Consider the following 130,711-nt stretch of genomic DNA (forward strand, 5'->3'; position numbering starts at 1 on the left):
TCTTTTTCTGATAATTTTAACATCTGTATCATCTAGGCATTGGCATAACTTGATTTTCTTTTTCCTTTAAAATTAAGATATTCCTGGTTCTTCCTATGCCTAGTAATTTTGCATTGTATCCTGCACATTTTGAATGTTATTTTGTCAGATTCTGGGTATCACCTAAACCCTTAGGAGGTTGATTTATTTGTTTTAGTGGGCAATTGCTCTAATTAGGGTGAGGCCACAAGTTCTGATCTGCATTGTGTGGGCTGCAGTTCCAATGTCAGCTCAGTTTTCAAACATTTCCAGTGCAATTTAGATCAGTACTTTGTGTATGCCCCCCAGTGGCCTGTCTGGTAGTCTACTCTGTAGCTGAGCTCTCAATGCCTGTTTGCTGTTTAAGAGTCAGATCCATGCATGTGCAGTTTAGAGGTGTGCAGAGGAGTTCGTGTACTACTTTTGGAGATCACACTTGATCTCCCTCCTCATTGCAATAACCCAACACTTTCTGGCTCCGAGGCCTCCCTTACTAGCCCTCCAGTTAGAAAGCTGGGTTTTAGTTTCCCTGCTCTGCTGTTTACTCCTCTCAACTACATCTGCATCCTGGGCCACACAGTGAGAGGACACAGAGAATAAAAGCAATGGTCATTGGCACCACGCTCTTGGGACCAAAGCTCCTCTGATCAGAGTGAAGGATTCCCCTATCTCTGAGTTTAAGGAGCCTTCCCTGTGACCTCTGCCTGTGCTACTGCCATAGTATTGCCTGGAGGCAGGGATCGGAGAGAAGGCAAATGAAGAAAAAAAGATATGGAATTTCCCCCATTCTCTCTGTCCCTCAGGAGCCTCCTTTCCCACTCCTTGGGACAGAAACAGAACACTTCTCTGGGGGTTCTTCCTGTTCACTCTGTGTGTGCACTTCCGGGGATCAGGCTGCCTTTGAGTCTAAGCCAGGAGATACCAAGGGGAAAAACAGAGAGGTAAATTCAATGCCAGTAAAGTGGAACTTCAAATTCTGGTCTTCTGCCCCAATCTGCTTGCTGTTATTGGCTTTGAGAAGTGCTCAGGGAGCTGCTCCTTGCATTCTATCCAGGACTCTGTGGGAATCAATTCTCACTCCATCTTCCCTGGAACCAGAGCCTCTGTTCTTATTTTCATATTTTCCCTTCTACTTCTTTGGGTTTAAATTGCTCTTTTGTTTTTTCCCTAGCTGCTTAAGGTGGATAATTAGGCCATTGATTTTAAACTTTTCTTCTCTTCTAATATAAATACTTACAGTAATGGTACATCAGAACTTCAGTCCTGCTTCTCTGTAGTTTTCTTAGCTCCTCCTCCCACGTGTTGGCTTCATCTTCCAGCTGTTGCAGCATTGCCTGCCAGCATAAAGTCACACCTGGAGACAGAAAGGTATCATCTCTTCTGTTTGTCTCTTTTAGAAGAAAGCAGACTTTCCCCAGAAGCCATGCAGCAGGCTTCCCCTAATGTCTCATTGGCCCAGATTGGGTGATATGCCCACTCCTAAATCAAGATTACTTGTAGGTGGAAGAGGATTACCACGATTGGCTTAGACCAATCATTTGGGGTTGAATGAATATTGAGAAGTCAAACTGTAAAACCACCTCGGTGACAAGACTGCTAATAGTCAGTGAATAAAAAGCTAAGTTTAATGGACTAATCCCACTGACATGTCCAACTGGAGATATTCTACCTAGAATCCTAACAATTCACTCTGCAATAGATTGGAGCCAGCAAAGCTGCACAGGAAAAGATGGCAGAAGTCTACCTGGCTGATCCTTAGCTCTGACACTAGAGTTCCACACTTTATATAAGTTGCCACTCAATGTCATTGGAGCCTTTGAATAAAAATAATCCTTCAGTTAAACACAAGTCAGTTTATCTGAGCTAACTTCAAACTCGAGTAAGATTAAGAGACCCAGACAATAAGATACATCCATTAGGTAAAATTTCAGAAATCAATAAAGTAATTAATTTAGCATATAGCTTTATACAAGGAAATACTTTGAATCCAAGATGGAAATTGCAACTAATTTTAGTATTATTTACTAGCCATCCAGGATTTGTGGCTTTTATAATCTATTTGAATCCTCTCCTAGGGCTGCTGGGATAGTCTCATCATTGCCTGTCCTCAATGTTAGTGGCAAAGAGAACACTATTTGGGCTCAGTTCAGTCCTTGTGTCACCAAACACTCATCTGGATTTTATCTTCCAGATCCTCTGCCTTTCAACAACATTCATTCTATAGGGTTTTTTCTTCTTCTTTTTTTGCTAGAATATAAACGTTATTAGGGCAAGGATTATATAAAAGTAATTTCCATTACATAATTTCCATTTTGTTTTTAATTGTGGTAAAATATACATAAAATTTACCATATTAACCACTTTTAAGTATACAAATCAGTGGCATTAAGTACATTCATAATGTTGTGCAACCATCACAACTATCCACTTCCAGAATTTTTTCATCACGGCAAACAGAAACTCCACATCCATTAAACAACTCCTTGTTTCTCTTTCCCTCAGCCCTGTAACCACTATTCTACTTTGTCTCTATTAATTTGCCTATTCTAGGTACCTCATATAAGAGAAATCATACAATATCTTTTTGTGTTTGGTTTATTTCACTTAGCATAATGTTTTCAAGGTTCATCCATATTGTGGAATGTATCAGAATTTTACCACTTTTTAAAGTTGAATATTATTCCATTGTATGCACAAACGACATTTTGTTTCTCCATTGATCTATTGATGGACACTTGTGTTGCTTCCACCTTTTGGCTATTGCGAATGATGCTGCTATGAATATGAATGTACAAGTATCTGTCTGATTTCAATTCTTTTGGGTATGTACCTAGGAGTGGAATTGCTGGATATGGTGATTCTGTTTAGCTTTTTGAGGAATCACCAAGCTGTTTTCCAGTGGCTGCACCATTTTACATTCCCATCACCGATGCACACTTGTTCCAGTTTCTCCACATCCTTGCCAACACTTGCCGGTTTTTGTATTTTTAATCATAGCCATCCTAATGGGTGTGAGGTGATATCTCACTGTGGTTTTGATTTGCATTTCCCCAATGATTAGTAATGTTGAACATCTTTTTATGTGCTTATAGACTATTTGTGTATCTTCTTTGGAAAAATGTTTATTCAAGCCATTTGCTCATTTTAAAAATCTAGCTGTTTGTTGAGTTGTAGTTCTTTACATATTCTGGATACTAACCCCTTATCAGATATATGATTTGCAAATATTTTCATTCCACAAGAATTTGAGTGCCTATTACGGGTCACGAACTGTACCAGATGCTTGAGAAATATCAGTGAATGAGGCAGCTCATGCTCTCAAGAAGCATAAAAAAATAGTGGGGTCAATACAGCAGATATAATGTCCGTTTAGTGGGGTACAAAGTTATCACATTGCTTCTCAAACATGCAAAGGAAAATAGAGCTTATTTTTTATAACGGATGTTTTTGCTTCTTCAGTCCCCACCTCACCAGGTGGGGGATGGGGATGGTGAAAGAGGTGAATTAAACTATTCAGCTCATTTTATGTTCAACTCCCTAACATGGCTATTTCTCCGTCCGCCCTTTTCTGCCATCTGGATGTCTGTGAAGCGGGGTTTACATTCCCTGTGGTGAGATGGTGCCATGGATTGGGTCTCAGATGGGCTTGCTGTTCTCTTTATTTTCTCTGGTCTCTATTCTGCACAGCTGTGGTGCTTGCTCACCAAATTTGCAGCAACGAGTGATCTGTTCTTTTGGCTAGCCTGGAGGCCAGTATCCCTTCTTGGTGATTTGCCTCCACTTTGGTTCTAGCCACCCCTCTAAGGTGTGGCTGAGACTCCCAGCTGATCCTGGGCCTGCTGGGTCCTGCAGCTCTTAGCTACAGGATCCACAGTTACTTTGTGCAGTGATCCCACCTCTCCAGCTGGTACAATCAGCTATTTTCCAAGGTCCCATCAGGCACGGAGAATTGCTATACATCTTCTAAGCCACATGTTAGCTGGTGGAGAGGCTTTGCCCGACAATGCACTGCCATTCTTACAACAGTCCAGAGTTGGAGCACAGGAAGTGTTGAGCAATTGTTCTCCCAATGCACTCACTGGCAAGTGGGCCCAGCCCTCTCCCCTCTCAAGTTCTCTCCCAATCCCCTCCAGAATTTCTGCAGAGGTTCCATGAAAAGGTGAAAAGACACTGTGTCTGACCTTCTCTTTGTCTCACCATTCCCAGGATCAGAAAGGCTTTTTAATTTTTTTCTTTTGCTACCTCATGACTGCTTTGTGCCCAGAGTATCATTCATCTTCCTCCTCTTCCTTGGGGCCATATTTGCAGTTTGATATTTTAAAAATATTTTGTGTGATAATCGCAATGCGAGGGGTAAGAGACTGCTACGGGATCCAAGAAGGGTGTAGTGGTGCTCCCCAACCTACTCTTGGGGTGTTAGGGTAGGTTTCCTGGAAGAAGTGATATCAAAGCTAAAACCTGAAGAACACAGAGGAGTTAAAGTATAGATGCTGGATAAAAATTCACAAAGAACACATGTAAAGGACCCAGAGGCAGGATGACTTCTGATAATTCAGAATGTCTTCAGCACAAAGGAGGCAATGGCAAGAGATAAAAGTTGAAGTAAGCTGTGGCCAGACCATAAAGGGCCTCAAAAACCTTGTTTAGGAGGTCTGACTTTACATTAAAAGCAATGGGAAGCCTACGTTTTGTCCCCATGGAAGGGACATAATCAAATTTATGTTTTAGGATGAACACTCTAGTTGAAAGAAATGAATGCATATGAAGAAGGCAAAGTTAAGGGCCATTTGGCTCCCCCTCACTCAGGGATAAGCCACCATCTTGAATTTTCTAAGGACAGGCTAGAAAAGCATAGAGTTAGAGGGTGGATCACATAAGCATGTTTAAATGTTAAAGAGATAGATCCTGAAGGCAGGCAGGATGAAGAAACAGAAGAGGGAGAATAACTGATGGCAGCCAAGGACCTTCAGAGGGGGGAAGAAATGGTGAGGGACCAGAGAGACCCTTCTTTCATTCTGAGGGAGAAAGGAAATTTCTCCCTGAAAGAGGGAGAGGGGAAATGAGTGAGGTGTAGATAAGCTGGTAGATTTGGTGGCAGAAGGTTCTAAGTGTTGTCATCGGTTTTTCTATAATGCAAGAGGCAAAATGATAGTCATCTGCCCATGAAGAAGGTAGTCAGGATTATGGCAAGCACTGTCGGCTGACTCAACATTGTGCCCCATCCCCATCTTCCCTGCTGCTTTCCCTCTAGAGGTTGAAAACGCATGCCTTACCAGACACACTGGCAACAAGGAAACATGCGCTGAATTCTGCTGGGGTTTCTTGGAAAACTTTTACTTTTCCTAGTATAGGAGACAGCCATGGCCAGAGCCCCGCTTCCTCTCTTCCTGACTTGACCCCAGTTGTCAATCTTGGAGCTAGGACAGCTCTCTTGCCTATCTGAGAAAATAAGCATGAGACCAAAAGAAGGGCACACACACCAGCCAGACCAGTCATTGTTCAGCTGCTGACTGAGAGCCAGCAGCAACTCACCCTCCTGATTTCCTGTTGCAAAGTCTTATTTGTTTAAGCCACCAAATGTAGACTTTGCATCCAGAAGCATTCCTGATACAGGAAAGTTTAAGGACAGTGAGGAACATGTCTCTGAAGAGAATGGGAGAGAGGTAAAGAAGGGACACAGGATTATCAATAGCAAAGGCCCAGTTGAAGTAAAATTCATTTAAAAAAATAACCAATTTCATTTTGGAGTATTTACTACATGTGGAAATTAACCAATCTGATGGGAGTGCTAATATCATGCTAATTTTTACCAAGGTTAGCCCAAGTCATAATAATTCTCTATTTAGATAAACTAGCACCTTCTACTCGTTAGACCTATGTAAGTGAAAGCTACCTCAAAGTGCACAGCAACATCCTTTAAAGATTCATGAGTACTCAGACGATATGATTCACATGACTTTCTGGTGAGGAGGTTCAAACTATTCACAATGAAGAGAATGCAACCTTGCAAAGTTTACGGCAGCACCAAGTAAACAGACACTTCCCTCAGAACACTTGATTTAGATTCTGTCATTTTATTCATGTAGCGCCTAAGAAACTCTTTCCATAATTAAGCAGTAATTCAACATACACATCTCTCTGAGACATTTGCTGCTTTAATAGATGGCTTGTTCCTCTTTAGAGAATGAGCTCCAAATAAAGACTCCTACATTCATTTTTAATAACTAAAAATATACCAAACTCAATAGATATGCATATTACTAGAACTAGAAAATATAATCACTATCAGAAAATTCTCTAATATTTGTATTTACTTCTCCCCCTACTCATCTTCTATTTATCAATATACTAAGCAAAGCACAGTAATGCCACATTTGTTTGTGGAGTTACTCTAAGCACTAGATGATGGCTGAATTTTTGATAATGAAATGTTTACACTTCATGAGGAACCCAATCAAAGAAGTTCACTATAAGCCCCTTCTTCCCTTCCCCTTCCAAGGACTGTCACTTCTGATGTTTGCTTCCAGGTTGGCTAACTGGCACCATGGAAAACCCAGTAATACATGTATTCTTGGAATACATACAGAGTTTTATCAAGAAGCCCTGGAAAAGGGAATATTATGTCCTATACCAGCAGAATAATTTTAATAACATACAAATCAGTCATTTTATACTTCAACGTGGAATCTGACTGAATTAAATATGGCTAAAACTTTGGTGGACTCTTTAAATTGAACTTCAGTGATTTCCTCATTAGTACAAGAGGATCAAAATCCAAGGTCTCACTACATGACAGCTTGTCTGGAAAGTGATCTCATTGACAATGCATAAGACCCTGAAAAGGCTGTCTTCTGAGGCCTGAAACATGCTGACAGCTGATTTTTGCCAGAAAGGGGGCCGGGAAGAACACTGAAGGATAGTCTCCAGCTATGAAGGGCTTTCTTTTCCAGGTAAGCTGTGGCACGCTTCCCCATTACATGCCATGCTGCCAACATTCGTGTTACATCAGTCAGTCTTGTTTGGACGGTCTTTTCTTCAGCTCCCTTTTTTCTTTATATTGAGATAGTCATCAACCTTATATAAGCATCCAGACAGCCCTGTTTAATGTGTAGGCTCCTGTAAGTTTCATAAGACATTAAGTCCCTTTACTCACCTGCCTCCTAACAATGACCCTGGACATTTCAGCCTAGGTCTTGAGGAACATATTCTACTGGGCTGCCTCAATCCTATTCTCATATTTTGAATCTGGTAACAGAAAACAAAAGGAAATTTTTTAAAAAGTGCTTTAATCTTTGGTCTGAGAACTCCAATGCTCAAGTGATGAAATGGAAAACAATATCCATTTTTTATACTGAGTAACTCACACGTTCCTTCTCAACAGGGAAATGTACTTATCTAAAAAAGGAATATACTAGTTCATTATTTGTGTTAATAATGGAAATAGTAGATGTCTGAGAATCTTTTCAAGAGCTGCCCTAGGGATGGAAATCTGAATTAAGTTTTAGAATCTCAAACATCTGAATTGACATGGTGTTGATAAGCAGAAAAGCAAACAATGCTGACATAAGATAGTCTATATTCTCCCCTGTGGCTCTGATGACCCTCAAAAGGAAATGTGCCCATTATAACCAATAATTTACTCTAAAGAGGTGTTTGTGCCTTGTGTCCTCTCCCCTGTTGAAAAAGCTCTGAGTAAATGCTTTGATTCCCTCAGGATACTGATGGGACTCTTTCCTCTAGTGTGTCCTTTTTTATGTCTAAAAAGATTAGAGCTCTGACTAAAGGCTTTTCCACATTCGTGACACTTGTAGGGTTTTTCCCCAGTGTGGATTCTTCGATGCTGAATCAGGACTGCACTTCGGCTAAAAGCCTTTGCACACACATCACACACGTAAGGTTTTTCTCCACTGTGGATTCTCTGATGGAGGATAAGGGCTGAGCTCTGACTAAATATTTTGCCACATTCATTACATTTATGTTGTTTTTTTCTAGAAGGATTTCTCTGTCTTCTTTCAAACCTGCCACCTTGTTCACAGGTTCCTCTATATGTGAAACTCTGGGAAGTATTCATATGAAGGGTGTTAGAAACATCATAATGCAGTTCTATGCCTGAAGAAGTCTTTTGCCTCGAAGCTGATTTCACATTTATAGTTCTGGTGTCTTTATCTGAAATAATACAGAAAAGCAAATGTCACCAGTTCTCTATTTAGAAAGACAAAAAGGGAAATAGGATGATCCAAATGAAACATATATGAATTATTTATTAGCTAGCATGTTTGTAAAATAGCATCACAGTGTGGAGGATGCAGAATGTAAGGCAGAAAACACCGAGAAGATCCTAAGGCAAAAGAGAAAGGTTTATATTCTGAGGAGGCAGTCAACTAGAAAGGTGAAAAGTCTATGCAAAATGTACAATGGTAAGTTGGGTAAACAGATATGTCAGAGCTGAGGAAAGTTTGGAAGAAAAGAAAGGGCCTAAAGGATGAGGAATTATTGGAGAAGCAGAGGAGCAACCGAAGGAGAGGAATCAAATGTGGCAGTGGGAAATAAACGAGATTCAGTACAAGAGCATCAATCAACAAAACAACGGTTTAATATGACAAATGAATCGATAATTAAGCAAAGAAAGGAGATGAAAAAGGCCATGGGGTTAAAAAGGAATACGGCAAACAAGGTCAGAAATAGAAGTTAGGAAAAAAGAAAAAGAAAAGGCGGGGAGGATTATAGGCTAGGATAAATGACATCTCAAAAGATCAAGGATAGTAGTATTCTACAAAATACCTCTACTCTTATGTGTATTTTATAGTACTAGTTTGAATGACCTCATTACTGGTTTAAATAGAAATCATTTTATAAATGGTAAGAATTCTGTCTCAAATTCATTTCTTATAGTTCAAACTCCAAAGTCATGTCAGTGTCTAATTACTACCACCAAAATCCTGGCAACAGTCAGCACCTGACAGCACGGAGACCAAGGTCATCTGCAGAAGCTTTGATAAGACATGACTTGGTACCAGAGAAATCATGTAGCGGGCTTAGGAAATGGTTCTGTTACCCTATCACATGATTTTCCTTCGCTATGCCTAGTTTTACAAGATTCTGGGCCTTCTGTTTTCTGTTTCAAATTTCTATGAATCTTTAAAAAAAATGTAGGAAAGGCCCCTGTGGGGATATTCAGAGGTAGAATGTGGTTCTTGCCAACAGCAGGAGCCCAGGACCTGGATTTCTTTAGTGACCACCACACAAAAATGCGGAGGCCGGCATGGTTTCCCTCCTTATCCTGAGGGAGTATGAAAACACTTCCACTTATCTCCTAGTTAAAGCGAGACAACTGCTAGACTGGAGGTGTTAAGTGCCCAGTACAAGCCTCTTAGGAGCAGGTACTTGTGAAGTAAGAGTGAGAAATCTTTTCTAAATCTCTCTTCTCTACCTTCTTGCTCAGATCATGTAGACCAATGTTAGACCCAGGTTAGACTGTAACCTTGGGGTCCCTCACAAGGTGGGGACAAGGCCGAGTTGGAGCCCTCATGGGCTGAGACTGCTTGCTCCTGCTTCAGAGTGCCAATGTTTTTCTGTTTTATATATTAAACTCCACATAAAATTTCATTTGAGAAAAGGGTCATGCTGCTTAAAAAAGGTTTGAAAATCCAGATGGAGATGATGTTAAGAATTTTTAAAATCTGAAGATTTTATAAGAATCTACGAGAGACAAACAAGAACAAAATACTGAGAATGTTCATTAGCATGACACATAACGGTGGAAGTTCCCACAGTGAAGAGAAGGCAGGAGGGGAGAGTTGAGACCACTTGCAGAAAGCAGCCTAGATGTGTGCGCCAGAAGGAGAGGCCACTTTGCTCCCCACCATGAACCGAGTCCTGCTGCTCACCCTTTTGTCTTAACGAGTGAAGCTGCTTCTTCACAGGCTTGAGCTGGCTACTTGGTGACTCCTGGATGATTTCCCAAGGTGCTAGTTTCTCTGAAATCATGTCCTCATTTCGTCCAAAGACAACCTGGAAACGGGTATAACTGAGGCTGAAGAAGGGAAATCAGGTTGGCACTTGAGGATAAATTAACAGAGAAGAAACGATGTAGAAAACACTGAGGGACACCAGAAAAGGGAGGAAAAGGTAGAGCCACGTTCTACTTTCTGGCAGAGTGGGGAGTACCTTCACCATGCTACCCGTCCAGTGCTGCTGAGTGGGAGTACAGTTTGGGACCTCTACCCCCAATAATGCACCAGAGCTCCTGACAGCCTGGTCGCTCAACCCCACAGACACCCTCTTACCTGCTCAGGTGGCCCGTCAAGCTCTTTCTCCAGGTCCTCCAGCATAGTCACGGCTTCCTCTCCATCCTCTGGTCGGTGATCTCGCAGCCAGGCCTGCAGCTCCTCGGGCAAGATGGCCAGGAACTGCTCCAGCACCAGCAGCTCCAGGATCTGCTCCTTAGTGTGCACCTCTGGCCTCAGCCACTGACGGCAAAGCTGCCGGAGCCGGCTCAGAGCCTCCCGGGGACCAGGGGACTCCTGGTAGCCAAACTGCCTGAACCGCTGGCGGAAGGTGTCTGGGCTGCAGCGGCTGCTCCAGGGGAGGCTGGAGTCCACATCACACGTCTGCTCTTCCTCTTCCATCTTCACGACCAGAATGCTGTCAGGCTCCTCTACAGTTTGTGGATGAAGTTTTAATGACGCTCTCAATTTCGCAGACATTTGGACTGGAAACAGCTCAGGACCAGTAGGCTTTAATCTTCAAGGAGGCGCAGCTCTCCTTACAGACGCTCCTTAAATCCGACTAAGGAAACAAGCGGAAACAAGACAAAGACAAATGCTTCTCAGAACAATACAACTAAGATTAGAGACATAAGACTGCACATAAAGTATTGTCCTTAATCTAACATTAAGAGAATCTCTTTAAGAGAATCAAAGAGCTAAGACACATTAATTCATAAGCATGAGTAATTCCTAATTTATTCTGAAAACCATGCCCAAGAGGCTGAGTAAAGATCACAATAAGAGATCAGCCAGGACTGCATAGGAGCTCTGGAGAATAGAAACAAGGGAAGCCAGAGAAAAGCTATGACTCTGGAGCAGGTTCAGAGAGCCAATTAATTTTATCTAGCCTGCTGCAAAGAGCACTAAGAAATAGTCCCATGAGAGAGGTACTTAGGTGTGGATTTTTTAAACATTTACTAATTGTTAAAACAGTATTATTTTGACATTAAGGGAACCACTCAAAAGAAAAAGTAATCAGGGGCCAGGCCTGTTGTGCAGTGGTTAAGTTCTTACATTCCACTTCAGTGGCCTGGGGTTCGCTAGTTCAGATCCCTGGTTCAGACCTACATACTGCTTGTCAAGCCATGCTGTGGCAGCATCCCACATATGAAGTAGAGGAAGATGGTCATGGATGTTAGCTCAGGGCCAGTCTTCCTCAGCAAAAAGAGGAGGATTGGTAGAGATGTTAGCTCAGGGCTAATCTTCCTCAAAAAAAAAAAAAAAGTAATCACATATTGCTCCATCTTAACGTATTTCCAGGTTTTCATACTCATTTCTACTTCCTATCTGTAACATCTCTATTACTTACTTAACTCTATCTTTATTGTAGGATATTTAGGTTGTTTCTGATTTTTACTATTAGAAATAACTCTGGGAGGCACATCTTCATGAATATGCTATTTTTCTCCTTTCCAATTATTTCCTTCAAGCATGTCCCAAGGCCTTGCCTTATTTAGGTCCAAGGACAGTGGCAAATTCTGTCTTGCTATATTATCGAATAAATTACAGAAAAGATTATCAATTCACAATGCCACTGGCAACATAATGATGCACAAGGGCAACAATTTCTCCAAGTATCATTAGCTTGTTAACAGGAAGGGGGCCGGAAGACACTTTTCTTAGTACCATTTTACTGAGTACTACTACTATTTACTGAGTATTAACAGTTAACTGAAGACTAACTTAAAGTCTTTTATGTGTCCCTATTTTTTCCTCTTTATGTAGCCTACCACTCCGCCCCCCCCCCCCCCGCCCCCACTCCACCAAGCACTGGTCTAGGCACTGAAGATACCGCCGTGACCTGAACAAAGCCTGTGGCTTCACAGAGCTTATACTCTACCAGGGGAGAGAAAACAATGTTACCCAAGAAATGATACAACTTTAGACAGCGATGCGCTACGATGCAAACGATAACAGCTGACACATAGAGAACTTCCTCTGTGCCAAGCACTGTTCTAAACATCTTAATAAACATAAACTCATTTAAATCCTCACGAAAGCCCTGTAAGGTTATTTTCAGCCCCCCGTTGTAGAGGAGGAACCTGCCCCGGCAAAGCTCCGGGGACTGGCCGATGGGCAAAGCGGCAGGCTGGAGTCTGAACCCCGGCCATGCCCACTATCCACGGGCTGTGCGCTCAGGAGGGAGGCAGGCGCCCCCGCGCAGAGAAGGGGCAGCAGACCCAGACGAGCCCGGGCCGGAACAGAGTCTGGGGTCCAGACCAGAGCGGCGGGAAGGGTTGCGGCCAAGCGTGGGGCCGTCTGCGGGCGTACCATCGAGGGCCCCCAAGCTAAAAAAGCCTCGGAAGCCCCAGGAGAGAAGCGCACGCGGAACGCCCTCCACCTCCCCAGGACCAGGAGCCGACCCCCACCGCTGCTCTCGGCCCCCACGAGACGAATCCCCGACGCGGCGCGGGGGGCTCCAGGGAACCGGGTGCCTGGAGGGGGGCTTCCGCAGAGCCCCAGAGCCGCGTCTTTCCGGGGAGGACCGACTCTCACTCCGAAACCCCTCCTGGAGCTGGCCGAACCTCCAGAAGTCCCCTGTCCCCCACGCCCCCACAGCGCCCGCTCCCCTCATCGCCCCCCTCCCCTCCCGGGCGGGAAGCAAACACCGCGAGACCGCGAGAGGCGCGCGGGCATGGAGGGGGTGGCGCGGCGCGGCGGGGTGGACGGGAGTGGGCTCGCCCCAGGGATGCGCTGGGGAGGACGCGGGGAAGGGGAGCGTGACGCGCAGTGTGAGGCAGGGAGGTGCGGGGACGAGGTGGGGGCCGCGGGGCAGGGCCGGGCGCGTGAGGAGGGGGCGGCGGGCAGGGGCAGCGAGAGGGGTGTGCGGGCGCCCGGAGGGCGAGGTCGGCTGCGGTGAGGCGGCGCGGAGGTGCGCGGCCACCCTTCCCCACCCATCGAGTGACGGACGCTTCTCCCTGCAGCCTGGCGGCGCAGAAGAGCCCTCGGCTCTCACCTCTGAGCCAGGAAGGACGACCTCGCGTTATCCGGGAGAAGCCGGGGGAAGCGTCCGGCTGGAAGCTGCTTCCGGTCCTCGGGGTGGGGTGGGGTGGGGGCGGGGCCTGGAACGGTTGCCATGGAGACGAGGCGCCGCCGCCTCAGGTTTCCCGAGAGGCTGGCCCGAAGCTAGGGAAACTGGGGGTAACCGCACTGTGAGGGGAAGCCGGCTGCTCGGCGTCCCGGTGCAAATAAACCGGCATTGTTATTTCTCAGAGTACTTCTACTTACATTATTTCATTTACGCTTAAATGATAAATGAGTTATTCTCATTTTACAGAAAATAAATCCAAAAGTTGCGTGACTTGCCCAAAGGTCACAGAGAGGAGAGATTCCTGTGCTTTCTACCGCTAAGGACTTTTCGTCTAATACCATTCGCGCTACTGAGGTTGATTATGCTTGGGTATTGCCATTTTAAGGAACAGGTTTGCCCCCCCCCCCAGGCTTTCAATAGAGGACCTAATGGCCCTTTAAAAAGGTGAGAACGTGCTCATACACATATTGTGGAACCAATATAAACGTATGTATTGCCTCAGATAATCTTAAGTAAGTTTAAAAATAAATTTGAAGCTAAACGAGTTACAAGGCCACAGCTCCATACATTGGCTTCCTCCTCCACCCACTTTTACTAGGGACTATTGGAAAATGTACTTGTAGAGGTAAGTGGGGAATTAGACAGGGAGAGGACAGAGATGCTTGAAAACCACTTGCTAATTAATGAACAATAATAAGAAAAAAACCCTTCTGATGTTGATGAGGATTTTTAGGCTGCTTAATTTTAAAATGGTTTATGATGAGGATTTTTAGGTTGCTTAATTTCAAAATGGCTTATGATGAGGATTTTTAGGCTGGTTAGTTTTAAAACTACAGATGAGATTCAGGCTCCAAGGAGTGGAATTTGTTTGCCCCTTTGTTGGGAAACATTTACATTTCTAAGGGAAACCTCTATCTGTGAAGATGCCTCCCTCTCTGTGCCAGGAAGAAGGGGGAATGGTCTTATCTCTAGAAGCTCTTAATCAATGCCAGAGGCAATAACTTAAGTTGGTTACTGTCTGGCAACCTCTTGTAACTGACCCCCCCCCCCCCATCCTCCTTTGTCTTTAGCTGAGGATAAAATTCAAGCGGTGACTTCTGCCATTTACTCAATCCCTTTTGATTCTTATCTAAAAGCTGTGGGACCGCCAAATGGCCAGACCAGACGGGCACTGATACCATTTTAACTTTTTTACATATTCTTTGTCTTGTAAAGAGATAACTCACATACCTATGCCTTAAATTTAGCCTTACTCTCCACCCAACTTTGCAGCAGCAGCAGCAGCAGCAGCAGCAGCAGCAGCGGCAGCAGAAGCGGCAGCAACAGCTCTGCCTGCCCGTGGGTCCAGTCCTCATGCCAGCGGCGGCAGCAGCAGCTCCCCATGCCAGCAGCATCTCTGACCACCCGTGGGTCCTGTCCCCATGCTATTCTACTCTCTAAATAAAAGAGCACTACTGCCAGATCTTAAGAGTCTAAGAAATCTTTCTTTCGACTCCTCGGCTCACTGACCCCTGATGGGGCTGAGAGCAGGCCGCTCCAAGGTGTGCCACTCTGGTATGCGGACCATTTCGAGCTGAAGACAATGAAGTCTCAAAAGACCCAGAAAGAGCATCTGACCTTCCCCCAAGCTGCCTAAAGAAATTTAAAATAAAGGTTGTCTCCAGGACAGGCCATCACCCTAGATAACTATCTAGGACACTTGGGGGGATCCTTGCTAAGTCCACTCTTATCAAAGTCCTGCGTATCAAACTTCTGCATTCCATCTCTATGACAATTGTCTTTCTCCCCCTTGAAGCCCCAGATCATTATGTGCTCCTTGCCCGTAGCTGAGGGTACTTAAACGGGTAGACTCAGCCAGATGGCCGAGTTACTCAGTTTGCCCTGAGTTTCTCCCATGCATACATGCTATTAAATTTTGTTTGATTTTCTCTTGCTAACCTGCCTCTTTGATTATTTGACCAGCCATAAGAACCTTGAGGAAAGGCGGTGGGGGGGAATTCTCCCACTTCCCCGACACCCCGCATCAATGTGACCAGAAAAAACCATGTATTTTTATCCTGGAGTCTTGAGTAATGAGAGAAAAGCCTGGTTTATTCAGTCTATACCAGACCTAGGAGGGTAAGGGAGAAACTTTCAGATTCCACTGTAGGGTAGGAAGACACATCCTCTACCCTCTGGAACCTTTTAGCTGGGATACAAATTAAATTGACATGAGACAGAATAATGGGAGAAAATCAAAGCTTTATAACATGTATATGTGGGAGACACTGAGGAAAACTGAGCAACTCGCCAAAATGGTGGGGTTTCCCATCTTAAATACCATTTCCAGCTAAAGACAAAGAGGATGTTGGGGTAGAGGGAATCAGTTACGGGAGATTATCAGAAAAGCACAGTAAACAAAAGTAAGGTTATTACGCAGATTTGAATCCTTGCCTTCTGCATTGCTTAGAGTTTCTAGAGATAAGGTCACCTCCCTTCTTCCTGGTACAGTGAGGGAGACGCCTTTACAGATGGAGATTTCCTTTACAAATGTAAATGTCTCTTACAAAGGGTAAATTCTACTTCTCAGAGCTTCTCCCATGTCTGCAGTTTTTAAAAGTAACCAGCCCAAAATAATCCTCATGCCAAAGAGACACATTCTGGGGTGGCCAATTCTGATCCCCAGCACCACCAAATAGCCAGATTGCAGATGCTAAAAATTTTTTTGAAAGGAGCAACTGTAAGAGATGGATTATGGTGTTTCACAGTAAGCTTGATAAAGGACAGGTTTTTGTTTGTTTGCTTTCTATGTTTATAATGTTTAGGGGTAGAGTGGAAAGAAATTAACAAGAAGAAGGTCTCAGTAGAGAGAGCAACTACCATATACCAGATCATGGTAAACATGGGAAATTCAAATGTACAAATACAGATTCCTGCTCTTTAGGAACTGACAGACTAATTAAGGAGAACAGTGTACAAATTCGAAACAATGTGGCAGATGCTCTGATAGCACTGTCTACAGGGTGCTGTAAAAACACAAAGAAAGGGAGGTGTTGGGGGGAAGGGTGGATAGACTGGAATTGGAACTGATGGGGAAAGCTGAATGTTGATACATTCCAGACTGAGGGACCAGTGCAGAATGTTTAGGTTTTCTGTATTGAAGGATGGCAGGCCATGAGTGGCTGAGGATGAGGATGAAGAGGTAAGCAGGGGCCTAGTTTTAAAAGATTTGGCAGGCCAGGCAAAAGGCCATAAGCATGGTCTTGAGAGAGTGACGCAAGTATATCTGCAATTCAGATAGAGCTCTCTGAGGTCAATGTGAAGGATGGACTTGAAGGGAGACAAAAGTCAAGGCAGGGTGGCCAGCTCTGAAGCTGTTGAAGGATCCAAGCTGCAGCTAATGGAGGTCTGAACTAGTGTAGGAGGGCAAAGATGGAGGTAGATTCAGGAAACATTTGGGAGGCTGGTCCTTGCTTAGATGGTAGACTGACAGATGATTGAGTGGATAGAGTCAATCAGGGAGGTTTAAAAAAACAGCAAGAGTAGGTTTTGACAGTGGCTTGTGTAGACTTTTGAGTGGAGTTTCAATAGACTGAATCTGAGGCTGAATAAGATGCTATAATCAGGGGCTGGCTCTGTGGCCGAGTGGTTAAGTTCGCGCGCTCCGCTGCGGCGGCCCAGGGTTCCGATCCTGGGCACGGACATGGCACCACTCGTCAGGCCACGTTGAGGTGGCGTCCCACATCCCACAACTAGAAGGACCTGCAACTAAGATATACAACTATGTACCGGGGTGGCGGGGGGAGGGGTTTGGGAAATAAAGCAGAAAAAAAAAAAAGATGCTATAATCAATACCCTGTGTGTGATTGGATATTTTGTGAGGTTATATGAAAATAAATATCAAACATGCTGTCTATCTGAATGCTTCCCCTTTATAAGTATGTTAAACTCCCTATGAATTTTATAAACACAGTGAAAGAATAGGGCAATTACTCTAATAACATTATAGAAACATTCATTCCTCAACCTTACATTTTCCTTCATCACTACATTCCTTCATCCCAACAATTTGCTCTCCACCTGGTTAGTAGCTTTTAGGGGTGTGGCTGTGTGTCTGTCTATGAATATAGCCATTTTTTCCTTGCCCAGAGGTGTGTGAAACAAGTGTGTTAGAAACAAGCTGCCATGTTTCTATAAGGATAAAGAGTTAGAGAGTCAAGAAACTTAGGCTTAGAAACAAAATGCAATTTGCGTACAAAGAAACTATGGTTTCCAGGAGAATGGTGGATAGAATGTGTGTGGGAAATCCAAGTGTGGGTGCACACTGAATAGCTATGAGAGTTTGGATGTGAGAACCAGGGGAAATATGTGTCCCTTTGTGGAAGACATGAATGAAGTACCAAGTTGGGAAGACAACTAAGGAAGCATCCCAAACTGAGTTCATCTTCTCCCGTTTATACCCTCAACTGGCTGAGCTCCCCAAATTCCTTGCTTTGATAGTGAAACTGCTGTTGGCTCCATGTGCCAGGCAGAAGTCTTAGAAGTAATCTTGGGCATTTTCCTCTTCCTCATTCATTGCATCCAGTGTGGTCCAGAAGTCAGCAGACAGCCCTGGGTTCACTCCCTCACTCTGCCACAAGCTAGCTGTGGGTAAGTTCCTCAAATTCTCTAATCCTTGTTTCCTCATTTATAAAATAAGGATCACAATAGTTGTCTCATTAGATAAACATTAAATAAGATAATGTAGGTAGAAAAAGCTCCCCAGTTGATTCCAGGGCAGCTGTATTAGTTTCCTAGAGCTGCTGTAACAAATTACTACAAAATCAGTGGCTTAAAACAACAGAAATTTATTCCCTCACAGTTTCAGAGGCTCAAAATCCAAAATCAAGCTGTCAGCAGGTTGACACTCCCTCTGGAAGCTCTGAGGAGAATGCATTCCTTTCCTCTTCCAGCATCTGGTGGCTGCCAGCATTCTTTGGCTTGTGAGTGTATTACTCCAATCTTCAAGGCCAGCATCTTCGAATCTCCCTCTGCTTCCCTTATATAAGGATACATGTGATTGCATTTAGGGCCTACCCAGAAAATCAAGGATAATCTCCCCTATATCAAGATCCTTAATTTAATCACATCTGCAAGACACTTTTTCCAAATAAGATAACATTCACAGGTTGTAGGAATTAGGACCTGATGTCTTTGGGGGTCATTTTTTAGCTTACCACAGCAGCCAAGGTTGAGAACCTCCATATTAGCTAGATAAAGAACTGTCTCAAAAGGAAAGCTTTGGGAAAACAAGCATTTGAGAAGAGTTTTAACCCACGGTCTGTGGGCTAGCTCTCTGTGTGCCCAATGTAGTAACCACTAGACACAGGTGGCTACTTAAATTTAAATGTAAATTAAGTAAAATTAGAAGTTCAATTCCTCAGTCACGCTTGCCAATTTCAAGTGCTCAATAGCCTCATGTGGCTAGTGGTCCCCATATTGGACAGCACAAATACAGAACATTTCCCTCATCACAGAGAGCACAATTGGACACCACTGTATACCCCCCTGAAATATGTACTTCTAGGTGCATAGGTACACTTCTCTGGGGACAGGATCTTACAGAAGACACAAGTTACCAACCTTGACAAAGACCAGCCTGTTTTATTTGGCCCATTGTTTTCAAATGGAATTGGTTTCCAACATGTAAATTTTGATTCGATGCATTAAAACAAATCCACACTACTTACTTCTTTTGGAAAACTGAAAAATCTAGGAACACTGATCCTGTGTTACCTCAGGGCAAATGTTTTCTGAAGCGAAGTATCTGCTACCTACTTTAGACAGAGAACACTTTCCCCAGTCGGTCAAAGTCCCCAGCTGCCCCTTGCCATTTCCATTACCTGCTGAATCTGTAGGTATTGCAGTTTGAGACTTCTGGTCTTCATCTTCTACCTGATTCTCAGAGATGTCCATGACCTAGGTCACTGCTTCTCCAACTGGAATGTGCATAGGAATCATTTGGAGGTCTTGTTAAAATGCAGATTCTGATTCAATAATTTTGAGGTGAGGCCCGAGTTTCTGTATTTCTAACACATTCCCAGGCAGTGGTATTGCTTTGAATATCAAGGCTCTGATTGAATCTAGGAGCTGGTTCATGACATCTGTCAACAAAAAAACCAAGATAGGGGCCGGCCCCATGGCATAGTAGTTAAAGTTCAGCATGCCCCACTTCAGCAGCCTGGGTTCATGATTTTGGATCCTGGGTACAGACCTACGCCACTTGTCAGCCATGCTGTGGCGGTGACCCACATATAAAGTGGAGGAAGATTGGCACAGATGTTAGTTCAGGGCTAATCTTCTTCAGCAAAAAACAAACAAACAAACAAACAAAAACACCTCACAAGACAATATCTGTTTCCTGGAATAACTTAATACAGAGCCAAATTCAAGCTGCCAGCAACATGGTCCAAATATCTGATAATATGCAGCACTAGTGGTAGTACTGAACTGTATAAGTAGTGCTGTAATAGAAGTTTCTTTCCCCATCTTTAGAATGGCTTCTTTGGTATTTAATAGTGAATTTATATCAATTAAAACTTAGTTTACTGGGGGCCGGCCCTGTGGCCAAGTGGTTAAGTTCGAGGGCTCTGCTTCAGCATCCCAGGGTTTTGCTGGGTGCGGACATGGTACCACTCATCAAGCCATGCTGAGGCGACATCCCACATAGCTCAACCAAAAAGACCTACAACTAGAATATACAACTATGTACTGGGGAGCTTTGGGGAGAAGAAGAAGGGGAAAAAAAAGAAGATTGGCAACAAATGTTAGCTCAGGTGCCAATCTTTAAAAAAAACCAAAAAACAAAACTTAGTTTAATGACTGTACAGATATGGGTGGAGATGTTTTTAATTGCCCACTCGGCAGATGTTTCTGAAGTCAAGTCTGCCTGAGATTCTTAGCATAAACTGTCATACCAGACCACCTGAAGATGATCAAACAACCTGAGGGTTGATACCTGAGGTTGTCAGCGTAAAATATTTTACCAAACAACCTGAAGATACACATATCTCCAGTGTGGATTCTTTGATGATCAATCAGGGCTGAGTTCTGACGGACAGATTTTTGGTCAGTCATGACAGTCATAGGGCTTGTCCCCCACGTGGATTCTCTGGCGCTGAATGAGGGTTGAGCTTTAAGTCAAGGTTTTCCACCTCTATCCCAGCCACTCAGTTTCTCTCCACTGTGGATTGACTGGTTTGTGAGATCTGCACTCTAGTTGAAGGCTCTTCTGCCCTGTCACTTTCCTTCACATGGTTTTTCTCCTGTATGGAGTCTCTGGTGTAAAATAAAGACTGAGTTTCAGCTAAAGATTGTACCACACTCATCGCATTTATATTATTTTCTATGAGATGCTTTTCTCTGCTTTCTTTCTAACCTGGCTTCAAAGGTTTTGCAAACATGAACTCATGGAGAATGTCTTCACTATGGCTCTCAGAAACATCTTCATGTGGTCCTGTTTTTGCAGAAACTTCCTGCTTAGAAGAACACTCCTTCTTCATATAGATACCTTAAGCTGAAATAAGAAATAGAAATACAAACATTACCTATTTCCCTACTCTAAGGCAAACAGAATCAGTGGAGAAGAAATGCATGGAAAAAACCATACACACAGTACTTTGTGGCTTACTTTTGCTTATGGAGAAGAGAATTGCAAGAGACTAAAACAGGATTATAAACTACAGAGGGGATTTGTGAGGGGCAGCACGTCAGGAGGATCGAAAAGTGATCAGATGAAGTAGAAAAAAAAAGAGCACATTTACTGGGTGGTTGCTATATGTCAGGCACTGTAATAAGTTCTTTTACTTGTCATCTTATTTAATTCTTTCCACAGCTCTGTGAACGGCATATTATTACATCGACCAGGCCAGGAGGAATGACATGCATTCCTGACAGATGGGGGTCATCCAACAGTATGGCCCAAGCAGGTGACCCTGACAATCAACACCCTCCCGGACAGAGCTTCAAATCAGCTCTTTAGTGAAGGATGTCACTAGGCACTTGAGGAAAGCCCCCAGTGTGAAAGACAGAGACACAGATAAGCAAACAAATAAGACAGAACTATGGGAACTCGGGGAAGACAGACAATGCAAGAAGAAGAAGACAACTTTTTAAAAACCATAATTAATATCCTCAAAGAATAAAAGAAGACCTTGTTTCCCGTTCATGTTTCATGGATGCTCTAATGAAGAAATCCAGGAATTAAAACTGATCTCTTGAAAATTAAAACTGCAACAGATAAAGAAAATTCAGTTGAAGGATTGAAAAAATGAGGGAATTCTCCAGAGAACACAAAACAAAAAACTGGAAATTAGAGAATTGGCTCAAGAGATACATCCAAATAGTAACGGTTACAAAAAAGAAGGATAGAGAAAATGAAAAGGGACACTGTTTTAAAAATTTCAAAGTACTGGTCTGCTGGTGCAGTGGTTAAGTTTGCACCTTCCGCTTCGGTGGCCTGGGGTTCATGGGTTCGGATCCCGGGTACAGACATGGCACTGCTTGACAAGCCATGCTCTGGTAGGTGTCCCACATATAAAGTAGAGGAAGATAGACACAGATGTTAGCTCAGGGCCAGTCTTCCTCAAAAAAAAAAAAAATTAAGAAAATGTCCCAGAACCAAAAGACAAGAATTCACAATTATAACGACCAGAGCTTTGTGTGCTCAATACAAGGGATGAAGACCTATATCATTCTGGAATGTCTTGAAATAGAGGTGTCGATGAAAATAATCCATAACCAATCTATAAATGAAAATTTGGGTGAGCTGAAATCTTAGGATTATAACCCAGGAGAGTCTTTCCACAAAGGAACAGAGCACTCCAAAGAAGTGGGGGTACACAGGGTGGTTATATACCCTCAAAGAGGGTGTTTCACATATGATTGAAATGTCCCTCCCACAATAGTCACAAGATTGCCCTGTCTGCACAGTGCTTGATGGACACAGCAGGTAGTGGTCTGCTATCTCAGTGGGTGTAGCAGGAGGCAAGTCTACTGTCTTGAGCTGGGTGGTCACAGGTGAGCGCAGCAGTCAGTTTCTAGCCTAAGGAAAGATACTTAATCCTTAAGGAGACGCCAAGGTTGGGAGGGAGAGGGAAGTTGCACCTTTATCTCAAGGGCCTTTGTTCTTGCCATAGGGAATGTCTAAAGCAGATATACAATGCATGCTCAATGGCCTCAGTCAGGCCTTTTTGGAAAGACAAGGTCAGGCCGAATTAGGTTTACACCAAATGGCTTCCTCATATATTCCAATATATCCTATTACTTGCCATTTTTATTTGTCAGAGGACAAATAGAAGATCTTAAAAGCTTCCAGAATCGAACAGACCACAAGGTAAAAATTGAAAAACAGGATGGTATTAGACTTCTCAGTCTAGAAAATGATGAACAATTCCCTCACTCAAAATCTTGAGGGAAATTAATCTCTAACTCAAACTCTGCTGGCTCATTATTCAAAGTGAGAATAAAGACATTTTCAGACATGCAAAGTATAAAAAAAGTTACCTACTGGAGGTCTACCCAAAAGAGGGAGTAAACCAAGTAAGAAGACACGGACAGGGGATTCAGCTTAGTAGGTAATGAAGGAAATTCCCCAGAGGGTGTGAAAGGAGATCCCAGGTGACGTCTCAGAGTTAAGAGGCAGAGGGATGGAAAGCTCAAGGAACACGTCTCCAAGAAAAAAAAAATGGTGCAGATGGAGTTTGTGGGGACCTGGAATTGGCCACCCCAAGATATGTCTCTTTGGCATGATGATTATTTGAGGCTAGTTGCTTTGCAGACAGGAAAACAACTGAAAAGTAGAATTTACTTACCCTTTGTTAGGAGACATTTACATCGTAAAGGAACTCTCCAACTGTAAAGATATCCGCCTCTCTGTACCAGGAAGAAGGGGAGATGACCTTGTCTCTAGAAACTCTTAATCAATGGGGAAGGCAAGGACTTAAATCTGCATTTTGTTTATTGTGCCTGTCTGGCAACCTCATGTAACTGACTTCCCTCCCCCTCCCAACTTTGGCATTTCTTTAAGGATTAAGCATCTTTCCTTAGGCTAGGAACTGATTGCTGCGCTCACCTGTGACCACCTAGCTCAAGACAGTAGACTTGCCTCCTGCTACGCCCTCTGGGATAGCAGACCCACTATCTGCTGTGTCCATCAAGTGCTGTGCTGACAGGGCAATCTTGTGACAATTGTGAGAGGGACATTTCAATCATATGTGAAACACCCTGTTTGGGGTATATAACCACTCTGTGCACCCCACTTCTTCGGTGCCCTTTCTTCCTTCGGGAAGAAAGGCCCGGGCCATGGTTCCTCATAAAGCTTTGTTTAATTTTCTCTTCCTATTCTGTCTCGTGTGAATTTAATTCGTTCTCTGGCCAGACGAACCCACATTGGATAGAGGAAAAGTCTTCCTTCCCTACAAGTGCCAGGGGTGTTTGTTATATGTCCCAATGTTGAGAGATTTATACTCTGGCTAAAAGTTAGTGGCAGATTTAGTGAAAGGTACATAAAGACTAAGCAAAAGGGGAAAACAACACTATCATTAAATCCAGGCAAACAAAATGGTGTACCAGAAATTTAATTATAGTACATTAGAAGGCTTAGCTGTGGATAATATCTATATAGTCATAAAAATGCAAACGCTGAATACTGGTCTGACCAAAATTATGTTAGAAGTATATTGGGAGGATTGGGGGCGGGGGAGAGATGAGAATTCTGCATGGTGGAGGTGGTTGTAGATGTGTAAGAGAGCTACATCCTTATCTTCCATAGTGTGAAGTTAATCAATAATAAATAAAAGTGAAACATCAGAAGAAATAGCTGTATTAACAAGTTATTTCAAAAGTGTAAATAAATCCCCATAGAAACAGCGATAAGAGTTGAAAGTGGATGCTGTGCTGAGAGCAGGACCTGTTGGTGGGATGGGAGAAAGGACTGCCCTTGTCCATTTTAGGTCTCAGAGACCAATTTGACTTTTTACTTATGTGTATTACAGCATCAGTTATAGAGAATAAACTGTAATTGCGCCTCCCATTCTCCTTCAAGCCTTCTATATTGAGACTTCCATCCTCATCCCTTCACTGTCTTCCCTATTGCCAAATCTAATTCACTTATTTTAGTCCTTATCTTCTCAGTGTTTCACATTATTACTTATGATACTTCTTCCACTCTGAACTCTCGTTCTTTCATTTTCATTCCTCTGCTGTCTTCAGGTCTTCCTCCCTCCCCTGACTTCTCCTTACAGTGGTTCCTCTTGTTCTGCAATCTTGTATATTATTAGTGTCCTCTGTCGTTCTGCCTTTGGTTCCTGCATGTTTCATGCTGTAGGCTCTCTGTGGGCTAGCTCATCTATTTCGACCTACAAGGCTTCAACTACCATCTCCATACTAGTGAGTTCCAATTTATATCTTGAGCCTAGACTTTTTCTTGAGCCTCCTCCCCACAGAGCTGACTGCTTACCAAACATCACTACTTGTTTGTTTCACAGGCACCTTAAACTAATCATGAGTTATTCCTCACTTCCTCTTCCCTTTTCCTTCTTATCTCCTGGGCTACTGCCACCCACCCTTCCCCCCCCCCCCCCAGTGGAAATCGGATCTTCCAAGACATGTCTATTTCACTCATGTACATGTCATGAAAGGTCTGTGTCCCACTCATCCTGTGCCCTTGTGTTCTTTGTTCTTTTATGGTGGCTGGTACATTGATCTCTACTTAATTCATGCTCCATAAATACATGAATAAAAAAGGAAGAGGATCTAAGTAGAAGATAAAAACAACGACAAAAAGGGGCTGGCCCCGTGGCCGAGTGGTTGAGTTCGCGCGCTCTGCTGCAGGCGGCCCAGTGTTTCGTTGGTTCGAATCCTGGGCGCGGACATGGCACTGCTCGTCAGACCACGCTGAGGCAGCGTCCCACATGCCACAACTAGAAGAACCCACAACAAAGAATACACAACTATGTACCGGGGGGCTTTGGGGAGAAAAAGGAAAAAATAAAATCTTTAAAAAAAAAAAAAAGACAAAAAAACCCCACGTATCGTTGGAGATTGGACTGGTGGTTACCATTGGGGAAGGGGGGAGGGGGGAGGGGGGAGGGGGGAGGGGGAGGGGGGAGGGGGGAGGGGGGAGGGCAAAAGGGGTGATTAGGCTCACATGTGAGGGGATGGGCTATAATTAGTGTTTGGGTGGTGAACATGATGTAATGTACACAGAATTCGAAATATGATGTACATCCAAAAAGAATTTAAAAAAAAAAGAGGATCAAATTAATAAAAAGGTCAGTTTCCCACTAGCAATGGGATTATGGGAGTGAACTGGAAACAAAAGGATATGAAATTTGATTTATGTCGGTAATGTGAGCCCAGGGTAATGTCTGAAGGAGATGAAGGACAAAGCCAAAATGTTAAATCTGAAATTTAACGACGACTGTTCAGACAGATTTAAAGACATAGTTACCAGAGAAGACAGATAATCCACAGGGAGGAGCCCAGTGGATCAGAGAGTTGCTGCAGGTAGATACATTGGAATAAAAGCATAATGGCCTCATAACATTTTAATGTGAAGAAGTGAAGATGGTAAATTTCATACAGTCCTGAAACTCCATAGCTGGGAAGACAGTATAGCCTGACGAGAGGGAGATATACGGTAGAGTTTCAGAGTCTGCTCTATGTCCTTGGCTGTTCAGCACACTGTCCATATGGAGTCTTGCTTCTTGCGTCTCTCCCAAGACGTGGGGCTCCGTGCATTCATTTATGAGTTGGTTCTCCACAAACTGGGACTAAACGTTTGATGATACCTGATTTGGTGCTGCATTAGTTTCCTAGGGCTGCTGTAACAAATTATCACAAATTTGGTGGCTTAAAACAACAGGAATTTATTATCTCCTGGTTCTAGAGGCTAGAAGTCTGAAGTTAAGGTTTTGGCAGGGCCATGCTCCCTCCAAAGGCTCTAGAGCAAAATCCTTCCTTGCCTCTTCCTAACTTCTGATGGTTGCCAGCAATTCTTCATCACTCAGCCTCTGCCTCTGTCCTCACATGCCTTCATTTCTTTGTGTCTAAGTGTGGCTCCACGTCTCACCTCCTTTTATTATTATTTTTTTAATTTTTCAATTATTTTGTTGAGGTTATAATGGTTTATAACATTGTGTAATTTCAGGTGTACATTATTATTTATCAGTTTCTGTATAGACTGTGTTGTGCTCACCACCAATAGTCTAATTTTTATCCATCACCATATATATGTGCCTCTTTACCCCTTTAGTCCACCCCCCAACTCCCTTCCCCTCTGGTAACCACTAATCTGTTCTCATATCCATGTGTTTGCTTATCTTCCACAAATGAGTGAAATCATGAGGTGTTTGTCTTTCTCTGTCTGGCTTATTTTGCTTGATATAATACCCTCAAGGTCCATCCATGTTGTTGCATATGGGATGATTTTGTCCTTTCTTAGGGCTGAGTAGTATTCCATTGTGTGTGTGTGTGTGTGTGTGTGTGTGTGTGTGTGTATCTTTTAGGATTGTGTCTCATTCCTTTTTTACATTATCCATCAAAAACACACATATGAGTACACACTCAATGAATACCTCTTAATTAAACAGCTGTCCTTACTCACTTCCTGCACTGATTAATCTGCTTCTTGCTCCAAATTCAGTGTTTCAGCAAATACAGTATTTCCCAACCTAATTTGACTGGAGAGCACCTATGACATTAGTGTGCAATTTCTCAAAAGCACTTGGGAATTAAAAAATATAATTCATCAATTTTTGCTTGATATAGAGCCATGATTTATGTAAAATATTTTGGATTAACATATAAAATAATTTAAAGAACACAGTCTATAATATTTGTAATATGACTTTCCCCCATTATTTAAAAATAATTATGTAAGAAGAATCAAAACTATATACTATACTTCCTCAAAAAATTAAAAATAGAATTGTTATATGATCCAGCAATTCCACTTCTGGGTATATACACGAAAGAATTGAAAACAGGATCTTGAAGAGTTATTTGCACACCTATGTTTGTAGCAGCTTTAGTCACAATAGCCAAAAGACGGAAGCCACACAAATGTCCATTGACAGATGAATGGATAAGCAAAATGTAGTATATACACACAATGGAATATTATTCAGCCTTAAAAAGGAAGGCAATTCTGACACATGCTACAGTGTGGATGAATCTTGAGGATATTATGCTAAGTGAAATAAGCCAGTCACAAAAAGGTAAATACTATATGATTCCACTAACCTGGGTGGAATCAATAGAGTAGTCAAATTTATAGAGACAGAAAACAGAATGGTGGTCACCAGGGGCTGGGGGAGAAGGAACGAAGAGTTGTCCTTTGATGGGTAGAGTTTCAATTTTGCAACATGGAAAGAGTTCTAGAGATTGGTTGCATAACAACATGGATATACTTAACACTACTGAACTGAACATTTAAAAATGGTTAAGATGGAGGGCTGGCTTGGTGGCGTAGTGGTTAGGTTCACATGCTCTACTTTGGTGGCCCAGGGTTTGCGAGTTCACATCCTGGGTGTGGACCTACACACCGTTCAGCAAGCCATGCTGTGGTGGTGTCCCACATACAAAGAAAACAGAGGAAGGCTGGCACAGATGTTAGCTCAGGGACAATCTACCTCAAGCAAAAAGAGGAAGATTGACAAGAGATGTTAGTTCAGGGCCAATCTTCCTCACCAAAACAAACAAAAAAAAGGGTTAAGATGGTAACTTTTATCTTGTGTATATTTTACCACAATTTCTAAAAAAATCCAACAGAGTCTATAAAATAACATTTATAGAGAAAATTATTAAGGATCCAATAAAAGAAATTATTGAGAGAAATTAAAGACGACCTAAATAAATGGAGTGATATCTTGTGTTCATGGATTAGAAGACATGATGTTGTAAAAATAACAATTCTTTCAAAAATTATCTGTAGACAATGCAAACAATAAAATTTTCAACACTTTTTCTAGAAATTGAAAAACTTATATTAACATTTATATGGAAATGCAAAGAGTTAAAGAAGAGCCAAGGCGCTGTCAAAGGAGAGAATGAGGGGGTAGGACTTGTTCTGTTGGCTATCTAGATGTAGTAAAAATATGTGGTAACTAAAAGACTGTGGCGTTAATGTAAGGATAAATAAACACGTCGGTGGAAGAGATTAAAGGTCTCAGGAGTAGATTCACAAATGCATGGTTACTTGATGAGCGACACAAATGGCACTGCAGAATGGTGGGTGAAAGTGTTCTTTTCAATAAATGGCGTTGGGTCAATTAAATACCTATGTAGGAAAAGTAAAATAAAATTTCATGTCTACCTCACACCATATGCAAAAATCATTTCTAAGTCAATTGTAGACACAAATGTGCAAAGCAAAACAATAAAGATTTGGAATGTAATGTAGGAAAACATCTTTAAGACATTGGGATAGGGAGAGATTTTAAAAATAGGACTCTAGGGACTGGCCAGGTGGCACAGCAGTTAAGTTTGCACGTTCTCGCTTCGCTGGCCCAGGGTTCGCTGGTTCAGATCCCAGGTGCAGAGATGGCACTGCTTGGCAAGTCATGCTGTGGCAGGCGTCCCACATATAAAATAGAGGAAGATGGGCACAAATGTTAGCTCAGGGCCAGTCTTCCTCAGCAAAAAGAGGAGGATTGGCAGCAGATGTTAGCTCAGGGCTAATCTTCCTCAAAAAAAAAAAAAAAGAAAGAAAATAGGACTCTAAAAGCACTAACCACAAAGGGAAAAAATGATAAATTTGGGGGGCCAGCCCAGTGGCATAGTGGTTAAGTTTGTGCGCTCTGCTTTGGTGGCCCAGCGTTCATGGGTTCAGATCCCAGGTGTGGACCCACCCACACCATGCTGTGGCAGCATCCCACATACAAAATAGAGGAAGATTGGTACAGATGTTAGCTCAAAGACAATCTTCCTCAAGCAAAAAGAGGAAGATTGGCAACAGATGTTAGCTCAGGGCCAGTCTTCCTCACCAAAAGGAAAAAAAGAAAAATTTGGCTTATTAATATTCAGAACATCTATTCATCAAAAGTCTGAAAAGGCAGCAAGTGTGGGATCCCAGGATGATAGCTGTGCAACAAATGAGAAGGTAAATAATTAGTCTCATTTTAAACGGTAGCACTGAAAATAGCTTCAGTCATTTTTAAAAGTAGTGTTGTTGGAGGTTCCAGATTTGTTTAACAATATTGAGAGGACCTTACAGCTTCAGCAGAGAGTTTGGGCATTAATTTTGCTAAGTAGCTAGAAAATGAAGTAAACGAAAAAAATGAAGCACTGTAGTGATTTTCCAGGAGCCAAACACACAAGGACATTACCAGAAAGAAAATGTAATTATACAATACTTTGGCTCATCTGTGAACAGTACTTACAAAATCATAAATCATAATATGGTGAAGATGAGTCATTAATTTATTAATCATTAATAACTACATTTAGATAGAATGTAATTATATTTAAATATAGATTAATATATTTATGTTTAAATATATTTTTATTCATTAATATTGTATTATAGCTATATTTAGAGGAGGAGGAGGTGTTAGGGAAAGAACTAAATCCTCGTCACGCAAGGTAGTAACATAGTGTTTTTTGTCTTCTTTTCCACAAGAGGGCGCGCGGTGAATAAGATTTTCAACTCGATTGTTTCAGCACTCGCCTTTGGCTATTACCAGCCGACCGCCACCTACTTCCACCACCTACTTTCACCACCTACTTCCGTTTTGGAGAGTTGACAAACTGCTGTTATTAACATCTAAACAACCGTCTTTGAGATTAGGGTACTGTTAAAGGGATACCCAGATGAATAAGGCATGATTCAAGGCACTCACCATCTAGTGGGGTCACAGAGGGAGCAAGAAAAATATATTTGGAGGACATGCTAAGACCCGAAGGAGTCCCACAGCTAATGAGTTGGGGGTGTTCCTTCGGAGAGGTTGGTATGGTTGGGAGCTGGGCATACCTGGCAGCAATGTCAGTGATGCTTTTGGTTGAGGCAGTGGAGTGGGATGGACTGCACATGGAGAGATCAACTTTGGGAGCACTGAGGGTCCAGGGTGGGAAGGCAGGAAATAGCACACTAGAAGACGGGGAGGGCACGATGAAACAGGAGACGGCTTCTTAGCCAAGAATCTGCCTGCAAACACTGGGCAGAATCTGAGGTCTGTTCTCCGTCTTCACCCCTGCTCTGTTCCCTGAGGGTCCCATGACCTTCACTCCACCCCCATGGTCTGGTCCAGGTGTGCTTCATCCTCTCCTCCCTCCCCCGGGGGGTGGGGGGGCACGGTCAGAAACGGCAGCAAAGGGAGGAGCAAAAGTCATGGGAAAGGTTGGAGAGAAAAGTGACGCGTATCAGGACCTGTCCCCATGCAGGTGTCATGGCAGAAGATGTGAAGTTTAAAGTTTATTATGCTGGACACCACACTTTAGTTACTTACAGTGACTAGAGGACGTTTCGTTACTCATAAGTAACCAGAAAAATCTTAGGAGCTGCCCGAGTGTTTCTGCACAGGGCAGGGAAGAACTAGCCCCACCATAAGGGAGATGAATGATGCTCTCTGACCCCGTCTCTGTGAAGCTGCTCTGTTCCACATCCAGGCCAGGCCGAACTCCATGCCAGAGTTAGGAGTTCAGTGCAGTGGCAGTGGCTGTAGGCTTTATTCTGGTACAGGATCCTGAGCCCAAGAGGGCTCCTGCCCCACTCCTAGGAGCAGAGGGCTTTTACTTCCCCGAGAAGCAGTGGCTCTCTGCAGAGCTTGAGATGGAGTGGGAAGAAGAGGAGAAAGGGCAGGGTGTGAAATAGACTGTTCAGGAGGAGAGAATGTGGTGAGCCTGGCTGGCAGAGTTGGTGCTTATTTGAGATTTGTGAAGAATCTCAGCTATGACATCCCTGTCCCTTTGGTACCTGCTCCTCAGATCCTATGGCTGGATGGTTCTGGTTAACTGGCACTAGGGTTTTGTCCCAGTGGAGAGAAAGGGTGCAAGGCGATTAAGGGTATCAGAAGGCAGGTGGTGACGTGCTGGACCACAGATAGTCTAAGCCGGATGAAGAGAGTGAGACTCTGGCTGCAGCCCAGGTCCCGTGGGTCCCGCTGTTGGGGCTGAGATTCTGCGGAGAGTGGGAACCACAGGAGATGGTGGTGCCAAGCAAGCTTTTGAATGTGGTGCATTCATTTGTGAAAATAAGATCTGGGATTAGGCTGTGGGCAGCTGAGGTGTTGTGGAGGGAGAGGATGGTTGTTGAGATGATGAAGGACTGAGAATCCAGAGTGTGGTGGCTCCTCCAAGGTACAGAAGTGACAGGAGAAGAGTAGAGAGTCCCAGATCAGTCAGGTGCTAAAGTGGCTACGGCACGAGGAGGTGAGCCAAAATCAGCCACAAGGAGGGTCATGGGTGGTGAGTCTTCAGGTCGTGAACTTTAAGGGAGCTCAACTTCAAGGGAAGAGAAATGGATTTGGATAGTTGGAATGACTGGAATGCTACAGTGTAATATCCAATTATTAAGCTCTAGTCCTTTCACCACACGTGTGCGCACACACATACACACACACAGCCTGAGCTGACCAGGGGCTGGACACAGTCCAGGATAGACTGGCTGTCTCTCCCTCCCATCACTAATGCCCTCCAAGGGTTCATGGGGTGGGACGTGCTGCCGAGTGAGTGAGACGGGTGGACTGACGTGTTTTCCCTCCGCCCTGTCTCCCTCATTCTCAGTAGGGCACTATTTGCCTGGTGCGGAGCTGGCAAGGGACCACATCAGCACTCTCCAGCGGCTCTTTATGGCTGACAGGGGTGGCTGAGGCGGAGGTGAGCCGCACAAGCCCTGCCAGTGCCGCCCCTCGGCAGGAATCCCTGCCCTCCTGCAGGAAGCTACAGACAAATCCAGTCCACAAATACCAAATACAGAGTGCTCATGGCGGGTGGGGTGCTTCACTGAGTCCCTTGAGGGACAAGCCTCGCCTTCAAGAAGCCAACAGACTGGCTGAAGAAGAAAGGTTCATATGAAGCCCCTGAGTCACAGCAGAAGGGAGTGTGAACGACCAGACGTTTGTTCGTGTGCAAGGGGCAGGCAGTGGGCGGGAGAGGACTTCCTGGGAAAGGCAGCTGCAGGCTCAGCTGGGAAGGAGGGAGGGAGGGTCAAGTCATAGCAGGAAGGCAGAAGATTTCCAGGCTGAGACAGGCAACTGGACACAATCATGGTTAACGGGTTCTGGTGTTGAGCCAGCAACCATAGAAGGATAGCATCCCCTGTGACTTCTCTGTACCACATACACGTGCGTAAAGAAAACTGGAACAAACACATCTGAGGGTTCTTTCCCCCCAGGGAGGGGAGTTTCAACATATGAATCGTACCCCTCTTAGCACTTTATACAATGAATCTTTATTCAGTGTTCCAGGTTGATATGCTGCTCCCTGCTTGCATGAAATATCAGGTGTTATAATAATTTGACTGTGAGAGCATCTTGCCTTGTATAGTTTACATTTCCCCTGTTCTGGATCCACAAGCGATACTGACTCATCAGTGTTTAGGGGCCACACCTGGAAGCAGCAGGCAAGTCCTTAGCGTCTCCAGCCTCCTCCAGCTGACTTAATTCTCCTCCCCAGCAATCCACTCCGGGTCTAATCCAAGGCCTGGCACACTCCCCTAATCTATAAAGTCTTCATTCTTCATCCCCAACCCTCCTTCAGGGGCAGGGTCATCAAAGCCATAGGAGACCAGGGATCTCCTGGAAGAAGAGAACAGGTTGGGGACAAAGCCCCCAAGGACCATCAACCAAACAAGAAGGGAACAAAAGGAGGGGGCAGAAAATGAGCGGAGAGGTGGCAGGGAAGCAGGGGAAGGGGCGGAGATGGGGCTACAGGGTCAGATGCTGCCCGTGCAAGCAGGACGGGGCCTGAAGGGCGATTGCAGGAACTGGTGAGAGACCTCAGGGTGTGAAAGCCAGATTGCAAGTGGGCCAGGTGTGAAGAAACGGAAGGAGCAAGTACAGACGGTTCTTTCAAGAAGTCTGAGAAAGGGCAAGGAGGGATGGGGCGACTACCGCAGGGAAGGTGGTTTATGATGGGCAGGGTTTGAGCCCGACATAAAGCCTGCTTTTTGTTTAAATGCTCTTTGGTTGTAGCATGTCAAAGCCAACGGGATCTCTAGTCAGCCCGTCGGTGGGGACTGTCACAACGTCTGCCTCTGACAAGACCGTCGTGGCACCTGGTCACGTGTTCATCACAGCACCAGTGGTTCTCAGACAAAGTTCCACCCAAGACAGTCTGGGCTGGGGAGTGGACAGCATCTGGATTATTCAGAAGCATTACAGGGTGATGGCAACAAACAACAAATAATAATAATAATAATCAAGAATGAGGAGAGAGGAGAAAACTCAACCCAGAAAAATCTTCGGGAAATGGAAATTATTTTTAAAAATCTACCAACATCTAAAAGTTAACTATGTTGGATTTTAAAACAAATGTCAAAACCACCAGAGCTCTGAGACTTGCATGGAGCCGGAGGAGTCTATGCACATCCTGGGGTGGGATGACCCCAGTTTTAGTAGAGAGCCCAGCTAGAGTCAGTGTGTCCGACGACTAGGGCCACCTTCGGCAGTTCATAAACATGTGTTCTTGCCGGCTCCCAGGGGAAAGAGGGTATGGAGGCTGGCACTTGCTGGTTACAGGCAAAGGAAGTTAACCTGGAAGAAATGAGCATATTTTATACAATACAAACTACCAGGGAAGGATTTCAGGATGGTGAATGTCTTGGTTAAAATGTGATCGAATAACAGCGTGCCTCGAAAAAAAAGCTAAAATGAAAATTGAATTAATTAATTAAAATTGAATAGCATGAATTTAACTGCTAAACTGAAGCACAGAAATTATGGTTTACAAGGGCAGCAGAGGGCTGACCCTGTGACGTAGTGATTAAATTCCCGCGCTCCGCTTCGGCAGCCGGGGGTTCGAGAATTTGGATCCCAGGCATGGACCTCACACTGCTCATCAAGCCATGCTGTGGCTTACAAAATAGAGGTAGATTGGCACAGATATTAGCTCAGTGACAATCTTCCTCAAGCAAAAAGAGGAAAGTGGGCAACAGTTGTTAGCTCAGGGCCAATCTTCTTCACCAAAAAAAAAAGGTGGGGGGCAGCAGAATTCTGCTTCTAGCCAAGGTGGAGCAACAGAGATTGTACTTATTCTCCCACCTGAAACAACCAAAAGAAAAAAGCAAAACAGACAAAATATATGAAACAGTGGTTTTCCAGAGACTGGACACGGCAACAAAGGACAGTGACCCCTGAGATCAGGGAAACAAATGGTTGCCCCAGCTTATTGCTTTAAGAGTTTTTAGGTGACAGTACACAGCAGGGGGACCCATGCAAAGCAAGACCCAACTAAATGCTGCCTACAAGAAACCTATTTAAATACAAAGACATAAATAGAAACAGAAAGTACATTTGCAGTTGCCTGGGGCCCAGGAATGAAGGTGGCGGGTGGGAAGTCACAGCTTAATGGATACAGGGTTTTCTTTTAGGGTGATGAAAATATTTTGGAACTAAATAGTAGTGATGGCACAACATTGTGAATGTACTAAATACCACTGACTCGCATACTTTAAAATGATTTTTATGCTAATTTCACCTGAAAAAAAAAAAACTAAACAGGCACATAAGGAAACAAAACAATATAAATGACAACCAGCAGGAACCAGAGACCCACAGGAGATCTAGGGAATGAAGTTATAAAACTCAGACTTTAAAATAATTATGCTTGCTGCATTCATTGAGAGATGAAAGATGAGACCATTTTGACAGATAAAAATAAACTATTAAAAAAAGGGAAATTCTAGAACTGTAAATACAACAATCAAAATTAGGAACTCTGGGTTTAACGGCAGAATGGATAGCTGAAGAGAGAATTAATGAATTAATGAGTTTTTGAGGGACTGGAAGACAATATCCAGAATACAGTATTAAGAGATGAAAAGATGAAAAAAACAAGTGAGAGTGAGAGACAAAGAAGTTACAGAAAGGAGTCTCATAAGGAGAGGAGAAGGTGAGTGGGACAGAAGCAGTATTTGAAGAGTTCATAGTTGAGAATTTTCAAAAATGGATTAAAGATATTAAACCATAAATTAATAACTGACTTCTAAGCAGACACAATGGACTCTGGAAGACAATGAAATGATATCTTCAAAATGCTAAAAGAGAATATCAGTCAGTGAATGGTGTAAACCACAAGTGCTCTAGCGGTTCATAATGGGACGTTCACCTAGGATGAGAGACATGTGAAAGGATCACAGGAAATGGTTTGAACAGGCCACTAGAGAGGCATTAGCAAGGAATGTTTCCCAGGCAGGTGGTCAGAAAGTCTCGAGGACTGTTAGTGGAACAATGAGTCCGTCTGTTTGGGTGAAGCTGAGTTCCCATGCTAGGGGTGGGATGGAAATTGAGGCTGGAAAGGGTCTCTTTCTTCTATCTTCAAAGTCAGCAATGGTGGATTGAATTCTTCTCACACATTGAATCTCTCCTTTTCTTCCATCTCATCTCTCTGATCCAGCTGAAAGGATCTCTGTTTTTAAAGACTCATGCAGTTAGAGTGGGCCCACCCAGATAATCCGGGATAACCTCACCATCTCAAGGCCCATACCTTAATTATACTTGGAAAATTCCTTTTGTTATTGTTTCTGCTTAACCAGTTGATTATCTTCTAATGTAATTTAAAGAATTTAAAATTTCCTTATCTTTATCCATACAATTACTCTTTCTGATATTCTTTATTCCTTTGAGTAAATCCGGTTTTCCATCTGGCATCATTGTCCTTCTGCCTGAAGGACTTCCTTAAACATTTCTTAAACGTGTGCACTTAACTGCTGTGCCACCGGGCTGGCCTGGAAAAGGCCATATTTTGCCCTCTTTTTTGAAAGGTACTTTTGTTGAGTTGAGAATTTTAGGTTGACAGATTTTTTTGCCAATACTTTAAAGATGTTACTACACTGTCTTCCAGCTTGAATTTTTTCCAATGAAAAATCTGCTATCATTCTTTTTCTCTATGTAATGTATCTTTTTTCTCCCCTCCAGCTACTTTTAAGATTTTCTCTTTATCATTGGTTTTGAGAAATTTGATTCTGATGTGCCTTGGAGTAATTTCTTCACTTTTTTGTGCTTGGATTTCATTGAGTTTCTTAGATCTGTAGGTCTATAATTTTCATCAAATTTAGAAAATTGTTGACCATTATTTTTACAGATATTTTTCTGCCTATCCCCTCTATCCTCTCTTCTTCAGGAACCCCAATTGTGTGCATATTTGACCACTTGAAGTTTTCTCACAGTTCACTGATGCTCTGTTCATTTATTTCAGTCTTCTTTCCCTCTATGTTTTATTTTGGATAGTTTCTACTGTTGTGTCTTCAGGTTCATGAATCTTTTCTTCTCTAATTAGTAGTTGCTTAGGGTTTATATTATACATCATTAACTTATTGCAATCTACCTTCAGTGATATCATATCACTTCACATATAGGAACCTTACCATACTTTCCTTACACTTCTCCCCTCCTAGCATTTATGTCATCCATTTTAGACATTTGCTATAAACCCCACAATACAATGTTATTATTTTTGTTAAACCATCACTCATTTTTTAAAAAGATTTAAATAATAAAATAGCTTATATATTTACCCACGTAGTTACCATTTCTGGTGCTCTTCCTTCCTTTGTGTAGATCCAGATTTACCTTTGACATCATTTTCCTTCTGCCTGAAGGATGTCCTTTAACGTTTTTTTGCAGTGCAGGTCTGATGAAGATGAATTCTTTCAGCTTCTGTGCGTCTGAAAGTGTGTCTATTTTGCCTTCATTTTTCGAAAGATATTTTCATTGGGTGTAGAATTTAAGGTTGACAATTTCTTCCTTCAGTACTTTAAAGATATTGCTTCATATCTTCTTGCTTATATTGTTTCCAATGAGAAGTCTGTTGTCCTTACCTTTGTCTCTCTGTATGTAACATCCTCCCACCTCCTGCCCCAGCTGCCTTTAAGATTTTCGCATCACTGTTTTTTTGATGATTTTGTGACATAGTGTAATTTTCTTCATGTTTCTTTTATTATTAGTATTATTAAAGATTGGCACCTGTGCTAACATCTGCTGCCAATCTTTTTTTTTCTTCTTCTCCCCCTGGTACATAGTTGTATAGTCTAGTTGTGAGTGCCTCTGGTGTGCTATGTGGGACACAGCCTCAGCATGGCTGGATGAGCGGTGCCATGTCCGTGCCCAGGATCCAAACCGGTGAAACCCTGGGCCACTGAAGTGGAGTGTGTGAACTTAACCACTCCGCCATGGGGCCGGCCCCTCTTCATGTTTCTTATGCTTAGAAATCATTGAGCTTGTTAGATCTTTTGATTTATAGTTTGCAGAAAATTAGGAAATATTTCAGCCATGATTTAGTCAAATATTTTTTTGACCTTCTATTCTCTTCTCTCCTGTGAAGACTCCATTTATATATATGTTGGGCTGCTTGAAGTTGTCCCACGGTTCACTGAGGCTCTTTTTTTCCTTCTTTTCTTCTGCCAAGTCTAATCTGTCATTAATACTATCCAGTGTATTTTTCATTTCAGGCATTGTAGTTTTCATTTCTAGAAGTTTGATTTAGGTTTTTTTAAAAAATATATCTCATGTCTACTTACCTTTTTGAACATATAGAATATAGTTACAACAATTGTCTTAATATTGTTGTCTGTTTATTCTAGAAGCTGTGTCAGTTCTGGGTTGGTTTCAATTGATTGATTATTCTCTTTATTGTAAATTGTATTTTCCTGCTTCCTTTCATTGCTAGTGACCTTTGTTTTGATGCCACATATTGTGAATTTTAACTTGTTGGGTGCTCGATATTTTTTCTTTCTATGAATATTCTTAAACTTTGTTCTGGGATGCAGTTAAGTTTCTTAGAAAAAGTCTGATACTTTCAAGTCTTACTTTTATGATTCTGGTGGGTCCAGAGTAGTGCTCAGTCTTACGGCTAATTATCTCCATTACTGAGACAAGGCTTTCCTGAGTATTCTACTGAGTGCCTGTGAATTATGAGTTTTTCCAGTCTGGCTGGTGGGAATAGGCCCTGTTCCCAGCTTGGTGTCAGTGCCAGGCAATCCTTTCACATGGTTTTGTTCCCCCGGTCTTAGGTAGTTTTCTTTCACTCCTGTGCCAATTATGTCTCTGCTGAATATTCAAGGGTGACCCTCTGCAGATCTTCTCTCTGTCCTAAGCACTTTAGCCACCTTGATGTCCCTTTGACTCTCAGCTCTGACTCCTCGGCTCAGGGAGACTGCTAGACTCTGCCTGGGTTCTCTCTGCCTGGACTGTAGCCTGGAAACTCTCAAGGCAGTAAGCTGGACAAACATAGGGCTTACCTTGTTTGTTTCTTGTCTTTCAGGTTAATGTTCATTGTTGCCTGATGTCCAATGTCTTTAAACCTGTTGTTTCATATATTGTGTCTTGGTTTGTTTGTTTGTTTATTTGAAGCAAGAGTGTAAAATCCAGTCGCCATTAATCCATCTTGAGTAGAAGCAAATGTCCTTCCAGCCAATGAATCTTGGAAAACTGAAAATTCTTTGTCAGTTTGCTCTCAGAGAACTTATTATGACGTATTAAATTCCCAGTGGCAAGATCAATGGGGGATGGGCATGGAGCTATGCCCACTCTGCATTCAGGTACACCTGAGTTCTATATAGTTGGAATGGAGATGCCTGCCTTTGTGTCCCTCTCCAAGGCTTCCACTCAAGTCTGTTCTCAGGAATGTTTGGCTTGGTCCTGGAGGGGCACAGGCACAGCTGGTTCTCAGGAATGGGATAATGTGCTTGTGGTGTCTACGGAACACAGTGATGCTGGCAGGAGAGGGGAGTCTTTGGGAAAGAAGTATTGGAAGAACACCACACTGGAGAGTGTACAAGTATGTGTGTATGTGTGTGTGTACATAAGCTCATTTGTCAGATGAAAAGACAGGATTCAGCCAAAGTTTCTCTCTTTGTCTGCAGGAAACTTGAGGGCTTTTCTTGTTCTTACTTGTACCAAACTTAGACAGGTATAATAGGACCTACAAGATTCCCATTCTTCGTGAGGTCTCCCAGGAAATTCACCACCCCTTGTCATCCCTAGTACCTACTCGTGTGTCCTCCTAGCCAAAGTTTATTCAAAAGATGGAGTATACAGATGGTTTTAGTTCTGTTTTCCTCATCTGTGGGAAAGCCCTCTGCTGGTTAAGGTATTGGGATTAGTTGTCCTAATAGGCAAGGTATTGTGGTAGGCAGAACAATGCGTGTCCTCCCCACCCCCACTGCTCCCAATGATGTCCATGCTTTAATCCCTGGGGCCTGTAAATATGTTACATTACGTGACAAAAGGAACTTTGCAAGAGTGATTAAGGTATGGGCCTTGAGATGGTGAGGTTATCCCGGATTATCTGGGTGGGCCCAGTCTAACTGCATGAGTCTAAAAACAGAGATCCTTTTAGCTGGATCAGAGAGATGAGATAGAAGAAAAAGGAGAGATTTGACGTGTGAGAAGAATTCAATCCACCATTGCTGACTTTGAAGATAGAAGAAAGAGACCCCTAGCAAAGAAATGTGGTGGCCTGTGGAAGCTGACAATAACCCTCAGCTTACAGCCAGCAAGCAAACGTAGACCTCAGTCCTACAACCACAGGGAAGTGAATTCTGCCAACAACCCAAAAGAGCAGGAATGGATTCTTCTCTAGCACCTCCAGAAAGGAATGCAGCCTGCTGACACCTTGAGTTTAGCCCAGTAAGACCCATATATAGGACTCCTCACCTGCAGAACCATAAGACAATATATTCACATTGTTTGGAGCCATGAAGTTTGTGGTAATTTGTTACAACAGCAATACAAAACTAACACAGAGCCTTACACAAAAGTCAAAGAACGGTCAACAAGTTGAGATGACTGTACATCCTGGGGGTGATCCTGATGTACACAATCCTGGGCACTATTGTGTTCCCAGATACTGATCACAAGAAGCAGGAATATCTATCTCTATATATACCATCCTCACTCTATAGATATTAAATGTGAAAAAAAAATCTGGATTTTAGAACTGATTAAATTAGAATTGATTGTTTAGAGTCGATTAAATTCTGTATCAGCTTCAGGGCCAAACCATAACCTGAAGAAGGGAGGCAGAAGTGTGCGAGGGATGACTTGAGTAGTACCAGGCCCTGAAGATGGCCTGTCCACCTGCCACACCCCCATGACTACCTCTGTTCTCCTTCCTCTGACTGTCAGAGCCCCCAACACCTTTTTGCCCAGAGAAGATAGACAGTAACACTGCATCTATTGTGGGCATTAGGTTTAATATCTTCTCTGCTTGCTCAGGAAGAAGGTCAAAATCAAGAGCCTAGAACCATGGCCAGTATCTCTAGCACAGTTAATAATAGAGAGTTAATAATAAAAGAGTTATAATAATAAAAGAGTTGAAGTTAATGATAAAAGAGTCTCATGAACTAAACTGTAAATAAAACAATTGAAAAGTTCCTTAGCTTACTTAGAATAAAATATCTACCTATGAAGGTGGACATTTTAAATTTTGTTCCATCTACATGTTTTTCAGCATTACATTATGGAAATATTCAAACATGCACACAAAGAGAGAATAACATAATGAGCTTTCAAATTGTACCCATCATCCAGCTTCAACAATTATCAATGATCTGGTTTCATCTCTTTCCTCACAACTTGGTCTTTGCATGGGAGTATTTTAAAGCAAATCCCAGCCACCATGTAATTTCATCCATAAATACTTGAGTGTGCATTTCCATCAGATGAGGATATTATTATTTTATTATTATTATTATTTTTAATTTTTTTTAAAGATTGGCACCTGAGCTAACAACTGTTGCCAATCTTTTTTGTTTTTCTGCTTTTTTCTCCCCAAATCCCCCCAGTACACAGTTGTATGTTTAGTCGTGGGTCCTTCTAGTTGTGGCATGTGGGATGCCGCCTCAGCATGACCTGATGAGCATTGCCATGTCCATGCCGAGGATCTGAACCAGTGAAACCCTGGGCCGCTGCAGCAGAGTGCATGAACTTAACCACTTGGCCACGGGGCCAGCCCCAGGATTTTTTTTTTTTTAAATTATTCCTATGGCACTATCACACCTAACAAAATTAATAATAATTTGGGGTGGGCAATTAGGCATGAGGCTACGAGGTAGAATTAGAGGAGAAAGGATAGCAGTGAAGTGTTCAACTTTGTATTAGTTTTCTATTGCTGCTGCAACAAATAACTACAAATTTAGCAGCTTAAAACAACACAAATTTATTACTTCAGCTTGCAGCTTTGGAGGTCAGAAGTCCGAAATCAGTGTCAGCTGGCTAAAATAAAGGTGTCAGCAGGCCTGCATTTCTTTCTGGAAGCTCTATGGGAAAATCGGTTTCCTTACCTTTTCCAGTTTCTAGTGGCTGCCCATGTTCCTTGTCATGATTCCCTTCCTCCTTCTTCAAAGCCAGAAATGCTGCATGGCTTTGACCACTCCTGTGTGTGTGCGTGGTTACGTCTCCCTCTCTGATTCTCTCTTGTGCTTCTCTCTTCCACTTTTAAGGATCCTTGAGATTACATTGTGCCCTCCAGGATAATCTCCCCTTTTTAAGGTCAGCTGACTAGCAGCCTTAGTTTCATCTGCAACCTTAATTCTCTTTTGCCATGTAACCCAACATAGTCACAGGGATTGGAATGTGGACATCTTTGGGGGCGCCACTATTTGGCCTGCCACAGTCTCCCTCCTCAATGACTCATCCATGGGCCTTACGTATATGGTTAGGGGCAGGAGCCAGGAGGAACCAAATAATAACAGGATCTGGAAAACCATGAGAGAAGGAAGTCAAGTTCTGCATAAGAAGCTTCAGGAAAAAGGCTTCCGGTGTCCATATCATGAGGAAAAGAGACATGAAACTCTCCTGACAAAGATGCAAGGAAGACTGAGAAACTCCTTTGCGTGATTCGCCAGCCTAGACTGTGTTCGGCATCTGTCTGGAGGAGAAGGGTGGTGGTGAGGCCCTTCCTTTTTCTCTCTAAATAGGAATTTAGTTGTGATAGGAAAGGTCACTATGGAACTTTTTTAAATTGTAAGAATATAAACCAATGATGATGACAAGCCTTTGGCCCCTGGATGAGGTGGCTGGCACTCACTGCCAATGTGCCTTTGTCAGGAAGGCCCAGGAGCCCAGGAGGGAACAGCCATCAGGATGAGAGCAGGAGCCCCAGCGTCCCCCGTCCTGAGTCAGTGTAGAGAGGCCACACTGACTTGGATGTAAACCACACCTGTCTGAACAAGAACACAAGCCCGAGAATAAATATCATTGAACAAGATGTTTTATGACTTCATATTATCTCCTCTTTTCAAACATTAGGAAATGTCAGACAGTTTGTCCAGATTTACTTGGGATTGCATGGAAGAGGGAAAAACTGAAAAACAAAACAAGAAAAAAACACGTTTGTTGGCTCACAACTGTCTCTCGGGCATCATTTCTAGGCATGAACTGCATGTTTGTAAACCGGGGTTTACCTCCAGACCTTCCTTGCTTTAGGATAGCTGATTGCAGAAATTACCGACACATGCACACTCACACAGTGAGCCACGTCTGTTGCTTGCTGCTTATTGTTCATTCGCTGAAACCTCTTGATTGTGAGGCTAATTTGGACGCCATTTCCAAATGCTAACGCTTTGGTCTTTCTCACTCATATATTTTCTGTTTTCTAAAATTGTATTATTAATGTGGTGCATCTCTCATGTTTAGTTTTATTAAACAGCAGAGTTTTGCTATTTGTATTCCTTGATGTGTGTGTGTCCACACACACTGCATACTTTTACTTGTGTAGGTGAGGGAAGGAACCAACCAGCCAAACAAATATCATTCTACTTCCACACTAAAGTGACTTTTTCTTTTTTGCAGGGAAAGATTTGCCCTCAGGTAACATCTGTTGGCAATCTTCCTCCTTTTTTTTTCTCCCCCAAACCACTTGCATGGTCATATACCCTAGGTGTAAGTCCTTCTAATTCTTCTATGTGAGCCACCACCATAGCATGGCTACTGACAGATGGGTGGTGTGGTTCCACGACCGGGAAATCAAGTGGTGAGAGTGCTGAATTTTAACCACTAGGCCATCAGGGCTGTCTCTAAAATGACTTTTTTAAGACTTGCTGAATTATATTCCAGTGAATTTGAGTAAGACATTTGAGTACATGGCAAATTAGAGCAAGCAAAACATTGGAGCACACTCATAAATATTTTATCTGAATTTTAGTTTAAACAAAACTGTGGCTACAACATGGATTGCTCTCCTTATATTTATTTGCTCAGCTTCAAAAGAATGACTAGTCCTGCCTTTGTCACGTGCAGGCCATGTTCAACGCGCATCCATGTGGCCAATGTCAGAGAACTGGCATAGGGACCTGACACTTGCCAGGATCCTCTCTCAGAGAGCTGGGAGCTGGGCCCCTCTTGGAGGCTGTGTGGACACATCGGCACTGCCCTCAGCTCTTATCTTATCCTCAGGATTGATCTTGCCAGGGTTCCCTTCCAACTCTGCGAAGAACTTGTTTGAGACAGACGGATGGAAAGAAAGTGAATGCGAAACAGTTCAAATGAGGTTTAACTCTGGGGGTTTCATAGTGTTGGGTGTGCAGTTTGACTTTACAAGGAGGCTGTTCTCCAATTTCAAGCACTTCTCAGGACTTGTGACTACTACGACTTTGGGTCTCTAGAGAGGTTGGAGAACCCCTCCGGCCAGTTAGGAGGCACAAAAGGAAGCGCTGTGTGCCTGCACTCTGCTGTCATTCATCACAAAAGCCTTCCTTCTCTCTCCTATTTTTTGTAGGGGGAAGGGTTGGCAAAATCTAAAAGATCTCTCTCTTTACTTCAAAAGGAAAATTAGAACGGGAGGGGAGAGAGAGCAGGGATCAGTTTGTCTTTGTTTGGGGAAAACTTTAGGTCTGTAACAACAACAAACATCAATTGTGGCGGGTGGCCTCAGCCCTCCTGAAGGAAATCCAGGCCACATTAAAATCCAGGGAATCTGAAACGGCAGCATCTGTGGTGGCTCGCAGATTTCCACCGGTGATTTCTTGAAAGCCAAAGAATTATAATTAAAATAGAAATGGATCCAATTATATCTGCCTTCTGTCTGAAAGGATGTAGCTGGTAATGAGAATCACATGTCTAAACTTCAGCTCCTTCTATTTCCAAGCAAACTGTCCCATGAGAGAAATTCCTTCTTTTCAGCAAAGCTCAGTAAACCGTATTTCTCCCTCCTCCTTGGCTACTGTGGTTTTGCACTGATTTTGAAACGTTCCAGCAAGGGAGCTCAGTCATGGTAAATGCTCTCATTTCTCCCTCCTTTCTTCTATTTATATGACATGTCGGGGAGATATGTCATATTTTATTGTTTCAAAGAGACAGAGATCAGGAGAATAAGAATGCTCCCTCTTTACCAGCCTAGATGCGCCCTATCGGGAATGACAGACTAGGTAGCTCAGGCCATTGCCACCTGGGATAGTGTTAGCCTGTCAGGATGTGGCCAGGTGACCCAGGGGAGGTGAGGAGCTTACTAGGTGGCCAGAAGAGGCCAGTCGTAGGGAGAATTTTACCCACTGGGTGCGTGAGACTCAGAAAACATGGTGACCCTCAATGTGCCTTGAAAATGGCACAGCCTGTACTGAGGCACAATGCCATGGTTGCCAGGAATAAATAGAATGTGTAATAGTGTTGTTCTTATCATCATTACTACAACGACTCAAGATAGATTTGGTCTGCGTAAGACAGATCCATTCAAACACAGCAGGGCGTCCAACATTCTCCTCTTTCCAGGAAGGCCTAGAAGCAAGAACAGGAGCAGAGCCAGCCCCCAGAGCCCAGCTGTTATAAACGATCACACATAAGTCTTTGTGTAGACTTATGTTTTCATGTGCTTTTTAATCATTTGAGTATCTTTTTTAGTGAAATAGTTATTAAAATCTTTTGCCCATGTTTTAATTGAGCTGTTTGACTTATTATTGAATTGTAAGAGTTCTTTATATACTCTAGATACAAATCCTTTATCAGACATAGATTTGCAAATATTTTCTCATAGACTGAAGTTTGTCTTTTTATTTTCTTAATGGTATCTTTTGAAGAGCAGAAGTTTTTAATTTTGATGATGTCCAATTTATTAATTACTACTTTTGGTATCATATTGTGCTTTTTGTACAGTATCTAAGAACTCTTTACCTAAGCCAAGGTCACAAAGATTGTCTACAATGTTTTCTTCTAGAAACCTTTTACTTTGGCTTTTACTTTTAAGCTTATAATTCATTTTGGGTTAATTTTTGTATGCGTTGGGAGGTAAGGGTCTAAGTTCATGTTTCTGCATATGGATATCCAATTGTCTCAGAAATATTTGTTGAAGACCATTCTTTCGCAACTGAATTGCCGTGCCATTTTTGTTGAAAATCAATTGACCATTATTGTAAGAATTTATTTCTAAATTCTCAATCCTGTTCCATTGATCTGTATGTCTGTCTATGCCAATACCACATTGTCTTGATTACTGTGGCTTTGCAGAAGTTTTGAAATTAGGTAGTGTGAGTCTTCCAACTTTGTTCTTCTTTTAAAAAATTGTTTTGGCCATTCTAGGTCCTCTGTATTTTCATACACATTTTAGGATTTGGCTTGTCACTTTCTATAAGAAATTCTGCTGGGATCCCGATCAGGATTCTGTTGGTCCCTTTGGGGAAAACTGCCATCTTAATAATATTGTTTCTTTCAATCCATGAAGATGGACTATATCTCCATTTATTTAGATCTTTAATTTCTCGTGTAATGTTTTTTACTTCTTACTGTACAAGACTTACACTTCTTGAGTTGAGTTCATTCTTAAGTGTTTTATTCTTTCAGATGTTATTGTGAACAGGATTTTCTTAATTTCGTTTTGGGACTGTTCACAGTGAGTATATAGGAAAAACTGATATTTTGTATATTCATCTTATCCTAAGACTTTCTACATACTGGCTTATGCTGTCTGTGAATCAAAGTTTTATTTTTTCTTTTCCAATTTGTATATAATACATTTGGTTGATCTTTCTTCTTTTATTTACTGGCTAGAACCTCCAGTATTATGCAGAATAAGAGTGGTGAGAGCAGATATCATTTTGCTTTCAACCTATTTGTGTCTTTGAATTGAAAGTGTGTGTCTTGTAGTCAACATGTAGTTGGATTTGCTTTTTTATCCAGCCTGACAATCTCTGACTTTTGACTAGAATATTTATTTCATTTACATTTAATGTAATTATTAATATGGTTGGATTTAAATGTGTCATTTTGCTATTTATTTTCTATATGCTTCATGTCTTTTTTGTTCCTCTAATCCTCCTTTGCTCATTTCTTTTGTGTTAAATAATTTTATATAATATTTTAATTCCTTGATTGATTTTTAAACCATATTTTTGAGTTATTGTTTTAACATTTGCTCTAGGAATCACAATATGCATTTTAACATATCACAACCTACTCAGGTTAATACTAACTTAATCCCATAAAATATAGCAACTTTGTTCCAATATAACTTCATTTTCTCCCTTCCCCACCCTCACTTTTGTGCTGTTAGTGTCATATATATCACTACATCTGTATATGTTATAAACTCCAAAATAGACTTGCTTTATATAATTTTATGCCATTTAAAGAAATAATAGAAGAAAAGAGAAAAATGTATATTCATTAAGTCTTTTATAATTACACACATTTTTAGTCTTCATTTCTTTTTGTGGTTTCATGTTACGAGTTGAAGTAATTTTCTTTCATCCTGAAGGACTTCCTTTAGTATTTTTCATAAGGCATATCTGTTAACATCACGTTATTTCAGTCCTTGTTTATCTGAGAATATCTGTATTTCACTTTCCCTTTTGAAGGATATTTTTGCTGGATATAGAATTCTTGGCTGACAATTGTTTCTTTCAGCACTTTGAATATGTCTTTCCTCTGCTTTCTGGCCTCCATTGTTTCTGATGAGATTTAGCCATTATTTGTATTGTTGTTCCCCTATGTATGATTAGTTTTGCTTTTGCTGCTTTCAAGATTTCCTCTTTGATTTTGCTTTCAAGAGTTTGAGATGACTAAGTGAAGATCTCTTTGTGTTTTTCCTACTTGGGATTCATTGGGATTCTTGGATCTATAGATTAATGCTTTCATCAAATTTGAGAGGTTTTCAGCCATTGTTTCTTCAATTTTTTTTCCTGCCCTTTTTCTCTCTCCTCTTAATCTGAGACTTCCATTATACAATTGGTATGCTTGATGTTGTTCTGTGAGTCTCTAAGAATTTATTCATTTTTTTTCTCTTTGTCCATCAGATTGGGTAATCCATCTTCAAATTGACTGATTCCTTCTTCCAATATCTCAAATCTACTGCTAATCCCCGATAATAAAGTTTTCATTTTGCTATGATATTTTTCAACTCTAGAATTTCCATTTGGTCGTTTTTTAAAAAAAAATTCTATTTTTTATTGATATTCCTACTTATTGAGTCATTTTAATAATATTTTTCTCAAATTCTTTAAACATGGTTTCCTTTAATTTTTTAAACATAATTAAAATAGCAGCTTTGAAGTCTTTGTCTATTAAATCCACCATCTGGGCCACTCAAAGACAGTTTTCACTGCCTTTTTTCCCCCTGAGTATGGGTCACATCTTCTTATTTTTTTTGCACAATTCATGCATTTTTGTTGAAAATTGGATATTTTAGATAACATATTATAACAAATATAGATTCTATTTTCTTTTTATCCTCTGAGATTCTTAGTTGTTACTGCTTTTTGTTTGTTTTTAACTTGCCTGGATTTGATCTGCAGAGTCTGTCACCCTGCTGATGACTCTGCTCAGTTTTTCTTTTTTAGATTCTTTTTATGTTTTTTTCTTGGGGGACCTGACTTCTTTTGGGTCACCTCTGTGTTTTTATGGCTTAATGGTCACTCAGTGATTGGTCAGAAGTTGTGCTTAAACACCACCCTCTGTTGGTGGATTTATGTTTGCATTAGGGGATATATTCAAATTCGGCAATCTTCAACTCTGCTCCAGGCTTTTACTTTATTGCCAGTCCCTCTTGGGTCTCCACTGTGCATGCACACAGGCTTCCAGACAGCCAGGGTCCTGTGGAATGCTTACCAAGACCTCAATGGCTGTCTCATTTACAGGATCTCCCTATTCAATTTCTGGCTAGTCTTATACTGCTCATCCCAGCCAGGACCGCAACTTCAGGCTAGGAAATCTGCAGACTTTTCTCATTTGCTGCTGGCTGTTGGTTTCTACTCTCCACTCCAAATTAAGTGAAGGCCAGTCCTATCCTGGTAGAACAACCATGCTGACGGGGCTGGGATGAAGGGTGGAGACATTCCCAGGCAAGAATGCCACCATATCCCCACTGTTTTTACCAGAGTCTCCACAGTTTTTCATGAATCTATGTTTTTCAATTTGTTGTTTGCCTATGGTCAATTTACAGAGCCCTGAAATGATTTGTTTTTTACAATTGTGACCAGTTTTATAGTTATTTTTAGGGAGGAAGATTTATTGATCTCTTTACTCCTTCATAGCTGTAAGTCCCACCTACACACCATATATTTCTAAAGAAACGTATTTTATTATTTTTAAGCATAACCTCTTATCATTTTAGCTATGAATAAATATTAATAAGTTAAGCTAAATTCAGAAAAATGGAATCTGTTCTCAGCCTTTTGGCTAAGATCAAGTGTAGAAAAACTGTAGTTCACAATAATGTGATTGACATTTTATGATCAGAAATAGAAAAGCTTTTCAAAAGACATTTTAAAGTAATTCCTAAGATTTCAAGTCTTTGATTTGAAAAATCTACTTATCTGAATAGCAAGAATCTCATATTTTTACAGGAGAAGTCTTTTCAAGCTCTTAATTTAGCAACAAGCATATGAATGAACTGGAATCTAAATTTAATAATTTCAAATTTATTCCCAAACTTGGTTGTCATTGAGGCATAATAGAAATATTTCCCTGGTGTCCTGTGTGGGGTTGAGGGAATTTGGGGGTCATGATTTATGTGTTTGCCATCTTCTTTTCAATGGATTCAGCTCAAATGTCTATGGCACCAGGAGAACGTAGAAGTCTGCCCACAGACCTGGACTGTGACCATTTCAGACACTCAGCCAGACCACCTCCCTGGATCCTTTCCAGCTCACTCCTCATTTTCAGCCTGTTCCTCTTGCTCCTGACTCTGATGGGGACGTGGAAAGAGGGGCTGCAGGATCTGGAGGACATCTAGCCCTGGTCTCAGAGACCACATGATCACAAGGGAGACTGAGACATCCCAGAACCCTGGAAGTAGGGCAAAGAGCCATCCATGTGGAGGATGAGGGGACACCTGGAAAGGAAGGCCTTCCTCCTGGAACCAGCACAAACTTGTCTCTGGTGAGGTTTGAAGCCATTGACCTTCCCATTCTACTTGAAGCTCTCCTTCCTTGTGTTTCCTGCAAGCTCTTATTTTCATCACTGACCAACCCATCTTTCCTTAAGTCTCACTCTCTCCTAAAGAAGAACTCCAAGGTTCATCTTTGTCTCCCCAAGGCTGAAAGCATCAGATAACCAGTTTCTACCCTCATATTGATGGCTCCCAATTCTTGACCCTTTCACCTTCACTTCAATTCCAGATGCCTCCTGATTTGTCCCCTTCATCCATCCCTGCCCAGCCCTAGGAGACCCTGTGTTTCCCACATCACTCCCCTGCTCAGGACTGGCTGGCTCCCTACTTCCTACCCAAGCTGTCCAGGTCCCGCTGGCTTCCTGGGTCTTCTAGGATCAGGCCTGGCCTCACCTACCCCACTTAATTCCCAACTGGACAGCATGATGGGCATGGGGTGAGGAACGGGGAGAAGACCAGTCATTCAGGCCTGCACAACCGTAAGTGACTGCCCGCTAACCAAAATGCCCTAGCCTTAGGAACATATAGATAATTTTTCCATGAAATCAATAACAGAAGCACTCAGAGTAATGCATGTTTTTAAAGGTCTTAATGGGAGTGATTCAGAGTCAGCAGTTCCAGGGTGTGGATGTGAGCTCAGAAGGGCTTCTCTGCTGCAGGATCTATGACTGGATCCCACAGCTGCCCAGTCCTTTCTAACCACTGTCCCTTTCCTGGCATAGCATTGCATTGTGGGTTAAATGTGTCCCCCTAAAACATGTGTTGAAGTCTTAACCCCAGGTGCCTCAGAATGTGACCTTATTTGGAAATAGGGTCGTTGCAGATGTAATTAGTTGGGATGAGATCATTAGGGTGGATCCTAATTCAATATGATTGATGTCCTTATGAGAAGAGGGAAGACAACATGAAGACAGACAGAGAGACCACCACGTGAAGACATGAGGAACAGATACAGAGGGAAGATGCCATAGAAGATGGAGGCGGAGATTGGAGTGATGCTGCCTTAAGACAAGGACTGCCTGGGGCTATCCGAATCTGGAAGAAGCAAGGAGGGCACCACCCCTAGAGACTCTGGAGAGCACCTGCCCTGCTGACACCTTGATCCCGGACTTCTGGCCTCCGGAACAGTGAGACAATCAATTTCTCTTGTTTTAACCCACCCAGTTTGCGGTACTTCGTTGTGGTAGCCCTAGGAAACAGGTAAACACGGTCTGCACGGTTTATCACGTTGGTTCACTCCATCTTCACAGCTAGCTCCCATGCCTGTTCCCAGTCTGGGACACCAGCCTGGCTGCCCCGTCCTCTTCTGGGCCACACAGTCATGCCATGTGGGAAGCAGGCACATTTTACTCCGGATTTCAAAAAGACAGGCTTTTTATATTTCCCACAATTTCTCACACTGTCAACATCTGGTATGTTACAGAGGAAAGCATCTTTCACGCTCACAGTGAAATCGCAGCTGTTTCTTGGGTACTATTGAAGAACTAGGCAGGCCTGACTCTGACTCGAGAGTAAGAGAAGTGGCAGGAGCATGAGGCCGGTGCCCTGATTACAAAGTACTGTCCTTGGGAGAGGCAAAGCCGAGAGTGGGCTGAATGGTGTGATGGTGGTGTGTGCCCCATCTCTGGGCCCTGTCCCACCTCCTCCCCAGTTCACGGACTTCACACAGGCTGCTGCCTCTGCTGGTGACTCTCTAACTTGGCTCCTTCTCCTATTGCATGGCTCAACCTAAGCGTCACTTTTTTACCTAAGGGAGCACTCTTGTCCCCCTCCCCATACGTGCCCTCCCCAGCCCATTCTTTACTTGCTTCATAACATTCGTTATGATTTGTCACTATTCGATTTGTCTGCTCACTTGTTTTTTGCCATGGTGAGCTCTTTGAGTATAAGAGCGATGCCAGCTTTACCTGCCACTGTATCCCAGGTACTGGGCACAGGTCCCCAACACATATCAAGTGCCCAAAACCTCCTGAGGGATGCATTCCTACTTGAAAGGCTCAGTGACATACATGCGAACACCTTGGACACCACCAAGGGCATTTTTATTTTTATTGTACTTCTCAGAACTGTCTGCAGCTCCCCTGATCACCGAGAGTGAAATTTCAGGACATCACTGTGCCCACCAGGGCCTTCAGGGTCAGGTCCCAGCTACCCCTCTGACTCCTATCCCCTGCCCTCCTCCTGGCACACACTGTCCCTTGGTGCCCATTGAGCATGCCACATGCTCTTCTCTAGTCGGGCCTCTGCCAGGGACACTGTCTACCCAGATAAATGCATGTCTGTCTCCCCCATCTCTTTCAAGTCTTAGTTCAAACGTCTCCTTCTCAGGGACCCACCTGGGCTACCCTATTTCTTTAAACTTTTTCTTGTGAGACAATTACAGATTCACATGTAGTTTCAAGAAATAATACAGAAATATCTCCTGTGCCCCTTACCCAGTTTCCCCCAACGGTAACATCGTGTAAACCTATAGTATAATAGCACAACCAGAACATGGGCATTGATATGGTCAAGATACAGAACATCTCCATCCTCACAAGGATCCTTCATGCTGTGCTTTTACAGCCACACACACGTCTCTCCGACCCCACCCCTTCCATAATCCTGGCAACCACTTGTCTGTGCTCCATTTCTCTAATTTCATCATTTCAAGAATTTATATCAATGGAGTCATACAGTATGTAAACCCTTTGGGGTTGGCTTTTTTCACTCAGAATAATTCTCTGAAGATTCCTCCAGATTGTCGGGTGTATCAAGAGCTCATTCCTTTTCATTGCTGAGTAGTATTCCACAGTAAGGAGATGTCAGTTCGTGTGATCATTCACCCAATGAAGAACAGCTGATTTTTTTCCAGTTTGGCTGTTACAAATAGAGCTGCTATGGAAATTCACGTATAGGTTTTCGTGTGAATACATTTTTTTTTTTAAAGATTGGCACCTGAGCTAACATCTGTTGCCAATCTTCCTTTTTTTTTCTTTTCTTTTCTTTCTCCCCGAAGCCCCCCAGTACATAGTTCTATATTCTAGTTGTGGGTCCTTCTAGTTGTGGCATGTGGGACGCCGCCTCAGAATGGGTTGATGAGCGGTGCCACGTCCATGCCCAGGATCCAAACCGGCGAAAGCCTGGGCCGCCGAAGCAGAGTGTGCAAACTTACCCACTTGGCCACAGGGCCGGCCCCTGAATACAAGTTTTAATTTCTCTAGGATAAACACTTGAGAGTACAATTGCTAGGTTACATATTAATTGCATGTTTAATTTTTCAAGAAACTCTGGCCATTCTATTTTGAACTGTAACTCCCCCCACACACCCAAAAACTTTCAACACATTTTATCCTGCTCTACTTTTATCTTTTCCACTGCATTTCACCTTCTCATACATTATATAAGGGGCGTATTCATTTTTTAGGTGTATTGTGTTTGATCTGTCTTTCCCATGCCGCCCACTATCTTTCCAGGCCAGCGCAGGCATGAGGAGCACCCATGCAGGCAGTAGACCTGAAGTCAGACTGACCAGTGTCCTCCATCAGCGGAAAGCCTGCTGGGATCATGAGGGCACACAGAAGCCAGCATGCCCATGAGCCACGTCCTATGCTTGTGATGACGAGACAGAGCCTGCGAGTGACTTCCCCAGACGAAGCAGTCTGCTAGGTTTATAAGCAAATCACATTGAGCTCACAAACCAAATTAGTGCTCTCCCTAATAAAACTTACTGCACAGGAGTGTTTTAACTCAGAAACTCTGTTGATTTGTAACCTGATCAAGCAGAGTTGCGGTCCCTGCCGACCCCCGCTCCCGGCCAGCAGTGATTTTAGGCACCCGCCAGTCCCAGGGGAGAGAGTCTTTTTGCAAATAACGGGAGAGGATTCTAGTTAGAAACCTTCAGAGAGACCCAGAGGCAGGAGAATCAAGACAAGACTGTATTTCATACTGAAAAGTGAAAACCAAATAAACAAAGCTGCCTGTCATGGCAACTGGCCAGCTCAGCTGTGTAAGTGAACAGCAAAAACATTCCTCCACTCTGTGGAAGCCCCTGGAAGAAATCCAGAACCTTGTGTACTTAGCCTGACTGTGGGGGTGGGGGGTTGTTGTTATTATTATCATGACCATAAATTCATTTATTTCTTAATACATTGGTTTCTTTCATTTTGAACATATGCTTGACATTTGTACTGATTAGGCGGATGCTGGAAGAAATGATTAAATAATATTGTAAAATAATGCTTTGGCCTGACTCAAAGTGGAAATGTTTATAGTGTTCTCATTAACACCAGATGATGTCAGCGCAACTATTGTGCTGCTTTTTCAAAAACACACAGGGCTGGAAAAAACCTTCACAAACAATCCAAAAGAAGTCAAGGCTCTAAAAGACTTTTTCCCCATAAACACCCTCCTCTGTGATTTGGTCTTGGCAGCAAAACCCATGAGGATATCGGGAGTGCGGTGGCTCTGAATGTTGGGAACTCACATGTCCCGTCATCCGAAGCGTCATTCAGAGACATGACTCAGGTCACTGTGCACAAGTGCTGTCCTCCCCCAGCCTGGCCCTGCGGGGTCTGACGTCTCTGTGCTCTGATTCCTGAGACAGCCACTCTCTGTTTTTCTTCCTGACCCTTTTTCACCCTCTGTTTCTCCCTCTTTTTCCTCCCTCTTCTCCTCCCACCCTAAGCTAAACCAACTAAACTAACCAACCAACCTAACTAGGTCTGAGCCTCAGGTCATCAGCGTCCATCAAGGAGATAGAGCTGCAGCCTCGATGCCATAAACCACCAACCTCAGCTGGGAACTGAGACATCCTCAGCCCAAAGGCCCTCAGCCCTGGGCAACTGGAAGGAAGAGAAGGTGTCTAGGTCCAGGGAGTGACGTGTGCCAGGGGACAGTGCTCAGTGCTCCTCTCCAAGCAGAGACCAGCTTGCCCTGCCCAGACCCTCTCCATACAAGCCCCACCTCGACCCCCTCCTGGCCGCCTTGGGCTCCCTCAGTGCCCCAGAGGACATAAAAGACAATCACCGTGGTCTCCTCACAGTGTCCTGGGGTGGAGGGTGCAGACCTGCGGAGGGAGGTTTCATTGCAGGCTTCAGTGTGATCTCTGGGGATGACTATCAGATTATCAACTTCTGGGAAAAAGCAGAACCCACTTCCAGAGGGTCTTCAAAGACTAAACTATGAATGCTCAGTGAGCACTACAGGCCAGGGATGGGAGAACAGACAGAGACCTGCCTAGGCCCGCAGCCCTGGGTCAAGGAACCGCTGTGGGGACCATTGTCTTCAGGATTCAAGGCTCCGGAGCCTGGATCCATGGGCCAGGCCATACTGGGCCAGTCTCATGGTGACTCCTGTACTAGTCTGCTCAGGCTGCCGTAACAGAAGACCACAGACTTAAACAGACCAGGCTTAAACAACAGAAATTTATTTTCTCACATTTCTGGAGGCTAGAAGGCCAAGATTAAGGTCCAGCAGGGTCAGTTTCTGGTGAGGACTCTCTTCCTGGCTTGTTGACAGCCGCCTTCTCGCTATGTCCTCACATGATGTTTCCTCAGCGCATGCACAGAGAGACAGAGGGAGAGGGAGGAAGAGAGGGAGAAAGAGCAAGAGCAGGCCCTCTGGTGTCTCTTCATACAAGGACATTAACCCTGTGGGATCAGTGCCCTACTCTTATGACCTCATGTAACCTTAATTACCTCCTTACAGGCCTCATCTCCAAAAACAGTCACGGGGGTGGGGGGTGTTAGGGCTTCAATGTACGAACCGGGGTGGGGGGGACACAGTTCAGCCTACAGAGCTCCCCAGGAACTGATGTTCCATTTCCTCAGTTGGAAGAAGGCCAGGGATTCCCCAGCATCAGTTTCAGTTCTGCTCGTGAAGCATGTCTACTGCTCAGGGTGGGGGCTGGGGCCATAAAGGGGTCAGAGCACCCCGAGTGCCCCTGCCCTGGGAGAAGCCCAGCTGAGAATGGGGAACGTTATGATAGATGAGTTCCTTCCAGATTGAGCTGATGTGTAAACTCAGGAGCTGTGTGCTGGCCCTCAGTCTCGAGAGCTTCATGGGAAGGAGGGGTAGGCCATGGGGCATCATAGACAGCCCTCTGGATGCCCAAGGCATCCTCTCCCCACTTCCTCCTCCATGCAGTGGGGATGATACAGTGGGTGCCAGGCACCTGCACCCTTGTGTGGCACTTGCATGAGCTCATGTTTGTGGAGCCCTGAGAAGTGCAGGGAGAAGCTCTCAGGAGGTGGAGGCAGGAGATTAATCTCCTCACTTTTTCATCGTGCCATGGGAAGCCAGGCCCTGGAATGACAGCCCCAGCTACCATCTGTCTCTCTGGCACTTCAAGGTATTTGTCTCTAAACCTAGACTCTGATAGAGCCACCACGTGTCTTGTGACCAAAATTGGAGACCTGCTGCCCTTGCTGCTGTTGAATGAAGAGCAACTCAGAATGTGTCCTGGAAGGGCAGGGCAGCAGGGTGGATCTAGCAGTTGTCGTGAACCAGAAGGAGAGCCGCTTACCTCAGAAAAGAGGGTGTGGGTGGTGTGTGTGCACGCACATGCGTGTGCTAGAGATGAGGGTTGTAGCCATGAGTCCCTCTAGCAATTGGCTAAGACTCTGGGAGGCTGGAAACATGGCCCAAGCTGACTCTAAGATTCAGCACCTTGGGTCCCATTGTTCCCAAAAGCCTGTTGTCCTCGCCTAGGACAAGGCCCCTGAAAGACTGGACGAGCTAAATGGAGGTGACATGCATTGTGACAGACGTCTGAGCAGCATGTCCCCAGAGACGAAGGCCCTCTGTAGAAGTGTGTATATGAGTGTGCAAATGAGTGTGTGTTGGGGGGGAGGATTGGTTGGTGCTGTAACACTGACCTCCTCCCTCCCCTGTCCCCTGGGAAGGGGTAATCCAAGAAGAAGCTTAAACAGAGACTTATCGCCCTCACTCCCCTGCAGCCAGTTCTCCCAGCCATGGTGGTGGGAGAGGGGCAAGAGGACTCAAGCTTTTGGGAAAGATCACAATATTTTAAAAGTAGATAAAAATTACTTAGCTGGAGGCCACAGATGGGTGTCACGAGTATCCCACATAGTGTTGGCAGACCTAATTTGAGTTACATGAAGCATGCTGGCCCCTCAGTTAACTGAATTGGTCATGGAATATGCTGTTCTCCACAGGATAACATTTGGAAATGTCCATTTCACTCATGCAACAGGTTTCTGTAGAGCCCCAGGCTGTGCCAGGCCAGTGCGGCACTAGAGACGCATCAGTACACAAACAGGACAGAGTCCCGTCCCATGGCGCTTGCACTTAAGCAGGAGGAGACAGACAGTGAGCCACTAACAGAGTCAATCAGTAAATTTCACTGTGTACCACAGGTCAGATAAGTGCCACAGGAAAAAAAAAGACAAAAAGAAAAAGAAGAGGGATGGGCAGTGACAGGGTGGGTGGAGCAGTGTATAATTGTGGTCAGAGAAGGCTCATGGGGAAGGTGACATTTGAGAAAAGACAGAAGAGCAAGAGTAAGCCAGGTGGATATATGGGGTAAGAGGCTTCCAACCAGAAAGAAGAGCCAGTGCAAAGGCCCTGAGGCAGGTAAGTGAGGGCTCATGGATAAAGTTCACGTGGCCAAGAAGGAAGAGTGGAAAGAATATGGATACCCACATGGTGTCCTGGATCAGAGTCTCCACCATGTGATCTTAAAGATGTCCCTTCACTGCCAGGTTCTGCAAGCCACAGGCCTGCCCCAGGCCACGAGGCCAGCACCTCATGAAGACAGGCTTTATCGCACTGGGCTCACCCCACACTCAGTCTCTGGACTTGATTCCAGCTCCCTACATTTCAGTCCTAAAGACTCGGTTTCCAGCAGCTCCTGTGGTGCTCTGCCCTTGTGTCTGCTCTATCTTTCACTTCCCTCAAGGGTCGTGGTCCGCACTCAGCTAGTTACACCCTGCTTGGATGCCTTCGTGCCCCTAGGAAAGGTCTCTTGACTCAGTCCAGCTCCAAGAATCTTTCACTGCAGAACCTGGAAAACACAATCTCATGTCTAGGTTTTTCCTGGACCCAGAGTCGGGGTCACGACCATGCAGCTCTCAGACAGCATTAAATTAGATGATTCATTAGATCCTTTCAAGGTCTCATATTCCAGGATCCTAAGAGAAATCTCTAACAATGTAATATGCTCCTCACCGCCTTAGCAGCTGGTGCAATGGACACATTTTATCCTTTCTGTAAAATGCAAAGTCGTAATTACAATACTTTAGAATCATAACAGTTTTGGATTGCCCTCTGCTACAGGGAAGCAAGGAAGATGTGGGGTTATGTGAATGCTGGCCCCAGGAGAGACCTTGAAACATACCTGCTTGTACAAGCCTCTGCTTTCACATTGGTTTTTTTGTTTTTGTCATTTGACTTGTTCTCATAAAATTAGAATGAAGACCTCAGTTCTCTGACCTTCTGAACAACGTCCAGAAAAACTCATTACTGATTAAAAGAGGCTGTTTTCTCTCAACGCGTTTTCTTCCCCATAGCAACTCTTCACTGTTAACCAAAACCCTCCAAGTACACTTAAACCCACACCTTGTACTGTCATTTGGGCTTCCCGCCTACAGAGATTCTCCCTCCAGTAGGACCGTACTCTCCCTCAGAGAAGGAGAAGAACGTCATAAACCTCTCTGCATCCTCTATGGCACCGAGGAGGGCCTATTACATACCAGGCCCTCAACAGACTTGCTGAACCAACTCTAACCCGTTTCTGAGGTTCCTATCAGAATAGCCCAAATACTTTGTCACTTCTACGAGCCTGAACTCGCAGGCCCCGCTGAAAAATCTTTTCAAGTCCCACAGCAAAGTTGTACAGAGTAAAATTCTTTATGTGGGATTTGTAACTGACGTGTAGCTATGCTGGAAAAGCGAACACCTGCAAAATCTCGAAAAGCAAACATCCGCAAAAGCAAATACCTGAAAAAGTTTCCTTTCTTGCTCCTACTGCAGGTCCGCCATGGTCGGCTAGGGGCGCTGCTTTGCTCTCTGTCATTCACTAAGGAATACAGGCTGACTGCCTCCTTAGTGCTTGGAGCAGTGCTGTTGCTGTGACGGAGTGGGTGGGGTGTATTAGTTTCCTATTGCTGCTGTAATGAGTCACCACAAACTTAAGTGACTGAACGCAACACAAATTTATTGTCCTACAGTTATGGAGGTCAAAGTCTGAAAGGAGTCTCCCTGGGCTGAAATTGAGTTGTTGGCAGGACTGCTTTCCTCCAGAAGGCTCTAGAGGAGAATCTGTTTCCTTCTCTTTCCACCTCTAGAGGCCTCCTGCATTCCTTGGCTCATGGCCCCTTCCTCCATCTTCAGAGCCAGCAGGGTAGCACTTTCAAATCTCTCTCTCTGTTACCTCTGCTTCCAGCCTCACATTTTCTCTCCTTCTGACTCTTCTGCTCACCGCTCATAAGGAATCTTGTGATTACATTGAGCCCCACTTGGAGAATCCAGGATAATCTTCTTAGCTCAAGATCCTTGACTTAACTGCATTTGTAATATCCTTTCTGTCATGTGAGGGAACATATTCACAGGTTCCAGGGATTAAGATGTGGACATCTTTGGGGGCCATTATTCAGCTTCCATACAGAGGGGAGTGGCAGTGTCCAGTCCCACACAGCCTTAAATATACTGCCCAGAATTGTTCACCGTTCACATTTCATTGGTCAATCAAGTCACATGGCCATGCTTAACTTTTATGACACTGGAAGTACAATCTCCCTCATGTATACAGAATGAAGAGGATAAGAATAAACACCCTGAATTCTTCAGGATTAGGATGAAGAGGGGTGCAAAAGGCCTTCACTACTGTGGTAACAGTAAGATAAATCTAAATAAATGAAGAATCATACTTTTCTATTTGGTGAGTGAGTTGTAGATGCAAGGAAGCCCTGATTAACTGAATTTCAGGTAGGGATGAGCCCCTCATGGTTGAACCAAAAGCTCTAGCTGAGGTGAGCCCCTCCCTGGTGCAGGCAGGTGGAATAACAGGCCTGTGCTAGAGGAAGCTGATGTGGGTGGGAGGCAGCCAAGCTTTAAATGACAGTTAGGCTAGGATTAAACCAAAGAAAACAAATATAAGCCTACAGACCCAAGAAGCTGAACCAGTCACAAGCAGAATAAAAATAAAGAAAAATCATACTCAGGGACTTCGTAGTCAAAATGCTGACAACATAGTTAAAGAAAAAATCTTTAAAGAAGCTGGGGGAAAGACATTATATGCACACAAAATTAAAGCTGACATCTCATCAGAAACAATGAAGGCAAGAAGACAGTGGAACAACATCTAAGTGCTGAAAAACACCTGCAACTTAGACTCTATAAACTACCAGAATATCTTATAAAAATTAAGGCCAAATAAAGACACTTTTGGTTAAACAAGAGCTGACAGTCACCTCTAGTAAATTCACACCACAAGAAATGCTAAAGAAGGTCCTCAAGGCTGATAGAAAATGACATCTGATTGAGTTAACAAGAAAGGAAAGACAAATTTCAAACATCAGGAATACAAGGAGGTTATCACTAGCAGTCCTGCAGACATAAAGGATCAACAAAGGTTAATAAAGGGTTGTTGAACAATTTTATGCTAAAAAATATGAGCAAGTTAAATAAAATGGACAAATTCCTTGAAAAACACAACTTAGCAAAACTGACACAGGAAGAAATAGAAAATCTGAAGACCCCCATGTTAAGTTTAAAAATTGAATGTGCGATTAGAAAGCTTTTGCAAAGAAAACTTCAGTCACAGATGGTTTCACTGGTAACATCTATCAAACTTTCTGGGAAGAAAGTATACCAATTGCACACAAACTATTTCAGAGAAGGAGGAGAAAATCATGTCCCAATTTTTTAGTTTTTTGGCCAGCCTAACCCTAATACCAAAACCAGACAAAGACATTACAAAGAGAGAAAACCACAGACCAATATCCCTCATGAACATAGACAGAAACATCCTTAACAAAATATTAGCAAATTGAACACAGAATTTTTTTAAAAAAAGGATAATATAACATGACCAAAACCTGGGAATTTTTCCCAGGAATGTAGGGTTGTTTTATTTTTTTAATATCGATCAATCAATATAATTCATTGCATTATCAGAATAAAAGAGAAAAATTATGTGACCATCTCAGTAGATACAGGAAAAGCATTTTATAAAATTCAACACCTCTTCATGATAAAACTTCTCAGCACACTGGGAATAAAAGGAAACTTTCTCAACTTGATAGAGGGAATTTCAAAAAAACTTACAGCTAGCATCATACATAATGATGAAATAGTGACAGTTTCACCTTAAGATGGAGAGCAATGCAAGGCTGTCCACTCTTACCACTTCAATTCAGCATTGTACTGGAGATCACTATTCACTGGGACCATGGGGGTGGCTGGGGGTGGGGGGGGGGGGAGTGGCGTGTGGAGAAAGAAATACTAGGCATAAAGATTGGAAAGAAAGAATTAAAACTGTCTAGAACTAATAAGTGACTTGAGCAAGGTCTCAGAATACAAGGTCAACATACAAATATAAATTGTACTTCTATACACTAGCAGAAAACAATTGAAAAATTTAAAAAATACCATTGATAGAAAGGATCAGGTTGAGGGAACACTTTAGGGTGTTGGAATTATATTTATGCAGGTAGTAATGCACCATCTGAAAATAAACTTGAGAGAAATTCCATTACAATAGCATAAAAAAGGATAACATACTTAGGGATAAATTTAACCAAGGAGGCAAAAGACTTGTACACTGAAAACTACAAAACATTGCTGAAAAAGTTAAAGAAGATTTAAATAATTGGGAGGGCATCCCATTTTCATGGATTGGAAGACTTAATATTGTTATGATGACAATATTACCCAAAAGCAATATACATAATCAATGCAATCCCTATCAAATCCCAATGGCATTTTTTTACAGAAATAGAAAAATGCATCCTAAAATTGAGATAGAATCTCAAGGGATTCCAAATTGCCATAATAATCTTGAAAATAACAAAGTTGGAGGACGCATGCTTCCTGATTTCAAAACTTACCAAAAAACTACTATAATCTAAACAGTGTGGTACTGGCATGAGAATAGACATATAATCCAATGAAATAGAATAGAAAGTGATAGTCAACAAGGGCCAAGACCATTTAATGTGGAAAGGATAGGCTTTTTGACAAATGTTGTTAGAAAAATTGGATATCCATATGCAAAGGAATGAAGCTGGGCCCTTAACTTATACCATAAACAAAAATTAACTCAAAATGGATTAAAGACCTAAATGTAAGAGCTAAAACTATAAAACATATAGGAAAATCTTCATGACATTGGATTTGGCAATGATTTCTTGGATATGACACCAAAAGCACAGGGAACAACAAAAAATAGATAAATTGGACTTCATGAAAAATTTAAAGTTTTGTGTGCCAAAGAACACTATCAAGAGAATGAAAGAAAATTTACAGAATGAGAGAAAATGTTTGCAGATCATATATGTGATAAGGGTCTAGCATCTAGAATTGTCAAAGAACTTTATAATCCAACAATAAAAAGATAAGAACCCAATTTAAAAATGGGCAAAGACTTGAACAGACATTTCTCCAACAAAGACATACAAATGGTCAATGAGCACGTGAAAAGATGCTCACCATCATTAGTCATTAGAGAAATACAAATCAAAACCAATGAGATATCACTTCATACCCACTAGGATGGTTATAATACTTTAAAAAGAACAACAAACAAGTATTTGAGAGGATATGGAAGAATTGGAACCTTCACACATTGCTGGCAGGAATATAAATTGTGCAGCTGCTGCGGAAAACAGGTTGATGGTTCCTGAAAAAGTTAAACATAGAATTACCAAATGATTCAGCAATTCTACTCTTAGATATATACCCAAAAGAATTGAAAACAAGTATTCAAACAAAAACTTGTACAGGAGTGTTCATAGCAGCACTATCCACAATAGCCAAAAGGTGAAACAGTTCAAATGTCCATCAACTGATAAATGGATAAACAAAATGTGGTTTATCCACACAGTGGAATATTATTCAGTCATAAAAAGGATTGAAGTACTAATACATGCTACAACATGGATGAACCTAAAAATATTATGCTAAGTGAAGGAAGCCAGATGCAAAAGGTCACATATTACCTTATTCTGTTTATATAGAATATCAAGAATAGGTAAATCCGCAGAGACAGAAAGCAGGAGGTGGGGAAATAGAGACTGCTAGTGGATACAGGTTTTTTGGGGGGGATGATGGAAATGCTCCAAATTCAAATAGGGGTAATGGTTGCACAACATGTGCGTATACTAAAAACCATTGAATTGTACTCTTTAAAAGGGGTTTTATTGTATGTAAATTATAATTCAATTTAAAAAGTTCTATGCAACACAGAACTGTACACCAAAAAAGTGCATACTGCCACTATACATCTATTAGAATGGCCAAAATCCAGAACATTGACAACATCGAATGCTGGTGAGGATGTGGAGCCACAGGAACTCTCATTCCTTGCTGGTGGGGATGCAAAATGGTACAGCCACTTTGGAAGACAATTTAACAGTTTCTTACAAAACTAAACATACTCTTACCGTACAATCCAGCATTCTCTTTCCTTGGTATTTACCCAAAGGCATTGAAAACTTATGTCCACACGAAAACTCCACACAGATGTTTATAGCAGCTCTATTGATAATTGCTTAAACTTGGAAGCAGCAAAGATGACTTTCAGTAGGTGAAAAGATAACTAAACTGCGATACTTCCAGACAATGGAATATTATTCAATGCTAAAAAGAAATGAAGGACCAAGCCATGAAAAGACATGGAAGAACCTGAAATGCATATTACCAAGTGAAAGAAGCCAATCTGAAAAGTCTACATAATGTATGATTCCAACTAGATGACATTCTAGAAAAGGTAAAACTATGGAGACAGTAAAAAGACCAGTGGTTGCCAGGAGTTGGGGGACAGGAGGGATGAACAGGTGGAGCGCAGAGTTCTGAAGGCATTAAAAATACTCTATATGATTCCATAATGATGGATACATGTTATTATACATTTATTGAAACCCTGACATCATACTCAAAATAATTAACTTAAGATGGATAAGAAACCCAAATAGAAAAGGGAAACTATAACGCTTCTAGAAGAGAGCATAGGAAAATTTCTTCATGACCTTGAAGTAGGCAGAGATTTCTTAGGCAGAACACAAAAATCACTAATTGTACAAGAAAAATAGTGATCAGAAAAAGGGCATCAAAATTAAAACTCAGCTCATCCAAAGACACTGTTCAGAGATTGAAAAGAATGAACAGCCTGATTAGTAGCAGCCAGCCCCAGCGCCATTTGCTGGCTTCCCACTTTCCTGTTCCAAAGGCTTAGACCTTTCAAAAGACCTTGTCAGCTCCTACCCATCTTTTCTCTCACTTAGATTGATAACATTGACAGATTGTGAAGGATGCATCTGACCCTGACCAATGCAAGAACCGTCCTGTCTAACAATAAAGCCTACAATAACATTTCTGCAAATACCAAACAGCCATGGTTTTCTCAGCCTTCTTTATCATAACCAATTGGCCACAAAGTTCCAAGCAGGAAAGGCCTTAAGAGTCACACTTTGAATGTCACCATGAAATTGACAGTTCTGAAACTGCCTGGCTAATACCTCAACTTGCCCAAGAAGCATCTTCTGTAATATTTTATACTATGAGTACTTAGGTACGTCATATCTGTAGCAGCTCACAAAGCACATTTACGTGAAATTTCACATAAGCTCCACGACACGCAGGAATTATTACCTTCATTTTCAGATGAGCGCATTAAGAGCTCTGAGCATTCTTGTAACCTGTCCTTTTGCCTGTCTCCTAAGGAAAGGCTTGGAGCCCAAACCCAGATCGTCAGCGTCCAGCTCCGCCACCTCCCACCTCACCATGAGGCCTGGCCCCGAGACTGATGGTGGAAATAGCATCAGTCGCTAACTCTGCTTCATCAGCGTGGGGCTGAATTCATGTGCAAAGATGTTTAGCAGAGTTTACAGAACGGTGGTGGAACGAATCAGACATTTTGCCTATCCCAGCATGACCTCAGGTGATGTAAGCAGCCAACATGGAGCCGCTGAAGCCTCTGGGAAACCTACGATTTTGTTTCATAGAAGAAAGCAGCGCTGGGACCTCCAAGGGGGCGCAAGCCAGCCAGATTTTGCTTAAACTGGGGATCCTTTGATCACCAGCTACCAGTGGAGGGGAAGTGAGCAAATTGCCCAGAGACGAATCTCATGAGGCCATTGCTCTGGGTGTTCAGAAAGGAGCTTTAAGATGTTGAAGTCACTGGGTTGCTCTGCAGCATTTTTAGCGGCTGATTGTTTTATGAGCCTTCTAATCGCAGTTTCATTTTAAAATGCCAAAGCCATTGTTAACTAACGGAGACAAGCAATAAAAGTCTCAGACGGCCCCCCTGACCTGAGGCTTTTGGGCCAGGTTTTCTGTGCTGACTCATACACAGGTGAGGGTATGTGCTGGACAGGGGCAAACATGAAACCAGGAAGGAGCTGGCAGAGAGGAGAAAACAGGATGCAGGACCGAGGGGTGAAGGAGCCCAAGAGAGCAAAGAGCTGGACAGATGGCTGGTAAGACAAAACAGGGAGATGCCAGGATTTCAGCCATGGGGCAGGTCTGTGTGACAGGGCTCGTGGTACGTATTTCAGTTTTTCAAAGCCTGTTTATTTTCCATTCAACATGAAGTCTTCCATAACTTGATTCCGTGATGGCACCATGATGTGTTGTATGCCACAAATAGGCAAATAAGACACTAATATTATATTTGAGATATTTCTACTGAGAACAAGAAAACCTTCTCCCCAAATTTCCCCTTGAGAACATCTCTCCCTTTCTCAAATCCACCCATTCCCCATAAAACAACAGCACAAAAACCACGTGATGGATGAAGTCAGAGTAACACATATTTAAAGCGTCACAAATTACTCCAAGGAAGAATGCGCCAGACTTTGCATATGCACAGTAAGAAATGAAATCTACTTGTTTTGAATTTGTTGCACCTAGCTATTCCTGGAAATTACTGCTTTGCTATCATAATTCCTACAAGGTAGAATGTGGTGGAGTCAGTGAGCATTATGAGTCATTTCCAAAAATGCTTTTAAGGGAAGTTCTGCAAATAATACTATTTCTTAAGGAAGAAACAATTTTTTGTTTTCAAGTCACACCAAATAACGTATTGCATTTTGAGTCAGAAATAAGTCTAACCAGAATTTTTTTTTCTTAAGATTGGCACCTGAGCTAACAACTGTTGCCAATCTTTTTTTTTTTTTGCTTTTTCTCCCCAAATCCTCCGGGTACACAGTTGTGTATTTCAGTTGTGGGTCCTTCTAGTTGTGGCACGTGGGAGGCTGCCTCAGCATGGCCTGATGAGCGGTGCCATGTCCATGCCCAGGATCTGAACCAGTGAAACCCTGGGCCGCTGAAGCAGAGCCACTTGGCCATGGGGCCAGCCCTTAATTAATCAGAAACTTGAAAGTACATATTAATAATAGTTCTTGTGGATTGTGTAATAGATATTGAAAACAGCAGTGAAGAAGGCTAACGTGGATGAGTTTCCACTTGGTAACTAGTTGATGCTTTATCATGCCTGTAGTTTGAAAGGCAGGATTTAGGATCCATGAGGAAGATTTTCTTCCATGATATGTGATCCAGCAGCTGCCGTTCCACTGGGGGTTGTAGAATGACTTTTTTTTTTAAAGTCTTTATTTTTTGTTCTAATAAACTTTTTTATTTTAGAATAGTTTTAGATTAACAGAAAAGTTGCAAAGATAGTATACAGAGTTCCCACATACCCCACACCCAGTTTCCCTGATTATCAACTTCTTACATTAATACGGTACATTTGTTAGAATTAATGAACCAATGTTGATATATTATTGCTAACTAAAGTCCCAACCTTATTCAGATTTCCTTAGTTTTGGCTTACTGTCCTTTTTCTGTTCCAGGACCCCATTTAAGATACTGTATTACATTTAGTCCTCATGTCTCCTCAGGCCCCACTTAGCTGTGACAATTTCTCAAACTTTCCTTGTTTTTGATGACCTTGACAGTTTTGAGGAGTGCTGGTAAGTTATTTTGTAGAATGTCGCTCAACTGGGATTTGTCTGAGGTTTTTCTCATTGGACTGGGCTTACTGGGTTTTGGAAGGAAGACTACAGAGGCCAAGGGCTATCCTCATCACACCCTGTCAAGGGTATGTGCTATGCACACGACTTAGCACCACGCATGATAACAGGATGAAGTTTTACCTCACCGGGGAAGCAGGGAGCTCTCTGAAGGATGGGCCAGAATCCGGCCCCCATGTGTGTGTAGAAGAGGTTGTAAAGAGAGGGGTCTGAGGTCCAGACTCCATTACAGAATGAAAACAGTGGAGAAACCTGATGAGGCAGGGGCCTCTGCTCCTGGGAAACCCCAGAGAGTGCTTCCAAGGGGAGAGAAGGTCCCCTGTCCCACTCCCACTCGGTGCTTGATGAGTGGATGCCCAGCAAGGGTTTTGACCGTTCTGCAGGGAAGCCTAGGGGTCCCGTGGCGGGTAGTGTTGGTTCAGGTGGCAGTAATTTATGAAGATGGCTACTTGCTTTGCAGGCAGAGGCTATGTTTAAAACGTGAGCCTGTTTAAGGGAGCCTCCTAAGTAAACGAAGGCACAAGTATCACACAGATATGGCACAAACTGGGCTGGTAGGAGAAACGTGCCTGAGGTTTGAATCCATGGGTTAGAAGCCACAGAGCATGGGGACACCCCAGGCTAACCTGGAAAGGGTTCAGCACAGCTCAGGGCTGCAGGGCCCCAGAAGTCAGGAGCCAGCAGAGGCTGTAATGAAGCTGTCTGCACAGCGCACTGGACGTCAGCCATGCTTCCTCCCCAGTCTCCACTGTGGCTTGGTGATGGAGGGTCAGCATTTCCACACTTCTCTCCTTGCTCACCCTTGTGGACTCTGCCTGGCATGCAGGCCAGAATTCTCTCAGACTATGGGTTTCCACATATGCTCCTGCACGGAAAGTCCCCAGGTTGCTCCAGGATGTCCTCTGCAGTGCCCCATCCTGTCCTCCTTATCACAGCTGCAGTCAGCCTGAGCCACATTCCTCCTGCCTGAGTCACAGCTCCAGGCCACAGGCTGCCTTTCCTCCAGCTTGGCCTAGGAACCAGCCACTGTCCATTCCATCTTGCTGCTTCAAAAATACTACAGATTTATTTTTATTGCCTACATGGAATGGCTATTTATTATCCAAAGAAAATTTTCCATACTGAAGTTATCCCCTTTCCCTTTCTGCATCCTTCTCAGGATCTAGCCTATCCCATCCCTCCTGGGCCCCACTCCTAATTGCAGCATTATTTGTATACTTCTTTTTACCCAGTTTTCCTTAACTATTACAACACCATTTTGATCAAAAGTCTAGCCTGTCCTTTCAGGCTTGGTCCATGCGCTCCCATCCACCAATCGGTGTACTTCTGACCTTTTCCTTGTTGCTCATCAATGTCGTATCTCCTTGACCACCTTACTAACCCCGCTACAGCAAGAGGCTGCCATCCCCATATGAATGGATGGATGAATGAATGAAAAATGAACAAACACGATGATGCCAAATGTCTAAACTAGGTGATCTTAAATTAGTTGAATTGACCAGCAATTTTGAGACCATGTGGATCTTATTTATCTTAAATAATTGGCAGATCCCTGGTGTCATGTCATATGGAATTTTAAGTTTAAAATACGTATAATAGATAATTTGGGGGTAAATTTTATGCTAATTACTAGATTTTAAATAAGCAACAAGGAATGCCAATGATTTCAGAAAATTCTTGGGAGGAAAACTTAAAACTGAAATATTCTCTTCATGGCCATTGACATTTTTACCCACAAATGATAGTGACACTGCCTAGTTAGTCCCACAGCATGACTTCGGTCCGGGGATACTTGTTCTGAGCACAACCCTCTCACTTTTAAGAATTAGTGTGTAAATATTGAGTGCCCATTGTGTATCAGGGAAGATGAGTTGTAATTTCTCGTCATTTCCCCCTATAACAAGGAAATATCCCCTAGTGTATTCACTCCTATCATCTCCATGGTCTAGTCCACAAATGCTTACCCAGCTCTACCATATGCAGATGCTGCTTGGTGTCAGGCCCCTGCGTTTGAGTATCTCAGCCTGGTTACCATACCAGGCAGCAAACGTGGAGCCAGGTCTCCGTGGGAGCGCTCGGGTTGGGGGGTGGCAGGGGGCGGGATTCAGGGACAGGGAAGGGAGCGAGAAGCTTCCTGGAGGAGGTAACTGCTAAGCTCAGTGCTGAGGGATGAGGGAGCTCACCAAGCGATAGGACACAGAGAACTAGCTTGCCGCGCTGTGGGAAACAAAATGTTGTGTTGGACACGACTTATTTGAAAGGAGACGTTAGGCCAGAAATTTAAGTGGGAATTGAGAAGCTCTCTTCCCTATCCAGGACGATGCTCTGAGGACGGTGAAGCCCGGATGCAAAGTCTCAGTCCCTTCATCAGGATCTGCTCAAGAAGCCTGGGGAATGGGGATTCCAGAGAAGCAGGGCTCGTCCTCCCGGACACCATGCTCCTTCCCAGCAGCCTCGTGACCAGCATGGACCACGACTCCTATGCAGCCTGCGGCAGACTGCCAAACATCCTTGAGCCTCAGTTTCCTTCATGGTTAAAGTCAGAGCAATGATGCGCCCCTACTGGGAGCTGTTTCTTCGGGCTCCTCTCCCAGCTTTTGTAAAACGCAAGTGCTGCGAGGCAAAATGCTTAAATGAGCTTATGCCGGTCTCAGCATCATGTACATGGTGACAAGGGAGAGTTGGCCCACGGAGAGGCAGTGTGTGGACAGAATGGCATTGGACCCCTCCTTAAAGAAGGGACCTGCATGGCGAGAGGTACAGGGCACTTGCGGTGGGACTGTCAGGCAACAGGGCCTGCCTGAGAGTTCTTCTTCTGGCTTGCCAGTCCCCATTTACTCTGATTTAAAAGACAAAACAAAAACTATAGTTTCTGGAGTGGTGGGTCATAAATCTTCAGAAATGGAAGGCATCTCACCACTATTGCTCTCACCCTCCCTCCCCTGATTTAATCAAGACAATTTCTGTTCCTTTCCATTAGATTCAATGACTCAGAAGAGAACAAGACAATTGTTTCGGTAAATATCACATCTGGCAAAGGCATTGAGCCTCTTTGGTCTAGCTGTTGATTTTCACTCAAATTATTTATGAAGCATGAAAGATGTGCAAGCCTAACTGCTGGAGTGGTAATGCCAGTAAAAGGTAGTTTAAGTTCAATGTGTCCACCTAAACTTCTCCTGTAGAGAAAGTGTACTGGTCAGGGTTCTCCAGAGACCCAGAACTAATAGGATGTGTGTGTATGTATAGAAAGAGATTTATTTTACGGAATTGGCTCATGTGATTGTGGAGTTGCAAGACGGAAACATCAAGAGCAAGCCAGCAGGGAATCCAGGGAAGAGCTGATGTTTCAGCTTGAGTCTAAAGGCAGCCTGGGGGCAGAATTTCCTCATTTTAGGGAGACCTCACTCTTTTTCTCTTAAGGCCGTCAACTGATTGTATGAGGCCCACCCATGTTATGGAGAATAATCTGCTTTATCCAAAGTCTATTTCTACCCCAAATCTGCTCCCTTCTCCAAAGGAGACAAGTAATAACTCCTTGGCATGACTCGTTTCACATCCTTTATTATTGATTTTTTTGTTACTACAAAAATAGAGTTCACGTATGGCTTTGTAATTTTTTTAATTCACTTAGCAATACACCATACATGTCTTTTCATGTTTAAATCTGGCTTTCTGTATAGTATTTTTTTTTCTATTCACTTAAATTAGAGAAAAAGTATAAAGAAGGAAAATAAATAAATAAAAGATGTTTTACAAATGAAAGATAAACCTTGCTGTAGGCCTAGGAAATCAGCTTTTTGAGAGTGTCCACGTTGTCCAGCCCCATTTTCCCTGGAAGGGCCTGGCCCGGACACTGTGACCACGACGGGCTGCCTTTGCTCCTGCAGACTCAGTGAGCACCCAGAAGTCCCCACTTACACCTTCCATTCCTAGAGGGCTCTGTCTTGCCTTCCTCCTTCGCTCCTGTAGCCATGGTTGCCTCTGAGGCTGAACCAAAAGCTGTTGGCCCTCTGTCACACTATAAGCAAAGAAATGGCAGTGTAGAATTTCAGAGAAATTCCTAACAAGTGGGCAGAAATCCTTAGGTTATTGTTTCTTTACATAACCTTCCAGACAGGCAAGCAAGGAGTTTGGGGGAATTGTACCAATGTGTACTTTTGGAACACCTCATTTTCAGGATCTGATGTTGTCTCTGAAGGGACTTTTTCTTTGACAAGACCAGAAACTCAGTCATCTTTATCTCTGGTTAGCAGTTTCCTCCCCAGTTGTCATTAGGGGAGATATCAGTCACCCAGCCTCGGTTGGGTCTCTGAAAACAGCCCTTGCACTATCCCATATCACAACACCCCAGGCCATGCCCTTCTGCATTCACGCTGGAAAGATCTGAGGCTCCGAGTCACCCGGACTGGTGGAGGTGACTCATCTTCCTGACCCTGCGTGGAGGAGAGTGGCGTGTTTGGTGCACACTGTGTGCCTGTCAGCAGTCGGCATCCTGTTGGCCAGGAAAACACTGCCTCTTCCCGGGACAGGCTTTGTCTGCCGCTGGCACAGATGCACCAGTGGACAGAGGCCACGGAGTCATGGAAGAAAACCAGGCTGAATCCACGGGTTCTGTGTTTGCAGTGGGAAGAGCGATGCCCCATTTTCCCACCAACTCTGACACCAAAACAAGCAGACAACTTGCCCCTTTTTTGTTTTTGAGGGTTTTATGGCCCATCATTACAGGAAATAAACAATGGTAGCATACAGGATGAATACCAAGGAGGGTACAAGCAACACTGATTTTGAAGAGGTCGGGGGGTGGTTTCTTTCCCCTCCTCCTCTCCCTCTTATTCTGGAGGAGCTCATTCATCGAGTCCTTGACTATCCATCCCATGACTCCTCTCTTCCCCTAGCCGCAGTCAGATTGCTTATTTACTTAGCTAGTTATTTGCTCCTTCCCTTGCTCCATAAAAAAGTTGAGCCAGCTTATAAAAATACACAGAATAAAGGCTGGAATAAATGACCAAGATAAGCAATGAAGAACACAAGAAAGTAGTTGATAGAGCCAGCAATAAGATAAGCACACAGAAATGTCTGTCGTTTGATGTTGCTCAGTTACTACAAATGGACTGGAAATTTGGATCTAAGAGTCCTAGAAGCCAAAAAAAAAAAAAAAAAATAGAGAGAGAGAATAATCAGGCAAAAGGTACACGTCAGCAAGTCAGGAAAAGATCCACCTCGCTAAAGAAGAGACCAGAGGGAGGTGGGGGATGGCAGTCCATACTTGCTGGGCATGTGGGCCAGGCACTGAGTTAAATGCTCTTCCAACATTTCCTCATTTGATCCTGGCAACCGGTAGGGTGCATACTATTATGATGCTCATGTGACAGAATAGGAAACTAACTGAGAGTCAGTTAGTAACGTGTCCAAGACCAGAGAGTTAGTCAACTGTAGAAATGAGATTCTATTCCAGCCTATCAGGCTCCAGGTCTGGGTGACTCTGCAGGACAGTAAGGGGCGCTAGGGGGATATTTCTGCAACAGATGCAATAGCGATGTTTGTAGGGCTGTGTCTCCTCACTTCTTTCAATGCAATTCCCTAATATAGGCACAAAAGCATAAATGCAGTTGAAACTCAGGGAAAGCAATTCCTTGAACCAAAAGTTTGTCTATGTTCTTAGTTCTCTGATGATCTAATTTCCTTCTCTGTGTGGATGTATAAATACAGACATGCACTGCATGATCGCGTTTCAGTCAACAATGGACCACACGCAAGACGGTGGTCCCATAAGATTAGCACTATATAGCCTAGGTTTGTAGTAGGCAACAACGTTTAGGTTTGTGTAAGTACACTCTATGATGTTCACACAAACACAAAGTCACCTAACAATGCATTTCTCAGAACATATCCCGGTCGTTAAGTGACACATGACTGTATTGCAGATTCTGCCAGGAAATAGATCAACAGGTATTTTCTCAAACCATAGTCAGTCGTTCTACTGCATCTCAAACTCACTCCAGTACCATTTATTTACACGCCAAGAGAAACTTGAAGCTGATGACTTTGGTCTCTCCACTCCCACGCCTACCTCTACATAGGAAATACTCTCACAGCCATCCAAGACCATGGAATACCCAATGAAGACCTCTACTAAGAACACCTAAAGTACAACTTCACCTGCCTTGTGGTTCTTTTCTTCCAACCTACTCCCTATGAAATGAATTAAGAATTGGGTATTCCCTCTATTCAAGACCTCATCCCGTTCAGGCAGCATTTCTCAAACTTTCAGCATCCACAGCCACTTCAAGACCTCCAATTTTAGGTAAAAATTCATCACAATTTTTAGGAATGAAAACATCATATTCTTTTAAAAATCTTTTTATTATGGAGAAATTCAAATGCATATGAAAGTAGAATAGAATAATGAACCTCTATGTACTCATCACTCAGTTTCAACAATTGTTGACTCTTGGCCAGTCTTGTTTCAACACTACTCCCATCTACTTCCTCTTTCCCATGTTATCCTGAAGCAAATCCCAGATATCATATCATTCCATCCACAAATATTTCAGTGTGTGTCTCTAAAAGATATGAATCCTTTCCTTCAACATTATAAGACCACTATCACAACTGAAAGTATTCATGAGTTCCTAAATATCAAATTTCCAATTGTCTCAAAAATTTTTGTGTTTTTGTTTGAATCAGGATCCAAATAAGGCCCACACATTCCTATTCAATACATTATTTTAAATAACACTAATTATTTCGTGCAGTTTTTTAATGTTCTGTGCTTTTTTTTTTTGGCTGAGGAAGATTGGTCCTGAGCTAAGCTCTGTTGCCAATCTTCCTCTTTTTGCTTGAGGAAGATTGTCCCCGAGCTAACATCTGTGCCAATCTTCCTCCACTTTGTATCCGGGATGCCGCCACAGCATGACTTGACAAGTGGTGTATAGGTCAATGCCTGGGATCCAAACCCATGAACCCTGGGCTGCTGAAGTAGAGTACACGAACTGAACCACCATGCCACCAGGCCAGCCCCTATTTCATGCGTTTTTAAGAGAACATCATTTTCAATCTCTTCCCAAGATATCTGTCCTGTCTATTCTGTCCTATTTGGTCAGGTTTCTTTCCTCCATACTCCACCAGTTTCTTTCTTTACTCTTTACTTTTTACTAAGTTAAGCACTGCCAACTCACAGATGTCTCTTCCCAGTGGCCACGGACTCAGAAATGAGAGATTTTTCATTGAAAACACTTTTGTCCCAATTACAAAACCTATTCAAAATCTGGATGGATGCATGCTTTAACTTGGGAGATAAGGGAAAAATGGGTCCCCCTCATCCACATGGACTGCCCCCAGCTCTGGAAAGCATTTGTCCAATATGACAGGTAGTTCCAAATTATGCCCAACAATAGACTGCTCTCCACCTCTTAAAGTGAAGACATGGATCAGATATTGAAAAAGGGTAAGAACCCACTCAGAGCAGACGAGACCTCAGTTTGAGCTTATGAAAACAATCTAATTCCTCAGCTAACTGGTTTCTCTTTTAAGGGGCTGTTTATCCTTTGGATACCAGAGGCCAATGCCAGAATTGACAAGGCATCTGAGACAAATCACCAGTGGACATGCCGTGATGGGCAAAGTCAAGTTCTCGCCCAAAGCTGTGGGAAGGCCCTCTGATGGCAGAGGGGAAAGCAGAGGGGTGGGGAACAGATGACCAGAAAGAGCAGTTGGGAGGACACCGAAATGTCCAGGCAGGAGACGATGTGCTCCTGAATTTGGGTAGGAAGAGGACCAGGTGGAGGGGGAAGGATCAACATCAGCGAAGGAGAGGTGACTTGGGGACCAACTGAACGTGGGGGGTACAGATGGAAGAGGGAGGAATCTTCAGTGACATTCATATTTCCAACACCAGTGCTGGGATGCTGTGTAAAAAGGAATCCTAAATACACACACACTCACGAAAGGGCCCCCCTTCCAAATTGCCCAGGGCCCTGGGATGGAAAGAGCCGGTTGATCTGTGAGTTAGAAAACACCGCATGTGAAATATCCTCTTTGTAGTTACAGCAAGGGTTCTCAACATGGACTGCACGTTAGAATCATCTAAGGTGTTTAAAAAGTACTACGCCCAGGCCCCAGCTCAGGCCAGTTGAATCAGAATCCCTGGGTCTTCTTATACCTCGTCCCACCATCCCCCCCCAACAGAGGTGATGCTAATGTGCAGCCAGGGCTGAGAACTGCTGGGCCAGGCATGGACAGCAAGGGCTATTTCAGCAGAAAACTACCTGCCTATTCCAAAACCTGTAGGAGGACCCCTTTTGGAACTGTTCACAGCTGGAAGCTTTGTTTGGCTCAGCTTGGACCCCTGTTGCTTGGGGTGAGAACAACGACCTGACCTTCGGAACACAGCTCTCCGGCAAAAAGAGGCTGGCAAGGAAGGCCTGGCAGGGGGACAGGAAAGAAGGGAGCCAGGTGTCCGGCACACGTGCTTCCCCTCTGCCTGGGGAAGGCAGCGGTTCTCACACTCCTGCACGTCACATTCACACTGGGATGGCTCTCAAATGCAGACGCCTGGGCCGCAGTCCTGTGTTGGTCAGAGGTCTAGGTGTGTGGCCCTGGAATCTGCATTTTTATGGGTCCCAGGTGACTGTGACAGAGCATTCACGGCACATACACCCCCAGAAAACCATGAGAGGCCTGCAGAAGCAAGTCTGTGGGCCTCCGCAGGGGACATGTGCAGGGCAGGGCTTCTCTTTCATCCCGGACCCTGGCCCAGGAGAGTCTGAATAGGCGGGTCTGAGGTAGTGCCCAGCACTCAGCATTAGAAATGATTCTGGGGCTCTATCCAACTAAGGGGACTTCATGGAAAAAAAGTGGACCTGCCCCAAGTTTTCATTGTATAACAGAAGGTGGAAGCGAAGCAGGAAGGGCCCTTGGCTCACTTACTCCCTGTTTCCACCAAAAGGGAAACTGGGGGGTTTTCCGGGGCTGACTGCTGGCAGGAAGTGCGGGAGCATGAGCGCGAACCCAAGGAACAGCCTCTGGACTTTCCGAGAACTTCAGTTTCAGCAGCGGCTTTCAAAGTTAGGTCCCTGGACCAGCAATATCAGCATCATTTAATAGAAATGCAAGTTCTTGGACTCCCACCCCAGATCTACTGGCTCAGACTCTCTGGGCGTGGGGCCCCCAATCTGTTACAACAGGGCCTCTGGTGATTGCAATGTTGTTCGGGTTTGAGGATCCCTGTGCCACAGGTTCAAATGCTTCAGTGCTCCTGGGCTTAGCAAAGTTCCCACCTCTCCTGGCCATTCCCTCAGTCCCTCTTCACAGAGGAAGGGAGGAGAGCCACACAGCACCCCTCCCACTCTCACCACCCAGTACTGGGAAGGTGCTGACTGACAGGGGCTGCTGCGCCAGCAGGAAAGGAAGCCAGATTCCGGGCAGCTGCCACCTGCCCAGCAGGCTGTTCTCCCAGCTGACACTGCTTTGTTTTCCTTTTCCCGGTGCCTGGAGAGGGGTGCAGGAGGGGCTTTCCCTCCAAGAGAAAGGGCACCTGGGTGCCTAAACCCCCAAAGCAGAGGTGGCTCTGGCTCAGAAGCCTCGGGGTCTGGTTCCACTGTCCTCCCCAGAGAAATACAGAAAATAGGTTCAGAGGAACTCGGGACACATCTCCACACTCCTTCTCCTGGTCCAGGAGTGCTTCCTCTTCTCAGGGGATGGGGAAGCAGGCTTCGGTCAGAGGGGCAGCATCCTGTACCAGGACACAAGCCCTTCTTGGAAGGGGTGTCGACGTTTGTACCCCACACCTCCAGAAACGAGGCCAGGGCTGGTGATGCAGTCAGCTCGGCTGCTAAGACGAAATGCCACAGACCGAGTGGCTTAAATCCAGCTGTCTATCTCGGTTCTGGAGGCTGGTTCAGAGGCCGAGGCACAGGGCAAGGACCGGCCCAGTGCGACAGGGCGAGTCACTCAGCTCTTTCTTCTCCAGCCCCAAGTCTGGATCTCGTCCAAGCATTCTGATCAAAGAGAAAGATTAACACGCTCGAAAGAGTGAGTCACGGGGATCCGGAATAATCCAGCCCTGTTGTCAGGATCCATTGTTGAGTCTTCAAATGTGTTATAAGAGAGTTCGGAGCTTTGAAGCAAAAATTCGGGGACTTACTTGGGTTACATTAAAAGCACAATTTTATATTTTCTTGTCAAATAACTTTACTTGAGGCAACAAATGAAATATAATTTAATTCAACAGGAAATATCACACTTAGAGGGAAAACATAGAAAAAAAAAAAAGCAAAACCTTAAATTAAAGCCAAACATTCTTTCCAAGGCATGGCACTGACATTTCCAGATTGACAGCAGAATGAGTTTGTTTCCATGAAACAGAATCATGAGTCCAAAGTCTGCCTTTGAAACAGTTTTCCACTTCGTCTCCGTTTCTCAAGGCTCAGGGTACAATGCTTGTGGCCTTTCTCAGGGCTAGGTAGCCAGTGACAACATCAGACGGCAGCCTCCGAATGTAAGAAAACTCTTCAATGGTGCTGAACCGCAGCTTGCTCTGGGGGTCAGTGTAGTTGGCCTGGATGAGAAACAGGCAGAGGGAAGGGCAGAAAGCTGTTGTTGGTGGCGATGTTTTAAGTGCAAGTCTAACATTTTTTTCTGTTTTACCGAAAGTGAAATATTTCTTCATCATGCTTTACTCTACCACCAAGAACACTAAATTGCTCACTTGGGCAAAGACTCGTTCATCTTCCCAGACTTGAGAAATACTTCAGGGTGTGGACGGGAGGAAGAGGCATAACCACTGTCAGACACTAGGACCGTTCTGGTTGGTGCCTCAAGGTCTGCAAGGAACAGATCCCAAACTGAATCCATGATGATCCTCCCTCCCTGATCCCTGCCTTCAAACTCCTACCTGCTCCAAACAAATGTTCCAGATCTGTTCCCCAAGGCAGGGAGCGGCCCCTCCATGCGGGCTGGGCACACCCGCCCCTCCCAGCTACTGTCCACTGACTCCAAATGCACTCCTCCCCTGCTCTTCCATGCCCTCCTCATGCCACTTCCTTGGCTCCCTGGGTGACACTGCAGTGCTGGGCAGGCCACCCACTCTTCCACTGGAAGGGACTGCCATCCTAACTTCAGCCATGGTCATTTACACCTTGCAATTCTGATCATGTCATTGCTCAGCGTGAAACCTCTCAATGGCTCCTCTCTGTTCTCAGGACAAAGGCCAAGTCCTCAGCATGGCTCCTCAGACCCTACAAGCAAGTCGGCGCCCTTCTCCTTCCCAAGCCTCTTCCTTAGCCACATGTCCCCACTCGCTGGTTCCAACTGCCCTGGCTCTCAGTACCCGCTCCTGTCATGCCCCATTCTCCTTTTCCTCAGGAGCGGTCCCCACCCTGGCCCACTCTGCTCAGAATCACTTGCTCATCCTTCAGGACTCAGCCTCCAAAGTCCTATCATCAAGGAAGCCTTATGCACTCCCCTCCAGGAGGTCAGGACCCCATCTCCACTTGCACTTCACCACACCTCTCTCCTGGGGAATGCTTATCTCTGTTGCTTGTACGTTTATCATCTGCCTGACTCTCACTCAGGTCTAGGCTGTGAGGCTCCAGGAGGCAGGAAGCCTGTGGTTTGCTTATCACTGTGTCCTGGCTCCTAGTGCAGTGCAGAGCGCCCAGAGGGCCTTCAGTCAGTGCTGTACAACCAATGATGAAGGAAGGAAGGAACAAACAAACGGCCGATCAGGACAATCACAGAAAAGAGCGTTTGTTTCCCATTGACATATCTAAATTCTCTTTTGGTCTGTTTTCCCCATGTACAAAGTGGAGAAGATAATCTACTTACTATATACCTCAAGGCACATGGCTTCTATAGATTTTGAAACAGAAAACATGAGGGTGAGTCATTTGGAACTCCTTTGGAAAAATTATACAAGATGCCTTTAAAGTCTAGACAGATAAGGTCCAATTACTCAAGTGTGGACTGTCTGCCCCAGTGCTGACGATCTCTGCGTGGACCGAGGCTCGCAGCAACGCTGTGACTCAACAAGGGGGGCTCGGCTCCGTGAAGAAGCGACAGGCTGAAGGGAACTGAGTCAGAGCTGTCTCATACTCTAAAACTTCTTCAGTCCTGCCACTGGGGATCTCCCTGAGCCATTTCGTGTCTGCATGTCAGGAAAATGAGATTATTCCTAAAAGCTAAGACTAATTAAAGCTCTCTATAAAATACAACTTTGATCCTTTGGCTTAATCTAGATATTGCCTTTCTGTACCACATTTCTTTTAATGACTGTAATATAATGGAAGGCTTAAAGAGAAAAACAGCCAAGTCCCTTTTAAGGGCTCCTGGCCATGAGGCAGTTAGATGAACAGCTGGCAGGGGGAGGCTGCCCTGCCGCTGTGAGCAGGGTGCAGGCATGTGCATCTGGCTTTGATCATCTGGCCTCCATATATGAACCAGCCCCGGCCCGGCTCCATTTCTGTGGCCGCCTCACTCCCACCACCAAACTGTGCTGAGCTGGCCCGCCCAAGTTCAGACCTCAGTGCCAAGGCTGCTGAATAAATAATGCAGAACACAGAGATACTGTGGCACCAACAAAAAGGTCACCAACAAAAACTTGCACAGATGGACCTGACCGGTGTGCTGAACAGAAGGAGGATGCCGAGTGACAGCCCAGAGTCGAACAAGTGAAGAATTGTCCTCCTGCAGTCTGCCCTCCTCCAGGTTCTGCCCCTGGACCCTGAACGAACCAAAGGCCACTTTCCCGGAGGGCAGCAGCGAACAGCTCCAAGGCCTCCTGGCTGCGGGGTGACAGACTGTCCACTGCTCCCCCATCTCACCCCGAGCCACAGTACTTTGCATAGCTTTGTAACAAGGGCTAAACACAAGTGTGACCTGCATGCCTTCCTGCCAGGTCCAAGCACAGGGCAAACAGTCACTTGGCCGGCCGGGAACAGGTGCGTCAGTGTAAACACGAGCTGGGCTTTATTTTTTAATTACGTTAACTTTAATTTATACAAGTAACAGATAAACATATCCTCCTCTAAAAAGAAAAAGAAAACATTATGAAGAAGACTAAAGTTCCCTTTTACCACCGTCCACCATGCAAAAGTCCTTTGCCCTACCCTGAGGAACCATGGTTAGGTGGGCACCCTTCCAGACCTTGTTTATATACACCCTTGCACACACGTATAAACACACCAGAGAAACTGCCCAATTTTTTTGTGAGTGCGTATTGATTTTTACTTAAGTGGGACCAGGCTGTTTATAATGCTTTGCACCTTTCAGTAAACAATACGTCTTGGAAGTTTATCCATGTTGTTACATATACATCAAGCTCGCAGAATAGTATGAACACCCCCCAAGTCCTCCCCATGGCCCACCGCTGGCTGACTTTTATGTTGTTGTTGATGCTGTTTTATGTTATTTCTAATATTCTGCTAACACATTTTCTCACAAGCATTACTGCATGAAGCTCCTTGTGCAGAGTTTCTCCAGGGAGCTGCCCAGAGGGCAAATTGCTGGGTCACAGGCTTTGCGTTTTTGTCTCAACACGTGGTGTCAAACTGCCCTCCAAGAAATGCACACCAATGCAGATTCCCCCCTCAAAACAGCAGGGTGTGAGGATACCCGCTGTTCTACGCCGGGAACAATCAAATGTCTTCATTTCTTCTCCCTGATGAGTCTTTTTCCTAATTATCAGGAAGGGGGAATATCTACTTAGTGGTCATCCATATCTCCTCCTTGTAACTGTCTCTTCATATCCTTTTAGGCAATTCTTCTATGGGGTTGGCTTTCAATGATTTGGTGGAGTTCTCTATATATTCAGAATTTCTTAATTCTTACATACAGTGGCACAAGAGGTTGCCTGTCATGACAAGCCCTTTGCCGATGGCATAAAGGGGCCAGGAACAATGCTTCTCAGGATGATTCTCATGCCTCCTATTGTGTGAAAGCCATTGCACCACAGATGCACTGCCTGCTGATGGTGAGGATAAAATACGCTCCAAGGGGCCACCCTCCAAGTCTGGCCATAAACCACAGCTTCCATGAGCTCAGCACAAAATGTCACAGGGAGAAATCTCCACTCTGGGCCCTAAGAGAATAACTGGTGCCAGACTAGCTCTCTTACCATAAGCAACTATTAAAATGAGTCAAATACATGAGACAACTATTTTCAGGCAGTAGACAAGAGATAGCGTAAGACTACAACATTTCTCTCAAGTTGAAGTCCCCTCAGGGGGCATTTAGGAGGAGATATATGCCTGTGAATGGATGTGAAAAAAACCCATCACACACGCACACACCATTTTATCGCACTTCCACTTTCCCTATCGTTTTTTAGGATCACTATATTTAAGGGTCTATGTTAAAAAGTTTGTAGTACACTGAGGAGTGTGTGCTCTCTGGAAGAAAAGCTAAAACATATGACTAATTCAGAGAGTATAAGACTATTTTAAAAAATATAATAAAAACTCAAATCTTTCCCAGAGTAGAACAGACATCATTAATTCAGTTTGTTTCAGAAGTTGGAGTCATACATTTTCATACAAAGTAAAGCATTTAAATGAACGGTATGAGTTTTAAAAAGTGAAGTGCCTCATTATTTCTACAGTAATGAGAAAAAGCCCATTTCCCGAATTTAACACTGATGAAAAGGATGAAGAAGGTGAGCTGAGAGTCCCACACTCCGCCTGCATCCGGAGAAGAAGGAAATGAGGTGCTCAGAGGCTCCTGAGGTTCAGCGACTGGTCCATATCCCACTCGTCCAACTATGCTGCTGGTTTTCAAACTGTGTTCCCCAGAAGCACTCTAGGGTCACTGTGGTGGGGCGTGGGGAGAAGGTCAGAGCACCAGACCCACATGGGACCGCAGTGGTAGGTGGGCTCCAGGAGATTCTGTAAAATATTTCATTTGGAAAAGGGGTTCTGATGCTTAAAAAGAAGTTTGAAAATGACTACTTTTACCGTAGTGCCTCTTTAGAGAAGTTTAAATATATTTTTAAAAAGTGTACTATCATCCCTAAAATGCAGGGAATTTTTAAACTTCAGCAGTAAAAAAAAGAAACAGTTGTTTCTTTCATGTTATCTCATATAGTTAACGAGCAGAGGAAAGGGAAATGAAACCTGGGTCTCCTGCTTTCTGGAGCAATCCTCTCTCCAGGCTGCCCACACAGATGCCCCACGTTGCAGCTAGTCTAAAATTAATGTGTCATCACTTCCACACAAACCCATTACCTCCTCAAAGTCTAGAGCATCCAGGCAGGACCAGTGGTGGTCAATATTCAACACTGTCTAAATCTTCATTTTAATTCGGTGTTATAAGACATAGAGATGTAATTATACTCACAAGAAGTCCTGAAACATCAGAATACTTCTTAGCTGGTTTAAAGGATGGAGGAGCATCAATACTGAAGTCTGGGGGGACAAAAAAGAAGATAACTAAACTGGCTTCAAAACATTCAGATCCTTTCCCTTTTTTTCTAAAATACGGTTTGATAATATTCCTGAAATTTTTACTTTGTGATTAAGTACTCACAGCAGTCTCTGGGGAAATAATGCCGTATATGTCATAGACCAAGTGTGGGCTCCGGATCTTGCTCTGCCCTGTCCCCAGGGACCCCCTACTCCACCAGAAGCACCAGAAGCTCATCTGCCCACCAGCCACTTTCACTGTGTCAGGCTACATGGGCTGGTGGTGGTGAGATGCCAAACAACCCACTGACTGGATCTGAGCATCCGGACACCGGAATGTCCACACCCAGACAACTGACTAGCTCACTTGTCACCCGTCTGAGTCACCCCAGGAAAGAGGTGCAGTGGGAACGGAGACAGAGGGAACTTGAACCTGTACTTTCCAATGATGCTGAACAGAACATACAGTGGCACTTTACACATATTTGGAAACACTGCAGCACAAAGCATTTACTCTGAAAAACACCGGCTCAGCGAGTACAACAGAGTTGGCCTTTAAGTTGGTCGTCAGAAACCCTCGCAAATCTTGGGCAACTTTGTTCTTGGAAACAAATTTTAACAGTAGCCCTTGATTTTTGTCTAACAGAAACATTAATATCTTTTCTAACAGAAACACCAATATTATCATATCTGGACCTATTTCTCCAGATGGAAATGTTAACAGTGACACTAAAAACCACACATCCATGACCACACAAACAGATTAAGCACAGATATAGTTACGAGCAAATAGACACATAATCTCTTTACATTCATGCCACTCTAAAATTCCTAAGCTAAAAATGGTGTCCTACATTAACGCAAACACAATAAAATAATAAAAGAGGTTTGTTAAAAGAAAGTTCCTAGTCCAAACATTATAAACACATAGAAGGCTCTCGACAGCTCACAGTTAGGATCGTTCAGTTGCCATGGCAACGCCCTCTCAGCAGCGAGAATTTGTTTCAGGTTCTTCCAGGTTCTATTCTTCTTGCCAGCTACCGCACCACCATGGCCAGAGTGCTTGAATTAAAAGCATGGGTGAGAAGAAACAAAAATCAATGGAGACTGCCATTTCAGAATCTGACATTTATGCTTATTCATAATTATAACATGCCCCTCATTCTGTCAGCAATCATTTATACCCCAAGGCTTTTTTTTTTTTTTAAGTATTATGCTGTACACTTTAATCTTCCTTATAAAAAACAAAGCTTTTGGATGGTCAAAACTCAGGAGTTAGTTAGGGATGAAGTAGAAATAAAAAGTTATTTTTTTTTCCATGCACATAGCAAATCACCTCCCTTATTGGATCTAACTTTAGAGAATTCACTCATGAACTTCCCTTACTTTAAAATAAATTTACTACAAAGTTAGATTTAAACTCATGATCACATCTCTAAACCCCCTTTCGAGGGCAAGTCTGCCTGCAAATTACTGATGATCCTGGAAAACCCAAGTAAGCCTCAGTCACGGCATGGCAAGCCTTCTGGAAATTCTTTTTTTTTTCCTTTTCGTCCTATGAAGATGACAAAATAAAATGGAAAGAATACTAAAATCTGTTGCAGGCACTGGTAACACCATATTTTCAAAACTAATTAATGAAACATCTTTTAATGGTATAATCTGAATCGCTGTCATTTATTATACTCCTTGAGGACGAACGGAAGAGTAGCCTGTTTCTGCTTTACAGCACAATAGTTTAGATTTACTTAAAGAAACTAATGAGGCGCAATCTTCTTTTCGTTAGTTATTTCAAATCTCATCTAAAACTTATGTGAGACCAATGCAAAGGGAGGGTGAACAGTCATCATGGAAATGAACCACCCTCCAAATAGGATCCCTTAACAAATGCCACAAAGGGCACCCAAATCCTCGGGAACTGGCATATCAGGAGAGCAACAACAAGGGCCCTTCTGCTCCTGCCCCCACCCCTCGCACAACAGCCCATGACAGAGAAGGTGGCAACTGGGACTGATGCAGAAGGGGACACCAGTGCCTAGCAAGATCAGAGGCCGACGTATGGTGGTTTGGTTTTTTATTTATAAATACCTTAGATGCTTACCACAAAGTTGGGATCCTTAAATGGCAAAGGTTTGGCAGCCTTTTCCATAGGTCCTGTGCTAAAATCAGAGGGCACCATTTTATTCTCACTCATGGCTTCCATGCTGATACCCTTAAAACACAGTAAGAATAGCATGAGGTCAGTTTCTTTCAGCTGAGTTCCCTAACTCAGCTCTCAACAAGATCTGAGATGATACTACAGGACATGCAAGGCAAGACAGTGTGCGCAAAGCTCCGGCAGGTGGCCTGCGCCAGAGGAGGGTGTGCCAGACCAGGAGCAGCACCTACTGTGCAGAAGCCACAGGAGAGACAGCTGCTACGTTTCCCAGCTCCCCTGTGTGCCAAGCCCAAGGATGGGTGTCCTATCTGAGCTGGCTCATTTAACTCTGACAACCACTACAAGAAAACTGAGGCTCAGGGGGATGGTTCAAGGCTACACAGTGATTATCTTTGGATTCAAACCCAAGTGGGGCCAATTCCAAAGCCCCCGCCACCCCCATGACACCACACGGCCCCTACTCCTGCTGATCTTACCAAATTGTGTCTTGAAACATTAAGACAAAAAAGGTCCAGCCGCTTGAAGGGTCATCATCCAGAGAACCCAGGCTAGAGCTGTATGCTTAGGGGCACAACAGGACATGGGCATTCTGAGGGAGGAGCATAGAGGGAGAGGAGGCTGGAGGGCAACGGAGTCAGCTAGCTGAGGCGAGAGTGCGCTGAAAGCAGGCTAATATGCTTTAAAATAAAAAAACTTTATTTTTTTTTCAGATTTTTAAATTTTTTTCCTTTTTCTCCCCAAAGCGCCCTGGTACATAGTTGTATATTTTTAGTTGTGGGTCCTTCTAGTTGTGGCATGTGGGACGCTGCCTCAGCATGGCCTGATGAGCGGTGCCATGTCCACGCCCAGGATCCGAACCAGTGAAACCCTGGGCCACCGAAGCAGAGCGCACTAACTTAACTACTCAGCCACGGGGCTGGCCCCCCCCTTTTTTTAAATATATGTATTTTTGTGTGTGTAAGGAAGACTGGCCCTGAGCTAACATCTGTTGCCAATCTTCCCCTTCTTGCCCGAGGAAGATTGTTGCTGAGCTAACATCCGTGCCAATGTTCCTCTGTCCTGTGTGGGATGCTGGCACATCATGGCTGGACGAGCAGTTCTGGGTCCACGCCCCGGGATCCGAACCTGCTAACCCTGGGCCGCCAAAGCCGAGTGTGCAAACTTAGCCACTACACCCCCAGGCCAACTCCAAAATAAAAAACCTTTTAAGCTAACAATAACAAAGGAAAAACAAGGCAAGGTAAGAAATCACTTCTGATTTGTAACACAGTTTCTAATCTTCCCAGACTGCAATAAACTGTTTTCTAATTGATATAAAATTTACATACAGTGAAATGCGCAGATCTTAAGTGTAGGTTTCATGAGTTTTGCCAAATGTTTACACTTGTGTGAATCACGTCCCTATTGAGATACAGAAGATTTCCATCAGCCCAGAACATTCCCTCATGCCCGTTCCTAGTCAATACCTTCCGCCCTCAGGGACAACCACTGCTGATTTCTACCCACATTACCTATTCTAGAACATCATATGAGTGGAATCTGACAGCACGTACTGTTGTGTTTGGCTTCCTCAGCTCAGCATAAAGTTTTGGAGATCACCCATGTTGCTGCATGCATCAGTAGGCTGTTTCTTTGTATTTGTATACTACTCAGCAGAGTAGTGGTCCACCATACGAATTTACCACAATTTGTTTATCCATTTTCTTGTTGATGAATATTTGGGTTATTCTCAGTCTTCTGCTATTATAAATAAAGCTGCTGTAAACATTCTGCACAAGCCTTTGTGTGGACATGTGTTTTTACTTCTCTTGGGTAAACACCTAGGAGTAGAATGGTTGGGTTATGGACTAAGTGTTTAACTACTTAAGAAACTGCTAGATCATTTTCCTAAATGGCTGCCCTCTTTTACACTCCCAGCAGCAGTGTACGAGAGTTCTGGTTGCATATATACATATTCCACCACCACTACTCCCAGCACCCTGCAATGGCATCCATGTGGTGGGAAGGACAGTGGTGAAGACAGGGACCACTGCTGAAATAGTTCTCTGAAAGGTCTCTTCTCAAACGCCTTCCCAGACTCCTCCTCAGGGTCTCTTTACAGGGGCCTGTGCTCCTCCTCTGTTCATGCATCTCTTGTGTCTGGACTGCCCCTCACCTCATCCTCCCCCGATTTAGTCTTTCCTAACGTTTCTCCCCTCCAAGGCTCAGCTCAAGTGTCAACTCTCTAAGAACTAAGTGGCCTCCAATTTCTCATCCTTTTCCTACCGTCTGTAGCCACAAGCTATCTTTCTCTTTCGTCTCTCCTTTTCTTCCTTCCCTCCCTCTCTCTCTCCTGACCCTTTGCCCCCCACCTCGTCCCCCCTTTCTCCCACAGTCCTTTGCCCTTATCTGGCACCTTCCTTAGCTCAAGTTTCAGAGGAGGGACTCTGTAGTGCCCACTCCATTCTCTACAGCACAGTCAGTGACACACTTCTAAATGCAAGCTTGATGTCACTCCCCTATTTACAACTGTCAGTGATTCCCACTGCCCTTGGGATTAGGAACAAATTCTGGCCTCCTCTCCAGCCTCGCCTCTTGTTCCCCCTCCTTCCTGCATTTTGTATTTTCTGGTGCAAAATCCATGAGTCATTTTCTACACAGCACAAATAGTTTCCAATGTTTCCATTTTCATTTAAGCTTTACTAAAATTATTTTAATCGCGATTACTCCACATCAGTTTTAACTTTACAACAAAGATTAGATTTAGCATTTTGTACATAACTAAATTTTATTGCCCTTGTGACTTTCCCTTCACTGTCATAGCACGTCTGCCAGGTACACGTGTACTGGGAGACCAATTTGATGAGGTAGATTTGATTCTCCCATCACATTGAATCAATAACCAACGTTACCTCGTGCGGTTTTAGCCAGTTGGCAATGTTATTTCATGTTGACTATTTGTAAGAGTAATATCTATTATAAATTGGATCTATGATTGATAGTTTGTATTTATGTCTCAGTCAATGAAAACAGCAGCTTTGTGAACAACAGACGGGAAGAAGGAGAGACAAAGTGCAGAGGTATGCGGATGAGGGAAGGGAGCGATTCAGAGTGGGAATGCACAGAGGGGTCAAGACATCCGGCTTCACTATAGGAATCAGTCTTCTGTCCTCTGCATCTAACCTAGTGCTGGCACAGAGTAAACACACAATGATCACTGACTGATTAACTGGAGTTAAGGAACAAGATAGCCCACCATAACTAAACGCCAGCATCAGTGTGTAAGATGTATTGGCTCTGGAGTTTACTGCCAGGAAGCATCTCCGGGTGGGATGCAGTGACTGAACACAAAGGAACACAGGGAGGATAATTCAAAAACGACTGGGCTTGATTACCGACGGGGCAGCGGGAACAGGGAAATGGGAAGGGAAGGGAAAGGAGTAAAACTACTCTAAGAATAGCTTTTTGTAGTTTTGACCTTTTGAACCATGTTGAAGTTTCACATACTAAAAATAATAATAAATAAAACCAACAAGGATGGGGCAGCAGATAGAGAAAACAAATACAAACAAAGTAAATCAACCTAACTGTGTTTTGAATGAATAACACAACCACACTGAAGGGGAGGAGGGGGAAATTGAGCACAGTATGTCGGCAGTAGAGCCTAAGGTTAAAGGCACAAAGAACCATAAACAGTTGGTAGGTTTGTTTCTCACAAGGGTACAGGTTAATAATTCTGAAACTACTTTATACATATTCTAAGATGAAGTAAGTAAGGAATGAGGGAAGGCTAGAGTGAGCCCTGCACCATGAAATCAGAGGTTATCAACAGAACTCATGGTCTTTAACATATACACAGACAGAGAAACACAGCTACAGAGGTGGGGGGTATACACACACACGCCTATACCTCCTAGTTCTCTCCACTAAGAGGGCTAGAAACAATGGACGATAGGCACACCAGTCTTCAGATCCTGGTTTCTAAACATCATTCCCCAAGAACTAGTGATCCTTGAAGAAATGGCAGATTCCAGGGCTGGGGCAGGAAAGTATGAGATGAGCCTTGTGATGCCAGAAAGCAAGAAAATACCGTATTAATTTGCTAGGGCTGCCATAAAAAAATAGCACAGACTGGGTAGTTTAAACAACAGAAGTTTATTTTCAACAGTTCTGGAATCTGGAAGTCCAAGATCAAGGTGTCAGCAGGTGTGGCTTCTCCTGAGGCCTCTCTCCTTGACCTACGGATGAACATCTTCTCACCGTGTCCTCACATGGCCTTCCCTCTGTGCACTCACCACTGTGGTGTCTCTTCCTCTTCTTATAAGGACACCAGTCATATTGGATTAGGGGTCCCCCCTTAGGACCTCATTTAACCTTAATTACCTCTTTAACAGCCCTATCTCCAAATACAGTCACATTGTGAGGGGTTCAGGGGGTTAGGACTTCAACATATGACTCTCGAGGGGACACAATTCAGTCCACAACAGCATTCTCAAAAAATGATGGGAGTATATTAAAGGACACAAGAGTCAGTTTGAAGAGGCTTCCAGTAGCCGAATCTATAACAAACTCTTACGACTCAACAATAAAAGGACAAATAATTCCATTTTACAAAGGGAAAAGGATGTCAATAAACATTTCTCCAAAGAAGATATACAAATGGCCAGTGAGCACATGAAAAGATGTTCATTGCCATTAGTCATCAGGGAAATGCAAACCCAAACCACAATGAGATATCATTTCACACCCACTGGGATGGCTATAATCAAAGATGCATAACAACATGTGTTGGCGAGGATATGGAGAAACTAGAACTCTCATACATTGCTTGGGAGAACGTAAAAGGGTGCAGTCACCTGGAAAAACAGTTTGGTGGTTTCTCAAAATGTTAAATATAGAATTATAATATGACCCAATAATCCAACTCCTAGGTATACACCCAAGAGAAGTGAAAACATATGTCCAGGCAAAAACTCATACATATTCGCAGAAGATTATTCATAAGAGCAAAAAGTGCAAACAATCCAAACATCCATCAACTAATGAATGCATAAACACCACGTATGCCTCCATATAGTGGAATGTTATTCAACCATAAAAAGGAATGAAGTACCGTACATGCTACAACATGGATAAACCCTGAAAGCATTATGCTCACTGACAGAAGCCAGACACAAAAGGCCACATATTGTATGATTCCATTTATATTGAATCTAGAGTAGTCAAATTCATAAATACAGAAAGCAGATCAGTGGTTGTCAGGGGCTGGCAGGAAGGGGGAATGGGCAGTGATTGCTAATGGATAGGGGAGTTCTTTTTGGGGTCATGGAAATATTCTCAAATTAAATAGTCGTAATGGTTGCATAACTCAGTGAATATACTATACGCCACTGAATTGTACACTTTAAAAGGGTGGATTTTATGGTATATGAATTATATCTCAATAAAACTGTTACAAATAAAAAATAAGTTTATGAAAGAATGAACGAATAAAGCTAGGAATGGATTGTAACCCCTAGAATAAAACGAGAATCAATGAATACAAATACTGATTTTAAGAATGAATAAGTGAATGGGAGAAAAGAGAAAGCTCTTGCTCACAGTAAGATTCTGATTAATAACTGCAGAAAGAATAAAAGAATTAGAAAGTCACCATTTGGTAACCACCAGCATAATAACTGTTTCAGGAAAGAATCATCCACGGACACTAACAGTGGTTGGCAAAAGTATGAACAGAGAAAACATATTTACACAGCCTCAAAGTAACTCCCCACAAGATACTTTAATACAAACAGAAAACTAATAAGTTTACCATGGAGAAACCTGGCAGACACCCACCTTCCTAAGTGCTCAAAGCTAACATCAGCAGTAATGGGACATATTGACATCACGTGCCACAACACGATGCACCGAGAAGGGGACATCATTACTTTTCCACCCTTGCCCAAAATGTATTACCCAAATCTAGTCATGAGAAAATATCAGACAAGCCCCAATTGAGGAACATTCCATAAGATAAATGAATGGTGCTCTTCAAAAGGGTCAAGGTCATGAAAGATAAAGACTGAAGAACCGTTCTACATGAAAGGAGACTAAAAATGACAACTAACTGTGACATACGATCCTAGATGGGATCCTGGACCAGACAAAGGACAAGAATAAGGTCTGTGTATTAGGTACCAGTGTTGCTTCAAAGTTAATCCCCTAAATTTGATACTGTACTGTTGTTATGTAAGAGAACGCCTCTGGTTTTAGGAAATCCACATGGAAATACTTAGAGGATTTTAAAAAAAGTGGAGTGGCATGGAACCTGAGGAAGAAGTCGCAGCTGGTCAAGAAGAGTGACAGCCACCTGCTCTTTCAAGGTGATGGTCCAGGGGCAAAGGGGAAAGCACAGGCCCACTGGCTGGAAGGCACATGAGGGGAGTAGGTCTAAGGAAACCTGCCAGTGTCGGAAGAAGGAAAGGGGCCATTCTCCCGAGGAATCTAACCACACTTCATAAGGGTGCTCCACAAGACTACTCAGTGAGGAACCGGCTGATGGGCGTGAACCGTCAGGAGGCTGGGCCTACAGGGTGGCCTAAATTAAGAGAGAGAGAGAAAAACCACCCTCAGAACTGCGCAGTGAGCACCACATCAGAACAGAGAAACCAAAGGGCTACGGATGACTCAGGAGAAACAGGCAGAATGCAAAAGAGGTTTCCTGGGCCCAGACACACTTTAAGTTTCAACTTTATTGTTGGAGTTTTTCACAAAGAAAATGACTACTTATATAATGTTGTTTCCATCTGGGAGAAAATAAACAAATGGAACTGCTAAAGAAGCAAAGAGGAGATACTCAAGAGAAATGAAGAAGCAGGCCCCAAGGCCTCCAGTGGTGAATCAGAAACATCCACAGAACGTGTCCACCTCACAGAGTGCCAGCCTCAAGCAGTGGCATTAGCTTTTTCTCCTGCATCAGAACTGCTGAAAGACTGTATTTCCCCCTTTCTATTCATGCCTCTTCCCTCATTCCTAATGGGGAAGCTCACAGGTGCTGTGTGCACAGTGAAATCCTGGGAAGGAATACAGGGCATTCTTTTGACATAGGCTGTTTGTTCCCAGGCTCCAGGAAGACCCAGGAGAACGCCCGCAGGCAGAAATGCTTCACTGAGACTCGGGCAGGTGGCGCTGCCCCAGAGGCCACTAAGAAAAGCAGGTAGCTCAGCAAGTCCATGTAGGTTGGAAGGTCTGGGAGCTCTGCCAGGGGAGAGGATGCACCGTCAGACAGGTGCACCTGCTGAGAGGAAGGGGAAGGTGGTGGGAAGAGAGGACCAGAAGTCTGTATCAGCATTCCGGGTGGCACGCTAGAGAAGAGTCAAGAAGGGAATGAAGATGATGCGCTCAAGTGCTGGATTTCCAAACAGACCCTTCCTGCTTGTTCGGTCCTTCCATTCTCTCCTCTTCCATTTTCAGCAGGGCCAGAGCCCCACTGAGGAGTCAAGCTGAAGAAGGGGTAAAGAAAGGAAGCCACTCCAACGAGAACTGAGCCACATCATTCCAGAGCTGCACCCTGCCTCTGAAGCAGCAAGGGCTCTCTTCCCTCTCTGACAGCCTCTAAAAGAAAATACCATATGATCCAGCTATTCCACTACTGGGTATTTATCCAAAGAACATGAAATCACTAATTCAAAAAGATATATGCACCCCTATGTTCATCACAGCATTACTCACAATAGCCAAGACGTGGAAGCAACTCAAGTGCCCATGAACAGATGAATGGATAAAGAAGACATATATATACACACATATATAATGGAATACTACTCAGCCATTAAAAGACAAAATCATGCCATTTGCGACAACATGGATGGACCCTGAGGGCATTATGTTAAGTGAAATAAATCAGAGAAAGACAAACATTGTATGATTTTACTCCTATGTGGAAGATAAACACATAGATAAGGAGAACAGATTGGTGGTCACCAAAGTGGACGGAGGTGGGGGGAGGATGAAAGGGGTTAAGGGGCATATATGTATGGTGATGGATGGAAACTAGACTTTTGCTGGTTGAACACGATGCAGTCTATACAGAAGCTGAAATAGAGTGATGTACAGCTGAAATTTACACAGTGTTATAAGCCAATATGATCTCAATAAAATAATTAAAGAAAAAAAAGAATACCCCATTCTGGACAGACTCAGAACTGGGTTTTCTGCTTTTCCTTCCTCTTTAACCCCACCCTCCATGCTACTGCACCCTCATCCTCCCTTCCTGAGCCTCCGCTAAGCTGAAACTCTGCGTCTGTCTGTGACGGGATGAGTGGGAGAGACCGTCAGCCAAAGGCAAGATTGAGTCTGTGAGGCTGGGATGCAATAAAATTGAAAATGATGTACAGTTTCCATATTACTAAACCACTACTGACGTTAAGAGACTTTATGAGATGAACTGTCCCGTCCCAAGACATGAACGCCCTAAAAAGAGGAAAGAAGTAACGCCTAGCACTGAGGGCTGTCCCGCCTTTGCAGCACCAGAAGAGCTGACGTAAGTCCCAGGGAAGAGAAACCTGGCCCGCTATCAAAGAAGCACACGCCTGCCCCAAGCTGAGTCAGGGAGGCCTCAGCTCTGCCCAACTGCAGAGCCCAAATCGATGGCTTCGCCTCTCCAGACAGCAGCCTGCCTGCCTCTGACTCAGACATAAGGATAACCTGTGCCTTTAGTCTGTGGCTTTGTCTCATCACTGAAAAATCAAATGCCCACTTACATCTACCTAATAGTATTCTAGATTCAAACAGCCGACCCCAGTCTAACACAGCAGGGTTACTTGAAACAGCAAAACTGGGAGATGCACCCCAAATATTCAGGGAAGTCAATTAAATAAGAGGACTTAATTCCTTAAGAAGTCTATCAACATACAGAAAGGTTCATGAAATAATCCTAAGAGAAAAGCAGGGGACACAATGTTATACATCAAATGCAATTAGGAAAAACTACAACTACACGTACGAAACACAAATTATAATACTTGGGAAGAAGACTGGGTGACCTTTTACATCCACTTTAAAAATAGAAAAAAAGGAACCTATAAAACAACTTTATCATGATTTCTTTTAAAAGTTGGGGTAGAATGATTATTATTATTTTTTTTTTTTGAGGAAGATAAGCCCTGAGCTAACTGCTGCCAATCCTCCTCTTTTTGATGAGGAAGACTGGCCCTGAGCTAACATCTGTGCCCATCTTCCTCTACTTTATATGTGGGACGCCTACCACAGCATGGCTTGCCAGGCAGTGCCATGTTCGCATCCGGGCTCTGAACCCGCAAACACCGGGCTGCTGAAGCGGAACGTGTGAACTTAACTGCTGCGCCACCAGGCCAGCCCTAGAATGATTATTTTTAGATGAATAAATCACATCAGTCCAGCATTCTCCGGCTGCCTCCAATTACAGAAGTCTGCCATCACCTGCACTCTGCGCTAACCTTATGAAGAAGCAGCTGCTATCTCCCAGCTTATTGAGATGTTTTGTTAACTGCTTAACCATTGCAAATTGGTCTATCATGTTAACCCTCAGTCTATGGATCAATTAGGTTTCTCTGTAGATTTTATCAACTTGAATAAGCATTTGAAAAGTCTAAAATGCCCTCCATTGATCTAATAAAATTCCCCCCAAAAGCATTTGTCTGCAGCATGGATTTGGTTATATCAAAGACCTAATTACATCTTCTAAGGTGGAAAGTGATATCAAGAGAGGCAGTCAAGAAAAAAGAATGTGGACTCTTGACAGTCCACCTGGGTTCCAATCCTGACTCCACCATTTGTTAGCTGTGTGACCTGGAGAAAGTTACTTAACCTCTCTATGCTCCTGTCTTTTTATCTGTAGAATTACAATTCACAGAGGGCTGTTTGGAGAATTAAATGCGATAGCACTTAAAAAGTGCTTAGAACAGTACCTGATACATAGTAAATGCCAGTAAATATTAATTATTACTATTTATCATGATTTCTTTCACTTTAGCACAGTGTATCAGTTCTCCAACCCAAGTTAGCACTAATCATTTTGAAAATATCATAACCAGAATGGATGGGAGATGGCACTATCCAGATTACGACATTACTGACCAATAACTATGTGAGCTACACTGAAAATATAAACCCAAACAGAGAATTGTAATTCTGTGACAATGTGTACAACTCAGCAAGCATAAACACTTAATAGCAATTTCTGCTGAATGAAAGATTCATGTTGATGAAATAATAAAACTGTTTCACTGTTACTAAACTATTTAACACTATTTCCTAGGACTGACATAAAGCAGACTTCTATAAATGCTTTGCTCATCATATTTTTAAATAAAAAATATTCCCTTCAATTTCGGAGGACTTCCAAGCATAAAGCCTTTTAAATTTCTTCTATTCACTCAATTTTACTCTAGAAAGAGCACGCACATTCTGGAAAATAAAAGCCACCTTAAGAATCCATCAAGTTATTTTCGCCAATTTCAAAAAAGCCCTCTAATATCTATGTAAATGTCCTGTGTAAATTTTTAAATCCCACGAAGGTTTTACGGATGCTGCTTTTTTGTAAGAAATGAATCAAAATAGCTGAAACTATTGAATCAGGGAAATTTAGATACTGAAAGATCTATACAGTCCCTTTAACTCAAGAAATACAATCATTTCTATAAAAAAACATTTATTTTCCACTGATGAAAGCTTGAGCAACGTGAGACACGTGCACAGCCCCGAACCTGGAAGGCCTTCCCCCTCCAACCCCACCACCCCTGAGAGTCCACCTCCACCCCCTCTTCCTCCCCACCTCTCCTCCTCCACCATCGCCTACCTGAGTCCTCATCTTCCTGTGTCCCACCACACTAGGGCACCAACACGAGAGAATACATATATTCTTTGGTACATGGTCAGAAATTACTATCTTTTCCTAATTGTTTCATATATGTGATAGGTAGAATTCTAAGATGGCTCTCAGGAATCCCGGCCAATGGTGTACACACACCTTCTCCCAGATATTCAAGCAAACACTAATGTAGGTACTGCTGTGAAGGGGTTTTGCAGATACAATTCAGGTCTCAAGTCAGCTCTCCTTAAACAAAGGAAACTATCCAGGTGGGCCTGCCCTAATCATGTAAGCCCTTTAAATCTGGGTTCAGAGGTGAGAGACAAGAGAAGTCAGAGATATTTGAAGCACGAGAGGGATTTGACACACGACAGACTCTCCATAGCTGGCTTCGAAGATGGAGGTGGCCATGTGGCAAGGAACGTAGGCTGACAGCAAGGAGACAGGGACCTCAGTCCTACTGCTGCAAAGAACTGAATTTTGCCAACAATCTGAATGAGCCTGAAAAAGATTTTCCCCTAGAACCTCAAGATAAGAAACTGGCCCAACCAACACTCTGATTTCAGTTTTGTGAAACCTTGAGCAGAGAACCAAACCCTCACATTGTGCCAGGACTTCTGACGCACAGAACCATGAACTAATAAGTAGTCGTTGTTTAAGCCACTAATTTGTGGTTATTTGTTAGAACAGCAATAGAAAACTAATACAATATATGAATGTCACTCTCTCCTCCTGGGAGATTTTTGGGAGGGCAGGGACAAACTATAATCCTTTGAAATGTCTTAAGCATACTCCTGGGGACAGAACAGAAGTAAATCACAATAAATTCTTGCAGATGGAACTGAACTGAAACAGAACAGAAAGGCTGAGCAAGGGACGCAGATAAAGGTCACCTCAGGAAGATTCCAGGCAGCGCTCAGGGCAGCACTGTGCTAAGGCCTGCGTATGCTGGGGAACAGGGGACTATATCGAAGCCTATATTAGAGCAGGAAAAAAATCTAACACTCCTTTCTGGAGACAGATGTCAAGCTTTTTCCTTCCCCATGGGATTCTCAGGGTGGGAGGAGGGTAACTGGTTATATACCTCATTAGTTAAACACCAGCTGGGAAGAAGAGAGCGAAGGTAAAAGAATTCACTATTAACAGGGGAAGCCCTACTCTCTCCAGCCTGAGGGTTTGCTGAGGCCGCTGAGACGGAGAAGACCCACAGGGATTCCCTAGGCATACCTTCCCCTCAGCAAGAGCTCTAAGGCCCCCAGAGCTGTGATTTCTCCCAAGTTGGGTTACTGGGGATTTTCAGCATCCTGAAGGCATCTGGCCACTCTCTGAAGTTTGCTGTGGTGGGATTTGATCAATGCTACCTTTAGCCTCAAAACAATCATTTCTCCCAAGTTGGGTTACTGGGGATTTTCAGCATCCTGAAGGCATCTGGCCACTCTCTGAAGTTTGCTATGGTGGGATTTGATCAATGCTACCTTTAGCCTCAAAACAATCATTCCTCCCAATACGTATCAACTACATTCCTCAGTCTTGGCACAGTTGGATATCAAAATGCACCATGCACACACTGGGATAAAGTACTCAAAATGCATATATCTGGCAAAGGACTTCAATGAAGCGTGTATAACCACATCAAACTAAAAAGCTTCTGCACAGCCAAGCAAACCATCAACATAACGAAAAGACAACCAACGGACCAGGAAAAGAGACTCGCAAACCATACATCCGATAAGGGGTGAATAAGAATTCACACAACTCAACAACAACAAAAAAACTGACTAAAAAATGGGCAGAGGATCTGAACGAACATTTTTCCAAAGGAGATATATAGATGGCCGACAGGCACATGAAAAGATGTTCAATATCACTAATTATTAGGGAAATGCAAATCAAAACCACAACGAGATATCAGCTCACGCCTGTCAGAATGGCTATTATTAAAAAGATAAGAAATAAGCGTTAGAGAGGATGTGGAGAAAGGGGAACCCTCATACACTGCTGGTGGGGATGAAAACTGCTTCAGCCATTATGGAAAACAGTATGGAGATTCCTCAAAAAATTAAAAATAGAACTACTGTATGACCCAATTATTCCACTTCTGGGTATTTATCCAAAGAACATGAAAACACTAATTCGAAAAGATGTAAGCACCCCATGTTCATTGCAGCATTACTCACAACAGCCAAGACTTGGAAACAACCTAAGTGCCCATCAACAGATGAGCGGATAAAGAAGATGTGGTATATATATACACACAATGGGATACTACTCAGTCATAAAAAACGATTAAATCTTGCCATTTGTGACAACATGGATAGACCTTGAGGGTATCATGCTGAGCAAAATAAGGTCAGATGGACAAAGATTAATACTGTATGATTTCACTTATATGTGGGAGATAAAACGAACAAACACATAGATACAGAGAACAGACTGGTGGTAACCAGAAGCGAAAGGGGGATGGGAGGTGAACGGGTAGAGCAGGACTAGACTTCTGGAGGTGAACACAATGTGGTCTATACAGAAGTTGAAACATGATGCACACATCAAATTTATATAATGTTATAAACCAATGTTACCTCAATAAAAAAGAGTATATCAAGAACTCCTACATATTAATAATTAAAAAAAAAAACCCAATTAGAAAAACTCAGGCATTTCACAAAAGATATCAGAATGGGGGGCTAGCCCTGTGGCCAGTTGGTTAAAGTTCCGCACACTCTACTTTGGCAGCCCAGGGTTCGTGGGCTTGGATCCCAGGTGTGGACCTATCTGACTCATCAGCCATGCTGTGGAGGCATCCCACATACAAAGTAGCGGAAGAGTGGCACAGATATTAGCTCAGGGCTAACCTTCCTCACAAAAAAAACAAAACAAACAAACTAACAAAATATTAGAATGGTCAATAAGCCTAAGAAAAGGTGACTGATATCACTAGTAATCAGAGAAATAAAAATAAAACAACAATGAAATACCACCAGACAGCCATTAAGCTAAAATTAAAGACGGACAATGCCAAATATTGTTGAAGATGCAGAGCAACTGGAACTCTCACACTTTTTGGTGGTGAGAATGCACAATAATGCAACTACTTTGGGAAATAATGTTTAACAATCTCTAACTGGGTTAAACGTGTGTCTACCTCATGATCCAGCAATTCCACTATTATCCATCTACCCAAGAGAAGTGAAAGCATACATCTACCCAGACTTGTACAGGAATGTTCAGAACAGCTTATGTATAAAATCCCAAAACTGTAAACAACTCAAACGTCCATCAGTTGGTATGTTCACACAGTGTACGAGATATATTGATACAGGTAATAACATGAATGACTCTCAAAAACATTGTTTCACAGAGAAACCTAAACAGACATAAAAGAAAATGCTCTCTATAATTCAATGTATATTCTGTTCAAAAACGCAAAGTCAATCTATAGTGAGAGATGTCAGAATAATGGTTACCTCTGGCAGGGAGAGAAGAGAGTACTGACTGGAAAGGGTCACCAGGGAATTTTCTGGTGCTCTTGGAAATGTTCATCTTGCTCCAGGTGCTGGCCATATAAGTGCATACATATGTAAAAAGTCATGGATCTGTACTCTTAAGATTTGTGCATTTTTAGGATGCAAATTGTACCTCAATAAAGTATTTAAAAAGGAACCCCAATAAAAGCAGTACCAATTACCAACGCAAGAAGCAATAGGCAGTTAACATCTCTAGAACCTTGTTCTGGGTGAAAGACGCCAAACCACGTGCTGGAGAGGACAAAGTAACAGACTCCATCTTTGCAAATAAAGTGCGGGAGCCAAGAAAAACATTAATCTAACCAAGCCACTCCTCTGCTGAAAATTCTTTGCTGGAATTGCGGAGCCTAGACTGTCCGAATATGGTGAAGTCTCTGCCACGCACTGTGCTCAGCGCTTTCCGACCATGATCTCATTGAATCCTTGGAACAACCTCATGAGGTAAGACCAAACTCACTTTGGGATGGGGAAACTGAGGGTCAAAAAGCACTTTTCTGAGGATGAGGGCAACCATCCGTTTCTGTATATCTTGGTATTCCTCCCTGTAGAACATCAGGGAGCTCTGCACCTCACAGACACTTGGTCAATGTCTGTAGACTGGACCAAGGCGAGATACGCTAACTTCCGATGGACTGAAACTCAACAGAAAGAAAAGTCCTGAGCCTTGCTCTAAACGCCACCTCGACGGGAAGGGCGATCCTTCTGCTAAGACAGCAATAACCTCCCCACCTCTCCTGCTTTCCTCAAGGACAACGCCATGCGAGTGGTTCTTTAACCAAATCCCACAAATTCAAACCAAGCAAAAAGCGCTTCATTTGCAGCAGAAACCTGCTCTACCAAACCAGAGACACCGCAAAGGCAGGCGCATGCGCCCCGCCTCCGCTCTGCCCCGCGCAGGCGCACGCGCACTCACTGGGCCCCGGACCCCGCGCATGCGCTCTCACCCCGGCCGGCACGGCCCCACGCAGGCGCAGGGTAGGCGAGTGACAGCGTACCTGCGCAAAGCTAGAGGCAGACACTTTTTTCTTCTTACTGGCGCTATATCCCCCGGCGCTGCTGCCGTTGTGGGAAGGACTGGCGGGCCTCTTCTTGCTGTTCCGAGCTATTCCTGGAGTGGAAGGGGTGGCCACAATGGGAATTTGAGCCGCCATTCCTACCCTGCGTCTGCCACCTCCCCCCACTCCCCACTGCTTTCCCTGTGCAGGCCCTGGAACTGGCGGCTCCCGTTACTTCCGTCTTGATGCTTGAAAACCCGGCCTGGACTAGCAAAGCATTGGCTGACTTCTCTCGGCCGAGAGTAAAAGGCGGAGCTCGGAGCTGTGGGTCCTTTCCGGGCGGGAAGGTGACACGGGGCGGCGTCCTGCTGCTCCGCGCCGGGAGCCTGGGCACGTGGTTGGAAATCCCCAGTGGTTGAGGAATAGAACATCTCGTGATCTTTTTCTAATAACCGGGTTTTTAAAAATTAATAACTATGTTGCCTTTTCTCACGTTAAGTGGGACGATTAATCACTTTTGATGTCTGTAAGAGTAAACTTAGGATCATTCTCAGTGGACTAGACAGACCGCCAAGCTGCTAGCCTTCTACTTGGTCACTGCCTTCTCGCACGGAAGCAGTTTGTGAATCAGTGGTGCCCAAAGGGACTTGAAGAGTAGAGTGATTCCTCAACTTTTAGGGCTCAAAAACCCCTGTGAGCGTGTAAGCCCCTCCCCCCACACGCACCCCTGAATGTTTACGGGCATACGCAAAATTTTACGTACAGATTTCAGGGAGTTCGTAGATCTGCCAAAACCTATTCATGAACTTCGGTGGAACAGTCCGTCCCCACTGTTATTTGCCACATGCTACTCTACTTCAGAAGCTTTACGACATAAACCACATGGTTTATAATTGGTCTGTTAATGTCTTTTTTGGCTTCTGCTAGAATGTAAGCTCTATGAGGGGAAGGCCAGTTGTGTTTGCTCACTTTTCTTTGCTAGGTTCACAGTACCTTGCAAATCATTGGTACGTTCTAAGTATTTTTTGTTAGTGAAGTAATTAATAAATGAATGAACCCGCTGCAGTAACTAGTTGAAGCTACTGTGTTCTAATACAGGAAAGTGGCATATATGGATCTGGATATTTGAAGGAAATAGGCTGCAGAATGACTCAGGTGAGAGAGAACAGTTAGGGAAATGCAATAATGTAACTGACATCTTTTCTCCTTTGGAGAAAGGAATGACCTACCAGTGTTGAAATGTTCTCTTCCGTGCCGCAGTCTCCACCCCGTCCTCACCTAAATCTAGTCTTCCTTATCCCTTATCCCAGTAACTGACAACTCTAACCAGCCAGTCACCTAAGCCAGAAACCAGATATTGACCCTAGGCCCACTCTCTCTGCTATCCCACCCTCCTCCCATTCCTGTCTGCCAGCCCCTCAGCTCACTTCTACCCTGGTGAATCCATCTCCCCTCATCTGGATCCCTGCAACAGCCTTCTGATGGAGATTTGGGCCTCCATCTTTTCCTAATCCTCCCTAATCCCAGTCCCTCCTTCACACTGGCTGCCAGAGTGGGCTATCTAAATCACAAATCTAATCATGTCGCTTACTTTCTTATATTCTTCACGGACCTTCAAGGTGAAATCCAAAGAACTTTTTACCTTGACGTATAAGGTCCCTCAGACCTGGGCTCTGCCCCCTTTCCTTGCTTCATTCCAAACACTTAATTCCCTGTGCTCCAGCAAAGGACTGTTTCCTAAAGTGTATTGTTCTCTTAACTCATCATATTTTGTTTCCATTATTTCCTCTGCTGGGAATGCTTAACCCCTTTGCCTCAGTTCAGATGGTACTTGCCATGAAAAGCTTTCTGCCATCTGATGCACCCTGCTTTCCCTGCCCCTCCCGTAGCCCCACCCTGTGCACTCTTCTCTGAGAGCATTGAGCACAGGGCACTCTGCTGGGCTGCTTCCTGTAATCCCTTAGTAAATGGTTATTGAGTTCAAATACCAATTTCCTGCTTTCAAGAAGTCAGACAAGTGGGTGCACCACCATCTGGCTTCCCGTTGCTAAACTCAGTTCTGATCTTGTCTGATCCCTTTCTTCCTAAAATCTTTCCCTTGGGATTTGGGACACCGCCATCTTTTTACTGTCCTCTTTCCTAACCACTTGTCCTCTCTTCGGCAGTCTTCTTCTACCACGTGGTTTCTAATCCTACTACAGGTTTTTCACAATATAAGTTATGTAGTCCCATTCCTCCAACAGATACACATTTTTAAAGTTTCCCAGGTGATTCTAATGATCAGCCCAGGTTTGGAACTAGACTCTTCCTGCTCAGTCTTTACACATTGAGAGTTCCTTGGTGCTTGGTCAAAGGCCTTCTGCCTTCCTCAGTCTATAGTCTTCCCCAGCCATCTCACCAACTCACGGGGCCTCAGGTGCCATCTAAATGCAGACCACTTTCGTATTTGCATCTCTTATCTGGATCTTTCTCCAAAGATGCATACCAAGATATGAAATTCCTCACCCAGATATAAAATTCCCCACCCAGATGTAAAATCAAGATGCTTACAGGCATCTCACACTCAGCACAGCAAAAACAGAATTGATCATCCTCCCTGCTCCTCTCAAACATGTTTCTCCTTCAGTGTTTCCTATCTCAGTAAGTGCCACCATTATCCACCAGTTGTTCAAACCCAAAACCTGGGAGTCACTCTTGATTCCTCTTCCTCATTCATCTCCGTGCCATAACCCTATTCCAGCCACCATCCTCTCTCTCAGACTTCCACATCTCCTTATTTGTCTCACTGCTTCCACCTTTGGTCCCTACAACCCAGCCACCACATCGATTCCAGATGACCTCTTAACAATACAAATATGCATATTTAGATCATGCGCTCTACTTAAAACCCTTCAGTGGCTTCCTGTGTTCCCTAGAATAGAGTCAATGTCCATAATGTGGTTTCAAAGGCCTTTGACCTGCCATCTCTTCAACCTTGCCTCTCTCCCAGCTCTCTGCACTCTGCTTCAGTTCACTTTTGTCAGTTTCACTGACCAGCTATGTTCCCTGCTCCCTCAGAGCCTTCACACATTTTGCTACTGCTTCTGCCTGGGAGCTGCTTTCCTCCCCACACCACCCTCCTCTAGTCTCATTTACTTCCACCCACTCTTCCTATCTTGGCTGACATGCCATTTTTTTGAGCCTTCCTCATCCTTCTAGTTTGGTTAAAATCCCCTGTTGCCTGTTCCTATCAGCCTCAGCCGTCCAGTACCTATTAATTGCCTGTTTTATGCCAAGCCCTGAGGGTGGAGACAAGGACAAGCAAAAACAGGATAGTCCCTGCTCTCAGGGAGCCCCACTCCAGCAGGGGAAGAGAGACGTTAGATTTGTCTTCTCAGCTGGACATAAACTGCCTGTGGGCAGTTGCCAGAGTCATCAGGATTGAGTGGCAGGGCACCAACAGATGATATTAACAAGGAGAGTGTGAGAAATGTGGGAGGACATCCATGCAAGGGAGCAAAAGCTCTGGGCTGGGGAGAAACCTGTTCCACGTCCACCTTGGCGGTACCAGTCACTGCACAGTGGTGGCACATGTAGGGACTCCATGCACTCTGTTGCATGTGTAACTCGCATGCTCCCATATCTATTGGTAAGGAGAAATTAACACCGATGACACATATTCTCCTAGCTTTTATGTTGAGGCAGGGCCTAAGTCTGCCCCAAGTTGTCGTCGTCCCTCCCCATCCCCCGCCACCCCCCCAGCCCCCCCATGTTCCTGAGAACTTGCAGGGTGTGTCTTGCCTTTGCTGTAGTGTGAGCCCTCTCTTGCATTTCCTCCCCAGCCTCCTTGATAGTACCTGCTGCTCCTGTGTCCCTCACCAATGCCACACTTCCTTTGGCAAAGGCTGCTGGGGCCTCCCCTGGAATGCTGATGCCCTCTCTGGGGCCTGCCAATTCAGCAGCCTCAGCCAGAGTCTGGATCCCAGTTAAGACTTAATGATTAAGAATGAATAATGTACTTGTTAAGCTATCTCATATCATTTGAGACATAAAGTACCCACTTGGTTATCGCTCAAAAATCTCAGGAAACACAGCAGATATCTGGGATCATGCTACTGGATGGAAGACACGCTGTCTCTTGATAACTTGTGTAAAGTATGATAGTCAGTCCTCACTGTGTAAACAATGGCTGCTCCCGTTGATCTGGGACTCCTTGAGGATGGGAAGAAACTTTGAAGCTGGAGTCAAACCCCTCAAAATCCCCAACTCGCAGCTGCCACAAGAGGCAGCAGAGTGTGCAGTGCATGTTCTGAACTATGGGGATGTGATCAAACCCACTGCGACGAGAAGCTGATGGAGCCCCTCAAAGACCACCATAGTCCTCTCTGAAGTGGGAGAGCAGCACGTACAGGGGATGAGGGGCTAACTTCTCCCTCCTCTTTGGAACTTCTGTGATCTCTGTTCCCACCCTGTAAGCCAGAGTTAGATGTCCCGACAAGGAGGCGCTGGCAGCAGCCCGTCTCCTCCCTCACAGACCGTACTACATCGTGTGGTAAATGCCTGTGGTTGCCGGCTCATTTGGGCAGAGACAGTTTCTTCTTCGTCACTGTTTTCAGAGCATTACAGGCCCTCAGTGATGATCGCTGAGTGCCTCATTTAAGCAGTCATTGTCTAGGAGAGAGCTCAGGCCAGTGAGGGCTGGGGCCTTTGTTCACATAGCCGTTTGCTTGTTTTTCACTTAACAGATGCATGGAAATATTTAAAGTCAGGAGAGAGAGAATGATTGAAATGGGCCTGACCCTAACATTGGCAGGATCCAGGGCAGGAATACAAATGGAGGCTTGCATACCACATGTCTTGATATTTATATGTACAAATCAAGCTAATAAACTGTAAAATAAAATACTTTCAACCCTTCTGTCTTGGCAAATATACTTTCATAATGCAGGAGGCCAGAGCTGGATTTAGAATTCTCAGATTCCTTGGAGTTTCACTCCCTTCTGACACATCCCCACCTCCCTTTCATCCCCTGCTCCACTGGGCATCATGAGGTGACACACGTACGTGTGTGGAAACCCCAACTCAAACATCCAGCTTCATCCGTATTCTCCCCCACCCTCACAAATAGCCTCCTCTTTACCTCAGGGCTGGGGTATACACATCGAACCCAGGGACGAGGCACACAGAGGCCCTGGAAGTAGGAACAGAGCCATTTGGGAAGGAGATTCTGAGGTCCCCTGGACCCAGAGCATGTTCAAGGAAGGGGGAGTTGTGGACCCAGCTGGGCGCGTGTCCCTGTCTCCAGACTCCTTGCGCGGTGCAGAAGGGCATGACCAGAAGAGGGCCCTCTTGTGCAGGCTAGGGACTGACCTGCTACCATGGGTGAGTCCTGAGGAGGCATCAGATGAGGAGCAGGAGTGAGGGGCAGGGAGCTCCAGCTTCCCTTGAAGCTCAGGTGGGACCAGAAAAGGCAGGCCCAGGTGGAGACCCAATTTTGGATGAGGTGGCAGGAGCTTTATGTGATCTCCATCTCTGAGCCCAGGTCTTCTCAGTGAAGGGAGACGTAGCACCACGTGCTACATGGAGGGAGGCAGGGGCTTTGGAAGGGTCATAGGAAAGTTTGGAAAAGCCAACGTCTAACAGTATTGTGAGAAAGGGCTGAGAAGGAACCCGTGAGATGCTTCCTGGTGGTGCTGAGGACCTACTGATGGTGCCGAGGACCTGCTGTGGCTGCCCGGGTACACTTGGGTGGGTTGGGCACAGCTCGACTCGAGGACGCATCTTTTACACGGACCACCATGTGAACAGCAGCCCCTGAGTCGGGCATTGTGCCTCTTGCACAGCCACCCCTGAGGGATCCAGGCTCGTGCAGTCTCTCTGAATTTTGACCTCAAGAGTTAATAGTGGTTTGCAAAGTCTGAATGAGAGAAAATAGTTTTAAGAGCCCTTTTGCTTAGCGAAATTACTTCTTAAATCCATGTCTGTTATATAAACACTAATTTAACATTACAAATGTGGCCCAAAAAGGCTGACAAAGGTCTTCCCAAACAGTGGGATACATGCCTCTAATTCTGAGAGCTAAGCTCATGCTCCCAGGATGGTACTTTCTTCATCCTTGTTACCCACCTCAGTGACTCTTCCTCTGAGCGCTGGTCCTTCCCTCCTCTCTTGCCAGAGTCCCCACCCATTACTTAAAATGAATTATTATTTTAACGCTTACTCTTTGTGCATATCATAGAGAAAGAAAACAATTGTAATCACTATAATTCTGCCATGGCTGAGATTCCCGCCCTATTTTGCTCTGCCCAAACCTCAAATTTGCTAATCCCCGGACTGTGACAACACCTGCCTTCTTAAGTTGTCAGCCTGCTTGGATATTCCCTCCTGTATGGTGGGTCCTAACCCTGCTGCTGTGTTGTTGAATTTTATTTGTTTTTCTTTACATGTCATATTTTGTTCCCATCAGCTGTACTTGCACTTTGAGACAGTAGCTGGAGAAAGTCAGTCCAAAAGCTTTGGGGACAGTTGGTTGTGGAATAAAACAGATGATGTGGAGACTCAGAGATGTTCATTTTCTAAAGAAAGAAATCCTCAAAAGACTCTGAGAAGCTGAGGCCTCCTCCAGGGTGCCCTTCATTCCACATCTTCACAGGACATTGCTGCTCCCGCCTGAGGCAGGTGAACCAACCAGCCCAGTTCCCAGAGTGGGCCCCAGCCCTGGGGACAGGGGCTAGGGCCAGAAGAGGTCATGGGTGGCTGAGCCGGGGACCCATTCCGAGCAAAAGGATAGTGTCAGCCACCTTCTTCCTCAGTAGGACCCTGGAGAGGCCCAGAGGCCTGCAGGACACAGAAGCCCCTACCCACTCCCCCACCTCCTAGCTTCCCCACACCCCCAACCCCACCCCCACCCCCGTCCAAGGAAGCCTGGTTTCCTGATGAGGCTTCTGCCTGCCATGTTTGGAAGAGCAAGAAATGGAACATGTGATTGTGCCCAGAGTTTTTTTAGAAAACCATTCACTCATGAAGTCTCAAACTACTTATGATGCCTTATCCTTCCTTTTTAACTCTCCCTGGGGCACTTGAATGTTGAGTGGGTTCTGACCAAGTCCAGCGGCCCCACCCTCCATCTCACTTCTCTCAGTGCCCTTGGAGGGGGGCGTCCCACCCCACCCTGGCTGAGCTCCTGCTGTGGCTCCTGTGAGCTCAGTCCCTGACCTGTGTGCAGAGTGGCTTCTGGCCTCTTGCCTTAGCCCATGTTCACTTTTGCAGCTCCCTAACCCTGCCGTGGTGCTCGTTCTGAAATGATCTATTTGGTTCCCCACCTACTTGCACTAAGGATCTGAACTTTTTGTAAGGATTGGGAATCGTCAATGAATTAAACATCTGAACATTTCCACTCTGCTCTAACATGAAGAAGTTCTCGTGGGTTATAGCTGGTGGATGAGGCATTTTCCCTATACTAAAGGGCCCTGAGCCAATATGCAGTTTAAGTTCTTGCCTTCTGATTTTCATTTCTGCTTTCTGGTTTAATTAAGAGTTGGCTGTAGACATCTCTGCCAGCACTTCCACATACTTAGCAGACTGTCTGTTTTCAATATACTGTGGACCAAAGTGACAGATCCCCAAAGGTATTAGAAGTATGTCTAAAATCATCACAAATACCTGAAGGTGAGGCCCTGGTTGGGGCAAAGTGGGCGTCCAGGGACCAAGGGCATGCCCTTCAGTGTGTGGACTTTAGGAGAATTAGTTTGGCTGGTCAAGGACTTTTTGAGTCTTGCAAATTTTTTTTGACTTCACTTTCCTTATCTCTGAAATGAGTTATCCAGTTTTGTTTACCTGAGATTTTTTAAATAAATGTTTTTATTAGAGCAGGACTCACATACGAAAAGTACACAAATCGTAAGTATACAGTCGGACAAATTTTTACAAAGTAAACACACTGATGATCGAAGTCAAGAAACAGAACACTATCAGCACCACCAAAGCCCCCTGTTTTATGCTCATTGTCAAAATCTTCTACTCCCCAGAGGTTACCACTGTCCTGGCTTCTGACGCCAGATATTCATTCTGAGGTTTTAATAAATGCAATCGTACACACTGTATTTCTTTTGTGTTTCTCTCTTTGGTGAGACTCGTCTTTGTGTCATGTAGCAGTGCTTCCTTTTCATCACTGTATAGTTTTCCATTGTGAGAATATACCATAATGTATCCATTCTTCTGCTGGACATTTAGGTTGTTTCCGGGATCTTTTGGCTCTGTTGAATTAAGCTGCTATGAACATTGTACACATCTTTTGGTGCACATATATATTCACTTCTGTTGGGTTATACTAAGAATGGAATTCCTGGATCGTAGTCTATGGCTTAATAGATACTGCCAAACAGTTTTGGTAAGTGATTGTACCAATTTACCTTCCCACCAGCATCAAATGAAAGTTCCAATTATCCCAAATGATTAAGAATTTTTCATTGAACTTTATAATGAATAACTGTGTTTGCCAAAGAAATGCCCCTAGCAAGGGGAGAGGAAGTGGAGTATGACAGAAAATCATACTAAAATGAAACCCCAGGTGAAGCATGCAATCGTTCTGGACCATGAAGTCCTCATTTCTGAGACCACGTTCATCCATGAAAGTCTTGGCTTATTTTGTGATTTTATGGGAAGTGCTGGTTCATCATATACTGCCTGGCGTCTCCCTGTGCCGGGCCCAGGCCTAGCTCTGGGGGATGCTAAAGAACAGACACATACACGTGTGCCATAGATGCACTGCTTCAAGTGCAGAGATTGAATTGGAGCAAGGACACCGACCAGCTAAAGACTTAGAAAGGGCAGGTGGGAAATGAATAAATTCGAAAGAAGAGTTCTTGGCCCCAGAGTGGTGTTATTTTGTTCTAGGCAGCAAGGCTGAGCTGGCAGAACGGTCAGAGTCCAAAAGGAGCCAAGGGCAAGGCAGTGCTTAGGCCTCTGCAGGTGAGCCACCTCGCTGCTCAGCACACACCTACCTCCTGTGCGCCTAGACAAGACAGGAGGCAGCCACCACCTCTGCCAGCCTCCTGCCTACCTACAACATTCTCCCGCATCAAAGTCCGAGCTGGGCCATTGGGTGGATGGAGCCTGTGGCCTATGCTCAGGCCCTAGTTGCAAGTGAGGCTCGAAGAATGAGGATCTAGCGTTTTCAGCTTCTATAGAGGGAAAGGGGCCCCAAACACAGGAAAGGGTTCAGATATTAGACCACTAAGGCTATGGTTACTGATGATAACAAGAGTTAAGGCAACTGTCACTTGTTCGTTCTTCCTGGATTTTTTTTTAATCACAACTAAAGAGCATCAAGATATTCTTTTATTCCTCATTGTTCTCTACAGTTAAACCTGTCAGGATCCACACCTTAGACCCACCCGACTCCCAAAGGGCACAACTGTCACGAGTTCAGAAGTGACACAGCTTCTCAAAACCATGCAAGGTATGCAGGAGGACTGGCCAAACCGAAAAGTGGACGCAAGAAGCCCCTGCAGTTCCCCACTATCTGAAGCAGCTATCAAATAGGGCAAGTGTTTGTTCTTAGACCCGGAACGTAGTGGTTTGTGATTCCTCAATTAAAGGTTTGAATGCATTCACTGACTGCTTCAAACAAAGACCTGATCGGGGCCTCATTCTAAGGGCCATGGAAATCTGCCCAGATGCACAGCTGCGCACTAACAAATGCGCACATGCCACAAACACACCCAGTGTCGTCCACCTTAGCCCCCAGTGCCCCTGTGGCTGGCAAACTAGCTGGCTTCTGTATCGCTGAGCCCTCCTCACAGGGCCAGTTATGGACAGACTGTGAAACAGTCACATCTGTCCTTCCTCTCCTCATTCTCACCTTTCCCCCTCGTGGTGCTTCCTCCGGCAAAGTGGCCTCATTTTCTCAAGAGGTCTTTCCCCAAGGCAAGCAATCAATCAACACAGTCTGGGAGGAGGGGACTCTTGCAGAAGAATGTGACCTAAAATATCTCATGGGAAGGAGCCCCAGCGCCTCCCCAAACTCCTGGAGACCCACTATAGGCACTGCCGTCTCTCTGGGGCTCTTGTAAAAGGCAGATAATCCCAGAAGAGGTCAAGTGTTGAGTTATCAGCCCCTGGTGTCCCACTGTGGGTTATCTTCATCAGATCACCTTCCTCTGAACCAGGAGGAGTCTTTAGGGATGGGGACAGCTTCTAAAGGCCAGCAAAGGGAGCAGAACAGCAAGCATGAAACCCTCTAACAGCTCTGATCCATGGCTCTGGAGTTCCCATTCCTCCTCCGCACCAGCCTCCACGCCCTGCTTTGCCCTCACAAGAGAATGAGAGGCACAGCCCAAGCTGGCTGCCCACACAGCATGCTCTGGTCTGGGCTCAGTCTCGCTACAACTTAGCAGGTGTTGTCCACATCTCTAGCCCTATCCCACTCTGCATTTTGCTCCTCCAATCCCGAACCCTCACACCTACCTGCCTGTATCCTCAGCACACATTGCTCTCCTCAGCACTCAGCGCGATGCAGCAAACCCAGATGCTGTGACGACTCTTGGCAGTTTACAAGCATTTTTACATGTATATTTAGTCCATTTAGCCTTCACAACAAATCTGCCAGTGGGCTGCTGTCATGCCCATCCCATCACATAGGAAACTGAGGATCTAACAGAATTAAAAATAAAATGAGGAGCCGGCCCGGTGGTGCAGCGGTTAAGTTCTCACGTTCCGCTTCTCGGTGGCCCAGGGTTCGCCGGTTTGGATCCCGGGTGTGGATATGGCACCACTTGGCAAGCCATGCTGTGATAGGCGTCCCGCATATAAAAAGTAGAGGGAGATGGGCACGGATGTTAGCTCAGGGCCAGGCTTCCTCAGCAAAAAGAGGAGGACTGGCAGCAGTTAGCTCAGGGCTAATCTTTCTCAAAAAAACAAAATAAAATAAATAAAAAATTAAATTAAATTAAATAATCCCCCCTACAGAGGATGTTTTAAGGTCACACAGCTAAAACAGGGGCCAAGCCGGTTTGTGTCAGCAACTTATCTGATGTCCAGTAGTGTGCTGGAGAACATCAGAGGCATTCCTGGAGGACCCAGCCCCTCTTCTCAGTGTCAGGCCTGAGGCACTCAAAGCTTTGGTCCTTGTTTCTTGCTTATTGCACTGGCCAGAATCTCCGGTTCAATCATGAATAGAAGAGATGAGAGCAGACATCCTTATCTTATTCCTGGTCATAAAGGGAAAGCATTCATTTTTGACCATTAAGTATGATGTTAGCTGGGGGGTTTTCATAGATGCCATTTATTAGGTTGAGGAAGTTCCCTTCTATTCCTAGTTCACTGAGCGTTTTTAAATCAGGAATGGAGGTAGGATTTTGTCAAATGCTTGTTCCGCATCTATTAGGGTCATCATAGTTTTTCTTTTAGTCTGTTAAGACGATGAATTAGATTGAGTGCTTTTTGGATGTTAAACCAATCCTGAATTCCTGGCTTAAGTCCCACTTGGTTATGAGGTATTATCCTTTTAGTATATTGTTGTTTCAATTTGCTAAAATTTTGTTAAGAATTTTTGCATTTATGTTCAGGAGAGATATTAGTTTGTAGTTTATTTGCCATGTCTTCGTCTGATTTTACTCTTAGGGTAACACTGGCCTCATAGATTGAGTTTGGAGGCATTCCCTCTTCTTCAATTTTCTAGAAGACTTTGTGTATTATTCCTTTCATAAATGTTTGGTTGAATGTACCAGTGAAGCTATCTGTGGCTGTTTTGAGGCTCCTTAGTTGTGATTTTTAAAACAGCAATAATAATCCAAGGAAATGTCAACAACTGACAATCCCAATTACTATCGTTAGCATCACCATCCTCACAGCAGTAGATGGTGCCCTTATTGTTTATCGTCCCCGCCAGCTCCCAGGAAGAGTGAAGCCAGCATCCGAGTGATGCTCTAGTGGTACCTCATGGGGCTGAATTCACAAAGAGCTTGCTTCTACCTGACCCACACATTCAGAAACCAATGGCTTCTGAGAATTAGTATTAACTCTTCCAAATGGCTTAGTGATGTTTTCAGATCCCCCAGCCCTGGACCCCCCAGTCCCTTTACTCAGGACCCTCAGCCAGGCCTGGGCCCCCAGTGCAGTTGGGTTCACATTCCTTCTTCTGCACTTGTGGTCTCACTGCCCCTACCCCTCAAACAGCATATTCTCTCGTGCACTTTGTTCAGATTTTCTCCATCCTTCTAGGCCCAGCTGGTGTCCATCCTGACTTTCCTGATAATCTGTCAACACCACATGGGCCTGTGTCTGAATTCTTGTCACCCTGACAGCCAGAACTACACAGTAAGGCCTCTTGTTAAATTCTGCCTTATGATAGTTTCTCATTGGCTCCTGTGTATGTTTCTCTCTAACTAGATTATAAAATACGTACTTGTCTCATATTGCATCAGAATACCCGATGTGAGGTTGACTGATTTAAGGCTGGTCATTATAGCATACGGCATAGGAATTTCTCATCTCACAATGTCTGCTTATTCAGCAGCAGCTCCACTAGAAAACAAATACCAGGGAGAACATCTTTTCATATACAACTTTCTCTCCTAAATGATTGCATATGTTGTATGTCAGATCTGCATATCTCCTAAATATTACTTGGTTTTCCTTTTGGCAAAATGATTGACCTGATTTTTTTTTAATGAAAACTCTAAAAGTATATATGGAAAAGTTAGTATTGCCTAATATCTGAAGCATTTTTGCCTACATTTCATTACACTCCACCATGAGGTGGAGAGAGCAAATCTCATGCTCATCCTTTACAAGGCTCGCAGTTCCAGCCCTGGCACTGTCATGCTTCCTCTGTGCTCAGACTCACCGCTCACTTCCTGGGCCCCCACCACCACATGCTGTTCCATGCCCCAGGCCTCATGCTGTTCCCTTGACCCAGAAATCCACCAGGGTCCAATTCTGATATATCTTCAGGTAAATACTGTCCACTCCCAGCCCCAAGCAGAACTAATTGTTCAAATGTAACTTTCTGAAATCACGCTTTTACTTGCTTCATCACATCCTACTTAAAAAAAAATCTTTAGAACTCATTAATAAAATATACCTTCATTTCAAAAATAATTTTTGAGGTTGAAAGTCATTTCAATTGTTGGAGAGTTTGTCAGTATTTCAAAGGGTAGTGATCATTTATTCTGATGGCCCAAACCCAACCTATCAGAAGTTGTTAAAGTGAACATGTTTACCACCAAAATCCCCAGAAGTCTCTAAATATCATCTCCTTGTTTTCCGGTTCCTCCTTTTTCTGATCCTTGTTTTTCTGTGCAGACAATCCTGAGTGTCTCTTTGTATCTGCTCCTGGCTCTGCCTTGGACCGGGTCTCTTGGCTATTTGGTTTCTCTTCCCTTTTCCTGCCTTTCTCTGTTGCTTTCCTAATCCTTTCATTGTTGTCATAACTTGGGCTGACTCAGCATCAGGTCACACCAGGTCTTGGCCACCAGAAGCCAAAAAGGACAGTGACTCTCAGAAATTCTTGTAGCCACGGAGCCCAGCCCTGATGAGGGTGTTGGGGTAGACACCATGCTTTCACTTCTTGTCCCAGAGAAATCCAGCACCTCCACGAGCCTGCATAGTTATCTCCTTCTCACCTAATCACTGGAGACCAACTGTTAGCCTAAGACTGAGTGACATACAGCAGGTGTCTTGAACCCCCCGATCCTGAGCGTCAGAGGCACTCAGCTCACACACCTGGGCTCCAGCCAGTACCCAGATCACGGAGCGGGTTAACTGAAGCTATGTTCATGTGGATTTTATGTGATTATATTTTTGCTCCTATTAGATTAAAAACTATTTTGAGATAAAATAACACTTTAGCTTTAAAAGTCCAATGTTGCATTTTTGCAACTCTTCAGTCTACCATGCACTCAGGTTATTTTTTAGTTCTTTAGGTGTTACCTGCTTTATATTGTACACACCTGAAGACATGTCATTCAATTCTCTATTCCAAGTACAAGTATCTAAAACTGGACCACACGCTTTCCCTGACAAGTGGTCTTCCAGAGCTATCTTCCACTCTTCTTCCTCTTGCTTTCTGCCTGAAGCCTGACCCAGATTAAGGATGGATCAAAGGCTCTTTCGCCCTCAGGTGCCCAGGTGGGTTTAGCCAATGGCAAGACCCAGCAGGAGATGAGTGGGGGAGAGTGGAGCAGGGTATTTATTCCTTTAGTTCCCTCTGGGCAGGGTCACCTTGAGTAAGCTACATCTCTTAACGGAAGACCCAGGTCCTTTCGGGGAAGTCTTCTCTATCGGGCTTTCTCCTTCCAGGTTCCCATAACAGCCCCAGGAAGCTGCACTCTCCCTTGTGGTTTCCTGACACCCAACCACACCTCTCTAAACTGTTCCTTCGTTAAACCCTCCATGAATTTTCCTAACTTGAGTGTGTCATTGATTTCCTGCTGATAGATCTTGTTTTCAAGGTGTTTGAAGTCCTCATTCAGAGGCAATGGCAGGTTGACAATGTCACACCACATTTGGGTGAAAACACCTTGACTTGATCTCATGACAAAGTAGAGCAACCAACTCAAATGGGAGCAAGAATGAGAAATCCGTTGACTTCACTCCAGGCAGTTGCATCTCAAATATATCACTTCTTTAATGTAACGGTCCTGTGATGACCATGACTCAATGTTCTATAACTGCAGATCTTGTTTGGGGATTGATTAAAGTCTTAGATTATAAAATTACTAGGAAGGGAGTAGATATTGTCAAAGTTGTTTTGAAATGTGTTTTAAGTCACATCTGAAATTTTGAATCATGGGCATTCTTAAACTCTTTCCCTGCTTCTCCAAGTAGGGGGATGTCACGTTGTGACTTTATGCCACTAGTATAAACAACTCCATTCCACTCTACTCAGCCAGTTGGTGAAATTTAGGTGAGGCCAAAGTTCGGCCTAAGAACCAAGCCTGCAAAAGTCCCAGGTCTTCAGTGCCCTGAGCACATCCTACATCCCTGGCCTGTGTCCAACGTGTCACATGCATTGTCCCATCCATTCTCAGCTCAGTCCTATGATGGGGCCTCATAGCCCATGTGACCACTGCGTTTTACCCCCTCACCTGCCCCCAGACCTGCTATGCTTTGTGCTCCCAGTTCCATGATGTCCCTGCAGGCTACAAGGGCATGCAGACAGGCCCTCAGTTGGAAGGAGACACACAGGGGACACAACTAATAACTCACATGAGCCTTCCCATGAGTCACCTCACCTGACCAAGGTCACCAAATTATAAACCAGGGCTGATCCACAATACCAGGGTGACATATTTTCTGTCCATATTGTGATATGCCTCGCAGAGACCAGAGTGGCCCATCTTTTGAGTCTTGTGGAGGGAAAATGACCTATGTAAAGATGTGTGCTCCTCTTTCTCACCTCTCACAGGGTCACTGTTGATAGTTCAGGGGGCAAACAGGAAGTAGGATCTTATTGTCTCTCCTACACCGAAGCTTTGGGGTGGCTCCAGGGTTCCCACTGTCACAGACGGTCATGGTGATTCCCACAGAAGCCCCTGTGATGACCTGAGCTCTTTGCTCCTCCCCAGCCACCCTGCCTACTCTGCTGGCCTAAGCTGCTGCCAGGCCAGGGGGTCAGAAATGTTAACCCTTCCCCTGACCCAGGAACGCACCCTGAATTAACCCAAACCAGGTTCAACACAGTTGTCCAGTGGCCGCACAGGCCACCCGGACTGCCCGGTCATTTCCTCACAACTCAACCCTGTATTTTGCAACACTGAATTTTGGAGACCCCCCTCTCCCCATGGCATTATGGCAGAGGTTATTGTGTGAGCATTATTTACTATGAGTTGGGCAGTTTCAGGATCCCAATGAAGGAAGAGGAGAGTTGGAGGTTCCAGCAGCTCCAACTCTCCTTTGTCCCATCGGGTGGCAGCCTTTCGAGGCCTGCAATGCCTTCTGACCCCTCTTCCTGCCCTGGGTTCATGGCCCCCTGCACAGGAGCTCCTTTGTCAGGCCTCTTGAACAGGCAACACTTCTCAGCCAGAGTTTCCCACCCAGATTTCCTGCTGTGCTGTACAGAATGCAGGGTGCTCAGGCTCAGCTAGGCCCAGGCCCTCCAGGGGAACTGTGAGCTGGACCTGTGCAGGGACACTCACTGCACAGAGAGAAGTAGTCATGTTCTCAGAGGCCACTGAGTCTAATCTCACAGGAAAGGAGAAAATGTTGCTCCTACTGGCATGGCTCCAATATTGACCATTGGCCATGGTGCCCCCTAAGCCACACCCCAGGTTGCATTTTTGTGCTGTGGGACTGAAAAGCATTTTCTCCATAACCCGCTTCACCCCAAGGCTTAGCATCGTATCTTAAACATGCACACACATATACACATAATACACACAGAGGCACAAAATACATACACACCTATATATGCATAACACACAGATTCATACACACACAACATATACAAACACAATTACACATAATACACACATACTCTTACATACCTACGCATCATAATATACGTGCATATATACATACACAAACACTCTCACACACATTCATACACATATACACACACAACCAGCCATTAGCAGTGGCTCTCTCTGTTGCCCTGGCAGAGTAGCACCATTTCTGATTCAATCCTTTCCATCCCCCATCTCCCTTTGGTGAGAAGTTGGGGGTGTAGGGGAGAGGCCCTTGGACCAGCTCATCCCCACCACATTGAGTTAACAGATTACCTCTAGTTTAAGAAGCAAAATGGCCATGATTTAGAATATGTCTGCTTGTGGCTGAGGTGAGCGTTTCTGAGGACCCTAACTTTTCCTTCCTCTGGCTGTGGACTCATCCAGGGCAGAGATGCTTTCCAACGTTTTTATTTTTATTTTTTGATGGGTTTTTGTGCTAAGTCCTGATCACAAACAAGTGGTAGGTGCCTGATTTTAATGAATGGATGAAAGAATGAATGGATAAACAAGTCCGCTAATTAAAGGTGATGACTATGGATAATGGTGAAGATGACCACAAAAATAGATGTTTGAAAAGATGAATGAGAGATGACATGAGGAATAAGATAACTAGATAAACTGTTAATTTTACCTTCTAATTTTTTTCTCTCACCAACTCAAATATGCAAAGAAAAGTCACTTGATTTTTTTAAGCAATAAATTACTTGCTGGCTCCAAATCGTCCTGGCTGGTGAAGAACAAGTGCTCTCCTTGCTGGAATGTGCCCCCACTCCCTGGTGTACAGAGCACCAGGGTATGTGTGTGGTGAGGAGAACCAGCTCTTCTCTTCTGCCCCCAAATGGCCTCTTCAGGTCCTGGGTACCTTTGTAGCATCTGTTCCTAAGGTGCCTCAGGGAGTAGAAATCTGGGCCAAGTCAGCCTGTGGTCCAGATTCCCAAGCAGGGTCACAGGCTCCAGGCCTCCAGGATCCAGACACTGAGTGGACATGAGTGGAGCACACTGGGGGCCAGTCTCTAAGGAGCACTGGATCTACGACAAACTGGAGTAACATTCAAATTGTTTACAGCACCATGCTAAACAAGATGTCTGTCTGTACAACCAGTTCTGGCTTGTGGCCTCCAGTTGCCAGCCTTTCCTCTCGGGGAAAGTCTCCAGCCCTTATGGAGATCGGTTACCTCTGTAATTCTCCTAAGGACGTACAGTCGTGCATTGCTTAACAACACGGATATGTTCTGAGAAATGCGTTGTTAGGCAATTTTGTCACTGTGCCAATGTCAGAGTGTACTTTACTTACAAAAACCTAGATAGTATAGCCTACTACACACCTAGGCTATATGGTACTAATCTTATGGGATCACTCTCATATATGCAGTCCATCATCAACCGAAACGTGCTAATGTGGCATATGACTGTATTTAGGGCATCTCTGGAGGATGTCAAGCAGCTTGGCACAGGTCTCTCTGGTTTCAGGACCCCACAGAGCTCTGTGTGTGTGTGTGTGTGTGTGTGTGTGTGTGTTTTTGTATAGATACCTCTCTCCATCTCTCCTGCCTTCCCTTCCATACACTCTCATCCTCAAGGTCATCCCCACAGAAGTGACTAAGAGAGGGCTAAACTGGCCCTACACCTTCAGCCCCATGTGCAGATAAAAGTGGAGGACAGACATTCAAATGGGAGAGTTCATTGAAAGAGAAGAGTTGCCAGTGACCAGCGAGAGAAGTGACATCTCCTTGCTGATAGAGCAGACTGAGAGGCAGTGGAGGAAGAAGAATAAAGAGACTGCCACCTTCCCTCCTTCCCTGTGATGCTGCGATGCCGGCCCTGAGCAGGGAGGAGGGGAGAAACTTAGGATTGGATGGGGGACAGGTTGACATTTTTTTTTAAGGATTGGCACCTGAGCTAACAACTGTTGCCAATCCTTTTTTCCCCCTTTTTCTTCTGCTTTAGCTCCCCAAATCCCCCCAATACATAGTTGTATATCTCAGACGCAGGTCCTTCTAGTTGTGGCATGTGGGATGACACCTCAGTGTGGCCTGACGAGCGGTGCCATGTCCGCACCCAGGATCTGAACCAGCGAAACCCTGGGCCGCCGCAGCAGAGCGTGCAATCTTTAACTTAACCACTTGGCCACGGGGCGGGGCCCCCCACTTGACATTTTAAATTAAATGGCACTGGGCATTTATAACCTTCAAAGTAAAAGGAAGCCTGGGATGTCAAGGAGGCAGGAATGCAAATTCATCTAAATATGTTTAAAGCCAAAGAAAGAAGGTAATAAAGCCATTTCCTGTTTGTACCCAACAGGTTCAGCCTACTCACCAGACCAACTTTCTCCAGTCCCGGAAGACTGTGTCCACCCCGGGGAAAATCCTTCTTGCTGCGTGTTTATTCCGGACTATCTGGGTCTGACCTAACAGCACAGACTTTTGGAAGACAGAGTCAGTCTGACTTAGAGGTTCCTCTACTTGCCTGCCTCCTCATTCCTCCTGAAGGGAAGCGAGGACAGAGCCAAGCTCAGCTCAGACAAGAAGCTGGGAAAAGGGAAATACAGGAAGGAAAAAATGTGCAGAGATTACTGTCACAAAACCTTAACCCAAACACACTGGTCAAAAACAAAAGAATCAGAGATCAGAGCAGTAAAGAGGAGGGCTGCTCAGGCGAGGAGGCACCCCTGGCTTCCTATAATCCTCAGGTGAGCAGGAGTCGAAGGGCTCCTTCAGCTCACACATGCCCTCCACCCCTAGCCCAGCCAGGGAATCTCCATCTGGAGCCTCTGTTTTCCCATCTGTCCAAATAGACACCAAGAGCTGATTCCAGCGACCTCACACAGGTGGCATGGAGTCAAATCCAACTGCATGGCCTTAAATGAAAAAGAAATTCTGAAAACTCTGCATAAAGCCACTCTGTACCCAAAATTTCCCCAGTCGTCATCACTGCCAATTAGTGAGGCCCTTATGGAGACGGGTTAACTCTGTAATATTCCCAAGGATATATTTAGGGCCTTCTTGCTTTGTAACTCTTTGGGACTTTGCGATACAGTATTGTACTAATTTTAAACACGCACAGCTCACAAACAAGTTGTGTTCCAGAAGTAGATCTGCACATTGGTTAGTTGGCTCTCCAAATTCAGTTTCACGTAAAAACCACACTCAAACCAATCCATGATACATGTGCAGCCCAACTAGTAGAAAATAATACAGTTACAATATGCTAATGAAGCCAAACAGAAAAAAAATATGTATATTAAAACTGACCAAATAATAGTACATTCACTAGCTTAATTCCAGGTACTTTTAAATTCTCCAGGAATGCTTGAATGCTGCTGTTTCCTGCCTCTTGAAGGCTTCTGCTGGGCAGAAAGCAAGTATAGCAAGGGGGGATGTGGAAAATTGCGATGGAATTCCTGGCAAGTCACAGCAACCCACACGTTTCTCCTCTAGGATTTCCCGGAGCCAGCCTCCTCCACCGTCTGTGTCCACTGACCACTTCCTGGCTCCACCGCGCCTTAACACATTTCCCCATCTTCCTCCCCCAGCTCTGGCAGGGATGAGAGCCACACACAAGGTGTTAAGGTTTAGAGGAAGGAGAGGTTGACATTTCTACTTTTAAATTTACTAAAATAATTTAACTGCAAAAAAAGAAAGTTGCAAGTCCTCAATTGCCAGTTTCTAACCTAGTCTGATGTGAAGTGGCCAGGTGTACTTTGGCAGCACTCCCTCTGGACTGAGGGGACTCATGTGTCCGTTCTAAATGGGTCTCTGTCAATGTCTAGCATGAGTTTCCCTGTTTAGGGCCACAGACCACATGGCCAGGACACGCTACATAATTGGTGGGACCCAGTACAAAATGAAAATGCAGCACCTGTGTTCAAAACTATAAAGAATTTCAAGACAGTGACAGGATAGTGTTAAACCGAGCATGGGGTATCAATACATGGACCCTGTGTCTCATTGCACAGGTCACATACCCACGAAGCCAGCCCTGAGTGTGGCACAAACCTATTGGACAACCTTGACTCTTCTGGGTTATGTCCCATTTCCTGTCCAGATTTCCCAGGCGACTTTCTTTAGCCTCTTTGCATCTGTACAAAGGGTCCCTAAGAAAGGCACCCCTGGGTCATCCATCAGAGACTCCCTTTGCCTCCAAGGCCCCCAGTCCATCTGGCTAATCAGATAGTGCTCTTAAAATAGTACTTACATTCCACCTCTCATTGCAGCCCTGTACAAAATTTCCCCCATTATGAACTTTCGAAAGTAAGAACACAGTGCTCTGGGGCAAAGGCAACAGACACATGGCTGTGGTGGTTACGCTGGGTCCTTCCTATCTCAGCATCTGCTTCTTCACTGGTCTATACTTTCAGCATGCTGGCTGCATCCAGGCCTTTCTTTAGGTCTTTAACCAACAGTAAACCCCAGTGTGATGGTTAATTTATGTGCCTACTTGACTGGGCCACGGGATGACCAGGTATTTGGCCAAACATTATTCTGAGTGTGTCTGTTTTTGGATGAGATTAACATTTGAATCAGCAGACTGAGTAAAGCAGATGGCTCACCCCAATATAGGTGGGCATCACCCAATTGGTTGAAGGCCTGAATAGAACAAAAGGCTGACCCTCCTATGACTAAGGCAAAAAAACATCTCCTGACTGATTGCCTTGATCTGGGAAATCGATCTTGTCCTGCCTTTGGACTCAAACTGAAACATTGGCTCTTCTTGGGTATCGAGCCTGCTGGCTTTCAGACTGGAACTACACCATCAGCAGTCCTGGGTCTCCAGCTTGCTGACTGCAGATCTTGGGACTTGTCAGAATCCATAATCACACGAGCCAGTTCCTTATAATAAATCTATCTATCCTTCTAAAATAATGTTTGTTTTTATGTGTCAATAGAATAGCTAGATATAGATATAGATGTAGATGCAGATATAGATATAGATACAGACCTGTCCTGTTTCTCTGGAGAACCCTGACTAATACAACCAGTCTATCTAAAAAGTCCAGTTAGGGTTGAAAGTGCTCATAATGACAGACACGATGTTAATGCCCTGCTGCCGAAAGCCACTACGAATATACCTGTAGTGGACCAGGTGGGTTTATTACTCATCACATTGAGGGAGATCATACACCACGGGGAACCACGGTACAACTCTGTAAAAGGGTGTCAGGAAGAACCTGTTATAGAATTTGGGCTTTGGGGATGATTGGGGAGGATCCAAGAAAGCAGGGGTTCACCCTGGATTGCACCACAAAGTGAGGACGGAAAGTGAGACAATTCTAACGGGGTGTCTCAACAGAATTTATCTATAGGGAGGGTTGCCTAGAGTGGGGATAAAGTTGTGCTTGGTAAGGAAGCAGCATCACTCACATTAGCCAAAAGAGGGGGATGTTCGGAATTTGGTGGGTGGCATAGTGACTTTGCGCTTGGACAAAATTATGAAGTGGCCTTGTTTTGTCTCACTTTATCATGGTCTCAGAGTGGCCTTCTTTGATGCTGGAGCTCTGTGAGATTGTTTATGTCCCCTGTCCCTGTTCTCAGTCATTTCTATGCCCCTCCACCCCAGTCCTCCTTCACCCCATCCACTGGCCTGTCCCTCCACCCATAAGAGAGCCAAAAGCTTACCAAGGAAGGCAGAAGGGCTGGGTCTCCCCTGTGCCCGAGGGAGGGACCCTGGGACCCTCTGAGGACAGAAACCACAATGCACACAAGCTTTTCTCCTGCTTATCGTGACTCCCTTTCTAAGACTTCCATGCTCTGTATTACCAAAACCAAGCGCTCTGCTAAGTCCTTTACATATATTCACAAATTCAATCCATAAAACAATCCTTGAAGGTAACTGTCATATTGTTTTCATTTTACTGATGGGGTAACCAAGGTACACACAGAGTAAAAAACAACAACAAAACAAAACCCGACAACAATAAAGAACTACCCTCCACTAAAAAACCCCTCTTGTGCTTAATCATGTGGCGTGATGTCACATCCATACACTGTGGCAAAATCAGAGACCCTCCCTTTCCAGTCTGCACACTATTTCCAGAATAAAGTGTTATTTGACCCTGGAGCAAAAATCTCCACTAGAGGATCAAATCCAAATGCCTTCCATCAAGACCCTGCCCCAGTTGGCTCTCAACTACTCGGCTGTCCTAAGTGGCCCCTTTTCCCTTAAGTGAGCTCTCTGCTATGGCCACAGCCATACATTTACTGCCCCCTGAACACATCAGATGCATTTCCACATCTGTGGTACTCCCTCTAGCTGGAATATCCGCCTACTTTCATCCAATCTCAGTTCCATCTCTCTTTCTCAACTCAGGTCTGACTTCCTCTGTGCAGTTTTCCTGGCAGGTATCCTGCGCTATTTCCTATCATTGTTTACATTTTTATGTATCACCCTTGTTGTCCCAAAGAGACCTACGCTAGATAGTTCGCAAAATGACCACAGTAGTTTCTCCCACGCCTATATCCGTGCCCCTTGCAGTGTGACTTGCCTTTGCCACTCCTACCTTCAAGAGACAGAGTCTATGTCTTCACTCTTTGAAAATGAGTTTGAATCTAAATCTGAGTTGTTTTGGCCAATAGAACATTAGAAAATCCTGAGACCACCATGTAAGGAGCCTGAGCTAGCCAGTGAAGGATGAGAAACCACAAGGAGCAGAGATGGGTCATCCCAGTTGACCAGCCATAGATGAGCTGTCCTAGACCAACCAGCCTGCCAACTGCCAAGAGTGTGAGTGAAGCCATCCTAAATGGTCCAGCCCCAGTTATGCCAGTCTGAACAGAAAGCCATGCTAGCCAACCCATGGAACTGAAAAAAATAATAAATATTTGTTTTTGTATGCCAGCACATTTCAGAATGCAGCAAAAGCTAACTAAGACAAGATTCTAAATTCCAACAGGTGCTGAGCTGTGACTCATCTTATATGAATCCTCAGAACCCAGCCTTGCACATGATAGCAGGTCCTCAACAAGTGTTTGTTTTTGATGATGACAAGCGGAATAAAGGATGCTGAGAGCTGGAGTTTGAAGGAAGCCGTGCCTAGCTTTCAGTGAGAAGGGAGATCTGGGGGTGCCTGGGAGGGCTTGTCTCATGCAGAAAACCTGGACTGAGCCAAGTGGGTGATATCACAGTTCATGTTAACCTACCTTAACTCTGCAGAGTTTCTATCATGAAATTTCCTTCTCTTACAGAACAACTTAGCTGTGCACTAACTTAGCCAACACATGCTGCATTCAGCTTTTGGAGTGTCAGGAAAGGGTTACCCTTGGGAAAAGAGATGCAGACTATGGGGGTGAGCTCTCACATTTGATCATTCCTTCATCCACTTATTGAATGTGCATCGAATACCCACCATGTGCCTGGTGGTGTGCTGAGGATGAGGAGTAAGGAAATGAACAAGCCCTTATCCCGACCCTTAAGGGGCTCTAGGTCTGGAGGAGAGACAAGCATCAGAACATGTCTGACCATCTCCTGGCTCCAGTTCAACAAGAAGAGAGGTTAGAGGCCTCCTTGGTGCCGAGTCACGTGTTCTAGGGCTCATTTTCCTGAACAAATTGACCAGGATACTATTTGACCTCTTCCACTTGTGGGAATTTATAGATAATTTTCCAAGGCAGTCAGTTTGTATTTTCTTAACCAGATTGAGCGTTTCTTAAGGAAACGAGTAAAAATTCATAGTCCTTAATGGTGTAATCATCTAACTCCTTCAGGCGTAACAAAACTCTGTGTGGCTGGGTTCTAGGTACCACATACCACGTACTCCAACATCAGCCCCTCCAACTGCGCAATTAAAGAACAAAAGGCAGTGATGGTCAGTGTCCTCCGTAGGTTCAGTGACATCCCGCTTGATCGTCAAGAGCCCACATAGCTCCCCAGATGGATTATGGTCATGGATTATTGAGTGGTGAGTGCTGATTATTTAAGTGCTAATCGTTTTAAACACTTTATCCTTTTTAATCCTCTCAGCAACCCTGTGAGCTAGGAACAACTATTATTTCTTTTTTACAGATGAGAAAACCAAAGCATTAAGAAGTTAAGTAACTTGCCCAAGGTCACTAGCTAGTAAGTAGCAGATCTGAGGCTTGAACTCAAGTCTTTTTGTTTTTGTTTCTCTTTCTAAATCTTGTACCACGTTAGACCTGGCCTGTTAATAGCGCTCTTAAGAGACTGTCTTGTCTCCTTTCCTTTCCTTCTACTCCAGAACTTCAGTGTCCCTGCAGCCGGGCAGTTACTTGGGTGGTAAGTGGCCTTATGCTATTTTAGCTCTTAGAGATTGAAAGTGCTTCTTGCGCATCCCTTTGCTTCTCTCTTGGTTTATCTTTTCTAAAGCTCAAAACGGACAAGAGAGCCTGACCTGCTCCCTCCAGTAGTTTCTGAATGACAGCCTTCCAGAACTGTCAGCCAGCACTTAGCTGACACCAGCCCAGCTCCAGGCTGCAAGTGACTTGGGGGACAATCTGAGCGGCTGGCTGGTGCTCCTGCCCAAGCAGCCGGCAGCTCTGCTGCCTGAGCGAGTGAGTCACCAAATCCAAGGCACAGGGAGCAACCTCACCTGCCCGTCCACGACCAGTGTTTCCTACTTTCAGTTACAGAAATTTTTTAAAAAGAAGTAGAGAAAAACCTGGAGAGATTTCTCCCTGCCCAGATATGGCCCCAGCTCCTCCTCCCCCTCCTTTCCTCCTCTGTTCCTGAGCCGCTTCCCTCCTCCTCTCCTTCCCAGCCCATCTCCTACCTCCTTCCTTCTCTCCCCCTCCCCCTTCACACACAAGATCTCCTCTCCTTCTGGTAAGGTCCAACCTATAGTAACTTCCTCCTGATTCAGATCGGTTTTCCTGTGTTACCGTGGCAACCAGCTGCTTCTAAGACTTTTCAGCAAAGTCACTTCTCCCCTATATTTTTGATAGGAAATTTGCATTCTACATCTTGTCCTTCTCCACTTGCCGCTGCCAGTTTGAGCAAAACTCCAGTCCCAGATTGTCTAATGTTTTTAAACAGCCGTATGTCTTTTAAACTATTTTGATATATTTTTAATAATATTACATATAATGTCATCAATTCAGCTAATTCCAAACACATTAGTACTGTTTTCTCCATGGAGTGTACCTGGCTTAATTAGTGAGGGGTGGACAAGTTGAACTGGTACTTACGCAGAGGCGTCAACAGGAGCTGAACTGTGAATTCTGAGCAGGGAAGTGGTTCAGGTGGGACCATTGGCACCTCAGAGGGAAGGCAGGAGAGCAAAGCAGAAGCCTGACCCAAGGAAATAGTCCAGCCCACATGGGTCAGGCAAGAGCTTGTGAAAACAGTCACGAAAACACCCAGAACTCAGCATCCCTCCTCCAAACGCCTGCTGAGCAGAAGGTCACAAATCTGATGCAAAGGAAAGATTATGCCCTTTGAAATCAAGCAGAATTGAGTGTTATTCTCTACTCTGTTATTGAACCAGCTGTGCTGTGTGAACTTAGGCAGGTTCTTTACCCTCTCTGAATCTCAGTAGTCTGTCTTTCAAAATTATTGGGAGAAATAAATGGGCTAATGCATGTAAAAGGGCCTAAAGTAGTTCTCGACATGCACTTGGTAAAGAGTAATTGCCATTATGACAATATCGTCTTGAGCAAAGTCTTCTGAGGCAGCATCAAGGTGCAAAGCCAGAGCTGGAACACAAGAAGCAGACACCAAGGTTACCAAATAACCAGGCGAGGTGCACAGCTGGTAACCAAACCAGAAATCATGATCTGAACACACGAAGGTTCAGGATATAAGCAGTAATGAGAAGCTAAGGCATGAAGTCTCATTAGGTGCTGCTACAGGAGCAACACCCTAGAGTTGTTGGAAGGAGAACACTGACCCAGCAAAGGAATCACATGCTGGGCCTGGAAGTCAGGTCTCTGCTCGGGCCTAGAAAACAAGGCTGAGCACACACAGAAGAGGCCGTTTAACCCGGGTTGGTTCAAAAAGACCCGTGAATGGGGGGGCTGGTTCCAAGGCTTGAACTTTCAACTTGAAAGATATGATATGTGCAGAAGAGTCTTAAATTGAGTGCCTAACAGGATGATAAGTAAGACATTTCTTGATGTCAAGAGCAATGGGGGTCAGATCAGCAGTGCTGTACGTACTAAAAGACTATACCTAAAATAGCAGCCACAAGCCCAAGATCCTCTTCTAGGAAGTATAAGAAGAGCTGAGAGAAGATCAAGGAAAACTAGTGGCCCCTTCTTTGAAAGTCGTTTCCCAGGCGGAGGCAGCAGGGAGTGGGGCAGAGAATTTGGTACATGTCTGTTGGAAGGTCTTGAGCAAAGTCTTCTGAGGTAGCATCATGTTTTAGAAAAATCAAAAGGTAAGACATTGTGGCTAAAGCTGCCCCCGATGGTGGAGGAAATAGAGAGGAAGCCAGATGCACTTCCAGAGGCAAAGGAATACAGGTCTCGTGGGCCAGCCATGAACTCCCAGAGAGGGAGCCAACTCCGTAATCTTGAACAAGATTCTGCCCAGAGGCCCTGCCAGAGGAGTGAGATAACCCCAGCAGGGAGTCTGTGTGGAGTGGATTTAAGAGCCAGGAAGGAGTCATAAGAGGCCAGCTGGAGGAAGTACTGTCCAGGACAGAAAAGTGTAGTTGGAGGGATCTTGGCAAACCCACAGAAGTGATCCATGAGGGCGAAAATCAGTCACACACAGAGGGCACCAAAGCCAGATGACAGTAGCACCAATCTAGGAAGAACCTTTCTCTTCTCCTTATCTCTCCCTTGCCCTGGGACCAACACTGGAGAAGCTACAGGCAGCTTAGTTGGGCAGGACAGGGCAGTTGGGGGGAACAAGATGGGGAGACAGGACAGAGGTTGGTCATTCACACCTACCCTCACCCACTGCATGTTTCCTAATCAAGTATGGTGTTAACCAGGGAGGAGCTTAATCCAGGTGAAAGATACATGCTTTGATATTAGACTGGACTGGTTTTTTTTAATCCTTAAATGTGACTGGAAAAATGGGTCTGTCTTAAATCTTACCCTAGAGTGGGAAAAAGAATGATTTGATAGAATTTGCTTAAAGGCAGTTGGTATATGTATGAAAGGGGGAAGTTATTTTATAAATTTCATTTGTCCCAAGTCCAGCTCAAGGAATAAAGGATGCCTTTTTGGTTTGTCTAAGTGTGGAACTATATATAGTTCTAAGACTGACAGACCCAGAAGATGCTGACTTTGCTAGATTTCACAATCTGGAAGTAAGAGTGTCATGCACATTTAGAAACATACACCTATTTCATAGTTCCAGTCTCAAATACAGGATAAATATATCCTTAGAAGACAAGGGAGTAGGATTTGGGGTTTGGGGTCATCTCATGGGAACTTTTTGGTTCCACGAACTCCTGCCTAGAGCCCACCTCCAGAGATCTCCCCTGGATCTCTCTCTTTGCCTCCCTCATGCTTTCCAGCCCCAACTCAGATATCTTAGGACCCATGCAGAAAAGTTCCTAAAACTCTAGAATATTCTAGGTCTCCTCCTATGCCTTGCCCTTGTCTCATGTTGAATCTTAGGAATTTCTGGAGATTTGGAGAGTTCCTCCTCACCTCCACAGAACATGAGCTAAGGTTGCCTTTGGTGGAGCAGAATATACAAATATCCCAGGGCACAAATCTTGCCACCCAGGAGATAAAAGTTCTGAACGGGTTTAGAATCTCTTAAAGAGAGAATTCCCCAAGATGCATGTATTTCAACTAGTAAAATGATCACAGCAGCTTCAACCATTCTGTAAGTAAATTACTATATATCAAAAGCCATTTTCAGTCAGGTTCCAGTTAAAATGGCATAAACACACTCTACCCTGTTACTCCCACTGAATGCAACTAAAAATGACAGACAAATTATATGGAGGAGCTATGAAGGACTTTGGAGAAAAAATGGTAGCAGGAAGATTGGAGAACCAAATCAAAACTCCAAAGAAGATTGATTCATGCATGAGTTTCCTGTATTTTTTTCCCTCCACTGTACCCTGTTCTATAACCAAAGCAGCCCGAAACGCAGAATTGTGTACCAAGAGTAGAGAGAAAGAGCTCCAAGATAAGCTCTCTTTCTGGTCTGAAAATGGGAAAGGGGGCCCATAAACATCAAAGAGAATGGAGGAAATCCCTCTTACTTTTAGTTATTTCCATTATCTCCCCCCACCTTTGAGGCAACCCTATAGGGGTAGTGACAGCAGTGGAGGCAGCTCTCTGACTAAAAGGACTGTGGCCCCAAGAGCACAGGGAGCATTTGCATTGCTTTCTACCTCCATCTATCCTCCCCACTGCTTGGCTTTGGAGATGGACATAGCAATATGCCACAGAGTAGGGAAATTACAACTCTAGCTTTCTAGCCAGAAGATCAGAAGAGGTCCTTGGGGGCCAGAAAATTTCGCAGTGATCATGGTGAGGAGGAAACTCAAAAAAACAATACCATAAAGTTGTGTATGAACACCTTGGCTCATTCCTGAGCTACAAATTCATGGATCTGACCTTAGGCAGAATACCAAAAGCTTTGAGAACCAAACTATGGACGAGACAACCACCCAGATCCCAGTCTGGCTACTGGGAGGTAGACACATGGGACACATCTGAATAGCAGTACAAAAACTTAGAAAATTGAACTGACATTAAAACCACAACCCACTGAAGACAGCTCAGAACTTGTGGTCTAATCGAGTTCATTCCCTGCTGAAACAAACAAAAAATCATTACTCTTCATAGGAATCAAACAGGACTGAGTCTCAAAACAATATTCAAAATGTCCCAAATGAAGAACCAGGAAAATCTCAACAATTCACAAGGACAAAGTTAATCAACAAACACCAATCCCAAGATGACACATAAGTCTAAGTTATCAGACAAGGACTTTAAAGCAGCTATTATAACTATGCTCCAATAAATAAGGAAGAAAAGTCTTGAAATGATTGGAAAGATAGAAAAATCTAAGCAGAAAAATACATCATATAAAAAAGAACCAAATGCAAACCATAGAACTGAAAAATACAATAACCAACATAAAAATTCACTGGAAAGCCTCAATAGTAGGATAAACACGACAGAGGAAAGTGAGTATGCTTGACTCTAGATTGACAGAAATTTTTCAGTCAAAACAACAAAAAAATGATTATATTATAGTTTCAAAACAAAAATAAGAAAATCTTCTGGAAAAAGAAAATTCCAGGCCCAGATAGCTTTACTGGGGAATTCTACCAAATATTTAAAGAAAAAAGAAAAGCATAAATTTTACATAATCTCTTCCAGAAAATAGAAAAAGAGGTAACATTTTATGAGATCAGCATTATCCTGATACCAAAATCAAAGATATTATAAGAAAAGAAAATTAGAGACTAATGTGTATCATTATTATAGATTTAAGAATCCTCAATAAAATATTAGCAAATTGATTCCAGCAATATATAAAAAGAATAATATACTACAACTATGTAGGGTTAATTTCAAGAATGCAAGGATGGTTCAATATTTGAAAATCAATTAACATAATTTACCATATTAATAGACTAAAAAAGAAAAACCACACACAATTATACCAATTAACGCAGAAAAATTATTTGAAAATAATTCAACTTCCTTTTATGATAAACACTCTGAATAAATAGGAATAGAAGGCAAATTATTTAACCTGACAAAGGGCATCTACACAAAACATAAATCAAAAAGGCCATAGCCTTTACCACACTTAATGGTGAAAGACTGAATGCTTTCCTGCTAAGCTCTGAAAGAAGACAAAAACAGACACTCTCACAGCTTCTCTCATGATAAGACAAGCATGTTTCAAAGGAAGAAATAAAACTACCCCTATTCACAGATGACGTGATTATCTATGGAGAAAGTTCCAAAGAATCTACAGAAAAGCTTCTATAACTAATACGTGAGTTTAGCAAGATTTCAGGTTACAAACTGAAATTAAGAACCAATCATGTTTTTCTATACTTGTAATGAACAATTAGAAATTGAAATTTAATAAAGCAATACCATTAACAAGAGCTCAAAAAATGAAATATTTTCGTATAAATCCAACAAAACGTGCAGTATCTGTATGCTGAGGACTATAAAACACTGATGAAAAAATTAAAGAAAATAAAGAAATGGAGAGACATACTTCATGCACTGGAAGACTCAACATTGTTAAGGTGTCAATAAGATTTTCAAAGTGATTGAATGCAAAGCCATTCAAAATCTGAGAAGCCTTTTTTTTAGATATTAACAAATAAATTCTAAAATTTTTATGGAAATACAAAGGAATTAGAATAACCAAAGCAATTTTAAAAAGTGCCAGACCCACATTACCCAATTTTAACACTTACTGTAAAGTTACAGTAATCAAGCCATATGGTATTGGCAGATGGAAAAACATAAATTAGTGGAATGGAATGGAAAATTCAAGAACAGTT

At 44.0% G+C, this 130,711-nt stretch overlaps 2 protein-coding genes and 1 long non-coding RNA gene across 11 annotated transcripts; 1 reads left to right on the forward strand and 2 right to left on the reverse strand.

Annotated features, from left to right (window-relative positions):
* Positions 1–6,072: 6,072 nt before the first annotated feature.
* Positions 6,073–13,350, reverse strand: LOC103560785 (zinc finger protein 396). Of its 5 annotated transcripts, XM_070629909.1 has the most exons (5): positions 13,181–13,239; positions 11,301–11,488; positions 10,305–10,806; positions 9,906–10,029; positions 6,073–8,184 (listed from the first exon to the last, which is right to left on the reverse strand). In XM_070629909.1, exons 3-5 carry the CDS (start codon positions 10,722–10,724, stop codon positions 7,655–7,657), a joined length of 1,074 nt encoding a protein of 357 aa, XP_070486010.1. In that variant the 5' UTR covers positions 10,725–10,806; positions 11,301–11,488; positions 13,181–13,239; the 3' UTR covers positions 6,073–7,654. The 5 variants fall into 5 exon arrangements, with proteins under 5 accessions (XP_070486010.1, XP_070486009.1, XP_070486012.1 ...); XM_070629908.1 differs by lacking the exons at positions 11,301–11,488; positions 13,181–13,239 and adding an exon at positions 13,243–13,350; XM_070629911.1 differs by lacking the exon at positions 11,301–11,488 and having other exon boundaries at positions 13,181–13,253.
* A 45,593-nt stretch (positions 13,351–58,943) lies between these two features.
* INO80C (INO80 complex subunit C) lies at positions 58,944–100,300 on the reverse strand. 5 transcript variants are annotated; one of them, XR_011542679.1, is made up of 6 exons: positions 99,884–100,283; positions 84,498–84,608; positions 83,347–83,458; positions 82,332–82,399; positions 77,710–77,824; positions 77,204–77,559 (listed from the first exon to the last, which is right to left on the reverse strand). XR_011542679.1 is itself a non-coding variant. In XM_070629935.1 (6 exons), the coding sequence occupies exons 3-6, from the start codon at positions 84,597–84,599 to the stop codon at positions 77,428–77,430; spliced, it is 414 nt and encodes a 137-aa protein (XP_070486036.1). In that variant the 5' UTR covers positions 84,600–84,608; positions 98,829–98,917; positions 99,618–99,779; the 3' UTR covers positions 77,204–77,427. The 5 variants fall into 5 exon arrangements, 4 of the variants coding, with proteins under 4 accessions (XP_070486034.1, XP_070486036.1, XP_008533293.2 ...); XM_070629935.1 differs by lacking the exons at positions 77,710–77,824; positions 99,884–100,283 and adding exons at positions 98,829–98,917; positions 99,618–99,779; XM_070629933.1 differs by lacking the exons at positions 77,204–77,559; positions 77,710–77,824 and adding an exon at positions 58,944–62,650 and having other exon boundaries at positions 99,884–100,232.
* LOC139084854 (uncharacterized) lies at positions 99,152–121,169 on the forward strand. The gene is made up of 2 exons (XR_011542682.1): positions 99,152–99,329; positions 118,612–121,169. It is a non-coding gene; the product is annotated as an uncharacterized lncRNA (long non-coding RNA).
* The last annotated feature ends 9,542 nt before the right edge of the window (positions 121,170–130,711 follow it).

Source organism: Equus przewalskii, chromosome 7, assembly GCF_037783145.1.
Source record: "Equus przewalskii isolate Varuska chromosome 7, EquPr2, whole genome shotgun sequence".
NCBI lineage: Eukaryota > Metazoa > Chordata > Mammalia > Perissodactyla > Equidae > Equus > Equus przewalskii.

What these genes read in the sequence shown, in the direction of transcription:
- LOC103560785 (XM_070629908.1), bottom strand. Translation starts at nt 10,724, where the DNA reads ATGTCTGCGAAATTGAGAGCGTCATTAAAACTTCATCCACAAACTGTA. An exon ending in TTGACGGGCCACCTGAGCAG is followed by an intron (nt 10,030 to 10,304) that starts GTAAGAGGGTGT and finishes ACCCGTTTCCAG; the next exon opens with GTTGTCTTTGGACGAAATGA. An exon ending in TCACTCGTTAAGACAAAAGG is followed by an intron (nt 8,185 to 9,905) that starts GTGAGCAGCAGG and finishes GTATTATTTCAG; the next exon opens with ATAAAGACACCAGAACTATA.
- INO80C (XM_008535071.2), bottom strand. Translation starts at nt 100,039, where the DNA reads ATGGCGGCTCAAATTCCCATTGTGGCCACCCCTTCCACTCCAGGAATA. An exon ending in CTGCCTCTAGCTTTGCGCAG is followed by an intron (nt 84,609 to 99,883) that starts GTACGCTGTCAC and finishes CTGTGTTTTAAG; the next exon opens with GGTATCAGCATGGAAGCCAT. An exon ending in GCAACTGAACGATCCTAACT is followed by an intron (nt 82,400 to 83,346) that starts GTGAGCTGTCGA and finishes TTGTCCCCCCAG; the next exon opens with ACTTCAGTATTGATGCTCCT.